The 144,179-nt window shown below is 44.0% G+C and overlaps 1 protein-coding gene and 3 pseudogenes across 2 annotated transcripts; all 4 read left to right on the forward strand.

The window, feature by feature from the left end:
• The first annotated feature begins 2,000 nt into the window (after nt 1–2,000).
• LOC141580464 (NBPF family member NBPF4-like) lies at nt 2,001–18,592 on the forward strand (annotated as a pseudogene).
• Nucleotides 18,593–29,692: 11,100 nt separating this feature from the next.
• LOC141579954 (NBPF family member NBPF4-like) lies at nt 29,693–67,101 on the forward strand (annotated as a pseudogene).
• Nucleotides 67,102–86,515: 19,414 nt separating this feature from the next.
• LOC101041110 (cytochrome c oxidase subunit 7A2-like, mitochondrial pseudogene) lies at nt 86,516–87,607 on the forward strand (annotated as a pseudogene). Its single transcript, XR_012512623.1, has one exon. The product of XR_012512623.1 is annotated as a cytochrome c oxidase subunit 7A2-like, mitochondrial pseudogene (transcript).
• A 16,985-nt stretch (nt 87,608–104,592) lies between these two features.
• Nucleotides 104,593–128,107, forward strand: REG4 (regenerating family member 4). Its single transcript, XM_039460933.2, has 5 exons — nt 104,593–104,659; nt 111,699–111,796; nt 123,541–123,678; nt 124,781–124,886; nt 128,040–128,107. Exons 1-5 carry the CDS (start codon nt 104,593–104,595, stop codon nt 128,105–128,107), a joined length of 477 nt encoding a protein of 158 aa, XP_039316867.2.
• The last annotated feature ends 16,072 nt before the right edge of the window (nt 128,108–144,179 follow it).

The raw sequence follows: 144,179 nt of genomic DNA on the forward strand, positions 1-144,179 counted from the left end.
TTTAAAGCTACAGTAATTTCAAAACGATAGGACTGGCGTGAGTATCCATAAATATATCAAGTCAAAGAATACAGATTCAAATGATATGCCCACATATGTACAGTTGAACTTTTTTTACTGGAATCTTTTTTACGAAAAAAAAAAAAAACCAAATCTGCAAAACAAAAAAGTTTTCCAACCACACTCAGGAGGGGTATGGGTAGGGGGAGGTGTCTGTCCATCTAGCCCTGTCCCCCAGCCCATGTGGTTTTGGCAGTAACAAGGGGTGTGGGGTAACAGCCCTGAAATAAAAATGGTGTATGTGTGTATGGGAAGGAAAGGGGTGCAAAGCTGTGGGGAGCGGAGGAGGGAAGCGACAGAGGAGGTCACCACGGGGAACGCTGAAGGTGGGAGGCCATTTCATGATATTTCTCGTCGGTGAAATTGCCGAGGACACCTTCTTTGTCCATCAGCAGGCGTAGCGTCTTGGCAGTGCTGGCGACAGTGACATTGGAAGTGGAGGCTCCATCGATGCTCTTGGTACGAAGGTCCCGGGACAAGTCCTGCAGCAGTGAGTCCGGACCACAGAACATTTCTGCCCCCGCAGTATCGGCCCATTCACGAAAAACCTTGACCAGTCGGAATCTTGCCCTGTCACCCAGGCTGGAGTTGGTTTGCTCTGCGGTGTGGGTTGCTTTTGTATCTGGAATGTGTCTGACGTCCTGAGACCTGGACCCATTTCAGGGAGCTTTGAGAGGAGCCCAAATCACTGACGGAATTGGACGGTGTGGGGAGATGCTTCAGCAGCACGAGGGAAAGTGGAGGAGCAAGACCAGGTCACAGTGAGAGACAATGAGCATCATCAACCACCCCGACCATGACCATGATCTTACCAGGTTCTGTTAGGGGAAGGCAACAACACATCAATGGTGTTACAGCAAACACGAGTGTGTGTGCATGTGTGTGTGTGTTTGTGTGTGTATCTCCAACAATATTCCATAAGAACTGTTCATGGCCCTGTTCCTTCTCCTTTCAATACATGGAAAAACTAAATGAAAACAGCAAAATAACGTCAGGTTTACCAGACTTCCCAAAATGTATGGTCACACAGGTTTTCAGGGGATATACACAAATGATTTTGATCACTTCATACCTTGAAAAGAGCTCTCGTGAGACAGAATGATATTGGTAAGTGACAAGTATGAAAAAAGTGTTCACTGACATCAAAGCAACAAATCAACCCACAGATAGAGGAAGAGCTTCGCACTTAGGGATGTGAACTGCTCGTAAGTGTAATAAAAAGCCAGGATGCTGCCTCTGTGAGAGAAAAGAAATCAACATAATAATGGGAGGCAGTCAGGAGAATACTGAGCCAGGGGAGAAAATATTTTTAAAAATAAATTATTCATTAACTTTTCAGTAGGTACAGAAGAGAAATGCAGAACCCAGAAGATGTCATGGCAGTCTAAAAGTTTGACATCTTTCATGTGTGGAAGAGCCTTAAGATCTGTTTTAACTTAGAGAAGTTGGGGGTGACTCCCTGAAGACCACTAAGAAAATATAACCTTTTGGGAAATTGTCTCTATCTTGATGATTTTATACCCACAAGAGAAGGACAAAGAGGAATGTGCTTAGACGAATTAAGAGGTGAGTCTGCAGCACTGTCACAAGGCTGTGCGAATCCTGAGAGGGACAGCTGAGGAAATGGTCCCCATCAGGGACTCTCAGGTGAGACCAGGGGGCCTTGGGTTTCAGCACAGCCTGGGCAATTGGAATGCAGGGCTCCGGAGATTCCATGACACCCCCACCTTCGAATTCTGTTATGGCAACTGCAGACGGTTACCTGGCACACCGGCTGCGACCTCCCTCACTCTTGTAGAGTCTGAGCTACAGGCAGTGCCTTCGGCTCTGAGCTCAGGCGTCCTACACGCTGTTTCTGCTGTTAAAGACTCTAAAGTGCTGTGGGGTGTTGATCAAGGTCTTCTTAACCGTAAGTCAACCATCCCAGCTGTTGTCCTCCCTCAGTGCTGACTACACCTATTCGGTTTCACTGGGTTTTGACCCATCTTGTGTTTGGGTTTCTTCTCCCTAGTCCCTGTTATTCCTCTTCTGCCACCAACGTCAGCACGGTGGTATCTGCTGGACATTTATCCAGGGAGAGGGCAGAGATGAACATCCTAGAAATCAACCTGGAATTGCGCTCCCAGCTGGCAGAGAGTCAACGGCAGTTCCAAGACCTCAAAGAGAAATTTCTTGTAAGTCAAGCTACTGCCTACTCTCTGGCCAAGCAGCTCAAGAAATTCAGTAAGTTCTATCAATTCACTATCACCAAAGTGACGAATAAGCGCCTGCTTCTCTCTGAGATACTCAATGGTCCCTTCATCTAAATTAATTTCATCCTTTCCTTAGTTCTAGGAAAATAGAAATGGGTATTTTAACTTCATGGTGTTAAGGATGGCAAAGGGAGGCACGATGCGTTTAGCAACGTTTCCACGTTAGCGGTCCCGTGTGAGGTGGGACTAGAGTTACAATCCTGCTTACTGACTCTGACACAGGCACAGACGCACTTACTTTCCTCAGCAAGATGCTCAATCCTGTTTACGAGAATCCTTTCTGTATCCTGTAAGATCCCGCAGACAGATAACTTGTAGTGTATTGGTAAATGTCTAGGACCAAAGAACTGCCGTTCAGTTTAAGCTTCTTTGAGGCCCAGTAGGCAAATCTCTGTTCTGGGGACCCCGGGGGAAACGTGGTGACAGTACAGAGTACCTGCTCCAAGGAGCTGAAGGAGGAGACTGCTCCTGATGGTAAGCGTGGCATCTGTACGTGAGGGCATCCAGAGCAGGAAGTGCCCTGGGGAGAGGGAAGTCCTGCCTCTTGGGGCAAAGGCTCTTATTCTAAAGAGGAAGACAGATGGCACATTAGACATTGTGGAGGTCACAGTGTGGTGTGTGGAGTAGGGAGCCTGGGCCCGACTCCTGGGCTCCATCCAAGTGGCCTAGCTTCTCTGTGTCTCAGTTTCCTCATCTGTTCGTGGGTATTATAATAATACCTACCTCTGTAAATTGCTGCAATAAATTACATGAGCTGTTTCTTCTAAATCTCCTAGAACAATGCTTGGCACAGAGTAAACACTATTAGTTCTTTATTCTACTATTTCTAACAATTCAAACCTTATTAGTATTTGGCCATATTTCTTTTATGATTTCAGGGTCTAATGCCTCATATCTTATGCCATTATATTCGGATCAGAGCCTGATTGTGGGATGCTTTTGTCCTTGGGACGGACACTGCCACCTGCCATGTAGGCAGTGACCACAGCAGCCTGTCCAGCCTTCCACTGAGGCAGGCGTGACTGTCTTTTCTCAGAGTGTGAAGAGTACAAAGACATCGTAGACTCTGTGCTGAGGGATGAAATGCGGTTCATAGAGGAGAAGCTGGCAGAGAAGCTGAGGCAAGCTGAGGAGCTCAGGTGAGCAGACGCCGGGGTGACAGGCAGGTGGGCAGGGCTGTGATCTCTGACGTGCAACAGTTCAGCTGGGAGAAGCAGGAGCTAAGCTGGGCCTGGACCAGGACAGGCATTTCCATGGCAGGCACATTTCACACCAACACTCATGAAGCAGAACAGGAACCTTAGCGAGTTACGGGTTGCAGTTGTTCCCTGAGCTGTGTTTACTCTTTTGATAACAACTAATCTTGAGCCCAAATTTGCATACCAAAATTAATTACAAGAAAGTGAACCACCCAGCAGCATTTAGTACAATCCATTCCATTTACGCTGAGAGTCACCTTCTGGCTGACTGCAGCAACTCATTCGGTCAGTCAATGCTGCCTTCTTGACCTGTCGTTCTTTTCCTCTTTCATCTTTACAATTCACCCCTTCTGCACCTGGCCACATTTCTGTGCATGGCTCTGTTTCCAGTCACTGCCCGATGCACTATGTGAATTTTCACGTAAAAATGTCCATGGCTAAAGTGAGGAGCTGAAAGGACATCCTCTTGAAACCGATTCAGGAAGACACTGACTTTTGTTTCCAGAAGAAAAAAATGAATGGAACTTCACAGAGGGTCTCACAGGAGCTCCCTCTGATACAGAGGACGCCTCCAAGGTTCAAGCAGTTCCCCTCTCTCGGCCTTCCGAGTAGCTGGGACTACAGGTGTGCACCACCATACCTGGCTCATTTTTGTATTTTTAGTAGAGACAGGGTTTCACCATGTGGGCCAGGCTGGGTTGGAACTCCTGATCTCGGGTTCTGCCCACCTCAGCATCTCAAAGTGCTCAGATCACAGGCATTGAGTCACCATGCCATGCTTTTAAAAATAAATAAAGATTTACTTATTATTATATTATATATACATAATACAGCAGGCGTATTCTGTTGCAGAGAATGGAGGATTTTTTGTTCCCTCTTAAACAGACCCTCCTCTTTGCTTTCTGGGACCACTACCTTATGCCTCATGTCAAAACCATTTGGGAATTCCTGGGTTTCAATTCCTTGTGATTTAATCTTTGTCACCTCAAAATATATAGATATAAATATGGTGTAGATATAAACACACACACATATTTCTCTGGACCACAGGCATTTCCCCAAACATGTGACCTTCTGCTTGGAGGGCTCCTTTGAGGACATTCTCACATAAACCTCCATTGCAGTATCAGAACTGATCACTCATCACTTTCCGTTATTAAACCTTCTCTGCTATCTCACCGTAGGGAATATAAAGCCCTGGTTCACTATCAGGCAAAGGAGCTGACCCAGTTACGAGAGAAGTTACGGGAAGGGAGAGATGCGTCCCACTCACTGAATCAGCATTTTAAGGCCTTCGTCACTCCCGATGACCTTGACACGTCCCAGGGTAAGGACCTTCGAGTGCAGCCAGCTAAGGGGCGCAGGCTGGCAGATGGATACATCAGCAAGCTCAGCCCAGGTAAGGTAGGCACAGGCCCTGATGACACACAGCCCCAGGCTTATGAAAGTCCCCAGATAGTGACACATAAATAATGACAATTTTATTTCGTTTCACTAAAAATTCGTAACCATGACATGACCAGGAATTCCTGGGCCAAAACTGAGATGGAAAACCCATGGAGTTCGAGGTCACAGTTTTGCAAATGTCTCCTCATTTCTTGCTGGAACGCGGTCTTTAGGGCAAGAGGTGGCATCCATCTAGTTTTAAAGGACAAGAAGGAGACTGTGACAGGAGGCCGAGTGTTAGAGTAAAAAGAACCCTGGACTAAGATTGAGGGTTCCAGGCTCTATCTTCAGCAATGTCTTTAGCAACTGTGGGGAACCAATTAATTTATCCTTCCTGAGTTCCTGTCTCTAAATCTGTAAAGGCAGACAAATTGTCTCTTGCATTCAAATGTGGGAAGACTTACGACTATATTTCACGATGAGATAAAGCCCCTTGCTGTGTGGTGTTAAAGAAGGCACTTGACGTGGTAGCATTTGGTGGTAGGAAGCCGTCTACTTGAAGCACTCCATGTGGAGCGTGTATTCCTGGATAAGACAGCAGAAGTCGATTGGAGGGCCCACGAAGTCGCTTGGAGGGCCCACGAGTGGAGTACTGTGGGACAAGTTAGTTTGTCCTGTCATAAGAGAAAGATACTGGTTTTAAAGTAAGCTGTAACAAAACACAGAGCCTATGCCTGGGTATCAGAAGTGAGGCAGGGTTGGGGAGACAGCTGCTGAAGCTTAGAGAGAGGCTGGGCAAACCTCCAGTAACATGGGGAGCAAGATGGCTTTTCACTATTTGGCCAATATTGATGGTGACCCTCCAAATCAGAAACAGGTTGCCTCATGAATCAGGAAAACCTGTCTGATTAAAAATAAAATATGAGAGTTTTCAGTACAATGCAGACCCATAGATGGATGTTCATGTCTCAGTACACATAGGGCTGACTATGATTCCAGTGGGTGAAGTGGGAAATATCTGAATAGATGCATCTGTATTTCCAGAAAATGATGAAGAGGAGGATGAAGATGATACAGATGAGGAGGTCGATGAAGTACAGGAATCAGCTGCCCCCAGGTAACACTGAATAATCAGGAGGGGTAATTGGTGGTGAAATATGGAAAAGGTCTCAGAAAGAACACAAGGCAGGTGAGGGTAGTCACAGATTCCAGATGCAGGATACAGAGAGCTGCAGAGTGCGCTGATTTCACCCACTCACCAACAAGAAAATAGCCCTGTTAACATCCTTGTCCATTGTCTTCATGGTACCTGTAAGCACGACCCTCGATGACCTCACTAGCCTTCGGGACTTCCTGCACACACAGAGGAGACCTGTCCTCCCCTGTAGTGAAACCAGGACGAGATGCAAAGCTGCTTTCCACATGGTTGTCTTTAGACTCCTGTTAGGGATGGTAAACAGCAAAGAGGCAAGAAGCAGAGGAATTGGGAAGCATCTAGCACAGCTAAATGCCAAGAAGAGTACCTGGAAAAATCTACATTTCCTGTCACAATGTGAAAACTTTAAAACGTCCAGGAGGCACACCATCTCAGGGATCTACCGTGGCTCAGACACCTGTATTTCCTTGCCCACAGTATGTTAAATACAACCCAGGTTAGACACACTGTGGCAGCTGTCTTTGCTTCTGTGTGTGTGCTGTGAAGACTGTACCATACAGAAGCAGCTGAGTCTCTGTCTTCCTCAGCTCCTGTCTGTCCAGTGCAATGAACGCCAGCTGCTCTCTTCCTCTCTGGTTCCCATGGCAGCCATGCTCTGTTGCAGAGAGAGAAGGATTGCCTGTTGTCTCTTAAACAGACCATCCCCTTTGCTTTCTGGGACCACTACCTTATGCGTCTTGTCAAAACCAGCTGGAAAATCCTGGGGTCCAATCCCTCCTTGTTTAATCTTTGTCATCCAAAAGCATATAGATATAGATATAGATATAGATATAGATATAGATATAGATACAGATATAGATATAGATATTGTACAGATACATACATACATACACACACACACACACACACACACACACACACACACACAGACATTTCTCTGGACGAGAGGCACTTTCCCAAACATGTTGTGACCTTCTGCTTGGAGGGCTCCTTGAGGACATTCTCACATAAACCTCCATTGCCGTATCAGAACTGATCACTCATCACTTTCTGTTATTAAACCTTCCCTGCTATCTCACCGTAGGCAATATAAAGCCCTGGTTCACTCTCAGGCACAGCTGGCTAAAGGACACAGGCTGGCAGAGCGTTATATCAACAACCTCAGCCCAGGTAAGGTGGGAACAGGCCCTGATGACACACAGCCTCAGGCTTATTAAAGTCCCCAGACCGCCACACCTCCACAATGACAATTTTTTTTTTTTTTTTTTTTTGAGGTGGAGTTTCGCTCTTGTTACCCAGGCTGGAGTGCAATGGCGCAATCTCGGCTCACCACAACCTCCGCCTCCTGGGTTCAGGCAATTCTCCTTCCTCAGCCTCCTGAGTAGCTGGGATTACAGGCACACGCCACGATGCCCAATGTATTGTTAGTAGAGACAGGGTTTCACCATGTTGACCAGGATGGTCTCGATCTCTAGACCTCATGATCCACCCACCTTGGCCTCCCAAAGTGCTGGGATTACAGGCTTGAGCCACCACGCCTGGCCCACAATGACAATTCTATTTCCTTCCGCTAAAAATTTGTAACCATGACATTACCAGGACTTCCTGGGCAAAAACTGAGATGGAAAACCCATGGGGTTGGAGGTCACAGTATTGCAAATGTTTCCTCATTTTTTGCTGGAACGTGGTCTTTGGGGCAAGAGGGAGCATCCGTCCAGTTGTAAAAAACAGGAAAGAGGCTGTGAAAGGAGGCAGCATGTTAGAGTAAAAAGAGCCCTGACTAAGCCTGAGGGTTCCAGGCTTTATCTTCAGCAGTGTCTTTAGCAACTGTGAGGAACTGATTAATTTATCCTTCCTGAGTTCCTGTGTCTACATCTGTAAAGGCAGACAAATTGTCTCTTGCATTCAAATGTGGGAACACTTACGACTGTATTTCACAATGAGACAAAGCCCCTTGTTGTGTGGTGTTGGAGAAGGCACTTGACGTGGGGGCATTTGGTGGCAGGAAGCCGTCTATTTGAAGCACTCCACGTGAAGCGTGTGTTCCTGGATAAAACAGCGGAAGCCTCTTGGAAGGCCCACAAAGTCCCCGATGTGTGGAGTACTGTGGGACAGTTAGATTTTCCTGTCGTTAAGAGAAAGATACAGGTTTTAATATAAGCTGTAACACGACACAGAGCAAGTGCCTGGGTATCAGAAGTGAGGCAGGATTGGGGAGACAGCTGCTGAAGCTTAGAGAGAGGCTGGGCAAGCCTTTAATAATATGGGGAGTAAGATGTCTTTTCACTATTTGGCCACATCTTGATGGGACCCTCCAGATCAGAAACACGTTGTCCGACGGATTATAGGAACCTGTCAGGTTAAAGATAAAATATGGGCGTTTTCAGTACAATGCAGACCCATAGATGCATGTTCATGTCTCAGTACATGAACAGTCAGTACATAGGGCTGACTGTGATTCCAGTGGGTGAAGTGGGAAATATCTGAATAGATGCTTCTGTAGTTCCAGAAAATGATGAAGAGGAGGATGAAGATGATACAGATGAGGAGGTCGATGAAGTACAGGAATCAGCTGCCCCCAGGTAACACTGAATAATCAGGAGGGGTAATGGGTGCTGAAATATGGAAAAGGTCTCAGAAAAAACACAAGGCAGGTGAGGGTAGTCACAGATTCCAGATGCAGGATACAGATAGCTGCAGAGTGCGCTGATTTCACCCACTCACCAACAAGGAAATAGCCCTGTTAACATCCTTGTCCATTGTCTTCATGGTACCTGTAAGCAGGACCCTCGATGACCTAGCCTTCGGGACTTCCGGCACACACAGAGGAGACCTGTCCTCCCCTGTAGTGAAGCCAGGACGAGATGCAAAGCCGCTTTCCACATGGTTGTCTTTAGACTCCTGTTACGGATGGTAAACAGCAAAGAGGCAAGAAGCAGAGGAATTGGGAAGCATCTAGCACAGCTAAATGCCAAGAAGAGTACCTGGAAAAATCTATGTTTCATGTCACAATGTGAAAATTTTAAAAAGTCTAGGAGGCACACCATCTCAGGGATCTACCGTGGCTCAGACACCTGTATTTCCTTGCCCACAGTATGTTAAATACAACCCAGATTAGACACACAGTGTGGCAGCTGTCTTTGGTTCTGTGTGTGTGCTGTGAAGACTGTACCATACAGAAGCAGCTGAGTCTCTGTCTTCCTCAGCTCCTGTCTGTCCAGTGCAATGAACGCCAGCAGCTCTCTTCCTCTCTGGTTCCCATGGCAGCCATGCTCTGTTGCAGAGAGAGAAGGATTGCCTGTTGTCTCTTAAACAGACCATCCCCTTTGCTTTCTGGGACCACTACCTTATGCGTCCTGTCAAAACCAGCTGGAAAATCCTGGGGTCCAATCCCTCCTTGTTTAATCTTTGTCATCCAAAAGCATATAGATATAGATATAGATATAGATACAGATATAGGTATAGATATAGATATAGATATAGATATACTACAGATACATACATACACACACACACACACACACACACACACACACACACACACACACACATTTCTCTGGACGAGAGGCACTTTCCTAAACATGTTGTGACCTTCTGCTTGGAGGGCTCCTTGAGGACATTCTCACATAAACCTCCATTGCCGTATCAGAACTGATCACTCATCCCTTTCCGTTATTAAACCTTCTCTGCTATCTCACCATAGGCAATATAAAGCCCAGGTTCACTCTGAGGCAAAGGAGCTGACCCAGTTACAGGAGAAGTCACTGGAAGGGAGAGATGCGTCCCACTCACTGAATCAGCATTTCAAGGCCTTCCTCACTCCTGATGACCTTGACACGTCCCAGGGTCAGGACCTCCGAGTGCAGCTGCCTAAGGGGCGCAGGCTGGCAGATCGTTATGTGAGCAGGCTCAGCCCAGGTAAGGTGGACACAGGCCCTGATGACACAGCTCCAGGCTTATGAAAGTCCCCAGACAGCCACACCTCCACAATGACAATTCTATTTCCTTCCACTAAAAATGTGTAGCCATGACATGACCAGGACTTCCTGGGCAAAAACTGAGATGGAAAACCCGTGGGGTTTGAGATCACAGTATTGCAAATGTCTCCTCATTTCTTGCTGGAACGTGGTAATTGGGACAAGAGGCGGCATCCATCCAGTTTTAAAGGACAGGAAGGAGGCTGTGGCAGGAGGCAGCATGTTAGAGTAAAAAGAGCCCTGGACTAAGAATGAGGGTTCCAGGCTCTATCTTCAGCAGTGTCGTTAGTAACTGTGGGGAACTGATTAATTTATCCTTCTGGAGTTCCTGTCTCTACATCTGTAAAGGCAGACAAATTGTCTCTTGCATTCAAATGTGGGAACACTATGGCTATATTTCATGATGAGATAAAGCCCCTTGCTGTGTGGTGTTGGAGAAGGCACTTGACATGGGGGCATTTGGTGGCAGGAAGCCGTCTATTTGAAGCACTCAATGTATAGAGTGTGTTCTTGGATAAAACACTGGAAGCCTCTTGGAGGGAACACGAAGTCCCCAATGTGTGGAGTACTGTGAGACAAGTTAGTTTGTCCTGTCATAAGAGAAAGATACAGATTTAATATAAGCTGTAACAGGACACAGAGCCTGTGCCTGGGTATCAGAAGTGAGGCAGGATTTGGGAGACAGCTGCTGAAGATTAAAAAGAGGCTGGGCAAGCCTCCAGTAATATGGGGAGCAAGATGTCTTTTCACGATTTGGCCACATCTAGATGGTGACCCTCCGGATCAGAAACACATTGCCTCATGGATAAGGAAAACCTGTCAGGATAAAGATAAAATATGGGCCGGGCGCGGTGGCTCAAGCCTGTAATCCCAGCACTTTGGGAGGCCGAGGCGGGTGGATCACGAGGTCAAGAGATCGAGACCATCCTGGTCAACATGGTGAAACCCCGTCTCTACTAAAAGTGCAAAAAATTAGCTGGGCATAGTGGCACGTGCCTGTAATCCCAGCTACTCAGGAGGCTGAGGCAGGAGAATTGCCTGAACCCAGGAGGCGGAGGTTGCGGTGAGCCGAGATCGCGCCATTGCACTCCAGCCTGGGTAACAAGGGCGAAACTCCGTCTCAAAAAAAAAAAAAAAAAGATAAAATATGAGAGTTTTCAGTACAATGCAGACCCACATATGCATGTTCATGACTCAGTACACATAGGGCTGACTGTGATTCCAGTGGGTGAAGTGGGAAATACCTGAATAGATGCTTCTGTAGTTCCAGAAAATGATGAAGAGGAGGATGAAGATGATACAGATGAGGAGGTTGATGAAGTACAGGAATCAGCTGCTTCCAGGTAACACTGAATGATCAGAAGCGGGTAATGGGTGGTCAAATATGGAAACGGTCTCAGAAAGAACACAAGGTAGGTGAGGGTAGTCACAGATTCCAGATGCAGGATACAGATAGCTGCAGAGTGCGCTGATTTCACCCACTCACCAACAAGGAAATAGCCTCGTTAACATGCTTGTCCATTGTCTTCATGGTACCTGTAAGCACGACCCTCAATGACCTCACTAACCTTATGGACTTCCTGCACACACAGAGGAGACCTGTCCTCCCCTGTAGTGAAGCCAGGACGAGATGCAAAGCCGCTTTCCACATGGTTGTCTTTAGACTCTTGTTGGGGAAGATAAACAGCAAAGAGGCAAGAAGCAGAGGAATTGGGAAGCATCTAGCAAAGTTAAACACCAGGAAAAGTACCTGAAATGATGTACATTTCATGTCACAGTGTGAATATTTTAAAAAATCTAGAATGCATACCAGCACCATCTCTGGGGTCTACCATGGCTCAGACACCTGTATTTCTTGGCCATAGTATGTTAAATACAACCCAGCTTAGACACACAGTGTGGCAGTTGTCTTTGGTTCTGTGTGTTTGCTGTGAAGACTGTACCATACAGAAGCAGCTGAGTCTCTGTCTTCCTCAGCTCCTGTCTGTCCAGTGCAATGAACACCAGCTGCTCTCTTCCTCTCTGGTTCCAATGCCAGCCATGCTCTGATGCAGAGAGAGGAGGATTGCCTTTTCCCTCTTGAACTGAACCTCCCCTTTTACTTTCTGGGACCACTACCTTATGCATCCCAGCAAAACCAGCTGGCAATTCCTGGGGCTCAATCCCTCCTGGTTTAATCTTTGTCATTTCAAAATATATAGATATAGATATAGATATAGATGTGCTATAAATATATACATACACACACACGCACACACACACACATGCACACACACACGCACAAACACATATGAAGTCTTGGGGTCCTATCCCTCATGATTTAATCCTTGTCATCTCTATCCTACCTGGTTCATCAGGGACGTTCAGAAGGCTGAGGAAAAGGAAGTCCCTCAGGACTCTCTGGAGGAATGCGCTGTCCTTTCTTCAAACAGCGACAAGCCATCCGACTCCAGCCAGCCTCACAGGAGCGCCAAAGTCACATTTGAGGAAGACAAAGTCGACTCTGCTCTGATTTTAGACATTGAAAGCCCTCAGGATGAAGGGGAGGATGCTCTAAACATTCTCCCAGGTAGCCTCCATATTCTTTGTCCCTCGCCCCTCTGTCTAGGCTGAGGAAGGTCAATTCTGAGCACAGGCTGTATACATACACATTGGTTTGGATCAGAAAGCAGGATGGAGCTGGGGGCAGTGGCTCACACTGTAATTTCCACACTTTGGGAGGCCCAGGGTGGATCACATGAGTTCGGGAGTTCAAGATCAGTTTGGGAAATGTGGTCAAATCCATCTTTACAAAGAATTCGAAAAATTACCCAGGCACAGTGATGCATACCTGTAGTCCCAACTACAGGAGGCTGAGGTCGGAGAATCATCTGAGCACAGGAAGTTGAGGCTGCGGTGAGTCAGGATTGCACCACTGCACTCCACCCTGCGTAAAAGAGAGACTCTGTTTCAAAAAAAAGAAGAAAGGAGAAAGGAAGGAAGGAGGGAAGGAATGGAGGGAGGAAGGGAGGGGAGACTAGGATGGCCTATTTAATACAGATGTCAGTGGGCCTGATGGCTTCCCACTTCTCCCTGGCCCCAGTATCAGGTTACTGGACCACAGGCAGGTATGACAAATTCCTAGCCACCTTTGTACAGGAGGTGTACAGGAGGTATCTGTCCGCCTTCTGGCCCGGTTCCTATGTCCCTTGTCACCTGTAATGATGTCATCGTTTCCCTGTACACTGTCCATGGAGTTTCTATGCTTGTCCACGGTTACTGACAGCCTTGTCTATGTATGTGGAGATGACGTTTTCCTGGTTTCACTCTTCTCGGCCTCAGTCTTGGTCTCCTGTAAGTCAGCTTGTCTTAGCTATGCAGTCACCTTGACACCAGGACAAATATAAATAGAAATTTCACTAACAATTCATCGAGCAGGATATATGATGAGGTAAATCAGTATTGCAGCAACACTTCTGGAGAGTAGTTAGGGCCAGTTTTGAAGATTATGGGGAAAACGTTCTCTTTAATTGTTTGCACTGACTTAGGTCAGAGGATATGTGATTATGATCTATCAGATGAAGGAGATTCTGTCCCATGGATCTGGAAAGCAGGCTGAGCTACCTCTGATGAGACTTGATCTAGAGAACATTAGATTCCGCCTGTCAGAATATCATTTTCTTACACTGAGGATATTGATGTCCCTGTGCTGTGACTGGACCCTGATTTAGTCCTGTGTGAAGTGTGATTTGCTGACTGTGACCTGCTCTTCCGCATTTGTTTACAGGAAATCAAAGTGATCATGAGGAAGAGGAAGGGAAAGCGCCCGTGCCCCCCAGGTAACTGGACTTGTGGGGTGTTAGCTCAAAAGTGACACCTGGAGACCAGGGATCCCGGGAAAATAGGAAAAAAGTGATGAATAGAACTGTTCTACCCATTCAGCCAACTGCACATGACCCTTTTAACAATGTCTTCTTTATTGTGGTACTTGAATACGTTTCAATTTCTTAATCCTTTTCAAGCATCGGAAATGACAGTCACTTGAGCCAGGTGAACTGACCAAACTCAGGGATTTCCTGATGTCACCTGCTGTCTGCCTCTTTGGCATTTCCCTGTATGCAAGTGTTTGCTAGCAGGAAAGTGAATGAAAACAACTCATGTCGTGCTCACACTTTTGAGAATAAGTGAGGTTGAGGATACAGGAACTCTCTCTGTGAAGATTCAAGAACCTGTATCCATTTGGCCTCTGATGCTAATTTCAACAAAATGTATACAGAAGTGCTGAATGCACTGTGTCCTGGCAGTTTCCCACAGGGATCCCTCCATCTCTTCCTCCCCAGCTCATTGTCCGCCCGGTACACTGAGCACCTGCCGCTCTGTCTCCTGCTCGACACAGGGAAGGATGCTTGTGTCTCTCTGAGCGGACCGTATGGGCTTCCTCCGGCCTCTCCTGTGGTCCTCCCTCTAGAACCAGCTGGGCGCGGTGGTTTTGGTACTGTCCGCTGTTTCTCTTCCGTCTTCTTCACCCCAGGCTGAGCCAGGAGCTACTAAAGTTGAAGGAGCAGGAAGCCCCAGAAGACTCCCTGGATGACATGTACTTGACTCCTTCAGTTCAGTGTGACCTGTCTGACTGCCACCAGCCTTATAGCGACACCTTGTCCTCATTGGAGGATCAGCTGGCATGCTCTGCTCTGGATGGAGCCTGTGAGTACTCCAGCCTGAAGGTCACAGAACTCCACGGTCCTCCCGCGCAGCCTCTGTATGTTTTGTTTCTGCAACTTGTGTCACGGAGACAGACCATCCATGCAGGCAGGCGCTGTCAGCTGAGCCTGTTTTGAATCTGACTCTTGGCTCCATTTTTAGTCACAGACATCCAGTGGGAGGAACTTCCTCTTTTCCTGTCCCAAGTGCCTCCTCGGTCACCTGGCTTCTTCTCATAAGAACAGGCTGTGGACATGAAAACAGGAAAGAGGTCAGGACTTATAGCAAGGTTTTGGCCACAGTGGCCCATCCGGATATACTTGCATAACAAACCTTCTTCTGTAAGATAGGGCGTCTCTCTTTTCAGAAATTATGTTGCTAACTGCACACCTTGAACAGGGGCCTTATCTCTTCTCTGGCCATCCACACATCCAGGCAGTGGTGCACCATGATTTCAGAGGCCGTTTTATACTTCCTGTGTCTGATAAGGATTCTCTCTCCAGGGATCCCCAGCTCAGGGGCCTTGGACCGTTGCGGGTCCATGACCTGTTAGGAGCTGGGCCACACAGCAGGAGGTCAGCGATGGGAGAGCATGACCGCCTGAATTCTGCCTCCTTCCTGCCAGATCAGATCAGCAGTGGCATTTACATGATGTCTGTCTGTGTGGCCTGGGTGGCTTTACTGAGAGGCAGGGAGAGAAGGGATGGGTGTTCTGGGTGTGCTTAACAAAGGGAAAACTGAGATTGTTCCTACTGAAGCCCCTTCTCCTTTCAGCTTCCACCCAGGCCGCCTGTCCCCAAGGGACTTGGGGTGGAGACTTGAGCCACCGCCCGTCAGAGGTGCAGGCGTCACAGACACAGCCGGAGCCAAGCACCCTGGTGCTGAGCTGTCTGCGACTACAGCTGGATCAAGGGTCTGACTGTGGGAATGGCTTAGCCAGGCAGGTCCTTTCCATCACCACCTGCGGCTTCACAGTCAATGCTGATTCTGGGATCCAATGCTCCTTCCAAGGTAGGGAAGGAAAGGGGACAGGAAGGTCTAGTCCAGGTCTTGGTGGTCACGGTGCTGCGGGTGGAGCAGAGAATGGGGCCTCTCCGTGCTCACTCGGGGTCAAGTTAAATCCATGATACTCCAGCCTGGTGAGCTGAGCCAGAGCCTGGGGCTGAGGACAAAATCTGCTCTCAGGTCCTGGGTTTGCCTCCTCCTCGTTGTTCACTTTGGCCAAGGATTTTGTGTTTTTGGTATACGAATCTCTGTTTTCTCATCTGAGCTACCTACAAAATACTTTCTACCGGTACTCATTGCTGAGAATATTTATTATAATTTCCAAAGGGCCTGATTCAATAGCAATTGCTCAATCGACCTATAAATACGTGTTATCTCATCTGTCTTTCTGCCAAGTTTACATATAGAAAGTGACTTCACAGACTATGTCTTCTCTGAGGTCGAGCAGTTGTGACGCTCTCTGTTCTCTAGAGTCCCCTATTCCTTTCCTTTCTCACACACACTCCTCTGTCAGTTTTCTTCCTCTCCTTCCCCTTACCCCATGAAGCCAGTTCTCCACTCTCAGGCACTTTCAGTGACAACCTATGAGGCACATTCAGGACCAGGGTAAATCCTGGACCAACATGTCAGTCTCATGCCCCGTCCAGCCCCTCTTTCTCCTTTCTCTGCTCTTTTGAAAACAAAGGGCAATCTTCACATGGGAAGTGTTCACCTCAGTCTCTTTATAAAAATGCATTTAGTTCATCATCTCCACTCATGTCCTCGATCATGTCCTCAGTTTCCTTCTCACAGGGGTCCACTTCTGCTCAGATTTCCTTAAAACCCTGGATCCTGTTCATTCTCACTCTTCGTCCTGGTCCATATCTCCTCCTGGAGCCCTCAGCTGAGGAATACGGGGACCCCCGTCCTCAGGAGGAGGGAGGGTCACGTGAAATAACGAGCACCATTTGGGTCCGTGGAGAGGACACTTGGAAGGCACTCAGCGGGTGTCGGGGGATGTGCAGTCCTTGACACGCGCCGTGTAACTTATTTAAACTGATTTCTTCCCACCAGATTCTCTGTTTCACTATGGATTCTTACACTCCCAGCCAAGACCCAACACACTGGCTCAGATGCACGTTGTCTTGCTCACGTTCCATGGAGTCCAGGGCCGGAGCCAGGCTCCTGGTAAGAGCACAGGGTGAATGCCTTGTGTCTCACTCACAGCTTCCTTGGTCATTTCTCCCTGGTGTCTCACAGGTCATCTGTTTCTTTGCACACCTTTTCTTTCTCATTCTTCTCATATTTCTTTTTTTTTTTTTTCAATTTCAATGGAACAGATCATTGATTACACTGTTATATTAAATATCTCCCAAATCCCTATATATTAGTTTTTCATTAGATTGATATCTACAGATACATGCATTTACATCATTTGCCATGTATGTGATGTACATTTGGTTTGTATGCTACGTAGTGTGTATATATATATATATATATATGCAGTAGATCATATAATGACGCAAGTTTTGTAAATTCTCCAGGTTCAGTCTTCCCTGGTTCTTTTCTCATCGGCTGCTGTCACCTCTGTCTGGTCTCACCTCTGTGCCCCATGGGCCGCCACCCTGCCAGGCCCTTCCACCCCCATGTCTATTTGGACACAGCTCTGATTTAACTTTCACTTTTATGATCTCTTCCCTCCCCAAAGCACAGCCTACACACAGTGTGAGTCCCTTGCTTTTGCCTTATCTACTGGAAGCTTTTTGTGTTTCTTAATCTTTTGTTTCTTGAATATGTTTGTGAATCGGGAGTGCCTTGGCCTCCTGGCAAACTTGTCCTTACTGAGTAATGTCAGAAAGATCAACAAAAACGAAAATATTAAAGTCACTCTATTGGCTTCCCCTCACCGTTTAGACTCTCTGTCCAAGGCCACATTCCTGATTTGACGTCCTTTGGGTGGAAGAGGAAGTCACGGTAAGATCATGGATGCCAGTGGGTGTCATTGGCTGTCGTTTTGTTTTCAGAGCTGGTTTTAGCCTCCTCTGTTGGGATGAAGAACCCTCCACAGCTGGAAGATGATGCACTCAAAGGCTCAGCAGACAACACACAAGGGCATCACGTCACTGACAACATTCACGCCTCCAGCGTTCTGAAACCAAAGATGATAAAAAGAAAACTCCCATTCAGCAAGTGGATCCCTTGGCCTTCATGCTTAGGGGGCAGAGGTAATCACATCTATGGCTCTTAGCCGCACTCACTTCTTATTTCTCCCTGTCTGTGGTGACAGCTCCTTCTCCCGCTGCTTTCTCTCTTCCAGCGGCTGCTGTCATCTCTGTCTGATCTCACCTCTGTATCCCATGGGCCGCCACCCTGCCAGGCCCTTCCACCCCCATGTCCGTTTGGACGCAGCTCTGATTTAACTTTCACTTTTATAATCTCTTCCCTCCCCAAAGAACAGCCTACACACAGTGTGAGTCCCTTGCTTTTGCCTTATCTACTGGAAGCTTTTTGTGTTTCTTAATCTTTTGTTTCTTGAATATTTTTGTGAATCGGGAGTGCCTTGGCCTCCTGGCAAACTTGTCCTTACTGAGTAATGTCAGAAAGATCAACAAAAACGAAAATATTAAAGTCACTCTATTGGCTTCCCCTCACCGTTTAGACTCTCTGTCCAAGGCCACATTCCTGATTTGACGTCCTTTGGGTGGAAGAGGAAGTCACGGTAAGATCATGGATGCCAGTGGGTGTCATTGGCTGTCGTTTTGTTTTCAGAGCTGGTTTTAGCCTCCTCTGTTGGGATGAAGAACCCTCCACAGCTGGAAGATGATGCACTCAAAGGCTCAGCAGACAACACACAAGGGCATCACGTCACTGACAACATTCACGCCTCCAGCGTTCTGAAACCAAAGATGATAAAAAGAAAACTCCCATTCAGCAAGTGGATCCCTTGGCCTTCATGCTTAGGGGGCAGAGGTAATCACATCTATGGCTCTTAGCCGCACTCACTTCTTATTTCTCCCTGTCTGTGGTGACAGCTCCTTCTCCCGCTGCTTTCTCTCTTCCAGCGGCTGCTGTCATCTCTGTCTGATCTCACCTCTGTATCCCATGGGCCGCCACCCTGCCAGGCCCTTCCACCCCCATGTCCGTTTGGACGCAGCTCTGATTTAACTTTCACTTTTATAATCTCTTCCCTCCCCAAAGAACAGCCTACACACAGTGTGAGTCCCTTGCTTTTGCCTTATCTACTGGAAGCTTTTTGTGTTTCTTAATCTTTTGTTTCTTGAATATTTTTGTGAATCGGGAGTGCCTTGGCCTCCTGGCAAACTTGCCCTTACTGAGTAATGTCAGAAAGATCAACAAAAACTAAAATATTAAAGTCACTCTATTGGCTTCCCCTCACCATTTGGACTTTCTTGTCCAAGGTCACATTCCTGATTTGACATCCTTTGGGTGGAAGAGGAAGTCACGGTAAGATCATGGATGCCAGTGGGTTTCATTGGCTGTCGTTTTGTTTTCAGAGCTGGTTTTAGCCTCCTCTGTTGGGATGAAGAACCCTCCGCAGCTGGAAGATGATGCACTCGAAGGCTCAGCAGACAACACACAAGGGGATCACGTCACTGACAACATTCACGCCTCCAGCGTTCTGAAACCAAAGATGATGAAAAGAAAACTCCCATTCAGCAAGTGGATCCCTTGGCCTTCATGCTTAGGGGGCAGAGGTAATCACATCTATGGCTCTTAGCCGCACTCACTTCTTATTTCTCCCTGTCTGTGGTGACAGCTCCTTCTCCCGCTGCTTTCTCTCTTCCAGCGGCTGCTGTCATCTCTGTCTGATCTCACCTCTGTATCCCATGGGCCGCCACCCTGCCAGGCCCTTCCACCCCCATGTCCGTTTGGACGCAGCTCTGATTTAACTTTCACTTTTATAATCTCTTCCCTCCCCAAAGAACAGCCTACACACAGTGTGAGTCCCTTGCTTTTGCCTTATCTACTGGAAGCTTTTTGTGTTTCTTAATCTTTTGTTTCTTGAATATTTTTGTGAATCGGGAGTGCCTTGGCCTCCTGGCAAACTTGCCCTTACTGAGTAATGTCAGAAAGATCAACAAAAACTAAAATATTAAAGTCACTCTATTGGCTTCCCCTCACCATTTGGACTTTCTTGTCCAAGGTCACATTCCTGATTTGACATCCTCTGGGTGGAAGAGGAAGTCACGGTAAGATCATGGATGCCAGTGGGTGTCATTGGCTGTCGTTTTGTTTTCAGAGCTGGTTTTAGCCTCCTCTGTTGGGATGAAGAACCCTCCGCAGCTGGAAGATGATGCACTCGAAGGCTCAGCAGACAACACACAAAGGGATCGAGTCACTGACATTCATGCCTCCAGCGTTCTGAAACCAAAGATGATGAAAAGAAAACTCCCATTCAGCAAGTGGATCCCCTGGCCTTCATGCTTAGGGGGCAGAGGTAATCACATCTATGGCTCTTAGCCGCACTCACTTCTTATTTCTCCCTGTCTGTGGTGACAGCTCCTTCTCCCGCCGCTCTCTCTCTCTCTCATTTGTTCTCTCCAGCGGCTGCTGTCACCTCTGTCTGGTCTTACCCCAGTGTCCCCTGACCTCCCACGCTGCCAGGCCCTTTCTGTCCCCATCTACTCATTGCTCTCTGAACTCTGCATTGTTCCTTCTTCTGCTGTCTTGAGGATCCCTCTCACGGCCACAGGAGAGCCAGGCCTCCTTTTGCTCCTCCACATGCACAGTTGAAGCTGCTGAACACAGAATTCTTTGCCTGGAATTGCACACTCTCTTGGAAAATTGTCCTTTCCTCCCTGTATCCCCAGCTCCATTGCCTCTTTCTGCAGGGAGCATTGCTTTAATTTATCATTTACATGTAGGTTTTCCTCATGCGTTGGCTTTGGAGGAACCCAGCTAAGTCAGCCCTTACTCGTCTCTTGTTCCTCTGAATGAGAAGTGTTAAAGCTGAGCACGGAGAGCCCCACTTAGAAAACTAAACTAGAACCTGGGTCATAGGTGAGAGTTCCCTCCCAGACTGGAGTCAGGTTTGTCTTCAGCCCCAGACATGCAGTCTTGTGACAGTGTAGATGGAATTGCCAGGGACTCAGTAGTCTCGCCTCATGGACTCATCTGTGCTGACATTAACTGGGTGACATTTATGACATTCAGAAGCACATGCAGAGGACAGGACTTCAAAACTGCATACATCACGAGATAGAGGATTCTAACCTCTCTCCATTTTATTCTCATTTCCATTTCTACACATCCAGTTACGGGTCTAAAATGCGACTCAGATGAATCTTGAGGCCAGGGTATATGAGAGAGCATTTTCTGAATTAACTTTGAGAAAAGTGATTCCAGGACCTGCTTTATGCACACACAAGATGACAGACAAGCAGGTGTCTACAGGACAATCTTTGCTTTGGCCCAGCACAATTGATAAGAGAGAGATTTCACTGAAGTTGTCAGAGAGAAGACTAAAATCCATGGCACTACAGGAAACAAAGCCAATCATGAGACAAATGGGGAAGGGAAGAAAGTGATGGGAAATTAGGTGGTTCCATTTGGTCTCTCTAAATCCCGCTGCCATGGAATAAACACCTGGTGAGATTTCAGTTAAGATGCATGCCTTGAACCCGCACCTTGAGATTCTCACTTACATGTTCGGGGGTGTGGTTTGGGTGTCTGTAGTTTTAAAATGATCCCACGTGATTCTAACATGTGGCTGAAGATGAGGAAGACAACCGGTCTTCTACCACCTCAGGCTGCCAACATGGAAGTTTTCCATGTGTGGCTACTCCAGAGAAAGGCTGAGCATCCATCAGCATTTGATAGGATACGTATTCCCCTCTCAACAGGACAGTTCATACAGCATAGCAAAAAATCAGAAAGAAAACCAAGAAAATTAAGAGATTCGACCTTTAGCCTCTGCTTGAAATATACTTGCTCAATTTTGAATGCAAGACAAAGTGAGAAACAGTCATTACACTAAAGCCTAATGTATGGAAATAATACCTCCCGTATTACATAGAGTGGAATTTAGTGTTTTCTTTGGCAGTTTAAGGTAAATCTTGCAGTTGACGTTTAACCACACCGATTTTATAGCCCACTAACTGGCTCAGCAGGGCAATGTGAACGTTTTACTTTTGGTCAATTATTGTTCTTCCTCAAAGCCCCCAAAGAGAACTTATTAGTCTCACTCTCCTCAAGAGAACAAATAACAAATCAAGACTGAAATTCTGCAAGAGATTGCCTATGAATACTTCTTTATGCCACTCTTAAAGCTGACATTAAATACTAACAAGGAACCTTTCAGCCTGGTGTGGTGGCTCATGGCTGTAAACCCAGCACACTGGGAGGCCAAGGTGGGTGGATCACAAGGTCAAGAGATCGAGATCATCCTGACAAACATGGTGAAACCCCCTCTCTACTAAAACTACGAAAATGACCCGGGCCTGGTGGCACGCACCTCTGGTCCCAACTACTCGCGAGGCTGAGGTGGAAGAATCGCTTGAGCCCAGGAGGCGGAGGTTGCAGTGAGCCAAGATTGCACCACGACACTCCAGCCTGCTGACAGAGCAAGACTCCTTCTCAAATAATAAAGAAAGAAATTTCTCCCAAAATGTACTTGGGGAAAAGAAAAAGTGGGAGGAGAGAATGTAGTAAAACAAAAACTATTCCTTTTCACCTTGTACTTCAAAGTTTTGTTGGTCTAGATAGTGAAAATATTCCTAGCAATGCCTTAACGTGTAACCAGGTATGCGTTCAACTTCCGGGCATTAGGGAAAATAAGTAAGTCCATAGTTACACTCCCCACTCTCTGCTCATTTCATTTTGACTGTCTTTGTTGTTGTTTTTTTTTTTTTTTAATTTTCTTTCTTTCCTGATCCCATTTGAAAGAATACTTATAATGATGTTTGGGTTTTTTTCTTTTTAAATTTTTTAACCAACCAAGTTAACACCACAGACGTCGTATTTCTTTGCAGAACCTTAATCCTGTCCCAGCCAGGGGAACCCCACAGCCTCTCCTGACTGCCGAGACCTCCAGATTGGACCCTTCCCTCTCGCTTCCTCCAATTTCTATTGAAAGGGCCTCAGTGCCTGCTTCTAGCTCCGGGCTGTCAATAGCAAGTCATGTGGCCTTAGTTCAGTCTTACCCCTGTGGCGTCACTACTCCTGTGTTTAAAAAGGTGGAAGAGGACGTGGATGCTGTTTGAGGTTCTTGCTGCTTTTTCTATCCAGAGTGTTACCCATGACCCTCCCGCTCCTCCCCAGAACACTGGGACATGGAGTTGTCAGGGGGTGGGCTTCTCTGCAGAGGGTCCTCCTTCTGCAGTCCTCTGTGTCTGAGCATGCATGATTGATGCTGAGCACACCCTCACTGGGAGGAAAAGCCATCACTCTGCTCCAGACAGAGGGGATCAGGAGGAAAGGGGCTGATGTTCCCGGCTGCTGGTTGGGCATAGGTGGGGTCCCTATATCCTGCACCCCAGGCTGACAGGAAGTTCATGGAAATTCAGGAGTGTTTTCTCACTTGTGGATGGTGCTTCCCCCTTCAGGCAGTCCAGTGCTCACCCTCAGCTCAAGCTCCCAGCAGGAGATCGGTTTGCCCCTGGGATATCATCACTTAGCCGTCCCTCCAGACTCAGCCTTCAGGAGGACCTGACAAAAATGTTCATTGGATTATTTTTTCTCTCTCCCCTACAGGCACCAAATACTGCCAAAAGGATGCAAACAATGAAAGGATGTCAGGAAAAAAAGGGGGTCACAGGCTTTTCCGCTTGATGAAAAAACACTAAAATGGCAAAGCAAGTTCAAGTCCAAACACAAGTCACGGCAGGGATCCTTCACTGAGGATTGCATTTTAGACCACAGAATGCTCTTGATGATTTCAGCCCACTAGGCTCCTTTGATTCCTCCTCCTCCAATTGTGATCAGTACCAAGGGTGTCCAATTCCTAGACAGACAAACAGCATTGACAAGCCTCAGCCCTGCTCCTGTCAATTTCTATCCTGCAGAGAGCAGGAGTCCAGAGCTGCTGGCAGGGGACAGCGTGTCACCCGGGACTCCGTCGGGGCAGAGTATCGATAATGTTATATTCTTGCTGCAAATGCTTTGTTTGCAGAGGACAGGTCCACTGTCTGGCTCAAAGGTCTACATTCTCAAGTCGCCTGAAAGTGTCCTCGTAATTAAATTCAGCTTAAACATTTTGCCAGGAGCACTGCAGAGTCGATGCTATGAGCTTCCTATTCAGTCCATCCGTGGGCAGAAAAGGCCCAGTGTGTCCATCCCCATTATCGTGATACTAGCTAGAATGGGCACTTGGTTAAGGAGGAGACTAGGAACTCTGTCCCTTGTAAAGACACCTTATTTGTAATTAATTTGAAAAGTGGTTTCAAAAGTATAAACATCTGTATTCTAACCATCTTCCTCTTACCATTTTATCATCAATTAATTACCCTGCCTGTGTTAGTTATTATATTGATATTTGTACATGGGGAATATTCTCTCTCAAAATTTTACTATATACTTGTTTTTACTGGCATTCTTCACAACAAAGAATATTCCCTGCCCAAATTTTAACTTTCATCCAAAATGAATCTTAATTTGTTTTGTTGGCATTCTGTTGTGTAAAAGAATATTCTCCGCCCCAGTTTTAATTTTCACCCAAAATTAATTTTAGTCTATTAGTTATAATGTTTAAGCTTTGTTTAATAAAGATTTTTTTGCCCGTGACTCTGGACTAGTGGATTTTTTACAAACAATGTTTTAAGTTTTTATTATTATGATTGGTTTGGCAGATAAACCTACAGATTAATAAAAACATTCTTATTTTTCTGTTTATATTCTAAACTCTTCCATATTTTAGTCTATACTTACCATATGAGGTAGATGGTGTTTTCTGTATTTCTTTGTTGATGATACTTGTTTTGCGTGCGTGTGTGTTTGTGTGTGTACATGCGTGTGCATTGTTATTTAAGAAGAGTTGTATAGCTCTTGATTAACATTGCACTAAGGTTTTGACATCACTAATCCCCTTTTAACTTGACACACTTCTGCTATTTGGTTTATACATTTTAATTTGTATCTTTCAACTTCAGATTTTTACCACTAACAATCAAAGCAATATATTCCTCTTCTCTTTCCTCTTTACCTGCCATTTCTCATTTGTTATTTCAACCCAAACATAAAGTGACAGCCTATGTGTCCCACCTGTCCCCACCTTGGTTTTTGGTGTAGATGTACAATTAAATATGTTGACGCACCTGAGCTATTCAAACGTGTGTCCTAGGTATCCCTTGTGGAGTGGAATTTATCCGTAGCAGAGTCCTCCTGAGGGAATCGGGTCTTGCTAACTTTTGCATGCTTAGGGAACTTTTCCCAGTCTTCATACATGGGTCACATCACCGCATATACAGTACTTGCTAAAAATGATTTTTTCTTATGATTTTAGGGCGTACTGTTTGGTGTTGGGAGACATCACATTTGCTGTCTCTGGGATTCTATTTTGTTCTACCAGGACCTTTAACTTCTGCCAGTTATCTCATTCATTCTCATCACCACAAGTCTCCAGAGGATGCTTCCTTTGTCCAAGCCTCCCGGTCTCCCCGCAATGCTGCCCTTGGAAGATCGGTCCCTCTGGTCCTCTGCACCGTGAAGCCCCTGCCCATCATTCCCCAGTAGCAGGTTCTGATCCACCAGGTCTCAGGCGTGTTCTGTGCTGCTCCACACTGGCTGTCTGAGGATGGTTGTTCTGGGTGTTCTGTCGTGAACAGGCCCTCCCTGCTGTGCTGGTTTTTATTTGCATACTGTTTCCTGCTCCCTCTGCTGTTGTGTGGCTCCCAGGTCCAGCTAAATAAAATCACCTGAGGGCCACAGTGTTCCCCAGCCCTGGTTGGGGGCAGGATTATGGGTGGCATTTTTGACTCTTTGTTAATCCCTAGGGCTTTGAAGTGTATGTGGAGAAATTCAGCTATTATCTATCCTACTTCTTCAAATGCAGAACTTCAGTAGTTTAAAAAAGGAGAAATAATCATATACTAGAACATCTTCATATTCATTGGCCAGCTTCAGCAACAGTCACTGAATAGCCGAACTTTTAAAAATACAATCCTTCCGGCCGGGCACGGTGTCTCAAGCCTGTAATCCCAGCACTTTGGGAGGCCGAGGCGGGTGGATCAGGAGGTCGAGAGATCGAGACCATCCTGGTCAACATGGTGAAATCCCGTCTCTACTAAAAAAAATACAAAAAATTAGTTGGGCATGGTGGTGCATGCCTGTAGTCCCAGCTACTCAGGAGGCTGAGGCAGGAGAATTGCCTGAACCCGGGAGGCGGAAGTTGCGGTGAGCCGAGATCGCACCATTGCACTCCAGCCTGGGTAACAAGAGCGAAACTCCGTCTCAAAAAAAAAAAAAAAAATACAATCCCAATCCTTCCTACTTATGAAATGTTGTGTATGTGTATATGTACACAGCATGTGTCTGTGTGTGTATATATATATACATATATATATATATATGTATATATATATATATATATATATATTTGGACATATGATTATGGAGGCTGCAATCCCCAAGATAGAAAGCTGGATACTCAGGAAAGCATTTTCTTCTCATTAGACCTTGTCCTCCTCTGGCCTTTGGTTGATTGGATGACGCCCACCCACCATAGAGAGGGCAATCTGCTTCACTGAGTTTGTCTATTTTAGTGTCAATGTCATCCAGAAACACCCTCCAGCGCACACCCAGAAAAATGCTGGAACAAATGTCCTGGCACACCGGGGCTCGGTAAAAGTTATACACACAATGACCCATTATACAGGTCCTTTGACCTATGTGGGGTTTTCATATTTTTCTCCCAATTTGTAGCTTTTTATGCTATTACCGGTGTCTTGTGCTGATCAAGAATTTTTAATTTGTATAAAGTAGAATTCATGAATCTTTTCTGTAGTACTTTATGTTGATATGATAACGATGTATATTTTGTGTCTAACTCTACATCATGAATATTTCTCTTATGTTTGCTACTGTATGTTTTCTAGATTCGCAGTTTATGTTTAGTTCTATGATCGATTTTCAGTTACTTTTCGTGCAAGTATAGATGTTTAAGTGGATTTTTTTCTTTCTTTGTTATTGGTTTTTACTTCCACTTTTACTTCAAGTTCAGGAGCACATGTGCAGGACGTGCAGATTTGCTCCACAGGTGACCGTGTGCCATGGCCGTCTGCTGCACAGAGAATCCGGATCATCGCATTGCCTAGGTATTAATCCAGCATCCATTAGCATCTCTTCCTGATGCTCTCCCTTCCCCAACCCCCCACCGTCCATGTGTTCTCACCATTCAGCTCCCGCTTCTAAGTGAGAAGATGCAGGGTTTTGTTTTCTGTTCCTGGGTTAGTTTGCTGAGGATAAAGGCTTTCGACTCCATCCGTGTCCCTGCAAATGACATGATCTCATTTCTTTATGCGGCTGCATAGTATTCCATGGTGTATATATGCCACATTTTCTTTATCTAGTCTGTTACCATGTTTTTTGGTGTCTCCATCAAAGATCAATTGATCATAGACGAGTGGGTTTATTTCTCGGCTGGGTCGGCTTCCAAATACTTACTCATTTCCCCATATAGGTGTCTTTCCAGGCCTCAGAATCTCTGATGGTTTACCGGATGTTGTGTATGTTACCATATTGAGTGCTGGATATTTCTGTGTGCCTATGTATTTTTAGCTTTCTTCAGGGATGCAGTTAAATCACTTGGAAACAGTCTAATCATTTTCCGTCTTGTTTTTATGATTTGTGAGGTGGTCCAGAGCAGGGCTCGTGGCCTGCTACTGAGCAAAAACCTTTTTGAAACTCCTATCCTTTGTCCTGTGGATTATGAGTTAATTTGAGTTTCAATGATCATTCAGGCACCACTCCCAGCCCTGTGTGTGAGCCAGGCACCAGACTCTCTAATCTTTTCAAATGATTTTCCCTTTGACTTGGGAATATTTTCATCAAATGTAGGCTCTGATCTATACTTTCTTAATCAGCACTGTGCTGACGCAGTAGGGACACCCTCTGCGAGTCACAGTAATTTACTTTCTGCAGCTCTCTCCTGGCTGGATCCTATTTATGGGTTTTATGCTACTTTGGGTCTATGCTACCCTGGACACTCTGCTCAGTGTCCTTAACTCAAAGGTGTCCACTGGGGTCCTTTTCACTTTCTCCTCCCTGTACTCAGCTTGGAAGCTCTCTCACAGCAGTCAGTGGAAGCAATTGAGGGGCTCGGCTGTCTGGTTCACATCTCTCAAGGGTGACTATCCTTTTCTGCTTAATGTTCAGTGTCTTGAAACCCATCTTTTTGTGTATTTTATGTTCATGGAGAGTGTTCTCTCTTTCTGCAAGGAGTGAAAAACATACCTTTGTCTTTCATATACCATCTTTATTTCAGTCGCTTTTGGGAAACAAGTGGTTTTTGATTACATGAATGAATTGTATAGGGGTGAAGTCTGAGATTTTAGTGCTCCTGTCACCGGAGTAGTGTACAGTGTACCCTATATGCAGTAAAAATCCTGCTTTGAGTGTGAGGTGTGTTCCTCATGGATTGGGCCTACAGGCCATAACACCAGCTTCCCAGGAATCAGGAACAGTAAAACCCAACCTTGGGGAGAAAGGTTAATATTCTTCATGTGAGAACCAGGCTCTGGAGCTTCAGAACGTGTTTCATTCTTCAACAAAGGCATATATCAGATGTGATAAAATCCTGCTTGAACCCCAATCGTTCATGTTACTAAAAACATGAGTGTTTGGGGTTCAAGCAGGATTTTACCACATCTGATTTAATGTAGAGGAATTGAGAATACGGTTAGGAGAGAGGCTAACTAAGAGACAATGTATCATAAGCTTCTCTTAAATGAACTGAGATCAGGTAAAACTCGGAGTGCCTAACTGGGCTTGAGCCACCAACTTTTTAGTTAGCAGATAGAAGAACTCAAGAACTCCAGATCATGCAGCAGAAACCCAGGCACAGACCCTCTGCGCACACTCTCTCCAGCCTTCATGTTGCAGCACCCTGGGCTCCTCTGCCCAGGGCAATTGCAGCAGCTCCACAAACCATTCAGCCCATCTGCAGCTCCCATTAGGCGTCTGCAAAACAATCAGAGAATCAATTAGCAACAAAGTTGCAAGACTCTCCTTTGCCCAAAGGCAGAAGAAAAGACTCAAAATAAAAGTGAAGCCTCTATTTCACCCAGCTGAAACTTTCTTTTTCTTTTATTTTTTTCCTGACGGAGTTTCGCTCTTGTTACCCAGGCTGTAGTGCAATGGCCCAATCTCGGCCCACCGCAACCTCCGCCTCCTGGGTTCAAGCAATTCTCCTGCCTCAGCCTCCCGAGTAGTTGAGACTACAGGCATGTGCCACCATGCCTATCTAATTTTTGGATTTTTAGAAGAGACGGGGTTTCACCATGTTGACCAGGATGGTCTCGATCTCTTGTCCTCGTGATCCACCCGCCTCGGCCTCCCAAAGTGCTGGGATTATAGGCGTGAGGATACAAGTGAAATTTTACAACCCATTTGTCTAGATCTCGTAGCAAAGCCTGGTTTTCCCGGTGTTTGTGCCTTATCGCCAAAAGCCAAAATCATCAAGGACATGGCAGGCTCTGTCCTTCTCCCAGGGGGCACAGCCCTTCCCTCACATCCTCTTCCCACAAAACTGCGGAACACTGCTCCCAACCAACTCCTTCCTCCTGACAAGCTGGAACTCTGCAACTGTTCAAACAGCTTTTCATTTTTTTTTCCTGGAAATTCTGTTACTCCTATCTGGGTTTCCCACTCGTGCCCTTTTGGGTTGATCTTTCTTCTCTTTTATACTTTTGAAAGTTTCGTTTGATTTCTAAACTATATCCTTAATATGTTCCTCCAAAATCTCTCTCTCTCTTTTCTTATCCCTGATACTATGGTCTTCATTTTCATGAAGCATATTTTTAGTTGATCTCTGGATTAAGGAAAATGAAGACGGGCCAGGCCACCAATTCCACACACTGCCTAGATAAGGAGGGAAAGGGATTTCACTTCCTCAGTCCACAGAGCGGCCGTCGGCCAGGTAGGTTCATCCGGATAAAGGAGGAAGATGCTTTGGTTGAATAAAGGAAACTGCCCATCACTCACGTGTGGTTCCCAGTATCCTATGTACTGGCAGGAAACTGTGTTTTCTTTAATTGTGTGAAACATTATGCATAATGGTACACAAAATAGAAATGTGCAGGCTAATGAATCGCTACAAATGAACATAGCCCCACCTAGATTAACACCCAGAACCGGGGTAGGTTCCAGAGCTTTCCACCTGTCCCTTCCTGATCACAGCACCCTCCCTGCCCTCAGCAGTTACCACACACAACCGTGATGTTCCTTTTCTTGTTTATATTAAAATTTCTGCTGATGGTGCACTCCTAAGAGGCCTCAGTTTATCTGCAATCGTACACTGTGTGTTCCCTCGTGCTTGGCTTTTTTCCACTAACAAGGATGGATTTAATAATCATCACTGATTCTCATCTAGAATGACCTGGGACAGCTGGATTCTGATTCCGCAGAGAGACTCCACCCCTCACAAGCAGCCTGGCCTGCACTTCCATTTCATTTGAGAGATTCTTGTGCCTTAGACTCTGCAGAACCCCAGAAAAAGGGATTTGTAAATGAGGCCTGAGCGGGTGGGCAGTGGAGGGCCCGTTCTGCTCCTGACGCAGAACTTGGGGAGACCCAGTAGAAAAGAAAGGAGTCCCCAGAATCAGAAAAGGGGAGGAGAGATGAGAGGATTTTTTTTCTAGAACCAGGTTGGGGGATGAGAGACCAGAATGAGGTGTGTGTGAGGAGCAGGGTCAGGGGATGTTCGCTGCAGGGAGAGGTAGCCACTCTGGGGCCAGGAAAGAGAACCAACTTGTTATTCAGCTCACTCTCCTCCTCCTCCTCCTCTCTTCTCCTGTCTCTCCTTTATCATGTCTACCAGTTAACATTACATTCCCTGAACTGTCTCTTTACTCGGAATATCAAATTCCTTGTGTTATTGTTCCTCTGGCCACACATCAGAAACTCAACAAATTTTAGAAGTGTGGGGTCTGTGGGCTGGGAGAGGGCAGTATCAGCTAACCCTTAGGATTCTCTCAGAGCTCACTGGTTCTTAAATGGATGGGACCTTTGGTTGTCAAATTTCTCTCTCTTTCCTATAGGAGATGATAAGTCTAGATGCCTGCTCTATTCATGTTGACAAAGATGTTTACAAACTGGAAAGTGCCTTCTATCTGCTCCTGTGGGCAGCAATAGCCGCCATTTTGTGATCTGCTCAGCCATGTTGTGGTTTGCGTAAGTTTCAGTTAATGTTTCCTGTTGACAAGTTTCAGTTTCTGTTTCCCCCCCCACACCACCACCCCACCCCCCCCGCTGATAAGTTTCAGTAATGTTTCAGTTTCTGTTTCCTGCTGATAAGTTTCAGTTTCCTGAAACTTGCGTAGGCCGGAATTTCCCAACTCGGAATTTCCCAACGGCAAGCTACTCTTGCCCCGCCTCTCTGCCTGCGCCTATTTAAGCTGTGAGCTTAGCAACAATAAACGAGACTTGATCAGACTCCTGTCTTGTCTCCATTCTTTGCGTCTCCTGCCCATCCATCCCCACTCCCTCCCTTTGAGCTCCTGTTGTTATCCTGCAGGTCGGGACAGTCTGGCGCCCAACTTGGGGCTCGAAGTAAGAGGGACACAGTGAGGGACGTCGTTGAAGCCGGCCGGTTTGAAAGAAGAAACCCAGAGGAGGAGTCACCACGGGAACCTGCTGCGGCCTTGCTCTCTGGTGAGTAAACGACGATATTATGGGTCAGGAAATTAGTCAGCATGAGTTGTTTGTTGAAGGACTCAGCAAAGCATTAAAGGCGTGAGGAGTAAAGGTGAAAGTAAACTGGTTAAGCAAATATTTTGATTATATTAAGGATATTTGCCCCTGGTTCCCTCAAGAAGGAACCATAGATCAAAGATGTTGGAGAAGTGTAGGGGATGCCCTAAAAGATTATTGTGATGCTTTCGGGCCTCAAAAGGTCCCTGTAGCTGCTTTCTCATACTGGAATCTAATAAATGACATCATTGCCCAAAAACATGATGATCCAGTCATTGCTAATGTCATAACCCAAGGGGACACTTGCCTGAGAGACTCATGTAAAAATTTGTCCGATAAAAGCCCCTCCTTAAAAGAAGATTCGTTAGTTTTGGAAAAATCAGAACCCAAAGAGGGCAAGGAGAAAAAGTCAGGGGAAGCTGACTTAACGTCATTTGATAGCGACCCTGGTAAAGAGGAACAAAAACCCGCAGAGAGCGGTGGACCTGTGTGTTCCTTAGAGAAATTTGCTGAACGTGTAGCCACAGCCCTTAAACAAAAATTAGCTAACCCAAAATATCGAAAGAGGATTGTATGGCTAGCCAGTCGAGCCAATAATTCAGAGGACGAAGGCATTGATGAGGGTATTTATTGGGATGACCTTGAGGATGAAGTGGCTCGATACCAAAATTCTGATTGGCCGCCTGCCTCATTTCGGCCACCTCCGTATGTGCCTCAGCCTTCAGCTCCACCTATGGCTTTCCCTGCCATTGATCCTCAAAAAGAAATCCAATCTAAAATAGAATGTCTTAAAACTCAAATAAAGCTTGAAACTGAACATCAGGAACTTATTGAGCAATTAGAAAAAATCAAACTAGGAAAGGTAAAAGGGGATGCTTGCTTGCCCGTTACCCCTCCACCTTGTACCGGAGCCATACCTAGGCAGCGCCCTGTAACCATGGCGCCCTCCGGTACTGACCCTTTCATGTCCACTGCCTTTCCGGTCACTGAAACCATGAACCAACAAAATAACACCTGGTGACATCATAATGCATTTGATTTTAAGGTCATAAAAGAGTTAAAAACAGCGGTGGCACAATATGGTGCAACTGTCCCCTATACTACTGCCATTATAGAGTCTGTGGCTGAAAATTGGCTGACCCCCGGGGACTGGCAGACGTTAGCGCGAGCCACACTCCCGGTGGGGATTATTTATTATGGAAGTCAGAATATCATGAGTGTTGCAAAGAGACTGCTCGCCGCAATGCCCAAGGTAATAATAATTGGACCTTTGATATGCTAGCTGGCGAAGGCAATTTTGCCTCCAGTGACATGCAAATGCAATATGATGCTGGCCTGCATGCCCAAATACAGGCCGCGGGTATGAAGGCTTGGCGAAAGCTCCCTACAAAAGGGGATGTCAGCTCTTCTCTAACTACCATAAAACAAGGCCCCGATGAACCTTTCTCTGAGTTCGTTCATCGCCTTCTTACGGCAGCGGGCAGAGTTTTCCTGTTTCCTGCTGAAACTGGAACTGACTTTGTTAAACAACTTGCATTTGAAAATGCTAATGCTGCTTGCCAAGCCGCCATACGTCCGTATAAAAAAAGGACAGATCTTTCTGGCTACATCCGCCTTTGTTCTGATATAGGCGCCGCCTATCAGCAGGGCTTAGCAATGGCTGCCGCTTTACAAGGCTATACAGTCAAACAATTTTTAACTCATCAAACAAAAGGAAAATGTTTTCAGTGCGGAAATGTGGGACACTTTGCCAGGGATTGCGGGGCAGCAAGAAACCCTCCCCCTAAGGCTCCTGGCCTTTGCCCTCGATGTAAACGTGGCAATCACTGGGCAAACGAATACAAATCAAAAAGGGACACCCAGGGACAACCGCTTCTTCCATGGTCAGGAAACGGGCACAGGGGCCAGCTCCAGGCCCCAAACCAGAAACAAATTTTTGGGGCAGTCAGTTTTTTCCTGCAGGGCCATCAAACTCCCAGCAACAATCCGTTTCTACCCTCTACAGAGCCACAAAAGGAAGCGCAGGACTGGACCTCTCTTCCTCCACCCACACAGTATTAACACCTGAAATGGGGGTCCAGGCCTTGCCTATTGGTATTTTTGGACCACTGCCAGATGGCACATGTGGAATTGTTCTGGGACGTAGTAACCTAACCATGCAGGGCTTGCAGGTTCTTCCCGGATTAATAGATAGTGACTATTCTGGGGAAATTAAGGTTATGGTTACTTCTCCCAAGGTCATTAGTACCATTTCCCCTGGACAAAGGTTCGCTCAATTGTTATTGCTACCTATGGTAAAAACCAATAATCTTGCAAAAAAATGCCAGCGAGAGGATGCAGGCTTTGGCTCCTCAGATGTTTACTGGGCTCATTCTATATCTCATAATAAACCTATGATGACCTTGTGGCTAGATAAAAAAACGATTTGAGGGACTTGTAGATACTGGAGCAGATGTTACCATTATATGCAAATCTCAGTGGCCTCCCAGTTGGCCCAGTACCCCCACACTTACCAGCCTTACTGGCATTGGACAGTCTAAAAATCCAGAGAAGAGCTCTAAATTATTAGTCTGGAGGGATGAGCAAGGCCACACAGGAAACATTCAGCCTTATATTCTGGGAGGCCTTCCCTTTAACCTCTGGGGCAGAGATCTTCTCACCCAGTTGGGGATTGTAATTGGTAGCCCTAATGACATTGTCACTGCTCAAATGCTTAACAAAGGGTATGTCCCAGGCACTGGACTTGGAAAAAATAACAATGGGCTCCTACAGCCTTTACAGCCTAGTGGAAAAACCGATCGTACTGGCCTAGGGTATTTTCCCTAGGGGCCTCGGTCTTTCCTGTAGCCCACGCTGAAAAAATCACGTGGCTGTCGGATCAGCCCGTGTGGGTTGACCAATGGCCCCTCTCAAAGGAAAAACTAGCCGCTGCACAGCAGTTGGTACAGGAGCAGCTGCTGGCTGGACATATTGAACCTAGTAATTCTCCCTGGAATACGCCAATTTTTGTTGTAAAAAAGAAGTCAGGAAAATGGTGGTTGCTACAAGATTTAAGGGAAGTAAATAAATCCATGGTCCTTATGGGAGCTTTACAACCTGGCCTCCCTTGCCCTGTAGCCATACCTCTGGGATTCTACAAAGTTATTGTAGACTTAAAAGACTGTTTCTTTACTATCCCTCTCCATCCAGAGGATTGTAAGCATTTCGCTTTCAGCCTTCCCACAATTAATTTAAAGAGCCTATGAAGAGATATCAATGGAAGGTTTTGCCTCAGGACATGGCCAACAGTCCCACCTTATGTCAGTCATATGTGGCCATTGCCAATGCTGAAGTTAGAAAAGATTGGAAGGATGTGTACATAATCCATTATATGGATGATATACTTTTAGCAGCAACAAAAGAGGAGGTGGTCTTGTCTTGTTTCAAAAGTCTACAAACTGCCCTTACTGCTAGTGGATTAGTCATCGCCCCAGAGAAGGTGCAACTTACTGATCCCTACACCTACCTAGGATTTCAGTTAAGTGGAACTCGCCTATCGACTCAAAAGGTGCAACTCAGGCTAGACTGTTTAAAAACCCTCAATGATTTTCAAAAATTATTAGGAGACATAAACTGGCTGTTACCTTATCTAAAATTATGCAAAGCTGATCTCAAGCCCCTATACGATATATTGGTAGGGGATCCCAGTCCTACTTCCTTAAGACAACTCACCCCTGAAGCAAAGTCAGCTGTCAACTTAGTTAACCAAGCTATCAATAACCAAACCATCACCTTTTTCGATATTGACAAACCACTCCAATTTATTATATGTCACACCTCATTATCTCCCACAGCTGTGTTCTGGCAAACGGCTCCACTTATGTGGATCCGTCTTCCTAATATGCCCACTAAAGTCACTGAACCTTACTACCTTATGGTAGCCAGTCTAATTACCAAAGGAAGAACCCTAGGCAAGGAATATTTCGGACAGGAACCTAACAACATTGTCCAACCTTATACCAAACAGCAGATCCATTGGCTCATGCAGAATACTGAAGCATGGCCCATTGCACTTGCCTCATATACTGGCAACCTCGATAATCATTATCCTCCCAATAAGCTTCTAGATTTTGCCAAGAGACATGATTTCGTTTTTCCTAAAAATACCAGACTTCATCCCCTTCCAAATGGAATTACCATTTTCACTGATGGGTCATCCACAGGGCTTGCAGCCTTTGTTACCCCAAACCAAACTATCAGCTTTCAATCCCAATCTTCGTCTGCCCAATTAGCAGAGCTACATGCAGTTATAGCTGCATTTTCCATGTTTCCCAATGATCCTCTCAATGTTTATACAGACAGTGCATACATTGCTACCTCTGTCCCAAAGTTAGAAACAGCCCCATTCATAAAACACACCTCAACCACTGCAAAACTATTTTCTCAACTACAAAAGCTATTAATTTCCAGAACACAACCTTTTTACATTGGGCATTTACGTGCTCAATCAGGCTTACCCGGTCCATTAGCCTCTGGAAATGCCAAGGCAGACCTAGCCACCCGTGTTCTGTTAGTGCAACTCCCTAACACCCCTCTAGCTCAAGCACAACATTCACACAACTTGCATCATCTTAATGCTCAATCCTTAAGACTACTCCATCACATAACTAGAGAACAAGCCCGACAAATAGTAAAGTCCTGCACACAATGTGCCCCTCACTTACCGGTCCCACATCTTGGAGTTAACCCTTGAGGCCTCCTACCTAACGCTCTTTGGCAAATGGATGTCACCCACATCCCAGAATTTGGAAATCTTAAATATGTTCATGTCTGCATTGATACTTGTAGTGGATATATCTTTGCCACTTTGCAAACTGGAGAAGCCACAAAACATGTTATTGCTCATCTTTTAACTGCCTTTGCATCCCTGGGGTGTCCACGTAAAATCAAAACTGACAACGGGCCTGGTTATGTCAGTACAGCCTTCACTCAATTCTGTACTCACCTAAACATTCAACATGTTACAGGCATCCCGTACAACCCCCAGGGACAAGGCATAGTAGAAAGAGCCTATCTCACCATAAAACCAACTCTAAATAAAATAAAAAAGGGGGAATGGTACCCCCATAAGGGATCACCAAAAAACCTTTTATCACACTCCTTATTTATTTTAAATTTTTTAACACTGGATCAAGAAGGACATTCTGCTGCCGATCGACACTGGCATTTTAAATCCAAAAGCCATTATGCATCGGTAATGTGGAAAGATCCCATGATGGGCGCATGGCATGGCCCAGACCCGGTCCTGATTTGGGGTCGAGGATCAGGTGTGCATTTATGCCAAGGAAGCCGATTCAGCCAGGTGGCTTCCCGAGAGACTTGTAAAGCAAGTAGATACCAAAAAATCCGAAAAACCAACTCCACCCAGCAACGACAGCGAGCCCTGAGGGTCTTCTATCTTTTTCCTTTTTAGGAGTCAACAATGTCTATCGGTCCTGTTATACTCAGCAAACTCATGAGCTTCTTAAGATCACAAATTGAGGCCATAAAGATGCAGCCCATTCAGGTCCATTACCACAGGCTGGAAATGGCAGACCTAGAGATGGAGCTTGATTCATAAAACACAAAGGTTATACCTCTCCTCTCAGGGCACCCGGCGAGCTGAACCGGATAGCCAATGACGGGCAACTGAGGAGCATGAGTAAGGACACTCCGCCTAAGATAGAGAGGAAAACATTTTTCCCCTCTCCATGACGAATAAGGAGTCAATGTTCTCTCATGTGGGGTCCTCTGACCTAAGACAGGCACGGTTCCCACGGGTATAACTACCCCTCAGCCTAATTTCTAAATAAAATTAAAAAGGGGGACCTGTGGGCAGGAATAGCTGCCATTTTGTGATCAGCTCAGCCATGTTGTGGTTTGCAGTTTAATGTTTCCTGTTGACAAGTTTCAGTTTAATGTTTCCTGCCAATAAGTTTCAGTTTAATGCTTCCTGTTGACAAGTTTCAGTCTTTGTTTCCCAGCTGATAAGTTTCAGTAATGTTTCAGTTTCTCCACTGATAAGTTTCAGCAATGTTTCAGTTTCTGTTTTTCTGCTGAATGTTTCAGTTTCTGTTTCCTGCTGGTAAGTTTCAGTTTTGAAACTTACGAAGGCCGGAATTTCCCAACTGCAGGCTTCCTTTGCCCTGCCTCTCTGCCTGAGCCTATTTAAGCTGTGAGCTTAGCAACAATAAATGAGACTTGATCAGACTCCTGTCTTGTCTCCATTCTTCGCGTCTCCTGCCCATCCATCCCCACTCCCTCACTTCGAGCTCCTGTTGTTGTCCTGCAGGTCGGGACAGATAATGGCCTCCAGCTTCATCCATGTTCCTGCAAAGGAAATGATCTCTGGTTTAAGAAAGGTCAGGGAATTGCATAAGAGAATATTCACCTGAAATGGAGACAACACAAAAGATCAGCTTGCAAATAAACCTTATGAGAATCATAAACTATACAATCAAATTTTATTAATTTATATTATTGTATTCAAGAATGAAATTAATTATGTGGCACACATAAATCAACCACAAGTCTGAGACCACCACCATCACCAGCATCAGTCCCCAAAGAGCCTTCCTTCCACATTAGGAAATGATTGAGCCCAGATGTAACCTTAGTGATGCGTGAAATTGTAACTTACATAAACAAAAAGCCATTTTTGGTCATCTCCATTTGATAACACTGAGAGTTACATTACAGGTTCCCAGGAACAAGGGCATGTAAATGTACAGATTCTAGGTTTGACTACCACGATTACCTACCTAGATCAGACACACCTTCCTAAACTCATTCCACATGTAAGAAGAATTCCAAGAGTAAGGACCACTGGTGTATTTACTAGGCAGTCGGTCACTGTCTGTTTACAATGAAAATAGACGGGGCTACCTTTTTTCCTTGTCCAGGCTATCCATCAGTAAAGGGAGATCATAGCAACTGAAAGAAACAGTGCTTTGTGTCTATAAATAACTCTGTATTTTATAAAAGTTTTATAAAACTTTTAATAATAAAGTTTTATAAAACTTTTAATAATAAAGTTTTATACAGAGTTATTTATACTGCCTCTATTTATCCTATTGAGAAATTAGTTCATATTGTACCGGTAACTCAAAGATAATTCATCACTCTAAAATTAACTAAAAGAACTAAATTAGTAGCAGAGATAAACCTTGTCATGGATCAGAAGACTTGTTATAGTTAAAAAGTCAGTTGGTCCCAAATTGGTGTCCAGATTCAATGCAATTCTAATAAAAATTCTAACTGGGCCGGGCGCGGTGGCTCAAGCCTGTAATCCCAGCACTTTGGGAGGCTGAGGCGGGTGGATCACGAGGTCAAGAGATCGAGACCATCCTGGTCAACATGGTGAAACCCCGTCTCTACTAAAAATACAAAACATTAGCTGGGCATGGTGGTGCATGCCTGTAGTCCCAGCTACTCAGGAGGCTGTGGCAGGAGAATCGCCTGAACCCAGGAGGCGGAGGTTGCGGTGAGCCAAGATTGCGCCATTGCACTCCAGCGTGGGTAACAAGAGTGAAACTCTGCCTAAAAAAAAAAAAAAAAAAATTCTAACTGGCATTTTGGTAGTAATTTACAAGCTGACTCTACCATTTATATGGAAATGTCAATGATCAGGAACAATAAAAGAGCAATATTATAAAAGAACAATGGTGAACGAATTCACTACCTATTTCCAGAATTACTATACAGCTATGAAAATCAGGATCATGTGTTTTGTTGAAGAAAATAAAAGAACATATAATCAGTGAAACAGAAGACAGAATCCAAAAATAGATCCTCACATATATGTTGCATTAATTAGGACATATATATATATATACATATATATATATATATATATATATATATATTTAACTTTTTGAAGGTTTGTATCATTATCTCCAACAGGGAACACAAAAAGAAGCCACAATATAGGAGATATTATACTTATTGCCAACAAAGGATTTTTTTAAGAGTATACATATAATGCAGTCTGATACAACAAACAGAACAAAGAAATCATTTCTCAAAAGACTTGAATAGATATTTCAGAAAAGAAAATACATGAATGGTCAATTAGCACATAAAAAGATACTCTACTAATCATCAGGGAGAAATCAATCAATACAACAATGAGATACCAGAACATCCCCTTTGAGAATGGCTAAAATTTCAAAGGCCAAAAATACCACAGGTTCGTGAGCATATAAAGCACATGGACGTCTTGTACTTGTGGAATGAAAACTTGTATGACTCTTTGAAAATCTAATAGTTTCTTAAAGGTTAAACAAATACAGATCAGATGGACAGCCATTCCATTTATAGGAATTTACACACTATGTCTACACAATGATCTGTATGTGTGTTTCTGGACCAAACTAAAGGGCAGGCCACTATTTCTTGTGGCCCAACATTGAGATGCAGGTGAACTGGGAAGAGAGTTTTTATTTCTGCAGCTGGTTCCAGGGAGATGTCCTGGAAATTATGACCAGACCAACTCAAAATTACAAAGTGTTCTAGAGCTTATGTGCCTTCTAGGCTATATGTGTATGTGTACGTGTGCATTCATCTAGACATATAAGTGTCTAACTTCTTTTAATCTATAGCTAAAGTCTGAGTCCTGAAGCCCTTCCTCTGGAGTCTCAGTAAATTTACTTAATCTACATGGGTCCAGGTGCTAGAGTGATCACCCTTATCTTGTCTTCTGCTAAATCAGGGAGGTTTGGGGAGTTCCTTCAGACCTCCAATAAACTTGTTAGTGGAGGCCTGGGGAGTTTCTCCAGACCCCCAGTGTAATTTGTTTAATCCTAAATGACTCCTGGTAAGAATTGCTTTGTTATTTTGTCATGCTTTAAGGCCAGGAAAACCTAGGAAAAACTTTTGGTGGGCATTTCTTACATTCCAACCTTTGTATAATGGCACTGTCTTTTTTTTTTTTTTTTTTTTTTTTTTTTTTTTTAGGTATTTAGCTTACTCACTCAGTTGCTACTCAAACAGTTGTTATGAAAGCCTGCGTTAGTGAGACCTGGCCTGCCACGTGTGGTTGCTCATGATAGTTTCTTCATCATAGCCCAAACCGTAACAAGTGAATGTATGAACAAACATGGCATAGCCACACAAAGGAATACTACTCAGCAATTACAAGGCATTAACTGGTAAAGCAAACACTCATGTGGATGGATTTTTAAATTAAGTCGATGCATGAAAGAAGGCAGAAACAAAATAACATAGGTAGAATTTCATTTATAGAAAAGGGTTACAAATACCTAAAATGACAGTGGCTCACTGGGGCTGAGGGTTGAAAGACTGATGAACTGCAAAGGGGTACAAGAGACTTTGGGGCTTATGGAAATTCCTCTGTCTTGGTGGTGGCAGTAGTTCCGTCAGTGTATACATTCGGAAACCTGGCTTGAATTACGCATTTTAAAGTGGTGCAGTCTCTTGTGCCTAAATCACACCTTTATAAAGCTGATTCGATCATCTTAATTTCTGAATACTAACAATTAGCAGCTTGAAAATGAAATTCAATAAAACATAAAAGAGATTAATACCCAGAATCACTACAGGCTTCAGAATACATATAATGAAGCAGGTACAAGTTCCATAAAAGCAATTGGAGAGAGAAATTCAAGAAGACTAAATAGAGAAATACATAGCATGTTCATTGACTCGATTTGGTGAGCAGATTACAGCAACACAATTCAGATTAATATTCCTAGTAGGATATTTTAGAAAAATTTAATCGCCAATTTCAGAATGTATTTGAAACTCAAAGAACCTAGAATAGGCCAGTTGGTCTTGAAGAAGCAGTAGGTCGGAGGACTTACTCTGCCAGGTTTCAAACCTGATTTTAAAGCTACAGTAATTTCAAAACGATAGGACTGGCGTGAGTATCCATAAATATATCAAGTCAAAGAATACAGATTCAAATGATATGCCCACATATGTACAGTTGAACTTTTTTTACTGGAATCTTTTTTACGAAAAAAAAAAAAAAAAAAAAAACAAATCTGCAAAACAAAATAGTTTTCCAACCACACTCAGGAGGGGTATAGGTAGGGGGAGGTGTCTGTCCATCTAGCCCTGTCCCCCAGCTCATGTGGTTTTGGCAGTAACAAGGGGTGTGGGGTAACAGCCCTGAAATAAAAATGGTGTATGTGTGTATGGGAAGGAAAGGGGTGCAAAGCTGTGGGGAGCAGAGGAGGGAAGCGACAGAGGAGGTCACCAGGGGGAACGCTGAAGGTGGGAGGTCATTTCATGATATTTCTGGTCGGTGAAATTGCCGAGGACACCTTCTTTGTCCATCAGCAGGCGTAGCGTCTTGGCAGTGCTGGCGACAGTGACATTGGAAGTGGAGGCTCCATCGATGTTCTTGGTACGAAGGTCCCAGGACAAGTCCTGCAGCAGTGAGTCCGGACCACAGAACATTTCTGCCCCCGCAGTATCGGCCCATTCACGAAAAATCTTGACCAGTCGGAATCTTGCCCTGTCACCCAGGCTAGAGTTGGTTTGCTCTGCGGTGTGGGTTGCTTTTGTATCTGGAATGTGTCTGACGTCCTGAGACCTGGACCCATTTCAGGGAGCTTTGAGAGGAGCCCAAATCACTGACGGAATTGGACGGTGTGGGGAGATGCTTCAGCAGCATGAGGGAAAGTGGAGGAGCAAGACCAGGTCACAGTGAGAGACAATGAGCATCATCAACCACCCCGACCATGACCATGATCCTACCAGGTTCTGTTAGGGGAAGGCAACAACACATCAATGGTGTTACAGCAAACACGAGTGTGTGTGCATGTGTGTGTGTGTGTATCTCCAACAATATTCCATAAGAACTGTTCATGGCCCTGTTCCTTCTCCTTTCAATACACGGAAAAACTAAATGAAAACGGCAAAATAACATCAGGTTTACCAGACTTCCCAAAATGTATGGTCACACACGTTTTCAGGGGATATACACAAATGATTTTGATCACTTGATACCTTGAAAAGAGCTCTCGTGAGACGGAATGATATTGGTAAGTGACAAGTATGAAAAAAGTGTTCACTGACATCAAAGCAACAAATCAACCCACAGATAGAGGAAGAGCTTTGCACTTAGGGATGTGAACTGCTCGTAAGTGTAATGAAAAGCCAGGATGCTGTCTCTGTGAGAGAAAAGAAATCAACATAATAATGGGAGGCAGTCAGGAGAATACTGAGCCAGGGGAGAAAATATTTTTAAAAATAAATTATTCATTAACTTTTCAGTAGGTACAGAAGAGAAATGCAGAACCCAGAAGATGTCATGGCAGTCTAAAAGTTTGACATCTTTCATGTGTGGAAGAGCCTTAAGATCTGTTTTAACTTAGAGAAGTTGGGGGTGACTCCCTGAAGACCACTAAGAAAATATAACCTTTTGGGAAATTGTCTCTATCTTGATGATTTTATACCCACAAGAGAAGGACAAAGAGGAATGTGCTTAGACGAATTAAGAGGTGAGTCTGCAGCACTGTCACAAGGCTGTGCGAATCCTGAGAGGGACTGCTGAGGAAATGGTCCCCATCAGGGACTCTCAGGTGAGACCAGGGGGCCTTGGGTTTCAGCACAGCCTGGGCAATTGGAATGCAGGGCTCCGGAGATTCCATGACACCCCCACCTTCGAATTCTGTTATGGCAACTGCAGACGGTTACCTGGCACACTGGCTGCGACCTCCCTCACTCTTGTAGAGTCTGAGCTACAGGCAGTGCCTTCGGCTCTGAGCTCAGGCGTCCTACACGCTGTTTCTGCTGTTAAAGACTCTAAAGTGCTGTGGGGTGTTGATCAAGGTCTTCTTAACCGTAAGTCAACCATCCCAGCTGTTGTCCTCCCTCAGTGCTGACTACACCTATTCGGTTTCACTGGGTTTTGACCCATCTTGTGTTTGGGTTTCTTCTCCCTAGTCCCTGTTATTCCTCTTCTGCCACCAACGTCAGCACGGTGGTATCTGCTGGACATTTATCCAGGGAGAGGGCAGAGATGAACATCCTAGAAATCAACCTGGAATTGCGCTCCCAGCTGGCAGAGAGTCAACGGCAGTTCCAAGACCTCAAAGAGAAATTTCTTGTAAGTCAAGCTACTGCCTACTCTCTGGCCAAGCAGCTCAAGAAATTCAGTAAGTTCTATCAATTCACTATCACCAAAGTGACGAATAAGCGCCTGCTTCTCTCTGAGATACTCAATGGTCCCTTCATCTAAATTAATTTCATCCTTTCCTTAGTTCTAGGAAAATAGAAATGGGTATTTTAACTTCATGGTGTTAAGGATGGCAAAGGGAGGCACGATGCGTTTAGCAGCGTTTCCACGTTAGCGGTCCCGTGTGAGGTGGGACTAGAGTTACAATCCTGCTTACTGACTCTGACACAGGCACAGACGCACTTACTTTCCTCAGCAAGATGCTCAATCCTGTTTACGAGAATCCTTTCTGTATCCTGTAAGATCCCGCAGACAGATAACTTGTAGTGTATTGGTAAATGTCTAGGACCAAAGAACTGCCGTTCAGTTTAAGCTTCTTTGAGGCCCAGTAGGCAAATCTCTGTTCTGGGGACCCCGGGGGAAACGTGGTGACAGTACAGAGTACCTGCTCCAAGGAGCTGAAGGAGGAGACTGCTCCTGATGGTAAGCGTGGCATCTGTACGTGAGGGCATCCAGAGCAGGAAGTGCCCTGGGGAGAGGGAAGTCCTGCCTCTTGGGGCAAAGGCTCTTATTCTAAAGAGGAAGACAGATGGCACATTAGTCATTGTGGAGGTCACAGTGTGGTGTGTGGAGTAGGGAGCCTGGGCCCGACTCCTGGGCTCCATCCAAGTGGCCTAGCTTCTCTCTGCCTCAGTTTCCTCATCTGTTCGTGGGTATTATACTAATACCTACCTCTGTAAATTGCTGCAATAAATTACATGAGCTGTTTCTTCTAAATCTCCTAGAACAATGCTTGGCACAGAGTAAACACTATTAGTTCTTTATTCTACTATTTCTAACAATTCAAACTTTATTAGTATTTGGCCATATTTCTTTTATGATTTCAGGGTCTAATGCCTCATATCTTATGCCATTATATTCAGATCGGATTTTTCAAATCTTTGACAAATTTGTGCTTGAAATTCCCAGTTCCAGGGAATCCATGAGTCCCATAGCCCTAAGGGCATTTCCTACTGTCCAGAATATCAGTACTTCATGCCCCCATAGAGTGTTCGAGAGGAGACGCTGCAAGGCTCGGGAACATGGGCATAACTAAGAGTCAGACCTTGGGGGCTGTGAATTCTGACTCTGTCTCATTCCAGGTGAATTATCTTGACAAGTCACTTGATTTGTGCCATTGAGTTTCTTTTTCCCCGTCTCTAAGTTGGAGAGAGAGTATCAGATGCCAGCAAGTTGGGAGGTTGATAATTTAAAATGAGGAAATGCCTTGCTGGAGCCTGATAGTGGGATGCTTTTGTCCTTGGGACGGACACTGCCACCTGCCATGTAGGCAGTGACCACAGCAGCCTGTCCAGCCTTCCACTGAGGCAGGCGTGACTGTCTTTTCTCAGAGTGTGAAGAGTACAAAGACATCGTAGACTCTGTGCTGAGGGATGAAATGCGGTTCATAGAGGAGAAGCTGGCAGAGAAGCTGAGGCAAGCTGAGGAGCTCAGGTGAGCAGACGCCGGGGGGACAGGCAGGTGGGCAGGGCTGTGATCTCTGACGTGCAGCAGTTCAGCTGGGAGAAGCAGGAGCTAAGCTGGGCCTGGACCAGGACAGGCATTTCCATGGCAGGCACATTTCACACCAACACTCATGAAGCAGAACAGGAACCTTAGCGAGTTACGGGTTGCAGTTGTTCCCTGAGCTGTGTTTACTCTTTTGATAACAACTAATCTTGAGCCCAAATTTGCATATCCAAAATTAATTACAAGAAAGTGAACCACCCAGCAGCATTTAGTACAATCCATCCCATTTACGCTGAGAGTCACCTTCTGGCTGACTGCAGCAACTCATTCGGTCAGTCAATGCTGCCTTCTTGACCTGTCGTTCTTTTCCTCTTTCATCTTTACAATTCACCCCTTCTGCACCTGGCCACATTTCTGTGCATGGCTCTGTTTCCAGTCACTGCCCGATGCACTATGTGAATTTTCACGTAAAAATGTCCATGGCTAAAGTGAGGAGCTGAAAGGACATCCTCTTGAAACCGATTCAGGAAGACACTGACTTTTGTTTCCAGAAGAAAAAAATGAATGGAACTTCACAGAGGGTCTCACAGGAGCTCCCTCTGATACAGAAGAAGCCTCCAAGGTTCAAGCAATTCTCCTGTCTCGGCCTCCCGAGTAGCTGGGACTACAGGTGTGCACCACCATACCTGGCTCATTTTTGTATTTTTAGTAGAGACAGGGTTTCACCATGTGGGCCAGGCTGGGTTGGAACTCCTGATCTCGGGTTCTGCCCACCTCAGCATCTCAAAGTGCTCAGATCACAGGCATTGAGTCACCATGCCATGCTTTTAAAAATAAATAAAGATTTACTTATTATTATATTATATATACATAATACAGCAGCCGTATTCTGTTGCAGAGAATGGAGGATTTTTTGTTCCCTCTTAAACAGACCCTCCTCTTTGCTTTCTGGGACCACTACCTTATGCCTCATGTCAAAACCATTTGGGAATTCCTGGGTTTCAATTCCTTGTGATTTAATCTTTGTCACCTCAAAATATATAGATATAAATATGGTGTAGATATAAACACACACACATATTTCTCTGGACCACAGGCATTTTCCCAAACATGTGACCTTCTGCTTGGAGGGCTCCTTGAGGACATTCTCACATAAACCTCCATTGCAGTATCAGAACTGATCACTCATCACTTTCCGTTATTAAACCTTCTCTGCTATCTCACCGTAGGGAATATAAAGCCCTGGTTCACTATCAGGCAAAGGAGCTGACCCAGTTACGAGAGAAGTTACGGGAAGGGAGAGATGCGTCCCACTCACTGAATCAGCATTTTAAGGCCTTCCTCACTCCCGATGACCTTGACACGTCCCAGGGTAAGGACCTTCGAGTGCAGCCAGCTAAGGGGCGCAGGCTGGCAGATGGTTACATCAGCAAGCTCAGCCCCGGTAAGGTAGGCACAGGCCCTGATGACACACAGCCCCAGGCTTATGAAAGTCCCCAGATAGTGACACATAAATAATGACAATTTTATTTCGTTTCACTAAAAATTCGTAACCATGACATGACCAGGAATTCCTGGGCCAAAACTGAGATGGAAAACCCATGGAGTTCGAGGTCACAGTTTTGCAAATGTCTCCTCATTTCTTGCTGGAACGCGGTCTTTAGGGCAAGAGGTGGCATGCATCTAGTTTTAAAGGACAAGAAGGAGACTGTGACAGGAGGCCGAGTGTTAGAGTAAAAAGCGCCCTGGACTAAGAATGAGGGTTCCAGGCTCTATCTTCAGCAATGTCTTTAGGAACTGTGGGGAACCAATTAATTTATCCTTCCTGAGTTCCTGTCTCTAAATCTGTAAAGGCAGACAAATTGTCTCTTGCATTCAAATGTGGGAAGACTTACGACTATATTTCACGATGAGATAAAGCCCCTTGCTGTGTGGTGTTAAAGAAGGCACTTGACGTGGTGGCATTTGGTGGTAGGAAGCCATCTACTTGAAGCACTCCATGTGGAGCGTGTATTCCTGGATAAGACAGCAGAAGTCGATTGGAGGGCCCACGAAGTCGCTTGGAGGGCCCACGAGTGGAGTACTGTGGGACAAGTTAGTTTGTCCTGTCATAAGAGAAAGATACTGGTTTTAAAGTAAGCTGTAACAAAACACAGAGCCTATGCCTGGGTATCAGAAGTGAGGCAGGGTTGGGGAGACAGCTGCTGAAGCTTAGAGAGAGGCTGGGCAAACCTCCAGTAACATGGGGAGCAAGATGGCTTTTCACTATTTGGCCAATCTTGATGGTGACCCTCCAAATCAGAAACAGGTTGCCTCATGAATCAGGAAAACCTGTCTGATTAAAAATAAAATATGAGAGTTTTCAGTACAATGCAGACCCATAGATGCATGTTCATGTCTCAGTACACATAGGGCTGACTATGATTCCCGTGAGTGAAGTGGGAAATATCGGAATAGATGCATCTGTATTTCCAGAAAATGATGAAGAGGAGGATGAAGATGATACAGATGATGAGGTCGATGAAGTACAGGAATCAGCTGCCCCCAGGTAACACTGAATAATCAGGAGGGGTAATTGGTGGTGAAATATGGAAAAGGTCTCAGAAAGAACACAAGGCAGGTGAGGGTAGTCACAGATTCCAGATGCAGGATACAGAGAGCTGCAGAGTGCGCTGATTTCACCCACTCACCAACAAGAAAATAGCCCTGTTAACATCCTTGTCCATTGTCTTCATGGTACCTGTAAGCACGACCCTCGATGACCTCACTAGCCTTCGGGACTTCCTGCACACACAGAGGAGACCTGTCCTCCCCTGTAGTGAAACCAGGACGAGATGCAAAGCTGCTTTCCACATGGTTGTCTTTAGACTCCTGTTAGGGATGGTAAACAGCAAAGAGGCAAGAAGCAGAGGAATTGGGAAGCATCTAGCACAGCTAAATGCCAAGAAGAGTACCTGGAAAAATCTACATTTCCTGTCACAATGTGAAAATTTTAAAAAGTCCAGGAGGCACACCATCTCAGGGATCTACCGTGGCTCAGACACCTGTATTTCCTTGCCCACAGTATGTTAAATACAACCCAGGTTAGACACACTGTGGCAGCTGTCTTTGCTTCTGTGTGTGTGCTGTGAAGACTGTACCATACAGAAGCAGCTGAGTCTCTGTCTTCCTCAGCTCCTGTCTGTCCAGTGCAATGAACACCAGCTGCTCTCTTCCTCTCTGGTTCCCATGGCAGCCATGCTCTGTTGCAGAGAGAGAAGGATTGCCTGTTGTCTCTTAAACAGACCATCCCCTTTGCTTTCTGGGACCACTACCTTATGCGTCTTGTCAAAACCAGCTGGAAAATCCTGGGGTCCAATCCCTCCTTGTTTAATCTTTGTCATCCAAAAGCATATAGATATAGATATAGATATAGATATAGATATAGATATAGATATAGGTACAGATATAGATATAGATATTGTACAGATACATACATACATACACACACACACACACACACACACACACAGACATTTCTCTGGACGAGAGGCACTTTCCCAAACATGTTGTGACCTTCTGCTTGGAGGGCTCCTTGAGGACATTCTCACATAAACCTCCATTGCCGTATCAGAACTGATCACTCATCACTTTCTGTTATTAAACCTTCCCTGCTATCTCACCGTAGGCAATATAAAGCCCTGGTTCACTCTCAGGCACAGCTGGCTAAAGGACACAGGCTGGCAGAGCGTTATATCAACAACCTCAGCCCAGGTAAGGTGGGAACAGGCCCTGATGACACACAGCCTCAGGCTTATTAAAGTCCCCAGACCGCCACACCTCCACAATGACAATTTTTTTTTTTTTTTTTTTTTTTTGAGATGGAGTTTCGCTCTTGTTACCCAGGCTGGAGTGCAATGGCGCAATCTCGGCTCACCACAACCTCCGCCTCCTGGGTTCAGGCAATTCTCCTTCCTCAGCCTCCTGAGTAGCTGGGATTACAGGCACACGCCACGATGCCCAATGTATTGTTAGTAGAGACAGGGTTTCACCATGTTGACCAGGATGGTCTCGATCTCTAGACCTCATGATCCACCCACCTTGGCCTCCCAAAGTGCTGGAATTACAGGCTTGAGCCACCACGCCTGGCCCACAATGACAATTCTATTTCCTTCCGCTAAAAATTTGTAACCATGACATTACCAGGACTTCCTGGGCAAAAACTGAGATGGAAAACCCATGGGGTTGGAGGTCACAGTATTGCAAATGTTTCCTCATTTTTTGCTGGAACGTGGTCTTTGGGGCAAGAGGGAGCATCCGTCCAGTTGTAAAAAAACAGGAAAGAGGCTGTGAAAGGAGGCAGCATGTTAGAGTAAAAAGAGCCCTGACTAAGCCTGAGGGTTCCAGGCTTTATCTTCAGCAGTGTCTTTAGCAACTGTGAGGAACTGATTAATTTATCCTTCCTGAGTTCCTGTGTCTACATCTGTAAAGGCAGACAAATTGTCTCTTGCATTCAAATGTGGGAACACTTACGACTATATTTCACAATGAGACAAAGCCCCTTGTTGTGTGGTGTTGGAGAAGGCACTTGACGTGGGGGCATTTGGTGGCAGGAAGCCGTCTATTTGAAGCACTCCACGTGAAGCGTGTGTTCCTGGATAAAACAGCGGAAGCCTCTTGGAAGGCCCACAAAGTCCCCGATGTGTGGAGTACTGTGGGACAGTTAGATTTTCCTGTCGTTAAGAGAAAGATACAGGTTTTAATATAAGCTGTAACACGACACAGAGCAAGTGCCTGGGTATCAGAAGTGAGGCAGGATTGGGGAGACAGCTGCTGAAGCTTAGAGAGAGGCTGGGCAAGCCTTTAATAATATGGGGAGTAAGATTTCTTTTCACTATTTGGCCACATCTTGATGGGACCCTCCAGATCAGAAACACGTTGTCCGACGGATTATAGAAACCTGTCAGGTTAAAGATAAAATATGGGCGTTTTCAGTACAATGCAGACCCATAGATGCGTGTTCATGTCTCAGTACATGAACAGTCAGTACATAGGGCTGACTGTGATTCCAGTGGGTGAAGTGGGAAATATCTGAATAGATGCTTCTGTAGTTCCAGAAAATGATGAAGAGGAGGATGAAGATGATACAGATGAGGAGGTCGATGAAGTACAGGAATCAGCTGCCCCCAGGTAACACTGAATAATCAGGAGGGGTAATGGGTGCTGAAATATGGAAAAGGTCTCAGAAAAAACACAAGGCAGGTGAGGGTAGTCACAGATTCCAGATGCAGGATACAGATAGCTGCAGAGTGCGCTGATTTCACCCACTCACCAACAAGGAAATAGCCCTGTTAACATCCTTGTCCATTGTCTTCATGGTACCTGTAAGCAGGACCCTCGATGACCTCACTAGCCTTCGGGACTTCCGGCACACACAGAGGAGACCTGTCCTCCCCTGTAGTGAAGCCAGGACGAGATGCAAAGCCGCTTTCCACATGGTTGTCTTTAGACTCCTGTTACGGATGGTAAACAGCAAAGAGGCAAGAAGCAGAGGAATTGGGAAGCATCTAGCACAGCTAAATGCCAAGAAGAGTACCTGGAAAAATCTACGTTTCATGTCACAATGTGAAAATTTTAAAAAGTCTAGGAGGCACACCATCTCAGGGATCTACCGTGGCTCAGACACCTGTATTTCCTTGCCCACAGTATGTTAAATACAACCCAGATTAGACACACAGTGTGGCAGCTGTCTTTGGTTCTGTGTGTGTGCTGTGAAGACTGTACCATACAGAAGCAGCTGAGTCTCTGTCTTCCTCAGCTCCTGTCTGTCCAGTGCAATGAACGCCAGCTGCTCTCTTCCTCTCTGGTTCCCATGGCAGCCATGCTCTGTTGCAGAGAGAGAAGGATTGCCTGTTGTCTCTTAAACAGACCATCCCCTTTGCTTTCTGGGACCACTACCTTATGCGTCCTGTCAAAACCAGCTGGAAAATCCTGGGGTCCAATCCCTCCTTGTTTAATCTTTGTCATCCAAAAGCATATAGATATAGATATAGATATAGATATAGATATAGATATAGATATAGATACAGATATAGGTATAGATATAGATATAGATATAGATATACTACAGATACATACATACACACACACACACACACACACACACACACACACACACACACATTTCTCTGGACGAGAGGCACTTTCCTAAACATGTTGTGACCTTCTGCTTGGAGGGCTCCTTGAGGACATTCTCACATAAACCTCCATTGCCGTATCAGAACTGATCACTCATCCCTTTCCGTTATTAAACCTTCTCTGCTATCTCACCATAGGCAATATAAAGCCCAGGTTCACTCTGAGGCAAAGGAGCTGACCCAGTTACAGGAGAAGTCACTGGAAGGGAGAGATGCGTCCCACTCACTGAATCAGCATTTCAAGGCCTTCCTCACTCCTGATGACCTTGACACGTCCCAGGGTCAGGACCTCCGAGTGCAGCTGCCTAAGGGGCGCAGGCTGGCAGATCGTTATGTGAGCAGGCTCAGCCCAGGTAAGGTGGGCACAGGCCCTGATGACACACAGCCTCAGGCTTATGAAAGTCCCCAGATCGCGACAACTCCACAATGACAATTTTACGTCTTTCCACTAAAAATTCGTAACCATGACATGACCAGGACTTCCTGGACAAAAACTGAGATGGAAAACCCATGGAGTTGGAGGTCACAGTATTGCAAATGTCTCCTCATTTCTTGCTGGAACGTGGGCTTCGGGACAAGAGGTGGCATTTGACCAGTTTTAAAGGACAGGAAGGAGGCTGTGGCAGGAGGCAGGGTGTTAGAGTAAAAAGCGCCCTGGACTAAGAATGAGGGTTCCAGGCTCTATCTTCAGCAGTGTAGTTAGCAACTGTGAGGAACTGATTAATTTATCCTTCCTGAGTTCTTGTCTCTACATCTATAAAGGCAGACAGATTGTCTCTTGCATTCAAATGTGGGAACACTTATGACTATATTTCACGATGAGATAAAGCCCCTTGCTGTGTGGTGTTGGAGAAGGCACTTGACGTGGGGACATTTGGTGGCAGGAAGCCGCCTATTTGAAGCACTCCACGTGGAGCGTGTGTTCCTGGATAAGACAGCGGAAGCCTCTTGAGGGCCCACGAAGTCTCCGATGTGTGGAGTACTGTGGGACAAGTTAGTTTGTCCTGTCGTTAAGAGACTGATACAGGGTTACTGTAAGCTGTAACAGGACACAGAGCAAGTGCCTGGGTATCAGAAGTGAGGCAGGATTGGGGAGACAGCTGCTGAAGCTTAGAGAGAGGCTGGGCAAGCCTCCAGTAATATGGGGAGCAAGATGTTTTTTCACTATTTGGCCACATCTTGATGGTGACCCTCCAAATGAGAAACACGTTGCTTCATGGATCACGAAAACCTGTCAGGATAAACACAAAACATGACAGTTTTCAGTACAGTGCAGACCCATATATGCATGTTCATGACTCAGTACACATAGGGCTGACTATGATTCCAGTGGGTGAAGTGGGAAATATCTGAATAGATGCTTCTGTAGTTCCAGAAAATGATGAAGAGGAGGATGACGATGATGCAGATGAGGAGGTCAATGAAGTACAGGAATCAGCTGCCCCCAGGTAACGCTGAATAATCAGGAGCGGGTAATGGGTGGTGAAATATGAAAGAGGTCTCAGAAAGAACACAAGGTAGGTGAGAGTAGTCACCAATTCCAGATGCAGGGTACAGATAGCTGCAGAGTGCACTGATTTAACCCACTCACCAACAAGGAAATAGCCCTGTTAACATCCTTGTCCATTGTCTTCATGGTACCTGTAAGCAGGACCCTCGATGACCTCACTAGCCTTCGGGACTTCCTGCACACACAGAGGAGAACTTTCCTCCCCTGTAGCGAAGCCAGGACGAGATGCAAAGCCACTTTCCACATGGTTGTCTTTAGACTCCTGTTAGGGAAGGTAAACAGCAAAGAGGCAAGAAGCAGAGGAATTGGGAAGCATCTAGCACAGCTAAACACCAAGAAAAGTACATGGAAAATGTACATTTCATATCACAATATGAAAATTTTTAAAAATCTAGAAGGCACGCAATCTCAGGGATCTACCGTGGCTCAGACACCTGTGTTTCATTGACCACAGTATGTTAAATACAACCCAGGTTAGACACACAGTGTGGCAGCTGTCTTTGGTTCTGTGTGTGTGCTGTGAAGACTGTACCATACAGAAGCAGCTGAGTCTGTGTCTTCCTCAGCTCCTGTCTGTCCAGTGCAATGAACACCAGCTGCTCTCTTCCTCTCTGGTTCCAATGCCAGCCATGCTCTGTTGCAGAGAGAGGAGGATTGTCTCTTCCCTCTTGAACTGAACCTCCCCTTTGCTTTCTGGGACCACTACCTTATGCGTCCCAGCAAAACCAGCTGGAATCTCCTGGGGCTCCATCCCTCCTGGTTTAATCTTTGTCATCTCAAAGTATATAGATATAGATATAGAAGTGCTATAAATATATACATATACACACACACACGCACACACACACACATATATATATTTCTCTGGACCAAAGGCATTTCCCCAAACATGATGTGACCTTCTGCTTGGAGGGCTCCTTGAGGACATTCTCACATAAAACTCCGTTGCAGTATCAGAACTGATCACTCATCCCTTTCCGTTATTAACCCTTTGCTGCTATCTCACCGTAGGCAATATAAAGCCCTGGTTCACTCTGAGGCAGAGGAGCTGACCCAGTTATGGGAGAAGTCACAGGAAGGGCAAGATGTGTCCCACTCACTGAATCAGCATTTCAAGGCCCTCCTCACTCCTGATGACCTTGACACGTCCCAGGGTCAGGACCTCCGAGTGCAGCTGTCTAAGTGGCGCAGACTGGCAGATCGTTATGTGAGCAGGCTCAGCCCAGGTAAGGTGGACACAGGCCCTGATGACACAGCTCCAGGCTTATGAAAGTCCCCAGACAGCCACACCTCCACAATGACAATTCTATTTCCTTCCACTAAAAATGTGTAGCCATGACATGACCAGGACTTCCTGGGCAAAAACTGAGATGGAAAACCCATGGGGTTTGAGATCACAGTATTGCAAATGTCTCCTCATTTCTTGCTGGAACGTGGTAATTGGGACAAGAGGCGGCATCCATCCAGTTTTAAAGGACAGGAAGGAGGCTGTGGCAGGAGGCAGCATGTTAGAGTAAAAAGAGCCCTGGACTAAGAATGAGGGTTCCAGGCTCTATCTTCAGCAGTGTCGTTAGTAACTGTGGGGAACTGATTAATTTATCCTTCTGGAGTTCCTGTCTCTACATCTGTAAAGGCAGACAAATTGTCTCTTGCATTCAAATGTGGGAACACTATGGCTATATTTCATGATGAGATAAAGCCCCTTGCTGTGTGGTGTTGGAGAAGGCACTTGACATGGGGGCATTTGGTGGCAGGAAGCCATCTATTTGAAGCACTCAATGTATAGAGTGTGTTCTTGGATAAAACACTGGAAGCCTCTTGGAGGGAACACGAAGTCCCCAATGTGTGGAGTACTGTGAGACAAGTTAGTTTGTCCTGTCATAAGAGAAAGATACAGATTTAATATAAGCTGTAACAGGACACAGAGCCTGTGCCTGGGTATCAGAAGTGAGGCAGGATTTGGGAGACAGCTGCTGAAGATTAAAAAGAGGCTGGGCAAGCCTCCAGTAATATGGGGAGCAAGATGTCTTTTCACGATTTGGCCACATCTAGATGGTGACCCTCCGGATCAGAAACACATTGCCTCATGGATAAGGAAAACCTGTCAGGATAAAGATAAAATATGGGCCGGGCGCGGTGGCTCAAGCCTGTAATCCCAGCACTTTGGGAGGCCGAGGCGGGTGGATCACGAGGTCAAGAGATCGAGACCATCCTGGTCAACATGGTGAAACCCCGTCTCTACTAAAAGTGCAAAAAATTAGCTGGGCATAGTGGCACGTGCCTGTAATCCCAGCTACTCAGGAGGCTGAGGCAGGAGAATTGCCTGAACCCAGGAGGCGGAGGTTGCGGTGAGCCGAGATCGCGCCATTGCACTCCAGCCTGGGTAACAAGGGCGAAACTCCGTCTCAAAAAAAAAAAAAAAAAGATAAAATATGAGAGTTTTCAGTACAATGCAGACCCACATATGCATGTTCATGACTCAGTACACATAGGGCTGACTGTGATTCCAGTGGGTGAAGTGGGAAATACCTGAATAGATGCTTCTGTAGTTCCAGAAAATGATGAAGAGGAGGATGAAGATGATACAGATGAGGAGGTTGATGAAGTACAGGAATCAGCTGCTTCCAGGTAACACTGAATGATCAGAAGCGGGTAATGGGTGGTCAAATATGGAAACGGTCTCAGAAAGAACACAAGGTAGGTGAGGGTAGTCACAGATTCCAGATGCAGGATACAGATAGCTGCAGAGTGCGCTGATTTCACCCACTCACCAACAAGGAAATAGCCTCGTTAACATGCTTGTCCATTGTCTTCATGGTACCTGTAAGCACGACCCTCAATGACCTCACTAACCTTATGGACTTCCTGCACACACAGAGGAGACCTGTCCTCCCCTGTAGTGAAGCCAGGATGAGATGCAAAGCCGCTTTCCACATGGTTGTCTTTAGACTCTTGTTGGGGAAGATAAACAGCAAAGAGGCAAGAAGCAGAGGAATTGGGAAGCATCTAGCAAAGTTAAACACCAGGAAAAGTACCTGAAATGATGTACATTTCATGTCACAGTGTGAATATTTTAAAAAATCTAGAATGCATACCAGCACCATCTCTGGGGTCTACCATGGCTCAGACACCTGTATTTCTTGGCCATAGTATGTTAAATACAACCCAGCTTAGACACACAGTGTGGCAGCTGTCTTTGGTTCTGTGTGTTTGCTGTGAAGACTGTACCATACAGAAGCAGCTGAGTCTCTGTCTTCCTCAGCTCCTGTCTGTCCAGTGCAATGAATACCAGCTGCTCTCTTCCTCTCTGGTTCCAATGCCAGCCATGCTCTGTTGCAGAGAGAGGAGGATTGCCTTTTCCCTCTTGAACTGAACCTCCCCTTTTACTTTCTGGGACCACTACCTTATGCATCCCAGCAAAACCAGCTGGCAATTCCTGGGGCTCAATCCCTCCTGGTTTAATCTTTGTCATCTCAAAATATATAGATATAGATATAGATATAGATATAGATGTGCTATAAATATATACATACACACACACGCACACACACACACATGCACACACACACGCACAAACACATATGAAGTCCTGGGGTCCTATCCCTCATGATTTAATCCTTGTCATCTCTATCCTACCTGGTTCATCAGGGACGTTCAGAAGGCTGAGGAAAAGGAAGTCCCTCAGGACTCTCTGGAGGAATGCGCTGTCCTTTCTTCAAACAGCGACAAGCCATCCGACTCCAGCCAGCCTCACAGGAGCGCCAAAGTCACATTTGAGGAAGACAAAGTCGACTCTGCTCTGATTTTAGACATTGAAAGCCCTCAGGATGAAGGGGAGGATGCTCTAAACATTCTCCCAGGTAGCCTCCATATTCTTTGTCCCTCGCCCCTCTGTCTAGGCTGAGGAAGGTCAATTCTGAGCACAGGCTGTATACATACACATTGGTTTGGATCAGAAAGCAGGATGGAGCTGGGGGCAGTGGCTCACACTGTAATTTCCGCACTTTGGGAGGCCCAGGGTGGATCACATGAGTTCGGGAGTTCAAGATCAGTTTGGGAAATGTGGTCAAATCCATCTTTACAAAGAATTCAAAAAATTACCCAGGCACAGTGATGCATACCTGTGGTCCCAACTACAGGAGGCTGAGGTCGGAGAATCATCTGAGCACAGGAAGTTGAGGCTGCGGTGAGTCAGGATTGCACCACTGCACTCCACCCTGCGTAAAAGAGAGACTCTGTTTCAAAAAAAAAAGAAGAAAGGAGAAAGGAAGGAAGGAGGGAAGGAATGGAGGGAGGAAGGGAGGGGAGACTAGGATGGCCTATTTAATACAGATGTCGGTGGGCCCGATGGCTTCCCACTTCTCCCTGGCCCCAGTATCAGGTTACTGGACCACAGGCAGGTATGACAAATTCCTAGCCACCTTTGTACAGGAGGTGTACAGGAGGTATCTGTCCGCCTTCTGGCCCGGTTCCTATGTCCCTTGTCACCTGTAATGATGTCATCGTTTCCCTGTACACTGTCCATGGAGTTTCTATGCTTGTCCACGGCCACTGACAGCCTTGTCTATGTATGTGGAGATGACGTTTTCCTGGTTTCACTCTTCTCGGCCTCAGTCTTGGTCTCCTGTAAGTCAGCTTGTCTTAGCTATGCAGTCACCTTGACACCAGGACAAATATAAATAGAAATTTCTCTAACAATTCATCAAGCAGGATATATGATGAGGTAAATCAGTATTGCAGCAACACTTCTGGAGAGTAGTTAGGGCCAGTTTTGAAGATTATGGGGAAAACGTTCTCTTTAATTGTTTGCACTGACTTAGGTCAGAGGATATGTGATTATGATCTATCAGATGAAGGAGATTCTGTCCCATGGATCTGGAAAGCAGGCTGAGCTACCTCTGATGAGACTTGATCTAGAGAACATTAGATTCCGCCTGTCAGAATATCATTTTCTTACACTGAGGATATTGATGTCCCTGTGCTGTGACTGGACCCTGATTTAGTCCTGTGTGAAGTGTGATTTGCTGACTGTGACCTGCTCTTCCGCATTTGTTTACAGGAAATCAAAGTGATCATGAGGAAGAGGAAGGGAAAGCGCCCGTGCCCCCCAGGTAACTGGACTTGTGGGGTGTTAGCTCAAAAGTGACACCTGGAGACCAGAGATCCCGGGAAAATAGGAAAAAAGTGATGAATAGAACTGTTCTACCCATTCATCCAACTGCACATGACCCTTTTAACAATGTCTTCTTTATTGTGGTACTTGAATACGTTTCAATTTCTTAATCCTTTTCAAGCATCGGAAATGACAGTCACTTGAGCCAGGTGAACTGACCAAACTCAGGGATTTCCTGATGTCACCTGCTGTCTGCCTCTTTGGCATTTCCCTGTATGCAAGTATTTGCTAGCAGGAAAGTGAATGAAAACAACTCATGTCGTGCTCACACTTTTGAGAATAAGTGAGGTTGAGGATACAGGAACTCTCTCTGTGAAGATTCAAGAACCTGTATCCATTTGGCCTCTGATGCTAATTTCAACAAAATGTATACAGAAGTGCTGAATGCACTGTGTCCTGGCAGTTTCCCACAGGGATCCCTCCATCTCTTCCTCCCCAGCTCATTGTCTGCCCGGTACACTGAGCACCTGCCGCTCTGTCTCCTGCTCGACACAGGGAAGGATGCTTGTGTCTCTCTGAGCGGACCGTATTGGCTTCCTCCGGCCTCTCCTGTGGTCCTCCCTCTAGAACCAGCTGGGCGCGGTGGTTTTGGTACTGTCCGCTGTTTCTCTTCCGTCTTCTTCACCCCAGGCTGAGCCAGGAGCTACTAAAGTTGAAGGAGCAGGAAGCCCCAGAAGACTCCCTGGATGACATGTGCTTGACTCCTTCAGTTCACTGTGACCTGTCTGACTGCCACCAGCCTTATAGCGACACCTTGTCCTCATTGGAGGATCAGCTGGCATGCTCTGCTCTGGATGGAGCCTGTGAGTACTCCAGCCTGAAGGTCACAGAACTCCACGGTCCTCCCGCGCAGCCTCTGTATGTTTTGTTTCTGCAACTTGTGTCACGGAGACAGACCATCCATGCAGGCAGGCGCTGTCAACTGAGCCTGTTTTGAATCTGACTCTTGGCTCCATTTTTAGTCACAGACATCCAGTGGGAGGAACTTCCTCTTTTCCTGTCCCAAGTGCCTCCTCGGTCACCTGGCTTCTTCTCATAAGAACAGGCTGTGGACATGAAAACAGGAAAGAGGTCAGGACTTATAGCAAGGTTTTGGCCACAGTGGCCCATCCGGATATATTTGCATAACAAACCTTCTTCTGTAAGACAGGGCGTCTCTCTTTTCAGAAATTATGTTGCTAACTGCACACCTTGAACAGGGGCCTTATCTCTTCTCTGGCCATCCACACATCCAGGCAGTGGTGCACCATGATTTCAGAGGCCGTTTTATACTTCCTGTGTCTGATAAGGATTCTCTACTCCAGGGATCCCCAGCTCAGGGGCCTTGGACCGTTGTGGGTCCATGACCTGTTAGGAGCTGGGCCACACAGCAGGAGGTCAGCGATGGGAGAGCATGACCGCCTGAATTCTGCCTCCTTCCTGCCAGATCAGATCAGCAGTGGCATTTACATGATGTCTGTCTGTGTGGCCTGGGTGGCTTTACTGAGAGGCAGGGAGAGCAGGGATGGGTGTTCTGGGTGTGCTTAACAAAGGGAAAACTGAGATTGTTCCTACTGAAGCCCCTTCTCCTTTCAGCTTCCACCCAGGCCGCCTGTCCCCAAGGGACTTGGGGTGGAGACTTGAGCCACCGCCCGTCAGAGGTGCAGGCGTCACAGACACAGCCGGAGCCAAGCACCCTGGTGCTGAGCTGTCTGCGACTACAGCTGGATCAAGGGTCTGACTGTGGGAATGGCTTAGCCAGGCAGGTCCTTTCCATCACCACCTGCGGCTTCACAGTCAATGCTGATTCTGGGATCCAATGCTCCTTCCAAGGTAGGGAAGGAAAGGGGACAGGAAGGTCTAGTCCAGGTCTTGGTGGTCACGGTGCTGCAGGTGGAGCAGAGAATGGGGCCTCTCCGTGCTCACTCGGGGTCAAGTTAAATCCATGATACTCCAGCCTGGTGAGCTGAGCCAGAGCCTGGGGCTGAGGACAAAATCTGCTCTCAGGTCCTGGGTTTGCCTCCTCCTCGTTGTTCACTTTGGCCAAGGATTTTGTGTTTTTGGTATACGAATCTCTGTTTTCTCATCTGAGCTACCTACAAAATACTGTCTACCGGTACTCATTGCTGAGAATATTTATTATAATTTCCAAAGGGCCTGATTCAATAGCAATTGCTCAATAGACCTATAAATACGTGTTATCTCATCTGTCTTTCTGCCAAGTTTACATATAGAAAGTGACTTCACAGACTATGTCTTCTCTGAGGTCGAGCAGTTGTGACGCTCTCTGTTCTCTAGAGTCCCCTATTCCTTTCCTTTCTCACACACACTCCTCTGTCAGTTTTCTTCCTCTCCTTCCCCTTCCCCCATGAAGCCAGTTCTCCACTCTCAGGCACTTTCAGTGACAACCTATGAGGCACATTCAGGACCAGGGTAAATCCTGGACCAACATGTCAGTCTCATGCCCCGTCCAGCCCCTCTTTCTCCTTTCTCTGCTCTTTTGAAAACAAAGGGCAATCTTCACATGGGAAGTGTTCACCTCAGTCTCTTTATAAAAATGCATTTAGTTCATCATCTCCACTCATGTCCTCGATCATGTCCTCAGTTTCCTTCTCACAGGGGTCCACTTCTGCTCAGATTTCCTTAAAACCCTGGATCCTGTTCATTCTCACTCTTCGTCCTGGTCCATATCTCCTCCTGGAGCCCTCAGCTGAGGAATACGGGGACCCCCGTCCTCAGGAGGAGGGAGGGTCACGTGAAATAACGAGCACCATTTGGGTCCGTGGAGAGGACACTTGGAAGGCACTCAGCGGGTGTCGGGGGATGTGCAGTCCTTGACACGTGCCGTGTAACTTATTTAAACTGATTTCTTCCCACCAGATTCTCTGTTTCACTATGGATTCTTACACTCCCAGCCAAGACCCAACACACTGGCTCAGATGCACGTTGTCTTGCTCACGTTCCATGGAGTCCAGGGCCGGAGCCAGGCTCCTGGTAAGAGCACAGGGTGAATGCCTTGTGTCTCACTCACAGCTTCCTTGGTCATTTCTCCCTGGTGTCTCACAGGTCATCTGTTTCTTTGCACACCTTTTCTTTCTCATTCTTCTCATATTTCTTTTTTTTTTTTTTCAATTTCAATGGAACAGATCATTGATTACACTGTTATATTAAATATCTCCCAAATCCCTATATATTAGTTTTTCATTAGATTGATATCTACAGATACATGCATTTACATCATTTGCCATGTATGTGATGTACATTTGGTTTGTATGCTACGTAGTGTGTATATATATATATATATGCAGTAGATCATATAATGACGCAAGTTTTGTAAATTCTCCAGGTTCAGTCTTCCCCGGTTCTTTTCTCATCGGCTGCTGTCACCTCTGTCTGGCCTCACCTCTGTGCCCCATGGGCCGCCACCCTGCCAGGCCCTTCCACCCCCATGTCTATTTGGACACAGCTCTGATTTAACTTTCACTTTTATGATCTCTTCCCTCCCCAAAGCACAGCCTACACACAGTGTGAGTCCCTTGCTTTTGCCTTATCTACCGGAATCTTTTTGTGTTTCTTAATCTTTTGTTTCTTGAATATGTTTGTGAATCGGGAGTGCCTTGGCCTCCTGGCAAACTTGTCCTTACTGAGTAATGTCAGAAAGATCAACAAAAACGAAAATATTAAAGTCACTCTATTGGCTTCCCCTCACCGTTTAGACTCTCTGTCCAAGGCCACATTCCTGATTTGACGTCCTTTGGGTGGAAGAGGAAGTCACGGTAAGATCATGGATGCCAGTGGGTGTCATTGGCTGTCGTTTTGTTTTCAGAGCTGGTTTTAGCCTCCTCTGTTGGGATGAAGAACCCTCCGCAGCTGGAAGATGATGCACTCGAAGGCTCAGCAGACAACACACAAGGGGATCACGTCACTGACAACATTCACGCCTCCAGCGTTCTGAAACCAAAGATGATGAAAAGAAAACTCCCATTCAGCAAGTGGATCCCTTGGCCTTCATGCTTAGGGGGCAGAGGTAATCACATCTATGGCTCTTAGCCGCACTCACTTCTTAATTCTCCCTGTCTGTGGTGACAGCTCCTTCTCCCGCTGCTTTCTCTCTTCCAGCGGCTGCTGTCATCTCTGTCTGATCTCACCTCTGTATCCCATGGGCCGCCACCCTGCCAGGCCCTTCCACCCCCATGTCCGTTTGGACGCAGCTCTGATTTAACTTTCACTTTTATAATCTCTTCCCTCCCCAAAGAACAGCCTACACACAGTGTGAGTCCCTTGCTTTTGCCTTATCTACTGGAAGCTTTTTGTGTTTCTTAATCTTTTGTTTCTTGAATATTTTTGTGAATCGGGAGTGCCTTGGCCTCCTGGCAAACTTGCCCTTACTGAGTAATGTCAGAAAGATCAACAAAAACTAAAATATTAAAGTCACTCTATTGGCTTCCCCTCACCATTTGGACTTTCTTGTCCAAGGTCACATTCCTGATTTGACATCCTTTGGGTGGAAGAGGAAGTCACGGTAAGATCATGGATGCCAGTGGGTGTCATTGGCTGTCGTTTTGTTTTCAGAGCTGGTTTTAGCCTCCTCTGTTGGGATGAAGAACCCTCCGCAGCTGGAAGATGATGCACTCGAAGGCTCAGCAGACAACACACAAAGGGATCGAGTCACTGACATTCATGCCTCCAGCGTTCTGAAACCAAAGATGATGAAAAGAAAACTCCCATTCAGCAAGTGGATCCCTTGGCCTTCATGCTTAGGGGGCAGAGGTAATCACATCTATGGCTCTTAGCCGCACTCACTTCTTATTTCTCCCTGTCTGTGGTGACAGCTCCTTCTCCCGCCGCTCTCTCTCTCATTTGTTCTCTCCAGCGGCTGCTGTCACCTCTGTCTGGTCTTACCCCAGTGTCCCCTGACCTCCCACGCTGCCAGGCCCTTTCTGTCCCCATCTACTCATTGCTCTCTGAACTCTGCATTGTTCCTTCTTCTGCTGTCTTGAGGATCCCTCTCACGGCCACAGGAGAGCCAGGCCTCCTTTTGCTCCTCCACATGCACAGTTGAAGCTGCTGAACACAGAATTCTTTGCCTGGAATTGCACACTCTCTTGGAAAATTGTCCTTTCCTCCCTGTATCCCCAGCTCCATTGCCTCTTTCTGCAGGGAGCATTGCTTTAATTTATCATTTACATGTAGGTTTTCCTCATGCGTTGGCTTTGGAGGAACCCAGCTAAGTCAGCCCTTACTCGTCTCTTGTTCCTCTGAATGAGAAGTGTTAAAGCTGAGCACGGAGAGCCCCACTTAGAAAACTAAACTAGAACCTGGGTCATAGGTGAGAGTTCCCTCCCAGACTGGAGTCAGGTTTGTCTTCAGCCCCAGACATGCAGTCTTGTGACAGTGTAGATGGAATTGCCAGGGACTCAGTAGTCTCGCCTCATGGACTCATCTGTGCTGACATTAACTGGGTGACATTTATGACATTCAGAAGCACATGCAGAGGACAGGACTTCAAAACTGCATACATCACGAGATAGAGGATTCTAACCTCTCTCCATTTTATTCTCATTTCCATTTCTACACATCCAGTTACGGGTCTAAAATGCGACTCAGATGAATCTTGAGGCCAGGGTATATGAGAGAGCATTTTCTGAATTAACTTTGAGAAAAGTGATTCCAGGACCTGCTTTATGCACACACAAGATGACAGACAAGCAGGTGTCTACAGGACAATCTTTGCTTTGGCCCAGCACAATTGATAAGAGAGAGATTTCACTGAAGTTGTCAGAGAGAAGACTAAAATCCATGGCACTACAGGAAACAAAGCCAATCATGAGACAAATGGGGAAGGGAAGAAAGTGATGGGAAATTAGGTGGTTCCATTTGGTCTCTCTAAATCCCGCTGCCATGGAATAAACACCTGGTGAGATTTCAGTTAAGATGCATGCCTTGAACCCGCACCTTGAGATTCTCACTTACATGTTCGGGGGTGTGGTTTGGGTGTCTGTAGTTTTAAAATGATCCCACGTGATTCTAACATGTGGCTGAAGATGAGGAAGACAACCGGTCTTCTACCACCTCAGGCTGCCAACATGGAAGTTTTCCATGTGTGGCTACTCCAGAGAAAGGCTGAGCATCCATCAGCATTTGATAGGATACGTATTCGCCTCTCAACAGGACAGTTCATACAGCATAGCAAAAAATCAGAAAGAAAACCAAGAAAATTAAGAGATTCGACCTTTAGCCTCTGCTTGAAATATACTTGCTCAATTTTGAATACAAGACAAAGTGAGAAACAGTCATTACACTAAAGCCTAATGTATGGAAATAATACCTCCCGTATTACATAGAGTGGAATTTAGTGTTTTCTTTGGCAGTTTAAGGTAAATCTTGCAGTTGACGTTTAACCACACCGATTTTATAGCCCACTAACTGGCTCAGCACGGCAATGTGAACGTTTTACTTTTGGTCAATTATTGTTCTTCCTCAAAGCCCCCAAAGAGAACTTATTAGTCTCACTCTCCTCAAGAGAACAAATAACAAATCAAGACTGAAATTCTGCAAGAGATTGCCTATGAATACTTCTTTATGCCACTCTTAAAGCTGACATTAAATACTAACAAGGAACCTTTCAGCCTGGTGTGGTGGCTCATGGCTGTAAACCCAGCACACTGGGAGGCCAAGGTGGGTGGATCACAAGGTCAAGAGATCGAGATCATCCTGACAAACATGGTGAAACCCCCTCTCTACTAAAACTACGAAAATGACCCGGGCCTGGTGGCACGCACCTCTGGTCCCAACTACTCGTGAGGCTGAGGTGGAAGAATCGCTTGAGCCCAGGAGGCGGAGGTTGCAGTGAGCCAAGATTGCACCACGACACTCCAGCCTGCTGACAGAGCAAGACTCCTTCTCAAATAATAAAGAAAGAAATTTCTCCCAAAATGTACTTGGGGAAAAGAAAAAGTGGGAGGAGAGAATGTAGTAAAACAAAAACTATTCCTTTTCACCTTGTACTTCAAAGTTTTGTTGGTCTAGATAGTGAAAATATTCCTAGCAATGCCTTAACGTGTAACCAGGTATGCGTTCAACTTCCGGGCATTAGGGAAAATAAGTAAGTCCATAGTTACACTCCCCACTCTCTGCTCATTTCATTTTGACTGTCTTTGTTTTTTTTTTTTTTTTTTAATTTTCTTTCTTTCCTGATCCCATTTGAAAGAATACTTATAATGATGTTTGGGTTTTTTTCTTTTTAAATTTTTTAACCAACCAAGTTAACACCACAGACGTCGTATTTCTTTGCAGAACCTTAATCCTGTCCCAGCCAGGGGAACCCCACAGCCTCTCCTGACTGCCGAGACCTCCAGATTGGACCCTTCCCTCTCGCTTCCTCCAATCTCTATTGAAAGGGCCTCAGTGCCTGCTTCTAGCTCCGGGCTGTCAATAGCAAGTCATGTGGCCTTAGTTCAGTCTTACCCCTGTGGCGTCACTACTCCTGTGTTTAAAAAGGTGGAAGAGGACGTGGATGCTGTTTGAGGTTCTTGCTGCTTTTTCTATCCAGAGTGTTACCCATGACCCTCCCGCTCCTCCCCAGAACACTGGGACATGGAGTTGTCACGGGGTGGGCTTCTCTGCAGAGGGTCCTCCTTCTGCAGTCCTCTGTGTCTGAGCATGCATGATTGATGCTGAGCACATCCTCACTGGGAGGAAAAGCCATCACTCTGCTCCAGACAGAGGGGATCAGGAGGAAAGGGGCTGATGTTCCCGGCTGCTGGTTGGGCATAGGTGGGGTCCCTATATCCTGCACCCCAGGCTGACAGGAAGTTCATGGAAATTCAGGAGTGTTTTCTCACTTGTGGATGGTGCTTCCCCCTTCAGGCAGTCCAGTGCTCACCCTCAGCTCAAGCTCCCAGCAGGAGATCGGTTTGCCCCTGGGATATCATCACTTAGCCGTCCCTCCAGACTCAGCCTTCAGGAGGACCTGACAAAAATGTTCATTGGATTATTTTTTCTCTCTCCCCTACAGGCACCAAATACTGCCAAAAGGATGCAAACAATGAAAGGATGTCAGGAAAAAAAGGGGGTCACAGGCTTTTCCGCTTGATGAAAAAACACTAAAATGGCAAAGCAAGTTCAAGTCCAAACACAAGTCACGGCAGAGATCCTTCACTGAGGATTGCATTTTAGACCACAGAATGCTCTTGATGATTTCAGCCCACTAGGCTCCTTTGATTCCTCCTCCTCCAATTGTGATCAGTACCAAGGGTGTCCAATTCCTAGACAGACAAACAGCATTGACAAGCCTCAGCCCTGCTCCTGTCAATTTCTATCCTGCAGAGAGCAGGAGTCCAGAGCTGCTGGCAGGGGACAGCGTGTCACCCGGGACTCCGTCGGGGCAGAGTATCGATAATGTTATATTCTTGCTGCAAATGCTTTGTTTGCAGAGGACAGGTCCACTGTCTGGCTCAAAGGTCTACATTCTCAAGTCACCTGAAAGTGTCCTCGTAATTAAATTCAGCTTAAACATTTTGCCAGGAGCACTGCAGAGTCGATGCTATGAGCTTCCTATTCAGTCCATCCGTGGGCAGAAAAGGCCCAGTGTGTCCATCCCCATTATCGTGATACTAGCTAGAATGGGCACTTGGTTAAGGAGGAGACTAGGAACTCTGTCCCTTGTAAAGACACCTTATTTGTAATTAATTTGAAAAGTGGTTTCAAAAGTATAAACATCTGTATTCTAACCATCTTCCTCTTACCATTTTATCATCAATTAATTACCCTGCCTGTGTTAGTTATTATATTGATATTTGTACATGGGGAATATTCTCTCTCAAAATTTTACTATATACTTGTTTTTACTGGCATTCTTCACAACAAAGAATATTCCCTGCCCAAATTTTAACTTTCATCCAAAATGAATCTTAATTTGTTTTGCTGGCATTCTGTTGTGTAAAAGAATATTCTCTGCCCCAGTTTTAATTTTCACCCAAAATTAATTTTAGTCTATTAGTTATAATGTTTAAGCTTTGTTTAATAAAGATTTTTTTGCCCGTGACTCTGGACTAGTGGATATTTTACAAACAATGTTTTAAGTTTTTATTATTATGATTGGTTTGGCAGATAAACCTACAGATTAATAAAAACATTCTTATTTTTCTGTTTATATTCTAAACTCTTCCATATTTTAGTCTATACTTACCATATGAGGTAGATGGTGTTTTCTGTATTTCTTTGTTGATGATACTTGTTTTGCGTGCGTGTGTGTTTGTGTGTGTACACGCGTGTGCATTGTTATTTAAGAAGAGTTGTATAGCTCTTGATTAACATTGCACTAAGGTTTTGACGTCACTAATCCCCTTTTAACTTGACACACTTCTGCTATTTGGTTTATACATTTTAATTTGTATCTTTCAACTTCAGATTTTTACCACTAACAATCAAAGCAATATTTTCCTCTTCTCTTTCCTCTTTACCTGCCATTTCTCATTTGTTATTTCAACCCAAACATAAAGTAACAGCCTATGTGTCCCACCTGTCCCCACCTTGGTTTTTGGTGTAGATGTACAATTAAATATGTTGACGCACCTGAGCTATTCAAACGTGTGTCCTAGGTATCCCTTGTGGAGTGGAATTTATCCGTAGCAGAGTCCTCCTGAGGGAATCGGGTCTCGCTAACTATTGCATGCTTAGGGAACTTTTCCCAGTCTTCATACATGGGTCACATCACCGCATATACCGTACTTGCTAAAAAAGATTTTTTCTTATGATTTTAGGGCGTACTGTTTGGTGTTGGGAGACATCACATTTGCTGTCTCTGGGATTCTATTTTGTTCTACCAGGACCTTTAACTTCTGCCAGTTATCTCATTCATTCTCATCACCACAAGTCTCCAGAGGATGCTTCCTTTGTCCAAGCCTCCCGGTCTCCCAGCAATGCTGCCCTTGGAAGATCGGTCCCTCTGGTCCTCTGCACCGTGAAGCCCCTGCCCATCATTCCCCAGTAGCAGGTTCTGATCCACCAGGTCTCAGGCGTGTTCTGTGCTTCTCCACACTGGCTGTCTGAGGATGGTTGTTCTGGGTGTTCTGTCGTGAACAGGCCCTCCCTGCTGTGCTGGTTTTTATTTGCATACTGTTTCCTGCTCCCTCTGCTGTTGTGTGGCTCCCAGGTCCAGCTAAATAAAATCACCTGAGGGCCACAGTGTTCCCCAGCCCTGGTTGGGGGCAGCATTATGGGTGGCATTTTTGACTCTTTGTTAATCCCTAGGGCTTTGAAGTGTATGTGGAGAAATTCAGCTATTATCTATCCTACTTCTTCAAATGCAGAACTTCAGTAGTTTAAAAAAGGAGAAATAATCATATACTAGAACATCTTCATATTCATTGGCCAGCTTCAGCAACAGTCACTGAATAACCGAACTTTTAAAAATACAATCCTTCCGGCCGGGCACGGTGTCTCAAGCCTGTAATCCCAGCACTTTGGGAGGCCGAGGCGGGTGGATCAGGAGGTCGAGAGATCGAGACCATCCTGGTCAACATGGTGAAATCCCGTCTCTACTTAAAAAAATACAAAAAATTAGTTGGGCATGGTGGTGCATGCCTGTAGTCCCAGCTACTCAGAAGGCTGAGGCAGGAGAATTGCCTGAACCCGGGAGGCGGAAGTTGCGGTGAGCCGAGATCGCGCCATTGCACTCCAGCCTGGGTAACAAGAGCGAAACTCCGTCTCAAAAAAAAAAAAAAAAAAAAAAATACAATCCCAATCCTTCCTACTTATGAAATGTTGTGTATGTGTATATGTACACAGCATGTGTGTGTGTGTGTATATATATATATATATATATTTGGACATATGATTATGGAGGCTGCAATCCCCAAGATGGAAAGCTGGATACTCAGGAAAGCATTTTCTTCTCATTAGACCTTGTACTCCTCTGGCCTTTGGTTGATTGGATGACGCCCACCCACCATAGAGAGGGCAATCTGCTTCACTGAGTTTGTCTATTTTAGTGTCAATGTCATCCAGAAACACCCTCCAGCGCACACCCAGAAAAATGCTGGAACAAATGTCCTGGCACACCGGGGCTCGGTAAAAGTTATACACACAATGACCCATTATACAGGTCCTTTGACCTATGTGGGGTTTTCATATTTTTCTCCCATTTTGTAGCTTTTTATGCTATTACCGGTGTCTTGTGCTGATCAAGAATTTTTAATTTGTATAAAGTAGAATTCATGAATCTTTTCTGTAGTACTTTATGTTGATATGATAACGATGTATATTTTGTGTCTAACTCTACATCATGAATATTTCTCTTATGTTTGCTACTGTATGTTTTCTAGATTCGCAGTTTATGATCGATTTTCAGTTACTTTTCGTGCAAGTATAGACGTTTAAGTGGATTTTTTTCTTTCTTTGTTATTGGTTTTTACTTCCACTTTTACTTCAAGTTCAGGAGCACATGTGCAGGACGTGCAGATTTGCTCCACAGGTGACCGTGTGCCATGGCCGTCTGCTGCACAGAGAATCCGGATCATCGCATTGCCTAGGTATTAATCCAGCATCCATTAGCGTCTCTTCCTGATGCTCTCCCTTCCCCAACCCCCCACCGTCCATGTGTTCTCACCATTCAGCTCCCGCTTCTAAGTGAGAAGATGCAGGGTTTTGTTTTCTGTTCCTGGGTTAGTTTGCTGAGGATAAAGGCTTTCGACTCCATCCGTGTCCCTGCAAATGACATGATCTCATTTCTTTATGCGGCTGCATAGTATTCCATGGTGTATATATGCCACATTTTCTTTATCTAGTCTGTTACCATGTTTTTTGGTGTCTCCATCAAAGATCAATTGATCATAGACGAGTGGGTCTATTTCTCGGCTGGGTCGGCTTCCAAATACTTACTCATTTCCCCATATAGGTGTCTTTCCAGGCCTCAGAATCTCTGATGGTTTACCGGATGTTGTGTATGTTACCATATTGAGTGCTGGATATTTCTGTGTGCCTATGTATTTTTAGCTTTCTTCAGGGATGCAGTTAAATCACTTGGAAACAGTCTAATCATTTTCCGTCTTGTTTTTATGATTTGTGAGGTGGTCCAGAGCAGGGCTCGTGGCCTGCTACTGAGCAAAAACCTTTTTGAAACTCCTATCCTTTGTCCTGTGGATTATGAGTTAATTTGAGTTTCAATGATCATTCAGGCACCACTCCCAGCCCTGTGTGTGAGCCAGGCACCAGACTCTCTAATCTTTTCAAATGATTTTCCCTTTGACTTGGGAATATTTTCATCAAATGTAGGCTCTGATCTGTACTTTCTTAATCAGCACTGTGCTGACGCAGTAGGGACACCCTCTGCGAGTCACAGTAATTTACTTTCTGCAGCTCTCTCCTGGCTGGATCCTATTTATGGGTTTTATGCTACTTTGGGTCTATGCTACCCTGGACACTCTGCTCAGTGTCCTTAACTCAAAGGTGTCCACTGGGGTCCTTTTCACTTTCTCCTCCCTGTACTCAGCTTGGAAGCTCTCTCACGGCAGTCAGTGGAAGCAATTGAGGGGCTCGGCTGTCTGGTTCACATCTCTCAAGGGTGACTATCCTTTTCTGCTTAATGTTCAGTATCTTGAAACCCATCTTTTTGTGTATTTTATGTTCATGGAGAGTGTTCTCTCTTTCTGCAAGGAGTGAAAAACATACCTTTGTCTTTCATATACCATCTTTATTTCAGTCGCTTTTGGGAAACAAGTGGTTTTTGATTACATGAATGAATTGTATAGGGGTGAAGTCTGAGATTTTAGTGCTCCTGTCACCGGAGTAGTGTACAGTGTACCCTATATGCAGTAAAAATCCTGCTTTGAGTGTGAGGTGTGTTCCTCATGGATTGGGCCTACGGGCCATGACACCAGCTTCCCAGGAATCAGGAACAGTAAAACCCAACCTTGGGGAGAAAGGTTAATATTCTTCATGTGAAAACCAGGCTCTGGAGCTTCAGAACGTGTTTCATTCTTCAACAAAGGCATATATCAGATGTGATAAAATCCTGCTTGAACCCCAATCGTTCATGTTACTAAAAACATGAGTGTTTGGGGTTCAAGCAGGATTTTACCACATCTGATTTAATGTAGAGGAATTGAGAATACGGTTAGGAGAGAGGCTAACTAAGAGACAATGTATCATAAGCTTCTCTTAAATGAACTGAGATCAGGTAAAACTCGGAGTGCCTAACTGGGCTTGAGCCACCAACCTTTTAGTTAGCAGATAGAAGAACTCAAGAACTCAAGATCATGCAGCAGAAACCCAGGCACAGACCCTCTGCGCACACTCTCTCCAGCCTTCATGTTGCAGCACCCTGGGCTCCTCTGCCCAGGGCAATTGCAGCAGCTCCACAAACCATTCAGCCCATCTGCAGCTCCCATTAGGCGTCTGCAAAACAATCAGAGAATCAATTAGCAACAAAGTTGCAAGACTCTCCTTTGCCCAAAGGCAGAAGAAAAGGCTCAAAATAAAAGTGAAGCCTCTATTTCACCCAGCTGAAACTTTCTTTTTCTTTTATTTTTTTCCTGACGGAGTTTCGCTCTTGTTACCCAGGCTGTAGTGCAATGGCCCAATCTCGGCCCACCGCAACCTCCGCCTCCTGGGTTCAAGCAATTCTCCTGCCTCAGCCTCCCGAGTAGCTGAGACTACAGGCATGTGCCACCATGCCTATCTAATTTTTGGATTTTTAGAAGAGACGGGGTTTCACCATGTTGACCAGGATGGTCTCGATCTCTTGTCCTCGTGATCCACCCGCCTTGGCCTCCCAAAGTGCTGGGATTATAGGCGTGAGGATACAAGTGAAATTTTACAACCCATTTGTCTAGATCTCGTAGCAAAGCCTGGTTTTCCCGGTGTTTGTGCCTTATCACCAAAGGCCAAAATCATCAAAGACATGGCAGGCTCTGTCCTTCTCCCAGGGGGCACAGCCCTTCCCTCACATCCTCTTCCCACAAAACTGCGGAACACTGCTCCCAACCAACTCCTTCCTCCTGACAAGCTGGAACTCTGCAACTGTTCAAACAGCTTTTCATTTTTTTTTTCCTGGAAAATCTGTTACTCCTATCTGGGTTTCCCACTCGTGCCCTTTTGGGTTGATCTTTCTTCTCTTTTATACTTTTGAAAGTTTCGTTTGATTTCTAAACTATATCCTTAATATGTTCCTCCAAAATCTCTCTCTCTCTTTTCTTATCCCTGATACTATGGTCTTCATTTTTATGAGGCATATTTTTAGTTGATCTCTGGATTAAGGAAAATGAAGACGGGCCAGGCCACCAATTCCACACACTGCCTAGATAAGGAGGGAAGGGGATTTCACTTCCTCAGTCCACAGAGCGGCCGTCGGCCAGGTAGGTTCATCCGGATAAAGGAGGAAGATGCTTTGGTTGAATAAAGGAAACTGCCCATCACTCACGTGTGGTTCCCAGTATCCTATGTACTGGCAGGAAACTGTGTTTTCTTTAATTGTGTGAAACATTATGCATAATGGTACACAAAATAGAAATGTGCAGGCTAATGAATCGCTACAAATGAACATAGCCCCACCTAGATTAACACCCAGAACCGGGGTAGGTTCCAGAAGCTTTCCACCTGTCCCTTCCTGATCACAGCACCCTCCCTGCCCTCAGCAGTTACCACACACAACCGTGATGTTCCTTTTCTTGTTTATATTAAAATTTCTGCTGATGGTGCACTCCTAACAGGCCTCAGTTTATCTGCAATCGTATGCTGTGTGTTCCCTCGTGCTTGGCTTTTTTCACTAACAAGGATGGATTTAATAATCATCAGTGATTCTCATCTAGAATGACCTGGGACAGCTGGATTCTGATTCCGCAGAGAGACTCCACCCCTCACAAGCAGCCTGGCCTGCACTTCCATTTCATTTGAGAGATTCTTGTGCCTTAGACTCTGCAGAACCCCAGAAAAAGGGATTTGTAAATGAGGCCTGAGCGGGTGGGCAGTGGAGGGCCCGTTCTGCTCCTGAAGCAGAACTTGGGGAGACCCAGTAGAAAAGAAAGGAGTCCCCAGAATCAGAAAAGGGGAGGAGAGATGAGAGGATTTTTTTTTCTAGAACAAGGTTGGGGGATGAGAGACCAGAATGAGGTGTGTGTGAGGAGCAGGGTCAGGGGATGTTCGCTGCAGGGAGAGGTAGCCACTCTGGGGCCAGGAAAGAGAACCAACTTGTTATTCAGCTCACTCTCCTCCTCCTCCTCCTCTCTTCTCCTGTCTCTCCTTTATCATGTCTACCAGTTCCAGTCTCTGCTATTCTGCATCTCATCAGGGAACACAGGGTGTGCTGTGGACTGAATGTTTGTGTCTCCCACAGATTCTAATGTTGAAATCTTAACCCCCAAGGTGCTAGTATTAGGAGGTAGGACCTCTGGGGAGTTAACAGGTCACAAGAACAAAGCCCTTGTAAATGGAATGAGTGCACTCATGAACAGGCCAGAGAGCTGCCTTGTCCTATAACGGGGGGGGACGCAGAGAGATGGACATCTGTGATTCTGGACAGGAACCCTCCCTGGACACCAAATCTGTGTGTGCCTGGATTGTGGACTTCCCAGCCTTTGTCTCTAGAACTGAGAACAAATGAATTTCTGTTGTTTATAAGCTACTCAGTTCATGGTAACTGAGTTACATACAAAGTTGGCTTCCATAAGGCTACATGGTGGGAGGTTATATTCCACCCTAAAATGCTATTAGGAATGTGCACGCCGAGTTTAAATGTATAGATATGGTATTTGTGACAGGTATCAAAGTTCTTGGCACAGCACGTGCTCTCAGAAGTTGTGTTCCTGGACTCTGTTAAATGTGACCATCCCCTCTCCTGCACACTTGTCCATATCCTGTCCAAAGGCCTCTCAGACATCTAGGTGACTCCAGGAACCCTGCCTTTGAGGAGCTCCATCCTTTATAGGCCCCAAAATACGTGAAGGTACCTGGGAAGTCCATTCTTCTCTGCCACGGTTAGGGATTCCTGCTAGACTTGGGCCTGGAACCCTGAGATCAGGCAAATTTTTTTAAAATGTGAGGCGGGAAAGATATTTTATTATACTAAGCTATATAACTGCGGTCTTTCTTTACCGCTCATTCCACTTCACAAATCTAGAAGGCATTCCAGTGGGATCTGCACTTCATCCACCCTCATTCAAGCTGAGGACACAATAATTTAAAACCCCAGATTCAACCTTTCAACTTTTGTCCATCACGTGTTTTGACTTCCACGTGTTTCAGTTGAATATCAGGAGTTTCATTTTCAGAAAGGCACTGCAGTGAGAGTGATAAGTAATGTGATGTGACTATGTAACATTACATTCCCTGAACTGTCTCTTTACTCGGAATATCAAATTCCTTGTGCTAGTGTTCCTCTGGCCACACATAAGAAACTCAACAAATCATAGAAGTGTGGGGTCTGTGGGCTGGGAGAGGGCAGTATCAGCTAACCCTTAGGATTCTCTCAGAGCTCACTGGTTCTTAAATGGATGGGACCTTTGGTTGTCAAATTTCTCTCTCTTTCCTATAGGAGATGATAAGTCTAGATGCCTGCTCTATTCATGTTGACAAAGATGTTTACAAACTGGAAAGTGCCTTCTATCTGCTCCCAACTCCGAAGACACGTGTTTACTGAGTCCTTGACATGTGGAAATTTCCCTTTGCATCAGTCTCAGGAGGACACATCCTGGGAGACTAGCTTAGATCTCCTGAGATCCCTGTTAGCCGCTTTGTACAATCCTTCCCTGTTCTGGTGCCTTTTGCTTCTAAGGGTTCTTCTGGAAAGACTACTGTAACCATTTTGCACCCAGGTCCTCATAATGGGACATATATAGAAATGTATAATTCGTATATACCATTTATCTGTCTTCCCTCAAGGCATTTTTTGCCAGTCACTGACAGATGCAGGAGGAAATCTCAGTTTCATGGGCTGGGGAAGGATCACTCTTAAACATGACTTATCTCCAAGCTCCCCTGCTGCTATCCAGACAAAGCCCCTCATGGCACTTTGCCTGACGTAACACATGCACAGCAATTAACCCAAAATGGGTATAGACCTAGTTGTAAGAGCTAAAATATAAAACTTCAAGAGGAATTCACGGGAGGAAATCTTTGTGAATTTGGGTAAAGCAAAAAGTTCTAAGATAATGTACCGAAAGCACAAGCCAAATAGAAAGCATTAATAACACAGACTTTACTAAAATTAAAAAGCTTTCTGCTTCAAAAGAAATTAAGAAGAAAATAGTCATTGGTTAGAAGGAAATATTTGCTAAACGTATATCCTACAAAGGACTTGAATTCACATAAAGAACACTTTTTAAATTCAATCAGAAGCAACCTAGGCCAGGGAAGGTGGCTCACGCCTGTAATTCCGGCACTTCGGGAGGCTGATGCTAGTGGATGATCTGAGGTCGGGAATTCGAGACCAGCCTGACCAACATGGAGAAAACCCCGTCTCTACTAAAAACACAAAATTAGCCGAGAGTGATGGCACATGCTTGTAATCCCAGCTACTTGGGAGGGTGAGGAAGGAGAATCACTTGAACCCGAGATGGGGAGGTTGGAGTGGGCCGACTTTGCCTCACTGCCCTCTGGCCTGGGCAACAAGAACGAAACTCTGCCTCTAAAAAAAAAAAAAAAAAAAAAAAAGAAGCAACCTACTTTTAAAAATCAGCAAAGAACATGGATGCACATTACCAAAGAAGAAATATAGATGGCTAAAAAGCTTATAACAGGGTACTCGATGTCATTAGTCTTTAGGTAAATGTAAATTAAAACCACACTAATATACCACATTATACCCATGAATAAGACTAATCTTAAAAAGACAGAGAATACCAAGTCTTGCTGATTATGTGGGAAAGCTGGAATCCTCAAATATTTCTGTTGGGAATGTAAAATAATAGTCATTTTGGAAACCAGTGTACAGTTTCTTAAGAAGTTAAACATATGTTACCATGTGATTCAACAAGTCCACCCCTAGAAATCTATCCAAAATAAATAAAAACATATGTCTATTCAAGAATGGTTCTGGCATGTCCACAGCAGTATTATTCACAATAGTCAAAAACTGGAAATAATTCAGTGTCCATCAGCTGCGAAATGAATAAACAAAATGTGGTGTACCTGTGCAATGGAATTCTATTCAGCAGTGAAATCTTTTATATGCTATAACATGGATGAACCTCAATAACATTATGTTAAGTGCAAAATACTACATATTGTCTTATTCTATTTCTGTGAACTGTCCAAAAAGGACACATTTATAGAGGCACAGGGCAGATTAACGATTGCTTGGCAGTAGCAGGTGAGGCAGCAGGGACTGACTGCAAAGGAGCTGGAGTGAAATTGAAGAGGTGAGACAGCATTGTTCTATCACACAGGGTGGAGTGCCATGGTGTGATCCCAGCTCACTGCAGCCTCCAACTCCTGGCTCAAGCGATCCTCCTGCCTCAGCCTCCACAAGTTGATTGGGAGCAATAATATGGTATCAGTATATAAACCAACAATAAATAGATAAGTGAAAGAGTCTAGGTAAGTCATTATAGATCAATGTCTGTAAAAATTTAATACATAAGAATGATACATCAAATCAGTGGAGGAAATGTATTTTTAAAAATAGTCTACGCTCGCAAAATTTAGTGTCTATCTGGAAGGAAATAATGTTGAACCTCATCATACTCAAAAACTGGATTTAAGTCTAAAATGTAAAATAAAATTTCAGTGTAGTTTAAAATCTTTCTAGACAACTTAATAAAGTATATACATAGTATTGGCAATGGGGATACATTTTTCAGCCAATAGTGGAAACCCAGGAGATGCAAAGTAAAAATGATATCCGTGACAACATTAAAATCTTCTCATTCTTTTTTTTTTTCTAATTTTCCCATTCTTCTACATGTTACATCCCTTCATTTACTGAGGCTTTCTAGTCTTTGTTCACTGAATCTTGTGACCCTGCAAAATTCACAAATTAATACAAGTAATTTTAAACATATTTCTTAGGATCTTCTACATACATGTTTGTCATGAATATGGATTGTTTCACATCTTGATTTCCACACTTTATTCCTTTTTATTTGTCTTTCTTTTCATTGTTGCAGTGACTAAGACCTCCGGAATGATAGTGAATAAATGTAGCAAAAGCCGACATTCTTCACCTATTCTGTGTCTTAGATGAAAAGCATTTAGCTTTTCACTATTAACCAAGGTATTAGCTGGATGTTCTTCACAGATGCATTTTGCAAGTTGAAGAAGGTTCCTTCTACTCCTAGTGTGCCACGTGCTTTGTTTTCTGTTTAATATCATGAATGAGTTTCAATCCTGGCAAAGACTTTTTCTGCATTGTTTTAAATATTTGTATAATTTTTTCCTTCTGTCAATGGGCTGAATTACATTAATTGATTTACAAATGTTCAACAAACTTAATATTCCTGGAATAAACTAGACTTGGTCAAGATTCATTATACCTGCTATATGTTTGGATATGATTTGTTAATATTTTGTAGGATTTCTTGCATCTATGCTGACAAGAAGTAGTGATGCTTTTTTTTTTCTTTTAAAATCTTTTAGTATCAGGGTTATATCTGCTTTGGTTTTCATATCAGGGTTATGCTTGCCTCAAAAACGATGGAAGGTTCCCTCTTCTATGTTCTGAAAAAATTAATTTAATATTTTAATCATGTCATCTGTAGATAAAGGAAAGAATTCAACCTGAAAGTATCTGGGCTTCGATTTTTCTTAGTGTCAGATTTTTAAATCATACATCCAATTTCTTTTATAGGTAGAGGAATATTCTTGCTATTTCCTCTTACGAGTTTAGGTGAATTGTACTTTTCAAGAAACTTGCCCATTTTACCTACATTATTGCTTTTATGGACATAAAGTTGCTTATCATAAATTTTAAATATCCTTTTAATGTTGGAATCTATGCATATCACCTTTTTAGTTCCTGATAATAAAGATAACTTGCATTTTCTCTCTTTTTTCTTCTTTAGTCTTGTTAGGTGTTTATCAGTTTTATTAAACTTTTTTTAAAATAGTTTTTAGCTTTAATGTTTCATTATTTATCTGTTTTACGTTTTACCTCTGCTTTTTATGATTTATTTTGTTCTACTTACTTTGGTTTTAATTTGCTTGTCTTTTCCTAGAATCTTAAAATATAAATTTAAAACACTGATTTAAAATTTTTTTGTTCCCTAGTATACTCATAAAAACCTATACATTTTTCCTATGTATCAATTTAGCTGCATCTCACAAATTTTAACATCTTGTGTTTTCATTTTCATTCCAAGTATTTTCCAGTTTTCTCTTCTCTTGGATTCATGTTGTTTTGCAGCATATTATCTAGTTCCAAATATTTCATAATTTAATAGATTTCTTACTGTTACTGATTCTAATATAATTTTGTGGTCAACAAACAATCCGTAACATTTTTTGAAAATTTGTTGAGATTTATTTTACAGCTTAGTGTATATGATTTATCTTGGTGTATGTGATTTATCTTCGTGAATGTTACGTGTGTATTTGTGAAGATTTATGTGTTAGCTGTTCTTAGATGTAGTTTGCTTAAACGTCAACTTAGCTTACTTGTCTTATTGATTGTGTGAATTAATTTTGTTTTAGTGGGCAGTAAAATTACCGTCAGATCACTTTGGACTTATGTAGACTTGTTTTGTGCTTTATTATGATGCATCATGGAAAGCCCACAGTATTTCCCAAGACCCTCTAATTTGGCAAGACTCAATCACCAATCCACTTCTTTGTGGATTTTGTCAGGGTTTGGTTTTAGGCTTTACTAGGGCTGGTCTAGAATAGGTCTTATTGTAAAATGTGACACTTATTCCTAAAGCAGTTATTCTAGTGTCTCAGTTGGATACCTGGGTGCTAATGAGGTGTGCATGAGGTCTCTCCCCCACCACGGATGGCAGGAACTCCGTCGTCCATTTCCCAATGCTCCTCCACCTGAAGTACCTCTGGTCCAAACATAGTTTTGTAGCAGCCACCCCTCTGTTAAATCTGTTAGTCTTTTCCCTGTGCAGGTAGAGTCCGGTCCTTGATAAGTATGCACATGGAACCCCACGTGGACTTTGGGAGCTGCTCCTCTGCACAGCCCTGTCCTCGTTGATGCCCTACCCTGCTTCAGCGGCCCTGACCTCTGATCTCTGCCTTCTCAGCTCGATTGGGCTGCCCTGCTCTGAGTGGACTTTAGCCCACTGTGCAGCTGGTGAGAAATTCTCCCCAGCAAAGAACTAGGAAATCATGGGACTTCCCCCTTAAGTTTCCTGTTTCTCAACAAATCAAAGTATGCTGCTGTTGTCCGTTGTCTGAAGACGATTTTATGGCTGTTTATGGAGGTAGGATTAGTCTGACATCATTTATTCTAATAGACAGAAGCAGAAGTCTGTTATACTTTTTAAATTACTGTCTTCATAATATTATGGTAGACAGAATCCTAAGATGACTCCAGTGATCTTTACTCTTATGTAATCTCTTTTTCCTAAATGTAGACAAAGGCAGTGATGAGATATCACTCCTGCAATTATGTTATGATTCATGGCAAAAACAATTTAGCAAATGTAATCAAGATCCCAAATCAGTAGAAATTAAGATTGAGAGATTATCTTATGAGCTTGACCTAATGAAGGTAACTTCCTTGGAGGAATTGAGGGCTTCCTGGAGTGATGGGATGTGCAGTATGGTTTCCACGCAGGGCGGCTCTCCTCTGCAGGATGGAGGAAGTATGCAGTGGAAACATGGGAGGTTTCTAGGAGCAGTGAGAGGCCCCTGGCTGACAGCCAGCAAGAAAGCAGAGATCTCAGTCCTACAGTCACAAGGAACTGAATTCAGCTGGCAACCTGAGGGAACCTGGGGGGAAGTTCTTCCCGGAACCTCGAGAAAGAAACTCAGCCTCATTTCAGCCTGTGAGGCCTTGAAAAGAAGACCCGGCTAACCCATGCCTGAACTAATGATCTGTGGAAGCGGCAAGAAAGTAATGGTTGCTATTTTAAGCCTCTAAAATTTGTGATAATTTGGTATGCAGCAATAGGAAACTAACACAATAAAATGCAGAAAACTTTGGAGTGGGGACCAGAACCAAACAGTTGGAGAGGGATGCCTGTATGCTGCCTAGGTTGAATTGGGGCTGTTGTTCCTCATCTAATTAGCTATGACCCATGAAGGTGCACAGCTATACACAGAAATTGATTGGCACTAGGCTGAATCCTAAGGAAGCAGGCATTGCATGCTTTAGAGTAGAGAAGATTACCCTGATTTTGGGGTTACTATATCACAAGCCATATGTCAGGTCCTTTTGGGAGAAGGCCTGGAGGAAGGTTTACAGCATTGTGACAACATTAAAGCCTTCTTTCTTCCTCAAAGGGACCCAAGATCCCCTCAGTCGAGAAGCTCCCGGTGTCAGAACTAGATGCCAGGTCATAAATTGCCACTATGGTGACTCCATCAGGTCTCTGTCCTCAGAGCTAGAGCTTCTCTAATTATTACCTAAGTCAATTTCTTAGTAGATTTCCCATCCATCACATTCCCAGAGACCCCCCACAATGAATAGTAACCACTAGATATCCCTGTCTCTCAAGGAAATCCCTCCTGCCTTGTCTCTAGACGGCCGAGTGCCCCTGCCTATCCTCTGCTCTTTCAGAACCCTGTTGTAATCAGTGACAGCAGGGGAGCCAATTGCATGGCATCATCTCCCACAATGACCTCCAGCCTGCAGAGGATAAGCACCATGCATGCCGCTGTTCCCCTCACCCATGCATTTAACACCTTGGTGAAAATAATGTCTCTGGATCTTCCTTGGTGGGAGCCAAAAGAACAAAGGTAAATACTATCCTTGGAGCCCACTGAGAATTGTTGTGGAAGAGTGGCCATTGAAGAAATAGAGAGGGCCGGGCGTGTGGGTCACGCCTGTAATCCCAGCACTTTGGGAGGCCGAGGCGGGTGGATCGGGAGGTCAAGAGACCGAGCCCATCCTGGTCAACATGGTGAAACCCCGTCTCTACTAAAAATACAAAAAATTAGCTGGGCATGGTGGCACGTGCCTGTAATCCCAGCTACTCAGGAGGCTGAGGCAGGAGAATTGCCTGAACCCAGGAGGCGGAGGTTGCGGTGAGCCGAGACCGCGCCATTGCACTCCAGCCTGGGCAACAAGAGCAAAACTCCGTCTCAAAAAAACAAAAAAAGAAAGAAAGAAAGAAAAAAAGAAATAGAGAGATGCAGCTATTGCCAGATACTCAGCGCTGGAGCAGGGAGGGAGAGGGAAGGAACACTGACCTCACCTTCCTCTCACGTCCAGGCTCCGTCGGGTGTCCCCCATCGCTAACCCTAACTGGATTTGTGCACGCAGGGGAGCCAGGGTTGTGTTCTAGAGGTGACAAGCCCCAAGTGGCATGAGACAGGATGGAGATGAGTGGACAGTGGACCTGTGGGCAGGTGCAGGGGATGCTATGGGAAACAAAAGGGGAATACTAGCTGATAACACTAGGTGACACTAATATCCCAAAGTCTGTGCTCATGTAGAGAAAAGAAAGGTCAGCATAAAGCACTAAACCAGGAGTCGAGATGCTGTATTTTCAGCTGTCATTCCAGCAGCTAAATTCTAAAGGGCCAGCTCATTTCATGGCTCTTTAATTTAACCTAAAGTGCCAGGTAGCATTGAGGCTGGCAGAGCCACGTTCAGTTATGCGTTGAAGAATGCACAGAGACTGCCAGGCTGAGGGAAGACACAAGAGAATAGAAGAGGTGCTCACAGTGGGGAAACAGACCATGCGGCCCCAGAGCCAGGGGCAGCACCAGCCACTGTCGGCTGCTCATTTTCCCAGACGGAGCCCACAAGCCTCAGCCATGCTTTGCTTCTGCAAGATGCCTCTTCACCTTTTCAATAAGCTTGCTGAATTTAAGCTAACTGGAGTTTATTTCTCCTTCATCATAAATGAATCTCTTCGCTGGAACAATCTCCGGTGAGCTGTGGGCACAGCAGGCAGGCCCACCTCTGCTTCTGCTCCAACATCTCCCTTGTGGGTTGAAAAGGAAGAGGTACTGAAGTACCTCCACATTTTCCTCTGGCTCTGATATTCTGTCATTCGGGTGTTTTTTTTCAATGCCTTTGTTTCTGGACGCATGTATCTCAAGGCAACCAGCTGAACCAACTTTGCTGTGTCCAGATACTTCTGGTGGTATTTCAGATGAGACACTCTTGGCTTGCTGAACTCACAAACACCGAACCAATTCCGTGACCATCTGCTTCATGGCCACGTGTTTGCTCATTTTATATGTACATAAAGGGAGGAGACAGACAGCAAACTTGCATGCTGTAAATTGTATCATCTTAAAAACAAAACAAGGCAAGACTTTGCAATAAAACCATAAGATTTATTAATTTTAAGCCTAATGCAATAAAGAATGCCCATAAAATTCTTATCTAAAGAACGTTTCGAAAATTGTTGAACAAGGGACATCATCATTTAAAGTGATATGAAGAAACCTTCTCGGCTACACAGATGTGCTAGATTAAAGAGAAAAAAATCAGGCCCCGTCTCTGCCCTGGAAGAACTATTGGTAGCGTCTTTCAAAAAGCTCTCTGTATTGGAGTATGCACCATGATCCACAGGATCACATTTGATCTCAACTGCTGGCTGCTTCTTGGCATCAACACTGGATTTCCAACTAGTAAATCTTGCCAAGATCTGAGTTTTCTGCTGATATTCTGCGATTTTGTTTGACCATCCTTATCTTCAAGGACTACCAAGAAGGAACAAAGAATATATTTCGCTGCTTTATGGAAAAAAGTTTTCACCAATGAGACACTTTCTTACTGTGAAAGTGATTACCATCAAGTGATCAGAGAAGTCTCCTGTGCCCTGATCACTTGAGTACCCTGTGCGGCCTCACAGGGGCTCATGCTGGTCACAGGATTCCTTAAATGATTAACCTTCTTTCTGAATCCCAGCTTCATGGTGGTGGTGATGGCAGGTGTCCCTGTATCTCACACTCATGTCTCTGAAGTCATCAGCCACATCCCCAGATGGAAAAACTTACACATATAGAGAGAGGCCTTCCGAAGTTGAGAAAGATTTCCCCCTTCCCATACATTAATGGTTAGAATGTATAATAGTATACACACTGTGGGGGAGAAAGTCTGGCAGATTCTTACAGAACGAAACAACTACCTCCTCTGTGATTCAGTAATTCCTAAGTATCGAAGAGAAATTGAAATATATCTCTGCAAAATAATTTACACAGGAATGTTTATGGCAGTTTTATTCCTAATAGCAAAAACTGGAGACATTCAAATATCTGTCAATATGAGAAGGGAGAGATACTGTGATACATTCATTCCACGGAAGGCTAAAGGAACAAACTGTTGACACACAAAACAACATAGATGAATCTCAAAAACATTTTATTGAGTGTGAAAGGAGCCATATACAAAAGAGTACACATTCTTTAATCCCACTGATAGATGTTCTGGTGGAAAACGTCCCCACAGAACAGTAGTTGCCTACAGATGGAGTCAAAATTGATGGTGAAAGGGTGCAAGGAAATTTTTAGGGTGTTGAGAATGTTTCATATATTCATAAACATTTGTCAAAATTCATCTAATATTCACTTATGATTTGAGTATTTAATTGCATATAAATTTTAACTCAAAAGAAAATAAACTTGTGGATAAATATTTAACTTCAGTAAAAGATGTGAATGCTGAAGGATTTAGAGAGGAAAGTGTACTGATGTCTGCAGTTTACCTTGAGATGCGTCAGAAAGCTAAGATGAATGAATGGATGGACTGGGAGATGGGCAAATATATAGATATGTGATAAAGCAAGTATAGTAAATGTTAATGATAGAATCCAAGGCATAGGCATACAGGTAAAAACACCCCACCTTTGTAAAGGTCTTTCAATGTTGTTTTATGTTCAAAAATTTCAATAAGGAAATACTTTGAGCCTTTGCAGGCCCCACAAGGAGGGAAATTACCATCCACATAATCGGTCAGCTATATTACGACCATATCCATTAGAACACCAATTTCTTGCCCAAAATAAAGCCATTCTTTGTCATCAATTTGAAGAGAACCTGGCAAAGCCAGTCCAGGAGTAACCAGTGTCGTGGCCAGGGACTCTCAGGGGATTTGGTATCCCCCTGCATGAGAGTGAAGCCGAGCATCAGCATCAATAGCTTCTCTCTTCCAGGGAGCAACACAAATCCTGTGTCCTACTTTTTACATGAAATTGGTCTAGCCCACACAGTCTTCTACCTGAAACACTGGCTCCTGACTGCTTCCAACCTGTTCTTGCAGAAGACGTGGATTTGCCTCTATTACCCAAGCTGACCACTGCTGGATAAACTTCAGATGGCTAGAAGTCTCTCTAGAGGAGAAAACCCCAAAAGGGAGTCTAGCCAAGCTGGTTTATAAACCCATTGATTCTCATCATGTTTCCCTCATGTATTCAGGAACCATACATTAAGCCTTTATTATATGCTGGCATTGTGGTAGATGCTGAAACAGAGCAATGAGCCTCTGCTATCACCAAAGTCACAACGTCAACTTTGCTGCACCCTGTAGTTGATACCTAGCGCCACATCCTCACACAGGAACTTCCTCCGCTTTCACTTTCTGGCTCTGGGGCTTCCAGATGGCTTGTCAATGTTAGTCAGGGCCAAGATTGCTGAAACAACTGAAAGACACCCTCTGACCCACCACCAACAGTTCCCACTCCCGGAGCAAACCACACCCATTGCTCTCACTTGAAATCCTGAGCCGCAAGGCCTATCTTTCAGTACCTAGCACTGCATACTATGAAATCCAATGCCCCCCTACATTGTGGAGGACCTGAAACAAACATGGCCTTCTCATTTCCCTAATGTCAGTATCAGGGGCTCAAGGCTCCCTCAGCCAGAAAGCATGAAGGACACCTATTTGACTTTACACTCACTTTTTTCTTATTTCTAATTGGTCAGGCTGGTCTTGAATTCCTGACCTCGTGATCTGTCGATGTTGGCTTCCGAAGTGTCCACTTTTTAAAAATGATATTAAGAGCTTAATAAAGCTCTTACTATGTGCCAAGTACTATATTAGACGCTTTGCATTCTTTATCTCATTTAATATTCACAACTTCCCTATGGCAGATGTGTAATTAATACCTGATTTTATTAGAAGGGAAACAGAGGATTCTTGAAGCTAAATATCTACCCCCAAAGCCCCCCAGCTAATAAGCAGCAGAACCCCATGAGAACCTGAGTCTCTGATGCCAAAGCTGAGGCACTGACAACCATACTCATCTGCTTCCCTCTAAATCCATTATTTAAGTTAGAAGTGAAGTCAGAAATCACCCACTCCAACTCCTTTGTTTTAAAGATGAGGAAACTGAGGCCCGGTAAGGGGAATACTTATTCCCTCGCAAAAGACTTATCTTCTCAAGAAGGACTGGGGCATTTTCTTTGAGTAGCTGTCATTTTCTTTCTTTTGTTGTGGTAATATGCACATAACATAAAATATATGATCTTAACATTTTAAAATGTACCATTCAGTGGTATTAAATACATTCATAAAGTGCAACCATTACCACTGCCTTTAGAACTCTTTTTATCGTGGAAACCAGAAACACTGCACCCATTAAACAATAACTTCCCCTATCCTCCTCACCCAGCTCCTGACAACCACCACTCTACCGTCTGCTTCTATAAGTTTGATGGCTCTAAGTGCCTCAGAGAAGTGGAATCATACAGTTTTTTTTGTTTGTTTGTTTGTTTTTTGAGACGGAGTTTCACTCTTGTTGCCCAGGCTGGAGTGCAATGGCGCGATCTCGGCTCACCGCAACTTCCGCCTCCCGGGTTCAGGCAATTCTCCTGCCTCAGCCTCCTGAGTAGCTGGGATTACAGGCACACACCACCATGCCCAGCTAATTTTTTGTATTTTTGGTAGAGACGGGGTTTCACCATGTTGACCGGGATGGTCTCGATCTCTTGACCTCGTGATCCACCCGCCTCAGCCTCCCAAAGTGCTGGGATTACAGGCGTGAGCCACTGCGCCCGGCCGGAATCATACAGTTTTTGTCTTATTGTGACTGGCTTATTTCATTAAGCATGATATCTTCAAAGTTCATCTATGTTGGCTGTGCGCGGTGGCTCACGCCTATAATCCCAGCACTTTGGGAGGCCGAGGCGGGTGGATCACGAGGTCAAGAGATCAAGACCGTCCTGGTCAATATGGTGAAACCCCGTCTCTACTAAAAATACAAAAAAATTAGCTGGGCATGGTGGTGTGTGCCTGTAATTCCAGCTACTCAGGAGGCTGAGGCAGGAGAATTGCCTGAACCCGGGAGGCGGAGGTTGTGGTGAGCCGAGATCACGCCATTGCACTCCAGCCTGGGTAACAAGAGCGAAAATCCATCTAAAAAAAAAAAAAAAAAAAAAAAAAAAAAAAAAAAAAAAGCCAGAGTCTGGGTGTCATGTACTACAAATTTAGTGGCTTCACGCAGAAGCTGGTGGGAGCGTGGGCTTTGGAGGCCTATAGCCCACAGGGATTAAAGCCTGTGGTTCCCACAGAAGCACCACCTATCATATTTGCCACACCAACTAAACTGACCTCCGATTCCACAGTGTATGATTATGCTGGGAAAAACACAGTTCCAGTGCTGCGGAAGATTGTCCAGAAAGCTGATGGTGTGCCCATCTACCTGAAACGAGGCCTGCTTGACCAAATGCTTTACCGGACCACCATGGCGCTGACTGTGGGAAGGACCAGCTACTGCCTGATCGCCCTCTACATGGCTGCACAGCCCAAAAAATGAGTTAGGCTGCAGAGGACTGGTTTGGGTTTTTTTGGCATAAACCCTTTGAATTTCCTTTTTCATTGTTAATTTTTTTTTTTACTTGGATGGCTTAACATTTTTAAAAATGCAAGAAAAATAGGAAGAAACGAAGACAATATTTTGGTTTGCTTATGAAATGCATATGGCTTGTCAGAGCTCATTCCACGGTTAAAGCCATTGTTTAAAGAAACGCTGCTGTGCTCTGTGTTTGTGCTCCTGATTTCCCTGGAGGGTCTGGATGAAAGTTGCACACAGACTCATTAATGTCAGTCTGTGCCTCAGGGACTTGAGGCTGCGTTTTTGAGCACGGGGTGCAGAAGCCTTTCTGGATTTGGATGTGGCTGTGGAAAGAATACAGAAGCCAAGGCCATGTGCATAAAATAAGGGGTTTGAGTTAGTAGTCACTTCGGGGATTTTTTTCCATTTTGCAGTAACATGTTAAAAGAAATTATTTGTAACCTGCCTCTGTTCATTGGGCAGTTCATTTCAAAGGGTTATTTGCCTCGTTTCCTGTCTTCAGTGAAATCTTATGTGTAATTGTGTGTATTTATTCCACCATGGGAACAGAGAACACCTGCTTAGTGTTGCACTTTAGACCAGTGTCTGTTTTATTAACAGCTTTGCCAACAAATTCTCCTTTATCTTTTAAAAATGTTATAGCTTTAAATTATGACTTATTTTGACGGTGGAATAAATACATGAATTAAAAAAACAGTACATCCATGTTGTGGCATATTGCAGAATTTCATTTTTTTTTAAGGCTGAATAATATTCCATTGCATGGATCACCACATTTTGCTCTCCCAATTCAAAAAGAAGAGCTAACTATTCTAAACATATATGAACCCAATACAGGAGCACCCAGATTCTTAAAACAAGTTCTTAGAAACCTACAAAGAGACTTTAGACTCCCATGCAATTACAGTGGAAGGCTTCACACCCCCCTTGTCAGTATTAGGCAGATCAATGAGACAGAAAATTAAGGAGGATATTCAGACTTCAACTCAGCTCTGGATCAAGTGGACCTTGCACACATGTACAGAAGTCTTTACCCCAAGTCAAAATAATATACATTCTTCTCAGAGCCACATGGCACTTAATCTAAAATAGACTACATGATTGGAAGTAAAACACTCTCAGCAAATGCAAAAGAACTGAAATCATAACAAAGTCTCTGAGACCACAGTGCAATCAAACTAGAACTCAGGATTAAGAAACTCATTCAAAACCACATGATTTCATGGAAATTGAACAACTTGCTCCTGAATGACTCCTGGGTAAAAAATGAAATGTAGACAGAAATAAACAAGTTATTTAAAACCAATGAGAACAAAGAGACAACATAGCAGAATCTCTGGAACACAGCTAAAGCAGTGTTAAGAGGGAAATTTATAGCACTAAATGCCCACATCAGAAAGCTAAAAAGCTAACAAACTTACACACTGACATCACAATTAAGCTAAAAAGCTATCAAACTGACACCCTGACATCACAATTAAAAGAGCTAGAAAGGCAAGAGCAAACTAACCAAAACGTAGCAGAAGCAAGAAATAACTTCAGGTCTTATAAATAAGATCAGAGAAGAATCAAAAGAGATGGAGACACGAAAAATCCTCCAAAAAAGATCAACGAATTCAGTAGCTTATTTTTTAAAAAATTTTAAAAAATAAATAGACCACTAGGTAGACTGATAAAGGAGAGGGAGAAGATTCTAATAGACACAATAACAAATAATAAAGGGGATATTACCAATGACCCCTCAGAAGTACAAACTACCATCAGAGATTACTACAGACACCTCTATGCAAATAAACTAGAAAATCTAGAAGAAATAGATAAATTCTTGGATCCATACACCCTACCAAGACTAAACCAGGAAGAAGTCGATTCTCTGAATAGAACAATAACAAGCTCTGAAATTGAGGCAGTAATTAATAGCCTACCAACCAAAAAAAGCCCAGGACCAGATGGATTCACAGCTGAATTCTATCAGAAATACAAAGAAGTCCTGGTACTATTCCTTCTGAAACTATTCCAAACAACTGAAAAGGAGGGACTCCCCCTAACTCCTTTCATGACGCCAGTGTCATATTCTAATACCAAAACTGGGAAGAGACACAAGAAAAAAAGAAAACTTCAGGCCAATATCCCTGATGAACATCAATGTGAAAATCCTCAATGACATGCTGGCAAACTAAATCCAGCAGTGCATCAAAAAACGTATCTACTACCATCAAGTCGGCTTCATCCCTGGGATGCAAGGATGGCTCAATATATGCAAATCAAGAAATGTAATTCATCACATAAACAGAACCAAAGACAAAAACACATTATTATCTGAATAACTGCAGAAAAGGCATTTGATAAAATTCAACATCCCTTCATGTTAAAACCTCTCAGTAAACTAGGTACTGATGAAACATATCTCAAAATAATAAGAGCTATTTATGACAAACCCATAGCCAATATCATAGTGAATAGGCAAAAGCTGGAAGCATTGCCTTTGAAAACTGGTACTAGACAAGGATGCCCTCTTGCATCACTCCTATTCAACATAGTATTGGAAGTTCTGGCCCAGGAAATCAGGCAAGAGAAAGAAATAAAGGGTATTCAGATAGGAAGAGAGGAAGTCAAGTTGTCTCTGTTTGCAGATATGATTTTATATTTAGAAGATCCCATCATCTCAGCCCAAACACTTCTTGAACTCATAAGCAACTTCAGCAAAGTCTCAGGACACAAAATCAATGTGCAAAAATCACAATCATTCCTTTACACCAATAGGCAAGCAGAGAGCCGACTCATGAATGAACTCCCATTCACAATCACTACAAAGAGAATAAAATACCTAGGAATACAGCTAACGAGTGATGTGAAGAACCTCTTCAAGCAGAACTATGAAACACTGCTCAAAAAAATAAGAGAGGACACAAACAAACGGAAAAACATTCCATCCTCATGGATAGGAAGAATCAGTATCATGAAAAATGACCATCCTGCCCAAAGTAATATATAGATTCAATGCTATTCCCATCAGACTACTATTCACATTCCTCACAGAATTAGAAAAAAACTATTTTAAATTTCGTATGGAATCAAAGAAGACCCAGTATAGCCAAGACAATCCTAAGTGAAAAAAAATAAAGCTGGAGGCATCACACTACCTAACTTCAAACTATACTGCAAGGCTACAGTAACCACAACAGCATGATACAGGTACCAAAATAGACATACAGACCAAGGGGGCAAAACAGAGACCTCAGAAATTAGACCGTACATCTACAACCCTCTGATCTTCTACAAACCTAATAAAAACAAGCAATGGGGAAATGATATCCTGTTAAGTAAATTGTGCTGGGAAAACTATCTAGTCATATGCAGAAAACTGAAACTGAACCCCTTCTTTACACCTTATACAAAAATTAACTCAGGATGGATTAAAGACTTAAGTGTAAAACTCAAAACCATCAAAACTCTAGAAGAAAACCTAGGCAATACCATTCAGAACATAGGTATGGGCAAAGACTTCATGACTAAAACACCAAAAGCAATTGCAACAAAAGCCAAAATTGACAAATGGGGTCAGTGAAACTAAGGAGCTTTGGCACAGCAAAAGAAACTATCATCAGAGTAAACAGGCAACCTACAGAAGGGGAGAAAATTTTTGCAATCTGCTCATCTGACAAAGGTATAATATCCATAATTTGTGAGGAACTTAACCATGTTTATGAGAAAAATCCAAACAACCCCATCAAAAAATGGGCAAAGGATAAGCACAGATAGTTCTCAAAAGAAGACTTTTATATGGCCAGCAAACATAGGAAAAAAAGCTCAAACATCGCTGATCACCAGAGAAATGGAAATCAAAACCACAATGAGATGCCATCTTATGGTAGTCAAAAGGCGATCATTAGAACGGCAGGAAGCAATTGATGCTGGTGAGGCTGTGGAGAAATAGCAATGCTTGTTATACTGTCGGTGGAAATACCATTTGAGACCCAGCAATCCCATTAATGAGTATATGTCCAAAGGAATATAAATCATTCTACTATAAAGACATATGCATTCATATGTTTACTGTACCACTATTTACAATAGCAAAGACATGGAACCAACCTAAATGCCCATCAGTGATACACTGGCACATAGAGATCATGAACTACTATGCGGTCACAAAAAGGAATGAGATCTTGTCCTTTGCAGGGACATGGATGAAGCTGGAACCCAAAATTCTCAGCAAACTAACAGAGGAACAGAAAACCAAACATCAAAAGTTCTCACTAATAAGTGGGATGAAACATTGAGAACACATGAACACAGAGGGGAGCAACATGCAGCAGGGCCTGTTGGGGGACAGTAGAGGTGCAGGAACTTGGGTGTAGCAAACCACCATGACACAGGTATACCTAGGTCACAAATCTGCACACTCTGCACATGTATCACAGGTTTTTTTTTTTTAGAAGCAATAAAGGGGAAAAAAGAATATTTATAGTGATTTTAAGCCAAAACCAGAAATAGCCAGAATGCCCATCAACCAAGAATGAATAATAATAGTAATAAATATCTGTTACATTCATATAATGAAATAGTACTTAGCAATATTTAAAAAACTGATACCAGCAATAATGTAGATGAATTCCAAAAGCTTTATGCTGAGTGAAAGAATCCACACATAAAAGAGTATATATTATATGATTTCGTTCATATGAAATTGACGGAAAGGCAAAAGTAATCCATGGTGACTAGATGCAGGATTGGTGGGAAGACTGCATGGGAAGGGGCGGGAGGGATTTTCCAAGGTGATGGAACTGTTCTGTATCTTGATCTGGATTAATGTTACATAAGCATGTAGATATGTCAGAATCCTTCTGGTTTAATATTTAGATGTGTGCATTTTATTCTATATAAATTAAAGCAAATAAAATGATGCTATCACAAAAATCTTTATAAAATACAAAATGAAACAAAATAAAACAAGGAATTTGGTAATAAAGGAAATCACATTTTCACCTAGTCATTTTGAGGAGTTGACATGGTAACACGCGCAACAGACAAGAAAGAAATGGGGCAGGGCGCTGCGGCTCACACCTGTAATCCCAGCACTTCGGGAGGCCGAGGCGGGTGGATCACGAGGTCAAGAGATCGAGACCATCCTGGTCAACACGGTGAAACCCCGTCTCTACTAAAAATACAAAAATTAGCTGGGCATGGCAGCACGTGCCTGTAATCCCAGCTACTCAGGAGGCTGAGGCAGGAGAATCGCCTGAGCCCAGGAGGCGGAGGTTGCGGTGAGCCGAGATCGCGCCATTGCACTCCAGCCTGGGTAACAAGAGCGAAACTCCGTCTAAAAAAAAAAAAAAAAAAAAAAAACGAAACAAGTGGATACATTGTAGAAAGAAAATTACTTAAAGGACCAGGGAGAAGAGAGGAAGAGAAAGAAGGAGGGAGGAAGAGAGACATTTTGAAGCCATCAAAATCCAAAGTGAAATAAAAAGAAAAATGTGAGAAAGCAAACAACCAAAAATCACAGGCTATGGTCCTCTGGTTAAATAGCTTTTTCCAAGCCAGAAGAGGTACAGACCAGTTCTCAAATAATCATAGTCATTAAAGATATTTATAGATCTCTAATCCAGCTTTATGGCAACCCAGTGGAGGCAGCAAACTGAGAAGCCGCGAACAGAGACACACCACAGAGAATCTGAACCTGGCGGGAGTTTAGGAAACCATCTAGTTTAACTCCCTTATTTTAATTATAAGGAAATAAGAAAGTAAAGTCATGGGGCATTTTGCTCAGTGTCATAACTAATCCCTTATGTGTTTATAGCACTTCTGAGTTTTCACAGCACTTTACAGTTTTAAAGAATTTTCACATAGATTATCATAATTGGTCTTCCCAGCAGCCTGGTGAGCTGACTGGAAAAGGGATTATTTCATGTATTTGTTTTGCTAATTACAAAATAAAACATGCTAGTGACCGTTTTCAAACAACACAAAATTACATAAAAAGTCAAAGTTCTTCTCTTTTCCCACTCCCACTTCACTGCCCAAGAATAATCACAGATCAGTGTGATTGGCATGTTTTTCTTTTTTTTAATATAATTTATTTATTTTACTTTAGGTGCATGCGATATCTGGCGTTTCTCCCCATGTTATCCCTCCCTACCCCTCATTATCTCTCCGCTACCCCACCCCCAACTGTCCCCTGTGTGTGACGCTCCTCTCCCTGAGTTCACGTGGTCTTGTTGTTCAACACCCACCTATGAGTGAGAACATGTGGTGCTTGGCTTTCTGTTCTTGTGTCAGTTTGCTGAGAATGATGGTTTCCAGATTCATCCAAGTCCCCACAAAGGACACAAACTCATCGTTTTTTATGGCTGTGTAGTATTCCATGGTGTATATGCACCACATTTTCTTTGTCCAGTCTATCATTGATGGGCATTTGGGTTGCTTCCAGGTCTTTGCTATTGTACACAGGGCTGCAAAGAACCTATGTGTGCATGTGTCCTTACAGCAGAACGATTTATAGTTCTTCGGGTATATACCCAGTAATGGGATTGCTGGGTCAAATGGAATTTCTATTTCTAGATCCTTGAGGAATCGCCACACTGTCTTCCACAATGGTTGAACTCATTTACACTCCCACCAACAGTGTAAGAGTGTTCCTATTTCTCCACATCCTCTCCAGCATCCGTTGTCTCCCGATTTGCATGTTTTTCTATGCATACAAATTAATTCACTTGTGAATACTTAACACAGCTTATTTCTTTTACAAAAATGAAGTTGTAGTCTACATACAAAATGTGCTTTTTAACAAACACAACACTGAAATTTTAGTAGAAAAATCAAAGCAACCCAAAAGCTCCACTCTTATAAGGCCTCTGTGAATATAGCAGAATTTAGAAAGCTTACAATTTACAAGAGAGTAAACACAAATTTAGTTTAACGTTAGACAGACGTGTTTTTAAAGCCTTCTGCGGTCTCCTTTCTCTTCCTCTTCACCTTTTTCTCCTGCTCCCCTCCATTACATTTTAAGTGTATTGCTCAAAAGCAGAACAATTTAGGTACGTATTTTACTGCCTAGCATTCTCCTAATCAATTTTCTTAGGTCTCACTTTCCACCTCAATTTACTTACCAAGGTATTTTTCCTATCAAAGACAATTCTCCCCAAAATGAATTATAGTGCCTGCTATTATAATAGCCTTTCATTTTTCTACATATGCATCTGTAAAACGTACGTTAAGTTATTCAGATAAAAAGCCCACACTAGTCTGTAAAAATCTGTAGAAGAAAATATAGAGAAAAGAAACGTACATGTATTGTGGGCCTTCTATCTGTCAAGCACTATTCCTGGGCATTTCAATACACTGAGATTTGTCCAGTGAGCATTTGTTAAACACAGCTGAAGTGCCAGACATACAGACAAATATGTAAAGTCACATCTCTATTCTCGAGAAAAGATACCTCATGGAGGACCTTAGGCCCATAAACAAATAATTTCCATACGCTGTGGGAAATGTTATGGAGGAGGGGGCTGGTTTAGGGCAGGGTCCATGAAGGAGGTTAAGCCTGAGCTGGAAACCTTGACAGATGAAAGGTTTTTATTTTACATCTTGGTAGTAGAACTTCCATCATGACTCTTCGGCAAATCAACTGACGCTTTCTAGCTGGCAGCGCTTTTCATGAAAATAGATAATGGATTGTCCATGCAGTGGTGGAGGAGAGTTAGTTCCATGCCACGTGTCTCCCACTGTGGGGTGAGTGGGGATGGGTCCTGCTGCTCTCAAGACAAGAGTTTCATCAAACTGGCTGTAAAAGTTAATGGACACCTCCACAGTGACTCATTTCCTCTCTCCCGCTGGTAGGAGTGGCTTCACTATCAGGAGATGTTACAGGGTTTGCTTGCATCAGGATCATGGTCACTATCTCTGTCAAATATGAAAGGACAGGGTCCAAAACCATAAAACTTTGCACCCTGTGGATGCAGGGACAAAATCACAGGATTTTTTTTTCTTCTTTTTAAATGTAATGATTAGTTCATGCTGTGTCTTAGGATTTAAAATCAGAAAAATTTGTAAGACTCACCTCCATATTATATAGTCATTTCAGTTCTTCCTCAAATCCTTCTACCAGACTCCCTTTTTTTACATACTCCCAAAATACACCTTCTTTGACCTCTTTCTAACACCATTTCATTCCATACTTTCCACACTGCTGCCTGTCTGCCTGAGGGTCTTTTGACCCTTTCAAAAAACTTCTGACAGGCATCAACTACTAGTAAAACAGCAACTGTTCATTAGTTAAAATGGGTCGTAAGTGAGTTGCTGTCAGACCAAAATGTAGGCAATTGACGCTTGACCTCAAATGAAGAAATAAGAAGCTCCACTATTCGACTCCAAATGAAGTTCATCAGTCATCTGAAGAGGAAGGGAAAGGAATCGCATTCAACCTTCAGCTAGGGAAAGGAGAGGAACAAAAATGTGCTGCAGATGAAACAAAAGAACTCCAGACTCAGTCTGTCACATTTCAGACAATGACAAAGACTTCTTTCAAAAGTGTACCCTACGTGTCAGCTGAGACACTCCTGCTTGGCTACCTAATGACATTAGGCTCAAATGCCAATTCCATAGCTTTCCCCGGAACTTCCCGCAATTCCTTCAGTCTCAGAACTTCCTTCCACGGGGTCCCCTCTGTCTCTAAGCTTCCCTACAAACAGGAACAATTTATCTTTTGTTCCACATCAACGTCGCCACAAAAAAATTCACCCCCCATCCTCTTGCTTTGTGCTGTACAGTATGGTAGCCACTAGCCACACACAGCTGTTTAAACTTAAGCTTAACTAATTGGAATTAAACAAAGTTCACAATTCAACTCCCCATTCTTAGTCATGCATTTTGAGTGCTTGATAGCCATATGTGGGGTAGTGACTGCCTCACTGACATCACAGATTAGGGCACGTCCATTAACTTAGGAGATCCTATTAGACAGTTGTACCAGCATGTTAAGAACTGATAAGAGCTTACTGATTATCTGCGGACTTATGAGAGAGATCACATTTTAATTTTTTATCAGAACATTCACTTTTATCTAAACATGTTTAATCACATACCACTTTTGAGAAATGTGCTATCTACCTCTAGGGATATACTAATGTACAGGTTTCCATTTGGAGTATTTTAGGAAGACAGGTTAAATCACCACAAAGATGAAGGTTAAGTGTTTCAAGTGGGCTTAGAGCATGAATTATTCCAAGACAGAAAATAAAGCAATTCTCCCTGACAAAGAAGCGAAAGTCTTCTCCAAAAATATGTTCAGTGAAGTTTTCCTGGGCTGAGTGCAGTGATTCACACCTGTAATGCCAGTGCTTTGGAAGCTGAGGCAGGTGGATCACCTGAGGTCAGGAGTTTCAGACCTGCCTGGCCAACATGGTAAAAACTCATCTCTACTAAAAAAAAAAAAAAAAAAAAAAAAAAAAAAAAAAAAAAAAAAGCCAGGTATGGTGGTGGGTGCCTATAATCCCAGTCACTTGGAAGGCTGAGGCAGGAGAATCACTTGAACCTGGGAGATGGAGGCCACATAGAGCCGAGATCGTGCCACTGCGCTCCAGCCTGAGCAACAGAGCAAGACTCATCTAAAAAAAAAAAAAGAGTTTGTCTCTGAAGGGGAAAAGAAAGATATGAGTAAGGTTGCTTGTACCCTAGAACCTCTAGGTGGAAACACCTAAGAAGAAAAGAGGCAGGTTGGGCCGGTTGCGGTGGCTCACGCCTGTAATCCCAGCACTTTCAGAGGCCGGGGCGGGTGGATCACGAGGTCAAGAGATCGAGACCATCCTGGTCAACATGGTGAAACCCCGTCTCTACTAAAAATACAAAAAAATTAGCTGGGCATGGCGGCGTGTGCCTGTAATCCCAGCTATTCAGTAGGCTGAGGCAGGAGAATTGCCTGAACCCAGGAGGTGGAGGTTGCGGTGAGCTGAGATCGCGCCATTGCACTCCAGCCTGGGTAACAAGAGCGAAACTCCGTCTCAAAAAAAAAAAAAAAAAAAAAAAAAATTGCTGAGCATAAGGTGAGAGAGATGAAGGAAGTATGATCCCTGACCTGAAGTAGCTTAGTGAAGTATCAAGTAGGTAACCAGAAAACAGAAACTTTAAGTGCAAAGCGGGGTATGTGAGCGCAGTGGAAGACATCTCTGCCATCAGAGAGTAGAATAAGGAAAAGTCTCCAAAGCAACATCGTAAACCAAACCGAGGTGTCATTGTGGTAAGATGCTGCCGGACAGGAACCGGATGGGTGTTCCTCAACGTTTTCTCACCTCCTGAACCCTTCCCTTCCACACCTACGCCCACATACCCAGATCCTTGCACTTAATCACATTTAATATTTATTGACTGAATTAATTAAAAGAAGAATAAACAAGCCCAAACAAGGAACGAGAAAAAGGACATTGCAAGCAGAAGGATGACATGCAAAAAGGCATGGAGGTGTGACCTCGAATGGGGTTGCTCCAGGAAGTGCCAACATGTGGTGTTGAGGGAGCACAGATTTGAGCGGATGGAGTCTAAGTGCTGGAGGCAAGAGTAACATGAGGGTGTAAGACTCAGAAGGATGGCCAGGCGCAGTGGCTCACGCCTGTAATCCCAACACTTTGGGAGGCCGAGGCGGGTGGATCACGAGGTCAAGAGATCGAGACCATCCTGGTCAACATGGTGAAACCCCGTCTCTACTAAAAATACAAAAAATTAGCTAGGCATGGTGGCGCATGCCTGTAATCCCAGCTACTCAGGAGGCTGAGGCAGGAGAATTGCCTGAACTCAGGAGGCGGAGGTTGCGGTGAGCCGAGATTGCGCCATTGCACTCCAGCCTGAGTAACAAGAGCCAAACTCCGTCTTAAAAAAAAAAAAAAAAAAAAAAAAGACTCAGAAGGATTTTCCTGCTATGCTGAAAGCCTTGGTGAAAGAGGGGCTCAACTGTAATATTTCACCATAAGTGCAACAACATCAAGTTTGCATTACCAAAAAAGTACTCTGATAATGCATATACTTAAATTAGTATTTTCTAATGAAGTCGCTATTTAATCACGATCAGATCTTAGAATATTTTAACTTCATTCTTCTCTAATCTCAGTTGTTATTGTCTGGTATTTTTTGTTCCTACTTGTGTTTAAAATAAAACAAAATGACTATTAAGTTTATTTTAAACATTATTATAATTATTTAATGCAGTCAACACTTATTTCTCTATTGTAATACATCTCTTCTGGGATTCTTTTACTTTTTGACAAAGGACATGCTTAAGAAGTAATTTCAATGAGTCTATGGATAACAATCTGACTACATTCTTATAATTTTAACATATCTTTATGTCACACTCTCCCTTAATGGTTGGTTGGCTGGGCACAGAATTCCAGGTTGAAAGTTGTTTTCCTCTGCAGTTTAAAGCTAGTATTCCCCACTACTCAGTCTTAAAAGGAATGAAAATAATGGAATTCACAGCAACCTGGATGGAAGTGGAGACTATTACTCTAATTGAAGTAACTCAGGAATGGAAAATGAAACATTGTATCTTCTCACACATGTGTGGGAGCTCCCAGGATGCAAAGGCAGAAGAACAATCCATTGGACTTTGGGAACTAGGGGAAAGGGTTGGGGGTGATGAGAGAGAAAAGACTACACATGGGGTATAGTATACACTGCTTGGCTGATAGGTGCCCCCAAATCTCAAAAATCACCACTAAAGAACTTATTCATGTAAGCAAATGCCACTCATTCCCAAAAAACCCATCAAACAATAAATAAGTAAGTAAATAACGCTAGTACATTTCATGTATGGTGTGTCTATATGTAGACCTTTTTCAATACTTAACTTACTTAGTATTCAGTGGACGTTTTTTGATTCAGATATTTTTCTGGTCCTTAATATTCTTACATCTCAACGGTTTATGTGCGTCCTATCAATGCCTTCATTTGGAGCTAGTCAACGTGAGGGTTCAGTGAGAGACCTCGTAAAAGTCCTATGCACACTAGTTTTCTGATCTGTTCGACTCTCTTCCCTCTCATCTCAAGTCTTTACCTCTATATAATGGCATGGAGGTAGCAGAATTAGGATTGGTTTGGCTGGTAGAAACACAGGACACCTATCTAATCACCCATTTTGTCAAAACTTTTCTGTCTCACACCTGGACCAGGGCTTCTGAAGTTGAAAGGCTTGGAGTTAACATCTTTGTACGCCATTTTGCCAGGAAGCAATGATGATTCCCATCCAGCTGCCTAAAGAGAAAGAGGTTTGTGAGTGAAACAGGTAGTGCAGCAAATAAATCCACCTAGTAATACCATCGTTCCATGTACGGATTAGGCATCTGAGGATCCTAAAGACTTTAAATCTTTATATAATGGCATGGAGGTAGCAGCGTGAGCGTTAGGATGGCCGGTAAGAACACAGGGGATCTATCTAATCTGAGGGTCCAAAAGGCTCAGTAGAATGCACAGTACCGCACAGTGAGTGTGCGGCAGAATGCAGACCTGAGCCAACAGCCATAGGAGGCCAAGCCGTGTGCTGTACTCCCAGAGCATCATCAGAATGGGAGGATTCTTTAAAATGTCCTTTAGAAACCATGGAAGCATTACTTTCTCATGCCCTACCATGAATTTATGCATATGATGAAAAAAATCTAACAACAAAAGCTGAGTAGCATGTTTCGAGCAACACTTAGCTGGCAGCGAGGAAGCTGGCTTCTGTTATCAGCTTCGCCCACAACTGTCTGTGCATTAAACTAGTCCCAATATTTCTCTAGGCCTGTGTCCTCACCCAGAGAGCAAAAGGGTAAGATTCGATAACTACCGTGGTCCCTCCCAGACTCAAAATTTCCAGATGTAAAGGTCCTTTAGTCTTTAATCTGCAGTTTGAAGCAGAGTCATCTCTGGCACCTACAGCCTAATCCTTTGCCATCTATACGGGAAAAGAAAATCTTGTTACTCTTTTCGAATAGCGTATTTTTCAGTAAGACAGTATTTCAGCAAACAGTTAGATTCGGAGTTAGAAGGCCTAGGTTCAGCGTCCAGGCCCTCCACCGTTGACCAGCGTTGTGAACCTCAGAAGTCTTCTAATCTCTCTTAACATTGGGTTTCTTGGGTATGTAACGGGGATGTCTGTCCTATGCTGCTCACAAGGCTTTTGTTAGCATCTTATTTGATTACTTGAGTGAAAACACTTTATTGTAACACATTCTGTTGACATAAGCTATTTTGACGTGATCGTCCTTGTTTCACAGGAAAAGCTCAAATAGTAGATATCTGAGGAAACTGAGGCATGCTGGGTGAGAGGAGTCAGTGCTTTAGGAAGGAAAATCTGTGTGTAGGCATCAAGTCACACCGCATGGGTCATAACCTATGCCTGATCCTGACCGAAAATCCTTCTAGAAATAAGAGAGAAATAAAGGAAATCCACAATACCAAGGGATAAAAAGAGAGCCAAGAAAAAATAACATAAGGGGAGAGGAAGATGGGCTTATAACAGATTACAGGATCTTGTCAGTTTTACTAACAGGATGTAAAGGAAAGATTCTGTTTGCACACAGGGAGAGGTTCTTCTCCTGGCTAGTCAAAGCACATCTTACGTACATTCACAAACCGTCTCTAAGATGATTCATTATTTTCACTGTAGATAAGGCTTTTATGAATGGATTATTTTTCTCAGATAATTGCTTTATGATTAAAGTAAAGATTATTAATTCCTGAGGCAAGAAGATATAAAAGCTCCAGAAAGTTTGGCTGGGACCACTGGAGACGCTGAAGAAGGCAGGGGTCCTCAGAGTCTTGGCTGCAAAACAGGTATCCTCCTTGCAGTTGATGATGGGGGTCTTTCTTCAAACTTTTTTTTTTCCTCTATCAGCTATGAACCAGGCCAGAAACAACAAATTGTATCTCTAGAGAGGCTTGTCAGGCTTTCTGTTGCTGTGTCATTTGATTTAAATTATTTACCTTCTTTTCTTCCCCTACTGTAAAGAGCGTTGGCTTTGGGGTCAAACTGTCGAGTTAAACCTTGGCTCTGTAGCCTGGTAGCTGGGAAACCTCAGAAAAGTTACTGAGTCGCGAGTGTCAATGTCTTCATCTGTAACGTGTTTGTGAGACCTACGGTTCAGCTTATTTATGAAGACGACACGTAGGCATTCGATGAATATCAGCTCACTAAAAATTATTCACAGATTAAGGGCAGGTGCGGTGGCTCACACCTGTCATCCCAGCACTTTGAGAGGCCTAGGCGGGCAGATCACTTGAGGTCAGGAGTTCGAGACTAGCCTGGCCAACATGGAAAAACCCCTTCTCTACTAAAAAAAATACAAAATTATTCACAGATTAGTAAAAAAGATGCTGCCTCTCCCTTCACCCAGAATGGTCATCTTGATAGAGAAATTCTGCATTTTAAAGGGGTTTCAGGACATTGAAAATACACTATTACCTTTGGAAGGAAAGTTTAGCAAAGTGCAAAGTTTACACAATGATTTAAAAAGAAGTAGGGGGTGGGGAAGGTCACATCCACACTCTTCAACCTTTGTCTCATTCTTGGTTACTGTTGCCTTAAAGTGTTCATGTGGACCTCAGAATCAATTTTCCAGAAAAGTCATTGTTTACAGCATTCTCTTAAGCAATCCATTGTTTGAGAGTTAGATTGTGTACCTTGACTTTTTAATCATAAAGTATGATTAAATGTGAATTCAATGAATTACTCAGTTTAAGAATTATTTGGGAGGGAAATCTAGAACTCAATTTCATACTTATACTAAAACAAAGCCCAGACAAATAAAAATAGAAGGAAACATTGATAAATACTTTAACCTTAGGTGACAGTAATGGCCAGTCTTTTAATATTAATTTAAAAATTATTTTTAAAACATAAAAATATATTAATTATGAAAATTTCAGAATGGCAAGAAATTATAATAAGAGAAAAATACAAACTGAATAATACTCCTAGTAACACATGAAAGACAATAAACATACAAAAAAGATCTCACAAATTGGAAAAAAACAATAAAATAGAAAAATGAACAGAACTGTAAACTGAAAATTCACCAAATACAAAAAGCAAATTATTGTATAAAAAGATGTTCAACTTCATTAGTAATTATGATAAATTTTAAAACACCAAGCTTCTTCTTTAATATACAAAGTTAGCCAAAAATTTGACAAAATTAAGCATTCACTGGGAGTTTAGGGAACCAATTATTTTAGTGTTCTATTAATTAAAATGTGCATGTTGTGTGATGCCACAACCCTGTATATGAGAATTTACACAAAAGAAAAATAAAAAATGCATTAAAGTTAGGTGAGTGCAAGAAAATATATTACAATCAGTCTGTTTCTGAGAAATGAAGCCAGGTTATGGGACTATATGATCTTATTTGTATAAAATTGTGCATAGAAAGTGGGGCATAGAAGGAAGTCTGTAGGCTACTCACCAAATTATCTATGTCCTGGAGATGGGATTTACTACTTATTTTCTGGTTTTGCATTGATTTGCTAATAGCTTGTGTGTCATTTGCTAATGGGGAAAAAATAGAGCCTTTTTTAAAAAAAAATGATGTCAACTACGTGTAAAGGAAGAGTGCTGATGGAGTCAGATCTGCTTGTAGCTGGTGTCCAGGAAGAAATGACTTCATACTTGCTGACCTTAGGTTTTCTCATCTGTAAAATGTGGGCATTCAACACTGTGCTCACATTTAATTTGAACATTTAAAAATTCAGTGTCAGAACCACTCTATTGGATTTTCTTTTTTTCTTTTCTTTTGTTTTTTTTTACTTTAGGTGTATAGTATACCCAGCATTTCTCTCCATGTTATCCCTTCCCACCCTCCCCACCCACCACTGTCCCTCCCCTATCCGCACAACTGCCGCCAGTGTGTGATGCTTCCCTCCCTGAGTCTACGTGTTCTCATTGTTCAACAACCACGTATGAGTGAGAACATGGGGTGTTTGGTTTTCTGTTCTTGGGTCAGTTTGCTGAGAATGATGGCTTCCAGATTCATCCAAATCCCTAAAAAGGACACAAACTCATAGTTTTTTATGGCTGTGTAGTATTCCATGGTGTATATGTACCACATTTTTTTTGTCCAGTCTATCATTGATGGGCATTTGGATTGGTTCCAGGTTTTTGCTATTGTACACAGGGCTGCAAAGAACATACTTGTGTGTGTGTCTTTATAGTAGAATGATTTATAGTTCTTTGGGTATATACCCAGTAATGGGATTGCTGGGACAAATGGAATTTCTATTTCTAGATCCTTGAGGAATCGCCACACTGTCTTCCACAATGGTTGAACTCATTTACACTCCCACCAACTGTATAAGAGTGTTCCTATTTCTCCACATCCTCTCCAGCATCTGTTGTCTCCAGATTTTTTAATGATTGCCATTCTAACTGGCATGAGATGGTATCTCAATGTGGTTTTGATTTGCATCTCTCTAATGACCAGTGATGATGAGCATTTGTTCATATGTTTGTTGGGCTCATGCATGTCTTCTTTTGAAAAGTGTCTGTTCATATCCTTCGCCCACCTTTGAATGGGCTTGTTTGCTTTTCTTGTAAATCTGTTTTAGTTCTTTGTAGATTCTGGATATTAGCCCTTTGTCAGATGGGTAGACTGCAAAAATTTTTTCCCATTCTGTTGGTTGCTGGTTCGCTTTTATGATTGTTTCTTTCACTGTACAGAAGCTCTGGAGTTTAATGAGATCCCCTTTGTCTATCTTGGCTTTTGTTGCCATTGCTTTTGGTGTTTTAGTCATGAAGTCCTTGCATATGCCTATGTCCTGAATGGTTTTGCCTATGTTTTCTTCTAGTGTTTTTATGCTGTTAGGTTTTATATTTATCTGGAGTTAATTTTATTGCAAGGTGACAGGAAGGGGTCCAATTTCTGCTTTCTGCACATTATTAGCCAGTTTTCCCAACACCATTTATTGGATTTTCTTTTTTTTAAATTGCATTTTAGGTTTTTCAGTACATGTGAAGAACATGCAAGATTGTTGCATAGGTACACATGGCAGTGTGATTTGCTGCCTTCCTCCCCTTCACCTATATCTGGCATTTCTCCCCATGCCATCCCCCCAACAACTCCCCACCCTCCACTGTCCCTCCCCTATTCCCCCCGCACAGACCCCAGTGTGTAGTGCTCCCCTCCCTGTGTCCATGTGTTCTCATTGTTCAACACCCGCCTATGAGTGAGAACATGCGGTGTTTGATTTTCTGTTCTTGTATCAGTTCTTGACAACAGAAAGCCCATCACTGCCTTAGCCATGAGGAAACTTGCCTTGGGCACCATCTACTGGCTCTCCTGAAGCTAACAGGGGCGAGTGCTCAGTGGTTTATAAATTGCTTCCATTCAGACTATGAAACCGTTCAGCCTGCTATAGTTAGATCTCTGGCACAGATCTCTGGCACTGGCCCAGGAGGTCTTGAAGGTGAGAACAAAATCTCTTAACATTTTCTAACCTGTACATCTACTTGAGATTCCTTTAAAGTCTGGATTTCATCAGGAAAACACTGCATTCTTTTCTGCTATATGTGAGTTAGCATCTAGATTCCTGGGTCCCTCTCACCTGTGCAAATGTGTTCAGATTCGCAGATCAAGGAAAACCCAGGAGTTTCAAAGACTTGCCAGTAAGAACTCTGAGATCCTTGCAGTAGCCACATCCTTAGGGAAAGAAGAAGATGACCTCTAAAAGCATGCGGCTGCTCCTACTACTGAGCTGCCTGTCCAACACAGGAGTCCTAAGTGGTGAGTACCCATTACTTAGCTGGAACTGAGCCATGGCCAGTGTTCACGCAGCCCATGTAGGACAGCCATCCATTCGCCCACAACAACATTAAGGCCCTGTAGGAAAAAGATTTTAAAACATAGAGATGAAAAACGAAGATAGGTACTAAAAAATTCAAGGACTCGAGAATCCAACAAAACCCAATTCTCTATGGTTGTAAACCATACTTAAATCATTGGTTCAGTGTAACTTATAATATTAATTTTGCAAGTTTATTGTGAAGGGCAGAGATAATGCATTTAAAACCCCTGATGCCTAGTAGACTGTCAACAAGTCATAGCCGTAATTAGAATTCCCCGGGGTTATCATGAAGGGTATTACGACAGGGTTATTATGAAGATGATTAGAATTCCCCAGTGCTTATGCACTGGCTTATCATTTGAGCATTATTAGGGGTTCCAGTTTGCAGGGGACCTGCAATCTAGTTGGAGAGGTGGCTCTTACACACTTACAGACCACACATCAAGTGCAAAGTAACATGGTAACAAAGTGAGTCATAACACTGTCGAATCCACCAATAGAGAAAGCAGGGGAGGAACCCTGTATGAGTGATATAAGAAGCAATGTCACAGGAAAAGTTCCAGTTTAACCTGAAAGGCTTAGGCTGAACTAGATGTTTAAGCATCGCAGTGCAAAAAGCATTAAATTTTAATGTTCGCTGCAAGGTTTTGCTGAGAGAGAAAATTAATTTCTAAATCCCCTCTATTGCTCTTAATATTGCAGTGCAAAAACCATTTAGGATATATCATAAGGGAGACTCCCCCAAAATATTAAGAATAAGTAGAAAGTCCTTCTAGAGCTGGAAGAAAGAGCCACATGCATGTCTACAATTTCACATGGTTATGAATGATCTGAAGAACCTGGGGCATTTAGTGAAACTGAGTTTCTAATTCATACAGCAAGTATTTGTATAGAATCTATGTACTAAGCTTAGTTTGGCAGTGGAACATTTTGCGATGAAAAATACACTGCACCTCTTCAGAAGGATTTTACAGTCAGGTTGAGATGATACCATGTAGAGTCACACATGAAGAGGGCCACTCAGTATCATTTCATTCATGGGCTGAAGCCAGGGAGGAGCAGAAAATGTGGTACATTAGTGAGGAGACGAGGATGGGCAGGAGGTTTCTTTTAGGACCACTGAAGCTGGTCCTAAAAGATTAGATGTTGGGACTGTGGGGACTTAGGGGGAAAGAGTGGGAAGGAGGTGAGAGATAAACGACCACAAATTGGGTTCAGTATATACTATGCTCGGGAGATGGATACACCAAAATCTCTTAAATCACCACTAAAGAGCTTACTCATGTAACCAAACACCACCTGTTCCCCAAAAACCTATGGAAAAAAAAAAGAAGCAATGTCACAAAATACCAGGAATAGAAAGAAATGAAATGGAAACTCATCCGGTGTCATGCCTTCCTTCTATTTACAAGGTAAATGAGGTCCAGAGAAAGGTAGAGATTTACTCGACGACGTCACACAGTAAGACTAACAGATGCTTGGATTTTAGTGCTTTTCACGGTCCCATGTGGCCTTGCTGGGCATTGGATATGTAAGAGTGAGGGAAGAATCCATGCTTGAGTGTCTCCTTTGTTGAGAAGAGGGCTTCCAGAGGGATCCAGTGCTGTCTAACTTAGCACTGCTCCTCCTGGGGAATGTCCTCAGCCATGGGTAGGATGATTTGGAAGGACATGTGAAGAAAAGCAAGGTCCTCTGGGCATCGTGTTGGCCCCTATGGCTGAAGTCTGTGGTCCTGGTCATAGCTTATCCTTAATATGTCCTCCATGGCTCTTTGCCTGCAACCCTACACCAGTTCACTCAACTATCTCAGGCGGCTCAGGACCTGTGGAACTCAGCCGTGCAAGAAAGTGCAAGTCTCTGGGGGCCTCTCTTGAGCCCCTCCTGCAGACCTGTCTTATGTGACCATTTCTTTTTTTTTTTTTTTTTTTTTTTTTTTTTTTTTGAGACGGAGTTTCACTCTTGTTACCCAGGCTGGAGTGCAATGGCGCGATCTGGGCTCACTGCAACCTCCGCCTCCCGGGTTCAGGCAATTCTCCTGCCTCAGCTTCCTGAGTAGCTGGAATTACAGGCACGTGCCACGATGCCCAGCTAATTTTTGTATTTTTAGTAGAGACGGGGTTTCACCATGTTGACCAGGATGGTCTCGATCTCTTGTCCTCGTGATCCACTCGCCTCGGTCTCCCAAAGTGCTGGGATTACAGGCGTGAGTATGTGGCCATTTCTAAGTGGACAGGTGGTTCCCTGCAACCTCAGGCTTCCTTAATGAAACTTGAAATCTGCCCAAGCTGTATCCTGGGGAATATGATACAAACCTCCTCCCATCCCCGAGATCTCACTAACCTTTCTGGCTTCTCTCCAAAGGAGGAGATACAGACACAATATTCACCACAGGTCCTCCAATTTCTCTTTTCCGGATAGCTCTTTCTTCCAGCTCTAGAAGGACTTTCTACTTATTCTTAATACCTTGGGGGAACCTCCCTTATGATATATCCTAAATGTTTTTTGCACTGCCATGCTTAAGAGAAATAGAGGGGATTTAGAAATTTTCGCTCTCAGCAACACCTTGCAGTGAACATTAAGCTCTGATTGCTTCCACAGTGATTTCTCTGTCCTGATAGCTGCCCTTCCCCTGAAGCAATCCATGCCATTGATTCAGCGAGGGGAGACATAGAGCTCCATCATTTATGGGCAGTAAAAAACTTCATCTGGCTTATATTTTCAAAAATATTCCATAATAATGATAATGGGTTTAATAGCTTCAAGTTTTAACTAGCTAGTGTTTATTGAACAATTCCTAATCACTAGGCTCTGTGCTGATCACTGTACATGAATTATCTTAATTAATCCTCCCAACTACTGTGTGAAGAAGGCGTAATTGTTGATCCCACTGTGCAGTCAAGAAAAGTAAAGCTAAAAGAGACTAAATCACATTCCTAAGGTCAGACATGAAATAAGTGATGGAGTGGAAAGAGGATTAGAGTGGTCCAGGCAAGATGCTAGAAGCTGAAACCTCCTGACAGGGCATGTGCAGAGATGAGGGGATGGAGCATCATGTGAGGTGGGGTCAAGGTTCTAAGGCCACCATGGAAACATTGGCCTCTCTCCCAGTTTCCACTGCACCCCGCATCTGGGTAGCCTCAGCAGGTTACTCACTCCTCTGACGAATTTCCCTTCTCTGTACAATGGAGATGGTCATCCACACAGGATCTCCCAGGGAGGCTCTGGTGATTAAACAAAATAATCTCAACGAATGTGCTTGAGCCATACAGGATTTAAAACAATGACGTGAGCACCATTACTAAGATGACTAAGACTTCGAGTCGGACTGTCTGTCTCGGATCAAATCTTGCCTTTATCATTTATTTTCCGTGGGATCCTGAGACACGATACTTTCTCTCTGTCTTTGTTTCTTCATCTGGAACGTAGGAAAAATGACAGTGTTGTTATGAAGATGATTAGAATGTGTGTAAATGGCCTGGACCTGGACCGGGTGCATAGTAAATGCACAGTGTGGTGTAAGGCCAGGTGTGGTGGCTGGCACCTGTAATCCCAGAACTTTGAGAGGCCGAGGCGGGCGGTTCACTTGAGCCCAGAAGTTCAAGACCAGCCTGGGCAATGTGGCCAAACTCCCGTCTGTACTTAAAAAAAAAAAAAAAAAAGTACAAAAAACTAGCCAGGCATCGTGGTGCTCACCTGTAGTCCCAGCTACTCCTGAGGCTGAGGTGGGAGGATCACCTAAGTCCAGGAAGTCGAGGCTACAGTGAGCCGAGATGGTGCTGTTGCCCTCCAGCCTGGGCGCTGGGAGTGGAGCAGCAGAAGGCAGAGCCACAGCGCAGCAGCGTGGCGGTTAGTGGCAGATCGAGGAGCTGAAATGTCTCCACCAGGGGGCTCACGGCAATAGCAGCAGCATTGCAGGGGGCGGAGCAGAAGGGGAGGGGAGAGAGATGAAGTGAGGAGTGAGAAGGGGGAGGAAAAGAATGAGAGGCAGAGAACAGAGGATCGTAGGCAAGGAAGGACACGCACAGACACAGAGGCACAGAGACAAAAGAGACAGAGACGGTGACAGAGTTCTCTCCCCCAGAGAGAAAGGAGAGATACACAGAAAGTCAGAGACAGATGCACAGAGACAACTGAACACAGAGACGCTCAGAGAAACACAAAGAGAGACAGCGACGGGAGAGAAACAGAAGAGAGAGAGCTTAACTGTGTGGGCTCGTGTATAGCTGTGGGTCTCCTTCACGCTGACCCTCCAAGTCCTCTGCGTGTGACCCTTCTAGGCCCTCTGCTTTCATGGCTTGGATCCAGAGGAAACAAAAACCATGGTGGTGGAGGTTCACGTCCTAACATGTTTGCCCACAGGCTGCCAAGGGGAGTTGCTTCAGAGTGCCCGAGACCAAACCAAAAACACCTGGTGTGATGCCACGGGCCTTTGTCCTCAGGCCTAAGGCCGGAGATTTGGGCTCCTCTTTGTCCCTGCTTTCAGAACAGTCTCACCGGTATTAAGTCGGAAGGCATATTTTCCAGCTGGCCCTTTCTGAAATTCACGCCCATGTCATTATCTGCCCTCTGCTAATCAATGGGCAGCCTTCTCTTAAGAAGATCCATTTTCACTGGAAGTCCAAAAATTTCTTTTCCTCCTGACAAAATAATCAAGGCAGTCCAGTTAATTATTTCTATTGCTACGTTTCTAATTTTTCATTCTTTCATATTTATAAAGGTTGGGAGGGTTGGCGGCAGTAACATAGATTTTTTTTTTTTTTTTTTTTTTTTTTTGATATGGAGTCTTGCTCTGTCCCCAGGTTGGAGTGCAGTGGGACAGTCCTGGCTCACTGCAACCTCCACCTCCCAGGTTCAAGCGATTCTTTTACCTCAGCCTTACAAGTAGCTGGGACTACAGGTGCGTGCCAAACACTCAGCTAATTTTTGTATTTTTAGTAGAGACGGGGTTTCACCATGTTGGCCGAGATGGTCTCAATCTCTTGACCTTGTGATCCACCCGCCTCGGCCTCCCAAAGTGCTGGGATTACAGGCATGAGCCACCGCATCCAGCCTAGTAACATAGATTTTTAAGTCATAGGGAGCTGAATCTGCAAAGCAGCTTTTCCTTCTTACTTGTGACCTTGGGCAGATGACCACCCTGAGCCTGTTTCCTTATCTCCTCAAGCAATTATGATAAAGATACAATATGGGTAAAACATTTAACACAATGCCTGGCACTAAGAAAGAATCTTGCAAGGTGAAGGGCCGAAGGGGGAGGGGAGAGAGAGAGAAACGTGAGGAAGGAGGAGGTGGGGGGAAATGAGAGCAGCAAACAGACGAGTCATAGACAAGGAAGGACACACAGAGACACAGAGACAAAGAGACAGAGATGGAGACAGAGAGCACAAAGACAGAATGAACGGAGAGATGATGGAAAGTCCGGCCCCTTATCTACAGAAGCTGGTCACAGTGGTACTAGTAGTAACAGCAATGGCATAAAGGCTGCTTTTTATTTATCATAAAATTATGTCCCTATTTCTGAATGTGGTAGAAGAGGAAGCATTTAAATACATGAATGTCTTTGCCGTTTGTTCATAGTATATTTGACCTATGCGTTGAAACCTTTCCTGCCTTGCCTTAGCTGGGGTTAGTCATTATCCACTATTCATAGGTACCAGGAATAGCACGTGCAAGGGGTCTAAAGCTACACTGAGCATCGTGTTCCAAGACGGAGCTGGGACTGTGGCATAGAAGGATGTGTCTGGACAGGGGCGCACAACCAGGTCATACAATCTCCCACATGCCAGACCAGCAGAGAGCTCATCTGAAAGCAATGGGGAGCCCTGGGAGATTGATAGGCAGGGGCTGAACTAAAACAGAAGGGCGGGGCAAACACATGAGAGTAGTATCATTTGAATGAGGAGAGAGAAAATGCGGTCATGACAACTGTGGTCTATGGACGCCTCTTAGGGAAAGAAACACTTCTGCAGCCATCATGGTGTCCCAGGGTAGCCACGTGGTCACAGAGCCTACACTTGCTAGCTTGACGTCCCCTGGATCACCTGGTGCCTCTGTACATCCAGCCATCTCCCCCTCTTTATAAACCTTCAGATTCAGTGACACGGCCAGTGTCACTTCAGATTTAGTGACCAGTTGACTAGCAGGAAAAGCGTGTGCCTCCCTGAATCATGGCTTCCTTTGCCTCTAGGCTCTGGCTCTTTCCTATTTCTTCTGCAGTTGCCTGACAGACATCCTGTACTTAAGGCAGACTTAAGTGCGTGTGTTTCGATGCATGCCCTCACATTCCTGCCTCCTTTCCTAAAATGTTCCCTTCCCCAGGACTGACACATGGCCCACCTTACACTCAAGTTCCAGTCAAGTTGCCATGTGACCGGGTCCCTTGTCTCCCAGGCCAAAATGACTTCTCCCTCCTTGTAACGCCCCAAACTACCAATTTATGTCCCTCATCCACTCTTGTGATGCCTTAAATTATAGTTGTTTGACCTTCTCTACTAACGCAAGATTCTGCCAGATGCTGAGAATCTATTCTAGTTATGTGTGTCTATCTTTCCCAATGATGTAGGTATGTCTATTCCAATGACGCATTCCAGAGCTGGAGAAATGACCACAGCACGGGTTCGGAGGACCCCCTGGGCTCACTGGACCCACTGTGAGGCAGATCAAGCTGAAACTTCATTGATCATGTGACTTCCATAATTCCTGCTCTGACTGGAGGACCACAGTGACATTTTCTTGGAATTAGTTCAGAGGCAGTGTCCAGTAATTGCAGAAACACAGTCACACTGGTAAACAGCCATAGGTTGCAGGTCCCTTTGGAAAAAGCCAGAAGAAGAGTAAACTGTACACATTTTTGGCAGTATAGCAGTGATCTTCGTGAGGGGACTCTCTTCATTCAAGGGGTTCCTGATTGCAGACTGTATCAAGTCTGGGAATGGTTTTTGTGATCATAACGTGAAATTGCTTTTTGTTTATGTGCAGATATCATCATGAGACCCAGCTGTGCTACTGGATGGTTTTACCACAGGGCCAATTGCTATGGTTACTTCCGGAAGCTGAGGAGCTGGTCTGACGCCGAGGTAAGAAACCTGCCGATTGCTTGCCTGGCCTTTCTAGAGCAAAGGACCAGCCGGAGCCCCAGATCTCATTTGATTCAGGATCCAGGGCTCTTCCTGGGCATTCTGAAGAGAAGCCCGTTGGGTAGTGAAATGGAGAGAAAAGGATTGTGTGTTCAACTCATTCAGTTCTGTAAGCATTGCTGAAGCAGGCGCTGTATGCCAGACTCTAGATGGGCTACAAGCATATATGGATGCATAGGAAACAGCCCCTACCCTCAGCGAGCTCTCTGTCAGTAAAGGAGACAGAAATGCATCAATCAAAGGAGGAATTCACTGAAAGGATAACTGAGCTCCTGTTCCTGCGTTCTGACATTTACCAGAAAGAAAGTGATGTGTACACACGCGTGGAGCAGACACCTGGGAGCCGCTGACAGAAGGCGAAACAGTCCAAGCAAACGTGGAAACTTCCACTGCTCCACACAGTCCACAGACATGTCCGTTTTATTTCACTGAAGTTTTTAGGGATAATCAAATAGGCAATCAGAGTGAGTTATCTCAGCCGCGTGTGGGGCGTCGGTGCTGCTGTCTCTGTGAATTGTGATTAATTGGGGGAGCCGTGTGGGTACATTTGGCGTGATCTGGGCCCATGTGGTCTTAGAATCCCTGTATATAACTCGACAATGAAAAACAGAAAATAAAAGAATGAAGTAGCGACCAGATGCCAGCTACTGAAATGCAGCGTGAGTATAAATGACTTTCCAAGTTTACACTGAGGGTAACGGACACAGCAACCCCAGTGAAGTCTGAGCCGAGTCCTGAATAATTGTATAAAAATGAGAGTGAAACAGCAAAGAAGGGGTTTCCCAGACTCTGTCCCTGGAAAGGAAATGAGCTCGTGGAGAGCAATAGACTTTCTCTGTAAAAACAAAGAGAACAAAAAGGAAGATGTCTGGGAACCCATGGTAATTGAGATCTGAGTTTAAATCAAACTCTGCCGCTCTTTAGGTACCGCCGTTTACCTGTTTCCCTACTGGAAAGTGGGATAATACCTTTTACCTCATAGAGTTGTCAAGAGGATTCATTAAAACAGCTCGCATAAAGCACATGGTAGATGTTAATTTAGGGTCTCAAGAAAGAACAGCGCCCAGGATTGACGCTGAACCTTAACAGATTTAACAGGATCAGAGTGCAGAGAGGGTGCTGGGATGGTGAGCCCAAAGGGGACCCCTCCCACTCAGCCTGGGCTGTGCTGTTCCCTGATTCCTCGCCAGTGTTGCTGCTGTTCTTGGCTCTTGAGACACCTGGAAGCTGATGGAGGCAACGTGAGAAGCACGTGGACATCTGACCTTGAGCTTGAGTGACAGAGGCCTGAGTTCTAGTTGCAGCTCCAGAACTACCAACTGTGTGGACCGGGAGGGAGGCCATCACATAACATATTCCAAGCCTGTTTCCCCTTCTGACGCAAGGATCTTTTGTGGCTGGTACTCAGTAGGCACTCAATAAATGCTGTCTGGTCATCTGGCTGGCATGCCTCACAGACCTGAGAATTAAATAGAATTACAGCTGGGGAGACTTTCAAGATGGCCGCCTAAGAACAGCTCAGGACTTCAGCTCCCAGTGAAAGTGCAGAGGGTGAGTGGACGCCACATTTCCAGACGAACTCTTATTGCCCACAGACCAGGAGATACCCAGGCAGAGGGGTCGCCAGCGTCGCAGTCCCAGCCGGTGCGGCTGTTTTGGCCCCTGCGGGGCTGATTCCGCCCGCGCGGCTGCTGTGACCACTCCCTGTTGCTGCCGATCTCCGTACAAAAGCCACTGGTCTGGGAGCCCTCTTAGCTGGCGAGCAGAGCCTTGAGACGGCAGAATAGCCCATTCATCTGAAATAGCGAGTCAGGCCAGGAGATTCCTAGGCAAAAAATCCGCCAGGAGCCGGCGCCGCGGTTCGAGCCGACTCCGTGAGTCGCAGCACGGGAGATCCCGGCGCCTTTTCAACAAGCGACCAGAACGCGGGGTCGTTCAACTTAAAAGAAAAGACTCTGAGTCAGGGAGCCAGGTGATCAGGCTCGGTTGGTCCCACCCCTCCACCCCCAACAACAACGAAAACAAAAACAGTAATTGGAAACCCTCTGGGTTGAGCCCTTCAAACCGAGCACAGCTGAACCGGGACGGTCCGGCTCCGTGGGGGAGGGGCTTCCGCCATTACTGAGACTCTCCACCGCTACGGAGGCAGGCTGCCGTTGCCGAGGCAACCCGCCGTTGCCGAGGCAACCTGCCACAACAGAGAGAGTCCGCCATAACAGAGGCGGGGCCACCATTGCCCAGACAGTTCTAACTACGCCCATATAAAAAGGACTACAGGGAAGAGCTCAGGGCAGCTGGGCGGAGCCCACAGCAGCTCAGCAAAGCCCCTGCGGGCAGGCAGAGGCTAGGCGTGCTGCTAGCTGGGCGGGTCCGACCTGAAAAAAAAAAAAAATCAAAAAAGGCAGTAGTGCAACGGAAACTCATAAAGCTCCAACTCCCTGGGACAGAGACAGACAACAGGTGGATAAACCCACAAAAATGGGTAGAAACCAGCGTAAAAAGGATGAAAACTCCCGAAACCAGAACACCTCTCCTCCTAAAAGTGATCACAACTCCTCACCAGCAAGGGAACCAGACCGGATGGAGAAGGAGGGTGATGAAATGACAGAATCAGACTTCAGAAGATGGGTAGTAAGAAACTACAATGAGCTAAAAGAACATGTTCTAACCCATCACAAAGAAAATAGGAACCTTGAAAAAAGATTGGACGAACTGCTGACGAGAATGGACAGCATAGAGAGGAGAATAAGTGAATTGATGGAGCTGAAAAACGCAACACGAGAACTTCGTGAAGCATGCACAAGCTTCAACAGCCGAATTGACCAAGCAGAAGAAAGGATATCAGAGGTCGAAGACCAACTCAATGAAATAAAAAGAGAAGGCAAGAACAGAGAAAAAAGCGCAAAAAGGAATGAACAAAATCTTCAAGAAATGTGGGACTATGTGAAAAGACCTAATCTACGTCTGATAGGTGTACCTGAATGTGATGAAGAGAATGAATCCAAGCTGGAAAATACTCTTCAGGATATTATCCAGGAAAACTTCCCCAACCTAGCAAGGCAGACCAATATTCAAATCCAGGAAATACAGAGAACACCACAGAGATATTCCTCAAGAAGAGCAACCCCAAGGCACATAATCGTCAGATTCACCAGGGTTGAAATGAAAGAGAAAATGCTAAGGGCAGCCAGAGAGAAAGGTCGGGTTACCCACAAAGGGAAGCCCATTAGACTCACAGCAGATCTCTCAGCAGAAACCCTACAAGCCAGAAGAGACTGGGGGCCAATATTCAACATCCTTAAAGAAAAGAACTTTCAACCCAGAATCTCCTATCCAGCCAAACTCAGCTTCATAAGTGAAGGAAAAATAAAATCCTTTGTGAACAAGCAAGCACTCAGAGATTTCATCACCACCAAACCTGCTCTACAAGAACTCCTGAAAGAGGCTCTACACATATAAAGGAACAACCAGTACCAGCCACTCCAAAAACACACCAAATGGTAAAAAAGCAGCAACACAATCAAGAATCTGCATCAACTAACCAACAAAACAGCCAGGTAGCATCAAAATGACAGCATCAAATTCACACATAACAATACTATCCCTAAATGTCAATGGACTAAATGCCCCAATCAAAAGACACAGACTGGCAAATTGGATAAAAAGCCAAAACCCATCAGTGTGCTGTATCCAGGAAACCCATCTTACATGCAAGGATACACAAAGGCTCAAAATAAAGGGATGGAGGAAGATCTACCAAGCAAATGGAGAGCAAAAAAAGGCGGGAGTTGCAATTCCCATCTCTGATAAAATAGACTTTAAAGCAACAAAGATCAAAAGAGACAAAGAAGGACATTACATAATGGTAAAAGGATCACTGCAACAAGAAGAGCTAACGATCCTAAATATATATGCACCCAATACAGGAGCACCCAGATACATAAGGCAAGTTCTTAATGACTTACAAAGAGACTTAGACTCCCACACAATAATAGTGGGAGACTTTAACACCCCATTGTCAATATTAGACAGATCAACCAGACAGAAAATCAACAAGGATATCCAGGACCTGAACACAGACCTGGAACGAGCAAACCTAATAGACATTTACAGAACTCTCCACCCCAAATCCACAGAATATACATTCTTCTCAGCACCACATCACACCTACTCTAAAATTGACCACATAATTGGCAATAAATCACTCCTCAGCAAATGCAAAAGAACAGAAATCATAACAAACAGTCTCTCAGACCACAGTGCAATCGAGTTAGAACTCAGAATGCAGAAACTAACTCAGAACCGCACAGCTTCATGGAAACTGAACAACTTGCTCTTGAATGTTGACTGGATAAACAATGAAATGAAGGCAGAAATAAAGATGTTCTTTGAAACCAATGAGAACGAAGACACAACATACCAGAATCTCTGGGACACATTTAAAGCAGTCTCTAGAGGAAAATATATAGCAATGAGTGCCCACATGAGAAGAAAGGAGAGATCGAAAATTGACACCCTATCATCAAAATTGAAAGAGCTAGAGGAGCAAGATCAAAAAAACTCAAAACCTAGCAGAAGACAGGAAATAACTAAGATCAGAGCAGAACTGAAGGAAATAGAGACACAAAAAACTCTTCAAAAAATCAATAAATCCAGGAGCTGGTTTTTTGAAAAGATCAACAAAATAGACAGACCACTAGCCAGATTAATAAAAAAGAAAAGAGAGAATAACCAAATTGATGCAATAAAAAACGATAAAGGGGATATCACCACAGATTCCACAGAAATCCAAACCATCATCAGAGATTATTACAAACAACTCTATGCACATAAACTAGTAAACCTGGAAGAAATGGATAAATTCCTGGACACCTGCAACCTCCCAAGCCTAAACCTGGAAGAAGCCGAAACCCTGAATAGACCAATAACATGGTCTGAAGTCGAGGCAGCAATAAAGAGCCTACCACCCAAAACAAGCCCAGGTCCAGATGGGTTCACAGCTGAATTCTACCAGACATACAAGGAGGAGCTGATACCATTCCTTCTGAAACTATTCCAGACAATCCAAAAAGAGGGAATCCTTCCCAAATCATTTTACGAGACAAACATCATCCTGATACCAAAACCCGGCAGAGACTCAACAAGAAAAGAAAATTTCAGGCCAATATCCATGATGAACATAGATGCAAAAATCTTCAATAAAATACTGGCAAACCGATTGCAACAGCATATCAAAAAGCTCATCCACCATGATCAAGTAGGATTCATCCCGGGGATGCAAGGCTGGTTCAACATACGCAAGTCCATAAACGTAATTCACCACATAAACAGAACCAAAGACAAAAACCACATGATTATCTCGATTGATGCAGAGAAGGCTTTTGACAAAATTCAACAACCCTTTATGCTAAAAACCCTCAATAAACTAGGTATTGACGGAACGTATCTCAAAACAATAAAAGCTATTTATGACAAACCAACAGCCAATATCATACTGAATGGGCAAAAACTGGAAGCATTCCCTTTGAAATCTGGCACTAGACAAGGATGCCCTCTCTCACCACTCCTATTCAATATAGTACTGGAAGTTCTAGCCAGAGCAATCAGGCAAGAAAAAGAAATAAAGGGTATCCAAATTGGAAAGGAGGAAATCAAATTGTCTCTATTTGCAGATGACATGATTGTATATCTGGAAGACCCCATCATCTCAGCCCAAAATCTCCTGAAACTGATAAACAACTTCAGCAAAGTCTCAGGATACAAAATCAACGTGCAAAAATCACAAGCATTCCTATACACCAGTAATAGACTTCAAGAGAGCCAAATCAAGAACGAACTGCCATTCACAATTGCTACAAAGAGAATAAAGTACCTAGGAATACAACTAACAAGGAACGTAAAGGACCTCTTCAAGGAGAACTACAAGCCATTGCTCAACGAAATAAGAGAGGATACAAACAGATGGAGAAACATTCCATGTTCATCGTTAGGAAGAATCAACATCGTGAAAATGGCCATACTGCCCAAAGTAATTTACAGATTCAACGCTATTCCCATCAAGCTACCAATGACCTTCTTCACAGAACTGGAAAAAAACACCTTAAACTTCATATGGAACCAAAAGAGAGCCCGCATAGCCAAGTCAATTCTAAGCAAAAAGAACAAAGCGGGAGGCATCACACTACCGGACTTCGAACTATACTACAAGGCTACAGTAATCAAAACAGCATGGTACTGGTACCAAAACAGAGATATAGACCAATGGAACAGAACAGAGGCCTCACAGGAAATACAACATACCCACAACCATCTGATCTTCGACAAACCTGACAAAAACAAGCAATGGGGAAAGGACTCCCTGTTTAATAAATGGTGTTGGGAAAACTGGCTAGCCATGTGCAGAAAGCAGAAACAGGACCCCTTCCTGACACCTTACACCAAAATTAACTCCAGATGGATTAAAGACTTAAACATCAGACCTAATACCATAAAAACCTTAGAAGAAAATCTAGGCAAAACCATTCAGGACATAGGTGTAGGCAAGGACTTCATGACCAAAACGCCAAAAGCAATGGCAACAAAAGCCAAAATAGACAAATGGGACCTAATCAAACTCCACAGCTTCTGCACGGCAAAAGAAACAGTCAGTAGAGTGAATCGGCAACCAACAGAATGGGAAAAAATTTTTGCAGCCTACCCATCTGACAAGGGGCTGATATCCAGAATTTACAAAGAACTAAAGCAGATCTACAAGAAAAAAACAAACAAGCCCATTCAAAAATGGGCAAAGGATATGAACAGATACTTTACAAAAGAAGACATACAGGAGGCCAACAAACATATGAAAAAATGCTCATCATCACTGGTCATCAGAGAAATGCAAATCAAAACCACATTGAGATACCATCTCACACCAGTTAGAATGGCGATCATTAAAAAATCGGGAAACAACAGATGCTGGAGAGGATGTGGAGAAATAGGAACACTTTTACACTGTTGGTGGGAATGTAAATTAATTCAACCATTGTGGAAGACAGTGTGGCGATTCCTCAAGGACCTAAAAATAGAAATCCCATTTGACCCAGCAATCCCATTACTGGGTATATATCCAAAGGATTATAAATCATTCTACTACAAGGACACGTGCACACGAATGTTCATTGCAGCACTGTTTACAATAGCAAAGACCTGGAACCAACCCAAATGCCCAACGATGATAGACTGGATAGGGAAAATGTGGTACATATACACCATGGAATATTATGCAGCCATCAAAAACGATGAGTTCACGTCCTTTATAGGGACATGGATGAACCTGGAAACCATCATTCTCAGCAAACTGACACAAGAGCAGAAAATCAAACACCGTATATTCTCGCTCATGGGCGGGTGTTGAACAATGAGAACACATGGACACAGGGAGGGGAGCACTACACACTGGGGTCTGTTGGGGGGAAATGGGGGAGGGGCGGGGGGTGGGGAGGTGGGAAGAGATAGCATGGGGAGAAATGACAGATACAGGTGAGGGGACGGAAGGCAGCAAAGCACACTGCCATGTGTGTACCTATGCAACAATCTTGCGTGTTCATCACATGTACCCCAAAACCTAAAATGCAATAAAAAAAAAAAGAAAAAGAAAAAAAAAAAAAAAAAGCTATACATTTCCCTCTAAACATTGCTCTGTTGTATCCTATACATCTTGCTGTTTTATTTTTATTTTCATTTAATTCAATATATTTTCTACTTTTCTCTTTATTTCTTGACTCATAGGTTTAGTCATTTACTGTTTAATTTCCAAATATTTTTGTGTGTCTCAAATTTCTTTCCATGCTTGATTTCTAATTTAACCACATTGTAGTTTCACATAATACTTTGTATGATTTAAATCTTTTCAAATCTGTTGAGATTTGTTTTGCAGTCTAGCATATGATCGATGATGGATAATGGCACATGTCTACTTAAAAAGAATGCATATTTCATTGTCTTTGAGTGGAGATCTCTATAAAATATCAGGTCAGATTAGTTTATGATATTGTTCAAGTCTTCATTAGTCTTGTTGATTTTCTTCAGGTTGCTCTGTGAGACATTGAGAGTGGAACACTGACACTGGTGAATATAGTTATTGAATGGTCTGTTTTCTCTTTAATGTTTGCTCAGGTATTTTGTAGCTTTGTTGTTAGATGGACATAATGGTTATATCTTCATGATGTACTTACCTTTTGTCATTATGAAATGTCCATCTTTATTTCTAGTAATATTTCTTGTCTTTAAATTTAGTTTGTTTAATATTAATATAGCCAACCCAGTGCTCTTATGGTTACTTTTAAAGCAGCAAATTGCAGTATAATTTTCATACCATAAAGTTCACCCACAGTTTGAGTGTAAAATTCAATTATTTTTATAGACCTGAAATTTACAGATTTGTGCAAACACCATGGCAAAGCATCACTCCAAAAAGATCCCTTTAGTTGATTTGGAGGCATTCACTCCCCATTTGTATTTCTGGCCACAGTCGTTCATGAATCTGCTTTTATACAAACGGGATCATGTAATATGTGACCTGTTGCATCTGGCTTCTTTCACTGTATGTACTGGTTTTAAGGTTTAATATGGTTTGTCTCTGTGTCCCCAATCAAATCTCATCTCTAATTTTGATCCCCACATGTCAACGGAGGGACCTGGTGGGAAGTAATTGGATCATGGGGGCGGTTTCCTGCATGCTGTTCTCATGATAGTGAGTAAATTCTCACAATATTTGATGATTTAAAAATGTGTGACTTTCTTCGCTCTCAATGTAAGATGTACCTTGCTTCCTCGTAGCCTTCTGCCATGGTTATAAGTTTCCTGAGGCCTCTCTAGCTGTGCAGAACTGTGAGTCAATTAAACCTCTTTCCTATATAAATTACCCAGTCTCAGGAATTTTTTATAGCAGTGTGAAAACAGACTAATACAAGGTTCATCCGTGTTGCAGTATCTGTTCTTTGTTTCTTTTTATTTCCAAGTAGTTTTCCACTGTGTGAGCATATCACATTTTATATTTCTATTTACCAGTTGATGGACATTTGAATTGTTTTCCAGTTTTGACTATTACGAATGACACTTCTATGGACATGCATACAAGTCTTTGTGTGGGTATGTGTTTTTATCTTGAGCAGAGTCCAAGGAGTGGAATTATTATTTCTGCTTAACAAAGAAACTGCCAAACTGTTTTCCAAAGTGACTATACTGTCTTACACTCCCACCCTGTGCATTCCAGTTTCTCTACATCCCTGCTGACATTTGTTATTGTTGGTGTTTTTCATTAAAACCATTTGAGTGGGTGTGAAATGGCATCTGACTTTTATTTTAATTTTCATTTGTCGATAACCTTTTTTGTGTGCTTATTGGCTACATATATATATATTTTGTGAGATGTTTATTCAGATATTTTGCCCCTTTTTATATTGTGCAGTATTATTTTGGAATTGTACAAGTCTTTGTATATTTTGGATATAAATGTTTATCATATGCATAATTTATAAATATTTTCTCTCAGTCTGTGTTTATCTTTTCTTTTTTAATGGTGTGCTTTGAGGCACAAAGGTTTTTAATTTTGATGAAGTCTAATTTATCAATTTTATGTGTATTAGTTTGCTAGGGCTACCATAATATAATTCTACAGAATGAGTGGCTTAAACAACAGAAATCAGTTTTTTCACAGTTCTGGAGGGTAGAAGTCCAAGATCAAGGTATTATTGGGTTTGATTTTTCTGAGGCCTCTATTCTTGGCTTACAGATGGTCACCTTCCCTGTCCTTCACATGGCCTTTCCAACATACATGCACATCCTGGTATCTCTTTTCCTTCTTATAAGGACACCAGTAATATTGGATTAGAGTCTATCAATATGATCTTGTTGAACTTTAATGACCTCTTTAGAGCCCCATTCTTTAAGTATAGTCACATTATGAGGGGTGTTTGGGGTTAGGACTTCAACATGTGAATTTGGGTGTACATGATCAGCCCATACATTATGGATCATGCTTTTTAATGTCGAAATAATCTTTGCCTAACCCAAGGGCACAAGGATTTTGTTTCATGTTGTCATTTTTTAAAATTTACAAATATTTAATTGACAAATACAATTGTATTATTCAAAATGTAAAAAAAAAAAAATAGAATTACAGCTATAGAAGCTTGCTGGTATTGTAAGTGGTTTGCAAGTGTGAGGACTAAATTATTATTAAATGGTAATCACATCGAATCTTGAGTAAATTAGTAAAAGCAAGAACTGGAGCAGTGAAAATCTAAGCAACCCAAACTATAATTTTATTGAATTAATTCAGTTTCTTGTCATGTAACACAACCCCAGAAGAGAAGAAAATAAAGTTGTGAATCACACACCCAAATATATATAAACATTTGCCTTGTTTAATTGAATAATAGGTTTCTGGTTACAGAACAAGAATTTGTCATGTCATGCGTTCCATACAATCCTTAAAACAGTGAGTGATTCCCGTTTATTCACCCCCAAGAAACATTCAGATTGCATGCCCTTGGAGATGGAAGAAGGTAGCACTTTTTGCAAAAGAAGGAGAATTTGGGATCGATATGCTGACATACAGGAGTAGAACAGACTGGGGATTAGAGCTGAAAGTTTTAAAAGTTGCAACAGAGCAGATAGTTACGTATCTGCCTCTGGTGCAGAAGAACCCCCCACCAAATCAAACCAGATTTGGTGGCATGGCTACTGTTGAGGAAAGGCAAAGAAGTGGGCACATTCATCTTCAGTAAGCAGAGATGCTACACGAGCGCAGGGAGGAGTCTCCACTCCTCTGGAGGACCACCTCACATGTTTAGGCAATTGATCCATACTTATTCAGTAGCGAGTCAAAATCAGTTACAAACCTCCGTTCACAGTTTACCATGTGTTATTCTTATGTAACATAGGATAATAGTAATCTAACATAGAGAGAATCTAGGCTCAGGTATTAGGCAGAGCTGGGCTCTTTTCCTGTGTCCAGCTGACCTTTCCTGATCCTCCATCTCTGCATCCATAAACAAAAGGTGGGCCCCACCTCCCTAGGCTGCGGTTAGGACTGAATGGGATAGTGCCCATGAGGTGCCTGGTGTATGGGAGGTACACCTCGAAGAGCAGTGCCATGTCGTCTGTTCTTGATGGACATTGTGTTCACGTTCTGACGCCTCTGAAATCAGGTGTGTGCTACAAACACAGTGTACCATACATTCATTGACAGTGATTTTGTTTTCTTTCTTCACGGGACATAAAATAATGGCACATGGTACAATCAGCAGGTCCTTAGATTTGTTGAAATGCAGTATTATAATACATTTAGTCCTCATGGCAGGTCCTAGGTAGCAGTAATTATTTTCCAGATGAAGAAACTGAGCCTCAGAGAGATGAAGTGATTTGTCAAGGTCACATACACCTGAGAGGCAAGACTGGGGCCCCAGGCATGTCCTTGGACCCTAAATCTCTGTACTGCCTCTTCCTCTGAGACCGAACGCTGTGGAGGGCAGTTGTGTTTTTTCCCAGGGTGGCAGGAAGTCTTTTGTGGGGTTTAGAGCACGCTGTGTGGAGGAAGCGGGGGCTTGTGAGTCCCACCTGCTTGGCACACTAGCATTCTGAGAGGGCTGTGCTTTAAACATCCAGGCATCATTAACAGGATTTCTCCTTGCACGTAGCTCGAGTGTCAGTCTTACGGAAATGGAGCCCACCTGGCATCTGTCCTGAATTTAAAGGAAGCCAGCACCATAGCAGAGTACATAAGCGGCTATCAGAGAAGCCAGCCCGTATGGATCGGCCTGCATGACCCACAGAAGGTAACCCTCAGACTTGGCCACAAAGGCCCTCTTGGGAAAGCCAGGCTGGCATCCTCTTTTGGGGGAATGGCCTCTCGGCCTGTAACAAGGACACAGCAGTGAATCTTCTCCAGATATGCCTCCAACTGACAAAGACCAAGGCCTCAAGGTCAGGGGCCCCGTTCTGACCCTCAGTGGAGGATGTGATCTAAATGACTCCATTGTATAGACCTTTGTCTAATTAAGGTCCTCCTGAATCATAGAGCACAAAATTACCAGCTTTCTAGACCTAAAAACTGTGTGTGTGTGTGTGTGTGTGTGTGTGTTTGTATGTACACAGACCTGTTACAAGACAGATTAATCAAATCTCCATTGGATCTTGCTTTAAAGTTGAAAGCTTTCAGCTAGCCTTTCTTTTAGATGCTGTAATGTTTTTTATGTTATCCTTGATGTTTTTCACTGTAACTCTGTTCTTTTCATCAATGTCTTATTGTAAGAAATGGCATGAGAGCTCTCTGTAAGGAACAGCTGGTTGGTGAGATCTAGATATGGGGGCTTCAGTTCGCAGATTCTTGCTGGGGCTTCTTTAGTTGACTCAAACAAACATAGGGGACATAAAGTGGAAACCCCCACAATTCCTGCTTAATAAACCTGCTGAAGATACAACACATTCATTCACACTCTTTCATGAATATGTGTTTACCTTTTAGTATTCGTCTATAAATATGGCTCTTTCTCTTTTGGAACATTATATTACAGCCAAACTAATAATCCTCTGCCATAGTTGTTACAAGTATTTTATACAGTTATTTCATTTTTAATGTCATTTATTTGACGATCAGAAATTTTACCTTTTTACGTATTCACATGGCTTTCCATCAGGATCCTGTCATTCAGATCGAATAAACACTTACATCTATTTCTATTTTTTTTGCAGTAATATTGGTAATGTTTTTCTATTCATGGTTGAGTGGAATGACTTTCTATTTTTCCTTCTTTAAGCATTTCTGTACCTTCCCAATGTTTGCAATGAAAACCATGTTTTAAAGGGGCTTGCGGGGCCTTCCTTGGCTGTGACTGGCTGGTTCTGAGCAGTGCGCTTCTCCACCTCCTGTTGTTTCAGAGGCAGCGATGGCAGTGGATTGACGGGGCCGCGTATCTGTACAGATCCTGGTCTGGCAAGTCCATGGGTGGGAACAAACACTGTGCCGAGATGGGCTCCAGTAACAGTAAGTTCTAACGCACCACCCCTCACCGCTTCCCAACATGCGGCTTCTTTCCTTTACCTGGTAAGAGTGAAAATGGATGCGGGGGACCCTCTACTGTCCCCATTCCACACCAGCAACTCTTCTCCAGCAGGGCAGTGGCCTGGCCACAGACACTGGTCACCAACCTTCAGTCCTTTGTGACCACTTTACAGTCTTTGCCATATCAACGTACCAGCTGTTCTGCTATTTACTCAATATTTTCTTTAAATCCACTCACTTTTTTTTTCTGAAATACGCTTTTTTTTTTTTTTTTTTTTTGAGACCTGAGTTTCGCTCTTGTTACCCAGGCTGGAGTGCAATGGCACAGTCTCGGCTCACCGCAACCTCCGCCTCCTGGGTTCAGGCAATTCTCCTGCCTCAGCCTCCTGAGTAGCTGGGATTACAGGCACGCACCACCATGCCCAGCTAATTTTTTGTATTTTTGGTAGAGACGGGGTTTCACCATGTTGACCAGGATGGTCTCGATCTCTTGACCTCATCATGCACCCACCTTGGCCTCCCAAAGTGCTGAGATTACAGGCGTGAGCCACCGTACCCGGCCAGCTTCTTTTTTAATTCAAAATGTAGAATATTAATGCCTCAATACGCAGCCACGCACACATTCCTGTTCTCTCTCTGTGACAGGGCTTGTTCCTTTTTTATATCTCTTTAGAAAGAACTCCAGAGCATTGTACTGTGTGTGTCCCTCTCTCACCCTTTCTGACTTTCCCCTTTATGTCAAAATGTGTTCTGTGACTTTGGAAAATTGCAGCTTGCACTGTTTCCTGACTTTTTGCTGGTCCACTTTTAGACGTTTAATCGTGGTAACTGGGGTTTTGCAATTTGAAAAGAAATTTTATATTCAGTATCCATTGTGGTGAAGAATGTGGGTTCTGCATTCCAAATGTCCAGAGTAGAATCCCAGCTCCTCCAAACCGAGCTTTGTGACCCTGTGCACATCTCTGACTTCTCTGTGCCTCAAATGCCTCCTTATGAAAAGGAGAACATAATGGCCCTAATCATCTGAATACATGTAGCATGCTTATCACATGCAAGCTAGGCTCGCAGCTCCTGGAGGAAAGGGAATGCAGGACAGTCTCTCATTCCCCCTTCCCTGCACCCCACTCTGGTGAGGAGGGAGGAGCAGAGTGAAACAGTAACCTCTCTTGCTTAGTGACTGTGGCGAGCTGTGTTGTGCTTAATTGTCTGAAGCTGCTGTTCTAGCTTATCCACAGGTTCATAGGGCAGCAACCTCAAAAAAACCTGCTAATGAGAGTCAACCTCAAGCAGCACCCTATGCAGGCAGACTCCCCAACATGGCTCCTGGCCCATGGCCTTGTGTTGTATTCGTTTTGCCCCACACTGTGAAAGTGCTCACAAGCTTGCAGGCCCCGTTTCATTGACACTCCACGGTCCCTGTGCTGAGCCCTATGGAGGCAGGCATGAGCAGGCCTCATTCTCTGTGCCTCCCAAGAACAAGGAGTGGGAGGGGCACACCTCACCCACTCCTCTCCCCAGGGCTCTCGCCCAGCCAACACACACTGGGAACAGGGCCAGATCTGCAGGTCAGGGCCCAAGCAGACACCCAGCCAGGAAACAACTCTTCACTCTGCTGCAGAAACCCGAGGATGTCGAGTGACCCTGTGGAGCTCAGCTTCTGGGAGGGAAATAGTTGGACCTCGCCTCAAAAATACTCCAGTCCTTCAAAAGGCCACCTCCGCCTTGCGCTCAGCCCTTTTTCTTTTTTTCTTTTTCTTTTTTTTTTTTTTTTTTTTTTTTGAGACGGAGTTTTGCTCTTGTTACCCAGGCTGGAGTGCAATGGCGTGATCTCGGCTCACCGCAACCTCCACCTCCTGGGTTCAGGCAATTCTCCTGCCTCAGCCTCCTGAGTAGCTGGGATTACAGGCACGTGCCACCATGCCCAGCTAATTTTTTGTATTTTTAGTAGAGACGGGGTTTCACCTTGTTGACCAGGATGGTCTCGATCTCTTGACCTCATGATCCACCTGCCTGGGCCTCCCAAAGTGCTGGGATTACAGGCGTGAGCCACTGGGCCCAGACTCAGCCTTTTTTCATAAGCAGATGGCCTGTTGGGATGTGACTGGCTTTACAAGCTTTCAGTTCATTGAACATGGAACAGGAGCTTCTTAGAGCCTCAGCTGTGGACTTGAGGAAAGGCTACCCTCAGATCCTCACTGCATCCTGCTTCAACACAAGAGCCCCTCATTCTCATTTGATTCGTGTCAACCCCCACCTTCCCTCAAAAGCAGTGCTGGAGTGGAGCTTTTGCCGTGGTGTGTGACATTTAAAGGGTTTTTCTCTCACTGGCAAAGTTAGTGTCTGTATTAAGTTTCTCCAGGGAAATGGAAGTAATTGGATGTATATAGAGAGAGATAGAGATTTACTTTGAGGAATTGACTCATGCAATTGTGGGGGCTGTCAAGTCTGAAATCCACAGGGCAGGCCAGCAACCTGGAAATTCTTGCAGGAGTTAATGTGTGGTCTTGAGTCCAAGGATGGTCTGGAGGCAGGATTTCTTCCTCTTTGGTAGACCAGTCTTTTCTGTTAAGGCCTTAGGTTGATTGGAGGAGGCCCACCAACATGATGGAGGGTCATCTGCTTTACTCAAAGTCTACTGATTTCTAAATGTTAATCCCATCTAAAAAACACCTTCACAGCAATCAAACAACTATACACCATAGCCTAGTCAAGTTGACATGTTAAGTCAACTGTCATAATCGCCTTATCTGTGACTCCAAGAAAAACGTCAAGATAATGCTGGCGGCCAGGTGCGGTGGCTCATGCCTGTAATCCCAGCACTTTGGGAGGCCGAGACGGGTGGATCACGAGGTCGAGAGATCGAGACCATCCTGGTCAACATGGTGAAACCTCGTCTCTACTAAAAATACTAAAAATTATCTGGGCATGGTGGCACATGCCTGTAATCCCAGCTACTCAGGAGGCTGAGGCAGGAGAATTGCCTGAACCCAGGAGGCGGAGGTTGCGGTGAGCCGAGATCGCGCCATTGCCCTCCAGCCTGGGTAACGAGAGTGAAACTCCGTCTAAAAAAAAAAAAACGCTGGCAAGCTCAGCACAGAACGAAATGGATTTAAATGTCTGTTTATTTTCTTACAGACTTTTTAACTTGGAACAGCAACGAATGCAACAAGCGCCAACACTTCCTGTGCAAATACCGACCATAGAGCAAGAAGGAAGATTCTGCTAACTCCCGTACAGCCCTGTCCTCTTTCTTTCTGCTAGCCAGGCTAAATCTGCTCATTATCTCAGAGAGGAAACCTAGCAAAATAAGAGTGTTAAGGCCCCTGTTGCACTGGCTTTTTTAGGCTTAGGGACAGAAACTTTAGCATTGGCACAGTAGTGACTTCTAGCTGTAAACGTTCACCCTGCCATCCCTTTCCACAGCACCCTTCTTTGTGGGAGTTGAGTCAGGGTGGTGGGAAAAATTTTAGAGGAAGCATTATAAAGGTAGTTATAGGAAATAGCCACAAACCTTCTTGGAAGGCCAGGGGGGCGGGGTTGCATAGCTTCAATAAAAGGTTTAGCCAAAGGCAGCTGAATTCTTTAAAAGCTTAGGGTGTTAATACATGGGAATGTAGAGGAATTTATCTAAATAGCTTGTTTACTCAGGTGGGCCTACGACCAACCTTTGATCTTACGTGCGGGGAACTGCTCTCTACTCGGGGAGTTGGCAAAATTAATTACCCATTAGCGGTGTTTGGTCAAGACCTTTGTCATTTAATCTGTACTAAATAAATGTGTACTTCACTGGCTAGTCAGGGTCATGGCTGCTAAACTCATTACTGGACCCTCCTCTGGGTGTCTGTAAGCTGCCCAGACCCCCAGCCCACTCTTCCACCGGTTATTTGTGTCTGAGTGCATCTGCATTTGTTCATCCATTGCTGGGTCAGGGTCTGTGGGTCAGACCCGACACTTCTTCCTTCCTCCCCTCTCTCTGGCTGTCTTGAGCAGTCTAGAAAAGTGCTTCTCCAGCCAATTAAACAGCTGAGTCTTTGGCCATAAGAAGTAAAGACTTGAAGACAGGAGGAAGAAACTCATGAGTAAGCCTCTAGCCCCTTTCAGCTTCGACACCCTCTGCCCTCTCTCCATTGCCCACACATGCCCACTCAACTCCTGCTCGTTTTTCTTTTGGCCATGGGAAGGTTTGCTAGTAGAATCCTTGCTAGGCTGTTGTGGGCCATACATTCTTTTAATAAACTGTCTTATGCATAAGAGGTTGCTGTGTTCCAGTTCAGTAGTGGTGAAAGTGGAAAAGTGAAATAAGACCAAGAAATACAGCCAAGTGCTTCTTCATCTCCTTCATCTGAGTCTCTGCCTCCTCTACCCCTGCAGTCACACTGGTTCAAGGGGAGGAGAGCTGCAGGTGACATGCCTGCCAACTTCTGAGTGGGGTTTGGTGAGTGGGTGCTATTTAATTGTGAGTGCTTCTTGGCTTATGAGGGGGATGACAGTCACAGCAGGTATAATAGAGCTGACCTGGATCCTGGACACTCATCTCCCCCACTGCCACTGATAACCTGTGTGGCCTTGTGTGACTCTCTTTGCTCCGTGAGGTTCGGAATGGCTTATGCGGTGGTTACTTCCATCATAAGGAGGTAATTTTGCTGGCAAACAGATATAGGACACCCTAGGTCACGAATCTGCATTGTCATGTAAAAAGAAACAAACATGGACTCAATGATTATAGCATATGACTGTGGTATGATCACATTCACATTCCTTAGAGGAAAATACCACCAGAAGGGGGAGAGAGCATGCAGTTCAGACGTGCAGTTCAGGCTACGTGAATGGCCACTTGCTTCATTCGATGTACTGCCAACTGGCAAACACAACGAGTCTTATTCCTTAGTCTTAGAACACTCCTCTCTCATCCTAGCAGGCTAAGACCAGCAATAGAGTACTGGCTAAAAGAAAAGTAGAAAGAAAGGGGAAGTGGAAGACATGGAGCCCCGGCCCTAATCACGTCTCCTTTCACTCTCCTTTCCTTTCTTCTTCCTCCGTTCATCACACCCTTGTCGTTCTTTTGGTTGTCGAAGAGGAAAACACCGAAATGTGTTGCTCCTCTCGAGCATGAAAAGCCTGGTCAACCCAAAAGATAAATCTCCTAATCATGCTATTTCAGACCAAGCGACAGGCAAAAGGAAAAGGCTCATTCTTTCAAAGCATATAGTTAGCTTCAGCAAAACAGCAACCACCAACTCCCAAGAGGGTTCTGGGCAAGTCGCTGTCAGAGAAACAGAGGAAAGTGTCAGACTGCATGATACAGATGATAGATGAATTGGGAACGCCAGACCGATGAGAACAACAGTAGAATCCTGTTGGAACAAGTGCCAGATTCTGTAGTATTACCTGTAGGAACTGGAAAAAAAAATGCAAAGGAAACATGGCTGAGAAGATCTCATAAAGGTAGAAACTCTCCGTTTTTTCTGACTGTGGCACCTGTGAAAGTTAAAAAAAAAAAAAATCATGGCCCACCTCCCTCTCCTAGTTTATTTGCTTTTTCAAGAAGATAAATACCTCATGATAGCAAATAAGTAGAGCTGAACAAAATAAAAATTCAAAAAATTATAGATAGCATATCTACTATGATAAAATAAAGTAAAATCTAAGTCATTCTGTAAATACATAAAAATATTTACCATATATTTAAAAATAGTTCCAATGGAAAAGCATCAACAACTTAAGACTATCTTGGTGATATTATAATAACGAGGCTCCCTCCCTGAAATTGCTGAAATGCAGACAGTCTGCATGTGCACATATGCTGGGAAAGGCATGGATAAGCAGTCACCTACCTTACTGGAAGGTTGGGATAATCTGGAAATCTGGGATAGAACTCTCATGATTTTTGTTTATGTATGTAAAATGTTAGTAACCCTCAATAATTCACTGAGTGGATATATCATTCAATACATTTTTTTTTTTTTTTAGAGAGTTTCACTCTTGTTACCCAGGCTGGAGTGCAATGGCGCCATCTCGGCTCACCGCAACCTCTGCCTCCTGAGTTCAGGCAATTCTCCTGCCTCAGCCTCCTGAGTAGCTGGGATTACAGGCGTGCGCCACCATGCCCAGCTAATGTTTTGTATTTTTAGTAGAGACGGGGTTTCACCATGTTGACCAGGATGGTCTCGATCACTTAACCTCGTGATCCACCCGCCTCAGCCTCCCAAAGTGCTGGGATTACAGGCCTGAGCCACCGCGCCCGGCCCAAGACATTCTTATTGAACGTATGCTGTGAGCCAAGAACTCATTTTCGAAGCTGAGAATCCATCAGTGAGCAAAACAAATAAAATTCCTTGCAATCGTAGAGTATCCATTTCATCAGGGACGGGGAGGGGACGTAGACAAACAACATACTAAATAAGAACAGGACATACTGTGAGATGATGACTAGAGCTGTGGTGCAAACATAAAGCCAGGAGGCGCAGAGGGAGCAGGTGTGTGCTGGCGTGTGTATGAAATATGTGCTGCGATTCCCCCACTTCTTTGGTCACAACTGGCAGCCAGACTGTTTCAGCATAAAAAGAATGTATTTGGCCGGGCGAAGTGGCTCAAGCCTGTAATCCCAGCACTTTGGGAGGCCGAGGCGGGTGGATCATGTCATCAAGAGATCGAGACCATCCTGGTCAACATGGTGAAACCCCGTCTCTACTAAAAATACAAAAAAATTAGCTGGGCATAGTGGCATGTGCCTGTAATCCCAGCTACTCAGGAGGCTGAGGCAGGAGAATTGCCTGAACCCAGGAGGCGGAGGTTGCGGTGAGCCGAGATGGCACCATTGCACTCCAGCCTGGGTAACAAGAGCGAAACTCTATCTCAAAAAAAAAAAAGAATGTAATGATTATGTCACTCCATGGTCCCTAAGTCTATTGGAACTTCAGGTATAACTTGACCAACAGCTCAACAGAGTTACCAGATGGGAGGTTTTTTTTCTTCTATTTTGTGGCCATTTTTGCCTGGGATTAGCTTCATTATCTGGCCACATCTAGTGTAAGATGGCTGAAGCCATCTCACCTCTGCCAGGAGACAGGTCCACAACCCTTAAACGGGAGCCTCCAAATTAAGCCTCATTGGCCAGGAAAAACCCTACATGGGTTATGTGCTCATTCTCCAACCAATTAAAGTGGCCAGGAGGATGGGATATGATTAATTTAGCTAAGTAATCAATTGTAACAACTCTTCCAGAGCCCAGGAGTTTACACAGCTTCACCTGAAGGGCAGGACCCTTCTCACCCATATGGTGCCTTTGTAGAAATAGAAAAAAAAAAAAAAAAAAAAAAAAGATGCCCCTTCTTCTTAAGAAGGCATGGCCCGGTGGACTCACAGAACAAAGACAGGCTGGAACGTAGCCCCTTCTTGCCCTCTGAGTTGTGTACTCTTGTGCAGTGTGCAGTCCTATTCTGTGGCCCACTGTACATGGAAGGGAACGAGGGCAGAGTGGTTCTCAACCCAGGGGACCAAGGACCATGCTCTGGGAAATTTTATCCTAAGGCCCTACTGCAACAATTAAGAACCAGGAGTCAGTCTCAGCTGAGACTGAAGAAGCATCTGATGTGAGAAAGAGAAAATTCAGGTATGTGTTGTTTCCTGAGATGTGTCCATTTATATGACTCCAGCTGCAGCTCATGGCAGTTTATTATGATGGGGAGAGCAATGCTTGTATGTTGGGGGGAAATGGGGGAGGGACAGCAGGGGGTGGGGAGTTGGGGAGAGATCGCATGGGGAGAAATGCCAGATACAGGTGATGGGGAGGAAGGCAGCAAATCACACTGCCACGAGTGTATCTGTGCAACAATCTTGCATGTTCTTCACATGTACCCCAAAACCTAAAACGCAATAAAAAAAAAGTTAAGCCACTCTGGGTGGCGATTCCTCAAGGACCTAGAAATAGAAATTCCATTTGACCCAGCAATCCCATTACTGGGTATATACCCAAAGGTTTGTAAATCATTCTATTATAAGGATACACGCACATGTATGTTCATTGTGGCACTGTTTACGACAGCAAAGACCTGGAACCAATCCAAATGCCCATCAATGACAAACTGGACAAAAAATAGTGGCACATATACACCATAAAAAACGACGAGTTTTTGTCCTTTGTAGGGACATGGATGACTCTAGAAACCATCATTCTCACCAGACTGACACAAGAACAGAAAACCAGACACCACATATTTTCACTCTTAGGTGGGTGATAAACAATGAGAACCCTCGGGTACAGGAAAGGGAACAACACTCACAGGGCGAGGTGGAGGGGGGAGGGGAGGGGAGGGGAGGGGAAAGACAGTGAAGGGGGGCGGGGAGGATGGGGAGGGATAGCACCGGAAATGCCTGATGCAGGCGATGGAGGGTAGCGGGGGGCAGCACAGGGATGGAGACAGCAAACCACCATGGCATATATGTACCTATGCAACAATCCTGCAGGATGCAGGAGGTGCACATGTACCCCAGAGCCCAAAAACAATTAAAAAAAAAGAAAGAAAGAAAGAAAATGTGGCACATATACACCATGGAATACTATGCAGCTATAAAAAAGATGAGTTCATGTCGTTTGCAGGGACATGGATGAAACTGGAAGCCATCGTTCTCAGCAAACTGACGAAAGAACAGAAAACCAAACACCACATGTTCTCACTGATAAGTGGAAGCTGAACAATGAGAACACGTGGACACAGGGAGGGGAACATCACACACTGGGGTCTGCAGGGTGGGGGGCTAGGTGGGGAATAGCAGAGGGTGGGGAGATTGGGGAGGGATAGCATTAGAAGGAAAAAAAAAGTTAAGCCACACTGGAACTGGCTAACTCTGCCGCAAATGGGCTGTGTCATTGAGACTACAGTGTCTGAGCCTTCGTTTTCTTTTCTCCAGGATTTGAAGATTAAATAAGTTAAGACATGTGAAGCATTTGAAATGGGGCCTGCCATTTAAGTGCTTAGCAGATGTGACTGTTACCATTTTACAGCTTTGTGATCTCAAATACATGTCTCTCTTCCAAACCAGTTTATTTATCTATAAAATGGGGGCCTTAAACTAAATTCCAGTGCTTATAGGGTTTAGTTAGATGTGAACAAGCGGCCTCCTGTAGGGCAATTTGAACTGGGAAATGAGCAAGAAATCAATTTCTTTCAAACACGTGAGAGCCAAGCAAAACAGGTCTGTTGACCTTTACCCGTGGGGCCAGTTGACAACCCTGGAACAAACAATCCCTTCCAGCTCCAGCATTATCTTGTTCTGTTTGTATCTGGATCATATGCTCCCCTCAGTCAAGAATCAGTCTCCAAAGTCAGTGAGAACTTTGAGAAAAGTAAGTGAATATGAAACAAAAGAATATGCACAGTAATAACAGATTAGATATGTATCCTATGTGAGGACAGTCATTTCAGGCTATGTTGGAACCAAGGAACAGACAGTATAGACATATACACAGGTTTTGAAAGTACAAGTTTATGACCAACCTAAAGGCTTTGTCCTGCAGCCCAAGGACCCCATGAAGACGGCTGGAGAGGAAATTTTAGGGACAAAGGAGCAAACAGGAATCTGCAGGTGGAAGCTTGGATTTGGGAGTAAGGACTTTGACTTTAAATCCTTTTCAGGTTCTAGAACATAGTATTAGGTCACAATAAATTTGTACCTGATTGATTGATCATATCTTATTTAAAAGTATTATTACTTCCAAAAAATTAAGAAGATAGAATTTAAGACAATGAACAGGTCTAGAATCTGATAACCTAGAAGCATGTGGCTGGGCATGGTGGCTCATGTCTGTAATCCCAGCACTTTGGGAGGCTGAGGCGGGCGGATCACCTGATATTAGGAGTTCGAGACCAACCTGGCCAACATGGTGAAACCTCATGTTTACTAAAAGTACAAAAGTTAGCCGGGTGTGGTAGTGGGTGCCTTGTAATCCCAACTACTCAGGAGGCTGAGGCACGAGAATTGCTGGAATCTGAGAGGCAGAGGACGCAGTGAGCCCAGATGGCATGAATGGACTCCAAGTCCAGCCTGGGTGACAGAGACTCTGTTGAAAGAAAGAGAGAAAGAGAAAGAAAGAGAGGGAAAGAAAGAGAGAGAGAGAGAGAGAGAAAAGAAAAGAGAGAGGGAGGGAGGAAGGAAAGAAAGAGCAAGAGAAAGCAAGAGGAAACATTCCATTGATTTTCATGAAACAGACTTTTTTTGTACTATGAATTAAAACGGAATCATCACAAAACCTATGAATAAACATAGCAAAAATAAGGGGAAGATTAACACAGAAAAAAAAAAAAAGATCAACAGCTCAGTAGGAAAATCTCAAGGAACAAGGGGATGAGATCAGAAAAATCATTCTCCATTCATTCAAATAAATTACAGATAACATGATATCCACTCTGTCCCCCACTCCCAAAAAGAGCTCAGAGAAGAAAGAATAAAGGGATCTGGCAGAACCGCAGAAAGAAAAAGAAAGAAAGAAATTAGCGTTGAGATGAGCCAGTAGAAATAATTAAATGGAGAAATAATATTACTAAGAAAATTGTGTGGCATGGAAAAAATATAATTAAAAATTATAATAGGAATTAATGAAAATTAAAATTATTGGTGGCTAATTAATTATAGAGCCAAGGCTGAGCAACTGAAATTTGTGGTAATGGAATGCAATGTTCTAAATTTTGACAATATAAAAAAATTATAATAATATTGGAAATATAAAGGGGGACAAGATAGAATAAAGTATAAATACATGAATTTTCTAATTTTGAAGTATTGCAGTAATAGACACTCTCTAAAGTTGAAACATGTATTACTTATCATCATAAAAATAGCTGACATTTTTAAGATTAAAAATGCTTCTTCAGACACTAATATTTTCTGCTGCAAACAACATTTATCTGAAGATAGGCAATTCCTTTAGTTTCACTACAGGTACCTATTTTAAATAAAAAGTAAAGCAGATACTTTTATCTTAAAATGCTGCAGCTGGTATATCCCTATAACTAAAATTATTTTAATCTCTTCTTCCATTTGCATATATGTAGATAGCTACGCCACGGTTGTTAATGACGTTTATTTTTGCGGTGGTGGGATTGAGATCACCTCTTTGATTTATTCTTTGCATTTTTTTTTTTTTTTTTTTTGAGATGGAGCCTTGTTCTGTTGCCCAGGCTGGAGTGCAGTGGCGGGATCTCAGCTCACCACAACTTCCGTCTCCCGGGTTCAAGCGATTCTCTTGCCTCAGGCTCCTGAGTAACTGGAATGACAGGTGCATGCCACCACGTCTAACTGATTTTTGTATTTTTAGTAGAGACGGAGTTTCGCCATGTTGGCCAGACTGGTCTCGAACTCCTGACCTCATGATCTGCCCACCTTGGCCTCCCAAAGTGCTGGGATTCTTCAGGCATGAGCCACAGTGCCCAGCCTACTCTTTGAATTTTTTAGAGTTAACTTTTATGACGTGCATATTTTGTTTCTAAAAAAAAAGGGCTATTATAGTTTAATAAAAATATTGCTTTCAAACATGAGTAATGATCATATTTTTTATAGAGAAAAATTCTTGTGGCTCCCCACTGTTTAAGAAAATTATCTTCTTATGTTAAATTCATACAAATCTTAAAGTAAGTATATGTCCTTTGTGCTTGTAGCTCCTAAAAACCCAAGAAACTGACATCTTAAATGGAAATAAACTATATATCTACTAAACTTCAAGCTCATGTAAGTTTGATTTAACCGATGATGTGGGTTTGTTGCAACTAAACTTGGCTTACAAAACAAGCCTGGAATGCCTTGCCATGGTTCTGGTTCTTGTGGGGTTTAATGGTCACTTTTTGGCTGAAATATTGCTTTACTTTTCTTTATTTAAAGATGAGTTGATGCAAGGTCCTTATTCTTTGAGAACTCTGTAACACTTGGCCTCTGCTCCACACCATTCCCAAGGACGTCAGCCTGTCTTGTCTCCCATTATCTCACTTACTGTACAACTTGATGGCAATGACCTTTAACATAATTGCAAAATGCAGCAAGAAAATCCCAAGGCATTTCTCAAAAAGTAATCAAGCATGTTACCTAGAAAACTCAGTTTTGAAATACATATTATCGTCAAAATGAAAATACACTTTTACAAAAACAAAAGAGGCAGGAGGTGATGGCTAAGTTTATTGAATTTATGTGATGATGGTTTTACAGGTGTATAGTTTTCTCCAAACACATTGTTGTATACATTAAATATCTATAGCTTTTTAATATCAGTAATACCTCAATAAAATGGTTTACAAAAACACAGGCCAGGCGTGGAGGTGTGTCCACGTAATCCCAGCATTTTGGGAGGCTCAAGTGGGAGGATCACTAGAGCACAGGAGCTGGAGGTTGCAGTGAGCTATGATCACAACGCTGCACCAGTGTGGATGACAGGCCAGAACCTGTCAGAAGAAAGAAAGGAAGGAAGGAAGGGAGGATGGAGGGAGGGAGAAAGAAAGAGAAAAAGAGAAAGGAAGGAAGGAAGGGAGGGACGGAGGGAGGGAAGGAGAGAGAGAGAAAAAGAAAGAAGAGAAAGAAAAAGAAAGAAAATACATTTTAAGATTTTTTTCAGTTAGCAAGAATAAATAAGACTTAGTATCTGATAGCATAATGGGGAGACTATAGTCAATAATGATTTAATTGTACATTTTAAAACAAGAGTGTAATTGATTTGTTTGTAACACAAAGGATAAATGCTCGAGGGAGGGAAGGAAGGAAGGAAAGAAAGAAAAAGAAAGGAAGGAAAAAAGAAAAAGAGAAAAAGAAAGACAAAGAAAGAAAGAAAAACAAAGAAAGAAAGGAAGGAAGAAAAGAAAAGAAAGAAAGAAGAAAGAAAGAGAGAGAGAGAGGCCAGGCGCGGTGGCTCAGGCCTGTAATCCCAGCACTTTGGGAGGCCAAGGCAGGTGGATCACGAGGTCAAGAGATCGAGACCATCCTGATCAACATGGTGAAACCCCGTCTCTACTAAAAATACAAAAAATTAGCTGGGCATGGTGGCACGTGCCTGTAATCCCAGCTACTCAGGAGGCTGAGGCAGGAGAATTGCCTGAACCCAGGAGGCGGAGGTTGCGGTGAGCCGAGATCGTGCCATTGCACTCCAGCCTGGGTTAACAAGAGCGAAACTCCATCTCAAAAAAAAAAAAAAAAAAAAGAAAGAGAGAAGGGCACTAAAGTCATCTTGAGGTCAGATTCCTACCAACAAAGTCCTGAAGCGTGGAGAGAAACGATGCCCCAAGTCTGGTCAGAAGTTCGCATAGAGAACATGCTAGTTTTCTATTGCTGCATAACCAATTACCACAAACGTAGCAGCTTCAAGCAACACGTATTTCTTACCTCTGAATTTCTGTGCATCCAAAGTGTACAAATAACCTAGCTGGGTCCTCTTGTTTGAGGTCTCATAAAGAGACCTCAGTCAGGGTGTCAGGGTGTCAGTTACCTATGTTTTCATCAGAGGCTTTAAGAATCTGCTCCAGACTTGGGTCGTTGACAGAATTCCTCTCCTGGTAGTTGTGGGACAGAGGCCCCTATTTCCCGCTGGCTGTTGTCTAGAGACCAGACCCTGCTCCTCGAGGCCAGCCACAGTTCTTGTCCCACCCCCCTCATAGACTACTCAAACATAATAGCCGGCTTCTTCAAAACGGGAGGGAATCTCTCTCTCTCTAGCCTGCTGTAATGTAACATAACCACAGGAGTGATCATCGTATATTCACTCGGCTACAAGTTAAGTCACAGATTCCATCCACTCTAGGGTGAGGGAATTAAACAAAGGGCATCACTCACTGCGGGTAATGTGAGGGTGTGTCTGCCACACAACACCAATAAAATTCATTGTGTGTGCACATGTGTGTGTTTGCGGGAAAGACAGATCACTGCCTTGGTTGAGTTCCCCTGGTTCAGACTCTGAGGCAGGGATTCAAGTGGAGCTGGTCTTTTTGGGAGTTGATCCTAGGAAATGCCTGCAGGGCTGCAGGGGAATGGGGAATTGAGATAGGGAAGAGAGGCAGCTAAGAAAAGATGTGTTAATAAATTATAAACTGTGGGCCAGGCGCGGTGGCTCAAGCCTATAATCCCAGCACTTTGGGAGGCCGAGGCAGGTGGATCACGAGGTCAAGAGATCGAGACCATCCTGGTCAACATGGTGAAACCCTGTCACTACTAAAAATACAGAAATTAGCTGGACATGGTGGCGCACGCCTATACTCCCAGCTACTCGGGAGGCTGAGGCAGGAGAATCGCCTGAACCCAGGAGATGGAGGTTGCGGTGATCCGAGATCGAGCCATTGCACTCCAGCCTGGGTAACAAGAGCAAAACTCTGTAGCAAAAATAAATAAATAAATAAATAAGTAAGTAAGTAAGTAAGTAAGTAAATTATAAACTGTGGACTGCTTGAGCTTTCATCCCTCTGGGAACTCAGGAAGCCGACACAATATACATGCATTAGAGTATTACCTGAGGGCTGCATGTTTACCCACCAGCAGTAGGCACTGAAAACAGCAGGAACTGAGAGCATAGAGGCAAAGACCTGAGGGCAACTTCATGAGCACAAATATCACAAGGGCAATCACTAGACAGCACCCACTGTACTTAGCATGTAACTTCCTTGAGAGAAAGGAGAAGAAATATGTGTACATTCTAAGTCAGTGGACTACTAGGTCTCTTCTTGTCTGTCCCATAAGGAGAGAATTTTGGATTCCAAAATGGCAACTATTTTCCTGAGGTTGAAAACACCATGAGATGAAGGACATTTCACTTAGAACACCGTGGAAGAACCGGGGAAGCCAGAATGTTAGGTAGGGCTGCCCTCCCAGAGAGAAGCAGTTACAGCAGAAGACTGTACCTTCCAGGAAGCTGTGCAGACCAGAGATGGGCACATGTTTGGAGCAGGACTCCCGGGCATGAGGGGTGCAGCAGGGAAGCAGCTGACAGATGGCAGCAGAAGCATCTCTGATTGGCCTGACAGACAAGGAGGCACGGTGGGAAGAGCAGGACTGTCAAAGTTGCTTTCATGTTTTTATTTTTATTTTTATTTTTTTTGAGATGGAGTTTCGCTCTTGTTACCCAGGCTGGAGTGCAATGGCGCCATCTCGGCTCACCGCAACCTCCGCCTCCTGGGTTCAGGCAATTCTCCTGCCTCAGCCTCCTGAGTAGCTGGGATTACAGGCACGTGCCACCATGCCCAGCTAATTTTTTGTATTTTTAGTAGAGACGGGGTTTCACCATGTTGACCAGGATGGTCTCGATCTCTTGACCTCGTGATCCACCCGCCTTGGCCTCCCAAAGTGCTGGGATTACAGGATTGAACCACCGCACCCGGCTGCTTTAACGTTTTATTGAGTATATAATACACAAACAAAAATGTGCACATATCGTAAATACGCACCTGAATGAATTTTCACAGACAGAACACACCCATGGAACCAGACCCAGAGCAAGAAGCAGAAGCTGAGCGGCACCCCAGAAGCTGCCTTTGTGCCCCTTTCTACTCTTGATCCTTCCCCCCAAGAGGCAACCACTATCCTGACTTAGCCCAATGTGAACAATATGTGTTTTCATATACGTGGAATCATATAGCATATACTCATTTTTGTTTGGCAATATTGTTTGTGAATCATCCATGTCATTGTATAGTTGTAGAGCATTCATTTTCATGCCATGTAATACTTCATTCTGCAAATAACACATTTTAATTGTTTGTTCTATTGTTAATGGGTAGTGTTTTTTTTTTTTTTTTTTTTTTGAGACAGAGTCTTGCTCTGTTGCCAGGCGCCAGGCTGGAGTGCAGTGGCGCGATCTCGGCTCACTGCAACCTCTGCCTCCCAGGTTCAAGCAATTCTCCTGCTTCAACCTCCCGAGTGGCTGGGACTACAGGCGCATGCCACCATGCGCAGCTAACTTTTGTATTTTTAGGGGTTTCACCATGTTGGCCAGGATGGTCTCAATCTCTTGACCTTGTGATACATCCACCTCGGCCTCCCATAGTGCTGGGATTGCAGGAATAAGCCACCGCGCCCGGCTGGTAGTTTCTTTCTTTAAAAAAAAAAAAAAATTTTTTTTTTTTTTAAATTAAGACCACCCTGATGGCCAGGCTGGTCTTGAACTCCTGACCTCAAGGTGATCCACCCACCTTGGCCTCCCAAAGTGCTAGGATTACAGGCGTGAGTTACCGGCCCCGGCTGGTAGTTTCTTTTTTTTTTTTTTCACCTTTGTTAATTTTTTTTAATTGCATTTTAGGTTTTGGGGTACATGTGAAGGACATGTAAGATTGTTGCATAGGTACACACATGGTAGTGTGGTTTGCTGCCTTCCTTCCCCTCACCTGTATCTGTCATTTCTCCCCATGCTATCTCTTCCCACCTTCCCACCCCCCCGTCCCTCCCCCATTTCCATCCAAAGGATTATAAATCATTCTACTATAAGGACACATGCACACGAATGTTCACTGCAGCACTGTTTACAATAGCAAAGACCTGGAACCGACCCAAATGCCCATCAATGATAGACTGGATAGGGAAAATGTGGTTCATATATACCATGGAATATTACGCAGCCATCAAAAACGATGAGTTTGTGTCCTTTGTAGGGACATGGATGAACCTGGAAACCATCATTCTCAGCAAACTGACACAAGAGCAGAAAATCAAACACCGCATGTTCTCACTCATAGGTGGGTGTTGAACAATGAGGACACATGGACACAGGGAGGGGAGCACTACACACTGGTAGTTTCTTAATAGGATTTGAGATTGGTTGAGTTTGTTTGCTCCGTGGCATGCAATTTAATCATTTTCTCTGTCTCAACACAGGATCTTTAATCAGTGATGTGTGGTGTGAGAGGATTTTGTAAAGTCAACGCAAAGAAGTGCCAAGTCCAGTGTTGGGGACGATGTGGCATGGAACAGAAGCCATGTGTGAACTGACCACTTCAGGTCAATTTTTTTTTTTTTTTTTTTTTTGAGACAGAGTTTCACTCTTGTTACCCAGGCTGGAGTGCAATGGCGCGATCTCGGCTCACCGCAACCTCCGCCTCCTGGGTTCAGGCAATTCTCCTGCCTCAGCCTCCTGAGTAGCTGAGATTACAGGCACGTGCCACCGTGCCCAGCTAATTTTTTGTATTTTTAGTAGAGACGGGGTTTCACCATGTTGACCAGGGTGGTCTCGATTTCTTGACCTCGTGATCCACCCGCCTCGGCCTCCCAAAGTGCTGGGATTACAGGCTTGAGCCACCTCGCCCGGCCTAAGGTCAATTTTTAAAAAAATTTCTTGAGTTACTCATTAGATTTCATTCAACAAAAGTGTATCAAGTCACCTAATCAGGCTGAGTGAAACCAGGCTAATTTAGACAAATGCCTCCAGAGGACATCTTTTATAACTTTGCTTTTTTTTGCCTTCCTTCTTGAGAAATTCCAAGGAGAGTAGTCCAGAGTGGTTCATTATAAAATCCCACTTACTTACCAAGAGAATGGACATGTGACCCAAAATAGACCAATTAAAGTTTCATTCTCAGGAACACTAATTTGTGTGTTTGTGACTTTCTTAGTTGTTCTGTTTGTTTAATGGGAGAGTAGGATCTCACTGTCGTTCCGAGACTGGTCTTGAACTCCTGGGTTTAAGGGCTATCCCCACGTCAGCCTCTGGTGTAGTTGGGATTACAGTAAACGTGCTATCACACCCAGGAATTTGAATCTTAAGAATCAAATGTTTCTGAACCTGCGTTGCCGAGTGCACACCCAAAGCAGATGGTTCTTGAATATGCGCTTCTGCAATTCCCAAAAGGTCCCTGGTTCCTGCCCCTCCTAAGAACGTGGACAGCCCTTCTTTCTAGTCTGCCAAAGAACTGAAACTGTTGCAGCTCTTCTGACCCAAAATTTCTTCCCTTTTACCTCAGCCTAAACTTTTTCGAAATCCCCATATCAGTGATTCGTTGAGGGTCATACAATGAACACATACAATACTACAGCTATTGTATGAAAGTATGAGGGAAGAAAACTACTTAGCTAAAATGAATCCCTGAAATGTTTGTTGTCATGACACGTCTCCAGCTGAACATCTCTAGAAAACTAGGAGAGGTAGGAGGACACAGGGAGTCGACTGGCTGTGAAGGCGACAGCTGTCAATGTCGGCTTTGGTTAGGTCAGTTTAACTTATTGCAGGGAGTCAGGAGTGTGGCCTCCTATCCAGAATAAATGGCACAGAAAGAATATTCTGTTTTCATTTTTGTTTCCAGTGATTCTCACGTGCTACAAGTCTGGGAACCACGGAGTTAAATGCTTTACAATAACTTTGCTTGGGATTTTACCTCGGTACAGTTTCATGTAACATTACTTTTCCTGAACTTCTGGAAGGGGTATCTAGAGGCAACTCATCTAACTTTGCAGAACTCGCTCTTCTTTGGTTTTTGGATAGTGTTCTGAAACACGGCCACTGGCTCTCTGAAATGCCTTGGCTGTGGCTCCATCCTCACTTTTTATCCGAACCTTCTTTTCCATTCATTGCTGTTGTCCTTAATCCTGCTCAGTTTTTCTTTCACTTGCCAGTGCTGGAAAAGAGCCCTGGTTCTTCCTCTTCCCAGAGTTCACAGCTGGCTCCCACCTTGCAAGAGTCAAGTGTGTACAACACTTCCAGCGTCATGTTCAAGTCGGTAGCCCGCAATCAGCCTTGATGAGAGTGTTTGTGTCATGGAAATGAGCAAACACTACAAATCAGATTATTAAACGTTATCAGCACACCACTGTTTATGCTGTGCCAGCCCTTGAGGTCTTACCTGGGGTTAGGGAGTGGAGCTTAAACTCATCAGCACTGGGGTAGGCAAAACTGCTTCTGTTGTGAGCTACTGCTGCCGAATGGGTCTGCCTGCTCTCCAGTGAGTTCTTGAGCTATTCAGGGATTGAGATTCTTCAGACACATTGCTGCCCTCTGCTTCCTCCCTCTCAGGTGCTCTGCAGGTTTCATGACTCTTGGTTTATCCTCATCCACTTGCGTTTGTGAGGCTTCTACTAATGAGACACACACTGTCACTTAGTTTTACTGTAGATACTGATTTGCAAATTTTGGTTTTCTTCTGTTTTTATGTGGGGATTTCGAGATTCAAAAACTATGCCTCCACCACCTTCCCAGAATTTATAAGATGGATGACTTAGAGATTTGTTCTAAGGTTTCTTCCCGTTCTGAAGTCGTCTGGGTTCAAATCCCTGAAAACTCTTTTGTGAAACAGTGAGTTGGACTTAGAACCATAGCTGGCCTCTCATGAG

Source organism: Saimiri boliviensis, chromosome 11, assembly GCF_048565385.1.
Source record: "Saimiri boliviensis isolate mSaiBol1 chromosome 11, mSaiBol1.pri, whole genome shotgun sequence".
Lineage (NCBI taxonomy): Eukaryota > Metazoa > Chordata > Mammalia > Primates > Cebidae > Saimiri > Saimiri boliviensis.

Bases quoted from the DNA above. Each gene is read 5' to 3' on its own strand.
- REG4 (XM_039460933.2), top strand. From the start codon at position 104,593: ATGACCTCTAAAAGCATGCGGCTGCTCCTACTACTGAGCTGCCTGTCC. The intron at 104,660-111,698 runs GTGAGTACCCAT...GTTTATGTGCAG, and splicing joins CAACACAGGAGTCCTAAGTG to ATATCATCATGAGACCCAGC. The intron at 111,797-123,540 runs GTAAGAAACCTG...CCTTGCACGTAG, and splicing joins GGAGCTGGTCTGACGCCGAG to CTCGAGTGTCAGTCTTACGG.